Source organism: Coloeus monedula (genome assembly GCF_965178545.1).
Source record: "Coloeus monedula genome assembly, chromosome: 7".
Taxonomy (NCBI): domain Eukaryota; kingdom Metazoa; phylum Chordata; class Aves; order Passeriformes; family Corvidae; genus Coloeus; species Coloeus monedula.
In genome coordinates this window covers 2,744,486-2,866,381 of record NC_138787.1, presented here as the reverse complement: position 1 = coordinate 2,866,381, position 121,896 = coordinate 2,744,486, and the positions used below count along the sequence as shown (strand labels likewise).

Genomic DNA, 121,896 nt, shown 5'->3' with positions numbered 1-121,896 from the left:
TGCCCTGACCCAAACCCGAGTCTTTGGGCCCTTATGCTGATACATATAATAAAGAATCATATTAAACTATTCTATCTATTAATCATTCTGGGGGAGGAGAGCAGGATGTGTGTGGTGGTATGCTGAACTCAGCTGCTGGGGGCTGCTCTCAGAGGTGGGCAGAGCAGTCCTTTAAAGCCAGCAGGCAGAGTCTTTGAAGCAGGAGCTAATGATGCCTTGTTATGTGGGAAAACACAGCTCCAGAGTCACGGGGGCAGCCAGCATGTGGGGTTGAGGAGGAAGGTCACTGCAGAGGACACAAAGAGGCAGAGCTGCTGGAGTTGGAGGGTTTATGAGCAAGGGAGATGCTCCTTGCTTCTGCTGTGCTCAGGGAAATACAATCTTAGGAAGCAAAGAGCTGCTTCTTGTCAGAGCATTCAACCAAGAGACCTGCCCTGTACCACTCCTCGGCTATACCCGAGCAGCCCTGAACTCCAGCCAGGAGAAAGGGGCTCGTGGGGGAATCATCTTCCACTGGGTACCAGGAGCCAGGAACTTCCTGGGACCAGAGGACTCACTCAAGGAGTTACACAGAGCTGGAATAAGCTACAGGAACAAACCAAAACCACTGGAAGCACTAACATTTAAAATAGTTATATTTGTCCTGACATAACCAGATAAGCTCTATGTCGTTACCAAAGGTGGCCCCCAGCAGTGGCCTTTGCGACTGTCAGTATGGAACTCCCTCACACCTACTCCCTCACAACCCCCTGTGAGGAGGGGCAAGGCCACCAGCCCCATCTCCCCAGGGGGGAGCCTGTCAAAACTGAGCCACTTTCACTCAGTCACCCAGGAAGTCTTGCTGAGCAGGAAGTGGAGCGTGGCTTTTCCTCTGCAGCCAGGGGCTGCTTTGTGGTCAAACACCCTGCACTGCCCACAGCTCCTCTGCTCCAGCACAGCCATATCTGCTGTAAACAAACGGCCACGAGCAGCAGGTGATGTTATCTAAATCCTCACAGCTATTACAGTGATCATAAAACAAGAACTGGGGGGGGAAAAGAACCAGTGGAAAGACCAATCTGATTTGTAACCAAGTGCCAGTCTCAAACACCTACCATGTTCCTAGTGACAAATTAAGTGCATATCAAAAAAAAAACACTTTAAGAAAATGGGACTGCTTATCCCCATCACCCTAAAATCATTGAAAACAGGGTTGGAGGGGCTGTCAGGTCTTTTCCCCAGATTCTATGATCCTGTGTGGGTGGATCCCTTCAATAGATGGAGCTTATGGTGCTAGCTTGGCTGCTTGTGTCAGAGCTGTCCAGCGTCACATCAGGGCCTGCATCCGTGCCATCGGGATCTGCTTGATCTTTAGCAAAGTTGATGAAAACCTAGAAGTTTAAAGGAAAACACTCAGTATGTGACAGCATAAATAATTTATGATATGAATGAATATGAAAAAGGCATGGCTGTTCATTTGACTGTGAGCCTGGAGAGCGCGCTCAGGGATGGATTCACGCTGAATTTGAGAATTGCAAATTGTTGGGCTTCTATGGGCTAATGTAAATAAATGGATGTGCACTCCTGTCCTGCGGAATCGACACCCGGGACCCGAAGGCAGACATTCCTGCACAGAACCTAATTGTCCTGCAGCTCAGGTTCCCAAGGCACCAGCGAGGCAATGCCCATGCAGTGACTCATTTCGATCCCACTGTAATACAGTCCTGTTATTACTTCATAAACCCATCTGTCTCCGTGTAATTGACATCTGTGCACGCACAACTGCAGAGTGTAGAGAGAGGTGTATAAAATCACATGTAACAGCCTTCCTTTCAACAGCAGCTAATGAATACAGAAAGGATTCTTACCAGAACACTCCCTGCAATCATATTTGCATATTCAAAAATCTGAGCTGTCCTCCCACAAAACCTGAGCTGGGGCTTCTTGAGCTTTGCCCGCCTGTTTCTCTCACAACCACTGCCCCTTATTGAAACAGCACTGAGGAACTCCCCTCCCAGACTGCTGTGTCACAATCCATAGCACTACAGGGCTGCAGCTCTGCTCCTCTCTCTGGGACCAACCTAATATTCCAGGTGCTGATGCTGAACAGGGTGATTTCTTCTGGACAGTCCTTGTGGCAATCCCTTCAGCTGATGTGCTCCCTACAAGATTTTGTTGCCAGTGGGAACATTCTTCCAAGGGAACATGGAATGAACCCCAAAGCTAAGTTTGGAGTAATGCTAAATGAACTTCCAACCCAAAAAGTGAAATTGAGCATGTTTTCAGTACTGGTGGAAATCCTAGCCCTGGACTTGGGGGTGATTCATAGCCCTGCCCTTCACCCACACCCACGAGGCTGCTGAAATCAGCAGTGACAGAGGGAAGAACAGATCCTTTATGCTCCAGGCAGCTTTCTCGGTGTGTTTCCCTAGCACCAGCAGAGGTACCTGGAGGCAGCAGCACTGATAAAGTACCCCCAGGAGGAATATAGATGGAAATCCCTTTCAAACTGTAGTCTATTGTGTGCAGCAGTCCATTATGTGCAACCATCAGTCTGCTCCCGTTAGCAGTTTTAAATGAATGGCCTCACATTTTAATTCCTTACCTCCTCCAACGTTGTCTGACTCACAGAGAAGTGCCTGATGTTGAAGGCTGCTTTGCTGCCTTCCAGGAGATCAAATATATTCGCTACCCCTCCCGCAGAGACCGGGACGTGGTACTCCACCATGTTGAAATGCCGATCCTGTGGGGACAGGAGTGGTGGGGGAAAGCCAAGAACCAACACATCCAACAGCTGGACCACGGGAGGATGAAGGAGCAGGGGCTGTGGTGTCTTCTGAATGGTACTGTCTGGTAGTGTTTCCCCACTGGGAGTTCTTGTGGGGGTTTGTGACTGGGGGAGGACAACTAAACTGCAAGGCTGGAAGCTCCAGGGTGGCCATAGCATTTTCCAGCTCCAAGTGTGCAGTTTTGATTCATGCAGAGATTGGGTTACAGACAATGGAGGGGATTTGTGACTCAGTTACTCTGGTTTTACAATTACTCAGTTACTGGAAGCACTGGAAGCATCTCATTCCCACTGAACCTGAAGTGGGTCTCCATGCATTCCAGCCTTCAGTGGGAAGGGCATTCCCAGGGCAGGGGGTCACCTAACAGCTGCCTTGCAGGGCCACTGCAGCTTTTTGGCTGATGTTACTTCAGCCACCAAGGAACGGGAATGCTCCAGCCCTCGGACAGTGTAGCTGAAGGCAGTGACAAGTGTGACTCAGGTCTGTGGGCACAGCATGTTGTAAGATGTCCACCTTGCAGAGATTTTCTTGGTCACTTTGAAGGGATTTTGAAAGCCTCTCCTGAAAGCATTTGCCCTGCTTACCTTCAGGCATGTATTTGGGAAGTGTGACTTCATGAACTCTGTCAGCGTCTCAGTGCAAACCGTGCTGCTGTTTAAGTGCATCTTCACAGTGAATCCTCTTCCAAATCTAGGGGAAAAAGAAAATCACCATTAGCACTGTAGAAAAGAGAAAATCTGATGAAGAAACTCCTTTGCGAGTGCTGCACAGGCTCCTTGGGGAAATCTAATCCAGGCATGGTGCAGCTTGAATGGGGTCAGGGTTGTTAACCTGGAGTGAAACTTAATAAGAAGCCGAGCTATTGTTATAACTAACAGAACCAAAGCTCAACCCTAATATGCATTTCTCATTTGTAGCAGTGAACAGATTACTTTGGGGGACACATTCTGGGAAGACAGGCTGTGAGGGAGTAGAAAGTGCATTAGTTAACACAGAATTTCAGTGGTGAATAAGGGACATAAACCAGGAAAAGTCATTGTTTTGGTGACACAGGTCTCATGTTCTGAGCACTCAAAGCTGTAGGTCAGTAACTCCAGAGGCTGTTCAGTAAAAGTGAAATAGGTTCATTTTACTGACCTGCTCTTGATGTGCTGCAGAGAGCCAATGCACTGGAAACTCCCGTTCACCATGATGGCCAGCCTGGTACAGAGGGCTTCACACTCCTCCATGCTACAAAACCAACCCAGAAACTCTAATAAGCCATTGAGAAGGTATAAAAAATAGTTAAGTAACTGGAGAACATCACTGATCTTCCCTAAAGTGGTGTGGGTCTCTGTGGACACCACATTCAGCCACAACAAACCCCCAAACCTGTCACAGCTCAGTGCCCTGAAACTGTGCAAGGACCAGTGGGAAGTGTGAGGGATGGGCTCTCCACACCTCTGCTGACCCCAAAATAGGAGGCAGAGCCAGCCCAGCCCTACCTGTGAGACGTGAGTATCACTGAGCATTTGTTCTGCACTTCCTCGCTGATGATTTTCCAAAGGTGGCGTTTGGCATTCGGGTCCATTCCAGAGCTCGGTTCATCCTATTGGGAAAGACAGGACTGATTGGAAATTTGCACTTAAAAAGTAAAGAAGCCTGGGCTCAGGCAGCAGTTAGTAGAGAGAGAATTCCCCCACCTCCTCCTCTTTTTATTGAGATTTTTTATCTCACAAAAGCAGCTGGAGCACCAGCAGGTGGTCAGAAATAAAGGCAGCAGTGCTGGGCTTGATACAAGTTGGGACAAGGGATATTTATGTCTACTAGGTATCCAGCTTAATATTGGGAACTCTGCTCACAGAGCTCTGCACACCTTCAATACACAGCTGATGCCTTGAGAGGCCTCCTAAAAACAGAGGCTTGACAAGAATAAGGGAATAAAGGTAGGTATTTATCTGAAAGGCCTTCAGAGGTACCCCCTGGGGAGCCAGGGGCTACTGCTGAGAGGGACCCCAAGATGGACATAAGTTCTTCACACTTTAGTAAGTTTGGTTCATTTGCATATCAGCATAAATTCTCTAATTAAAGCTTCAGTTTAATGATGTAATTCCCCTCAGCTTGCCCCCCTTTAGTGGCTTTTTGGTTTATACTTTTTGGGCCTAGGATGGTCTGGGTCCTTGAAGAGCAGGCCCAGAGAGGCTTTATTATTTGAGAGAGCAGAAGTTAACAGGCTACAAGAAACTTCAGAGTTACACACCAGGCAGTACAGGATTTGAAAAATATAAAAGTTAAAACCTAAGGCATCATAGCAAGTGGGAAAACTTCACAAAAAGGTATGTTTTAGCAATGGTGTAAGTCCATGGAAGAACTGGAAATTCAAAGTGAAAGACAAGACAGAAAGCCAAACCTAGAAAAGCAGTTATGTTCTAATCCTGAGGGAAGTGGCCCCTTTGCTCTCCTACAGTTTTGGAGCCTTAGATGCTGCTTTTCTTGCAAGGCTGTGCAGGTTAGTTGATGGAGATAAAAAACAAGATAGAGCTGGGAACTAGGAGAGTTTAATTGGCAAATAAAGGGTCTATTTTTGACCTCTGGAAGGTGCTATCAGAGAAACTGAAAGACTTGCCACTCTCTTATGCCCTTAAAGAAAATATGAGTGTTTGCTGGAACCTAAACTTTCCTGTGATGGTTTCTGTTGTCAGGCCAAGCACGGGCATGTGGGGAGTGTCCTGTAAGCTGTGCCTGAGGAGGTTTTGTGAGACAAGTTCTCCTGCCAGCCCAAAGACTCCTTTCTTCCCCCACCAAGGCTCCCATTTCTCACCAGCAGCAGAATGGATGGATTCCCAATGAGAGCCAGAGCAGTTGACAGTTTCCTGTTGGTGCCATAACTGCACATAGAGGTGACTCTGTCCTTGTAGGCCATCAGGTTCAGCCGGTGGAGGAGCTGGAGTACAACCTAGGGAGCAAGAGTTGTGCTTCCACAACATGTCCAGCCATGGATTACCACACATCTATCTATTGAAAGACTCATTTAAAGGCTCCAAATTACAAAAAAGGATGCAAGCCAAGCCCTTGTTACTCACTCCCTTGATGTCCCCCTCTGGGATGCCGTGCAGCCGAGCATAGTAATACATGTGCTCTTCCACTGTCAGCAGGTCATCCAAGGCATCTTCTTGAGGACAGTAGCCAAAGAGTGACCAGTGGGCCTCACTGATGTCATTCAAGGACCTGTGTAAGGAAGTTGGCACATCAGTGTAGAGACACTGAATTGCACCCTGGAATCAACAGGAGGGAGAAAATCCCTTTCTCCTATTTCCTATCCCCTTCCCCAACCCTTGAAGGAAAATGCAGTGCATCTGCAGAGCTCCAGCTTTCAGACCCCCAGTTCTGCAGAGGCTGTGTGTCCAGTATGTAGCTCTCCAGTTGCTGCCAGCACCTCAGATGGCACAGCTGCCACCAAGCCTACAACTGTTAAAGAAAGCTTTGAGGTGAGCCCTACTGGTCTCCAGGTCTAGCTCAGAAGTGGGATCACACTGCTGAGGATCTGAGCCTGATTCCATTTGCAATGGACTGAAGTGGAAGAAACACCTCTGAGAACAGCAGAGATCCAGGAGCAAAATGCAACCCCCTAGGAAGCAACCATGCCACCTTCAAAGGACGAATTCCCCACCTTGTTTATTTTTGCTCTGGCTTGAATGTTTTATTTCAGACTTTTACATTTCTTCTCCTTTGTCACCCAGCCTTAAAAACTTTTCTCAGGTTGATTTGCTTCCCCAAAAATCACATCCATCATACCCAGAATGATCCTGCACCCGCAGCCTTCCGCTGGATGCTCCGATGTCCCCTGTCAGCATCTTAAAGATTGTTGTCTTTCCAGCTCCATTCACACCAAGCAAGCCAAAGCACTGGGAAAGAAAAGTCAGAATGAAAGAGTGCTGTACTTGTAATGCAGAAATATTGCTCTGAGATGGGTGCTCAGTGCACCTTGTCCCATCTTTGTCCAGCCCCTTGAGCAAGATGAATTGCCAGAGGAACTCAGCACATCCCAGTGTTATAATGGAGGTTGTTTATGGTGCAATACACTCCAGCTTATATTAGGACCATTTGTTTAATATGGTGAAGAATCAAGGATGTGCCTCCAGTAGAGTCATTCCTTTTACTGTGAGGTACATTCCTGCAGGAGCTCAGGCCAAATCCCCATCGGCTCATTTGTGCAAAGCCTCCCCTTGGCAGGGACAGAGCTGCTCATGGGAATGGGCTGAGTGAGGTTTGGGCTGGTACTGGTAAAGCCTTAATGCAACACAAGGTTTTTGTCCCATAATGTCACTAAAGCACTCCATTAGTAAGAAGAAGAACTGGCTCCCTGTAGTGCAGTTCCAGTATCTCATGGTAAAAATCCACATTTTATTGCTAAGGTTGGAGATAGGCAGTTGTGTGTTGCATCAGCCATCACCATTGTGCTGATAATTTTATATTATTATTTAATTAAAATTGTTATTTTGCTCTCATTAGTACAGATCAGCTGACGTGAGAGTCCTCCTGTGCTGGGCCCACTGCAGATGCACAGAAATCCAAGGTTCTTCCCCACCTTGGTCCATACAGGGACAGAATCTGTGCACAGTCTGCAGTTCAGGGCCACAGCTTCTGCTGACAGGTGGGGAATGGTGCCCTAAATCCCACCAGCATCAGGGTGAATTTTGCCAGAAGTCAGAGACCTCAATGCCAGTCCTGGCTTATAAAAAATCCTCTGCCATAAAGACCAGCACCAGTCTCCACATGAGGATGCTGTCCTGCCCAGCACCCTACATCATTTCATCTCAGTGGGATCCAGGCAATGACAATAAACCAGGTGCCAAGGATTAATTCCAAGCTTCCCCACAAGTCAGGTGCACAGCATGAGGTAGAATCTGGTATCCAGTTTCCTCTGGATCTCAGAGGTGCTCTGTTTACTCCTGTCTTTTCACTTCTCAGGGAGGCAACTGCACTGACATGACCAAAGAATGTTTTTTTCTTTGGAGTTAATTTTAGGTCCTGATTCATGAAAACGTGTTTTCAGCTGAAGTGACTTGTCTTCCCCTGATGGGAAACACAAGCAGATAAGCCTGACTCACCATCTCCCATGCAATTCAGGTGAATAATTTCAGCTGGACACATTCTGCTGTCTTCATTCACCACCTGGTGATCCCCAGTGACCCCCCCCCCAAGACTGCACTGTACAAACAGAGCACGCAGACATTTTGCTCTGAATACAGCTCCATCAATTCCCATCCACCTTCCCTCTTTCTAGGGCCTTCAAACTGTCAGTTGGTGTCCCAAATCTATCAGGAGCCTCTTGTCACTGCTGTAACCGCAAGAATCAATAAATGGGGCAAAGGAAGGAAGAGGCCAGAGCAGAACAAACCACTACAGAAGATGACAATGAGACTGGAAGGTGCCCACAGCCTTCTCCCCTGGCTCACCTCCCCAGCAGGGATCCCGAGGCTGATGTTTTTCACTGCTGTGATGCGTTTGTGAGGGAGGTGGTAGATCTTGGTGAGGTTCTGGAGCTGCACCACGTCGAAGTCAGCTTTGCCAGACTCCACCCGGCTCCTCTCTGCCTGGACATCCCCGTCCTCTGTGGCGGCGGGTGGCAGAAGGGAGGCTTTGCCATGGACTCTGTCAAACAGGAACCTGGGGGAGGGCAGAGAGGGACTTACCCTCCAGCAACAGCCAGCAGTTGGGATAGATCCCAGGGAGCCTTCTGTGAGACCCCAGGGCATGCACAAAATACTCAGATATACAGTTTCTATTCTCTCCTGGTATCTGCTCCACCCAGGGGTCTCTTCCTGCCTATTGTTTTTCCCTCTTTTTCAGCAAATATTCTGGGTTGGAGCAGGTCCTGCCTTGTGGACACGCTCCTAACGCAGGTGACAGGAATGTTCTCACTCCTCTCTGTGTGCAGCCAGGGCAGAGGAGACGGGGAGAGCCAAACAGAGGAGGTTGCCAGTGGAATGACTGCCCCGCACCAACAGCTGAGCACCTGCCCACCAAACCCTGAGCCCCAGGCTGCAGTCCCAGCCAGCACCAACTGCCAGGGGACTCCATAAACTACACCTCTGTTAGTTAATACTCTAATTACTGGGACTCCTGCCAGAGAAAACTCACTCCATATTCACAAATTGTCCTGGAAATTGATGGGCTTCATAATTGACAATGATGGTGCGGGAGCCCGGAATGCAACCACGGAGCTGTGGCTGGGGCTGCTTCCCCTGCGAGGCTCCAGATGTTACTTACTCCAGTATGTTGTTCCAGACTCTCTGAATCATCCTGTCGTGAACTGTGAGACGAATGGCAAAGAACACGGTGCCCTGGATGAACATGGCCAACAGCTTGGACGTGGTCTTGTCCAGCTCAAAGGTTTTGTCAGGGTAATCCACTCCATAGGCTTTTAAGAAGCCCAGCAGTGCCTGATCCTGTGACAGTTCGATCAAGCCATAGCCAAAGCAAAATTGTGGGAACAGAAGGAACACATGCCTTAAATTTTCAGCAAGATCATGCAAACCCTGGAAAAAAACAAAGAGCAGCACAGTCAGTCACTGCTTTTATTCACGGAATAAATTCAAAGGTTTTACTGTGGGACTGAAGTGTAACAATTACATTGGGATTTGCCTGTGTCTCAGAGCAGAGATAAATTGAGAGCAAAGAGCTCTGGAGACAGCTCGTTTCACAGGCACAAGGTCATAAAAGTCAACAGGCAGCTCTGAGGTTGTGATCACCCATAGTAAACAGCAGCCAGCTCCCAGGATGCTGCTCCCAGGATGCTGCTCCAGCACCCAGAACCTGCCCAAGCGCCAGAACTGAGTTCTGCCACTGTGCCCCCCAAATCTGTCCAGCACAGCCTGCTCCCCTGGAGCACTGTCCTGTCTCTTCTCCTTGGACAAACAACTCCATAAAACACAAGATTTGGCTTTTCTAGACATGGAAGGGCTTTTCCAGCTAGTTCACAGCAGAACAGCCCAGTGCACAGTCTCACAGTAAAGAACTCTGGTGCATTTCTAGCAGAAGAAAGGATTAGTGCACAAAGCAAACTGGAGAGGCACTAAATTAGCATGGAAAGAAACTGACTCCCTGCCACTGGGGCACAGGGATGAAAGGTGATCATAATTGCATATCCCTAAAACCCAAGGGGCTGCTGAACAAACTCTGTCCAGATACAGAGAAAAATGCAACCCAGCTATTGTAATTGCCCTCCATAAAAAAAGAAATCTAAGTGTAAGGCGTGCATTTAATCCCAGCCATTCCCAGGGAGATCTCAGTTTAAGAGAAGGCTTTACTTTAGGGAATCATCACTGTCTCTGGGTTGTCATCCTTGCAGGGAGAAGATGACTGCATTACAGACCTGGATGACAGACAGCTGGTGCTGGGCTTACTGCAGCACATGTCAGACTCAGGGCAGTGACATTCAGCTGTCACTCCCCACAGTTCGTGCTGCGAGAACTCAGCAATGGTTTGAAGTGTTCATCAACAACTTTCTATCAAACATCTCCACCCACCTCCTGCCCTTCATCTTCCACCACCAGGGTGGTTATAAAGAGGGTCCTCAGTTTTCTCCCTCTCTTTTCATGTTCTCCCCTCTGCCACCACTGTTTCCTTCTTTGCTGGGGGTGCAGATTTACAGACAAGCAAGCTCCATACGTGACTCATGTCCTGTCTGTAGGGAACCCCGTGAAATCCTGTGACTGTGTCCAGCTGCTATGGACCTGATCAAAGCCACCAAGCCCACAAGAAGCCTCCTGCTGTGTCACCACAGGGTCAGTATTAGTGGGGCTCCTACCTGGTCTGTGGCCTTTTCCTGGGAGAGCAGGAACACAACCGAGTGAGTGATAATGGTGTTGATGCCGAAGAACAAGTTAACACAGACGTAAACAATGAAGGCCATCCCTGTTTCCTTGAAAAATCCAGCCAGCAGGTACATCCAGGAAAATGATGCATATCTATACATACCAACAGTGCAGAGAAAACCATGGTAACTCAAAGGGTTACTTTGAAAACAAACCACTGAATACATCAGACAACATAGAATCGTTGGATGGTATGAGTTGGAAGAGAGCTTAAAGCCCATCCCATTCCACCCCCTGCCATGGACAGGGACACCTTCCATTAGGTCAGGTTGCTCCAAGCCCTGTCCAACTTGGCTTTGAACACTTCCAGGGTTGGAACATAACATAACATAACAGCTCTGTTTTGGCATGTAACTACATTTCCACATTACAGAGCTTAAAGAAAAGAAAAATGCCTTTGTGTCTGTTAGAATTTGGAGAAAAGGTTTATGATACATACTTTGAACACAGAACCCCACCTGAAAACAAAGAGACTGGGCCTGGAGGATTCAAAGCCGGGGGAGTTTGTTGAAGTTTTCCTGAATTGTGCTACTGCTGTTTATTTTGCTCTCTGATATTAAAATGCTCTTGAACTTTGCAATAGGTCAGGAAGCATTTGCTTACAGCTTGAGCTGTTGCTGGGACCTTGAATACTTCCACATCCTCAAGTAGTGTTTGCTTTGAATAAAGCAGGCACAACAACAGCTCTCTTCCCCAGCTTTGGGATTTACCTCCCTGCCCCTGGAAGGAGCAACTTAGTCCGTGTTTGTGGAGTGCGTGTTGAAGAGAAAAGCCCACATGCCCCCCCTGGATCTCAGCCTCCAGCAGCCTGCAAAATCCAGTGCCTTACCCTGAGCAGTGATATTTAAATAACTAAGCCCCACACTTACCCGAACAGTAACAGCAGAAGAAATACTGCCACTAAGTTACTGTTGTTGCAGAAAGCTGGGATCTGGAAGGCTGAAATAACTCCCACTGAGAGTCCAATAGGGACCATAAAAAGTACCTGCAAAATGATATTAAAAAGATGTTACTAGGACAACAGTTCTGAAACACCTTCCTGCAACGATACAGAAGCACCAACACCAGGACTGAATCTGGTCCCACAAATGCAGCTTGGTTTTTCTAAGGGAAACCAAACACAGGTGGGCTTTCAATCCTCCCCAGGCTTGCAGATGAATTCCCACAAAGCCTCTTTGAGTAGGCAAAGCCTCAGCATTGAGGACTGTGGGCAGAAAGTACCTTAAAAAAAGGTTGTGAATGAAAAATATGCCTTTGGGCTTTCTGTTAGCCTTGCAGTCAGACCACTTCATTGTGCCCTGTAAATCTAGTCTATATAGTGTTGAGTCAAGCCAGAGACCAACCAAACGTCTGCCTGGAGAGCTCCTCTCTTCCCCAGCGCTGGGATTTAGCAGAATTTACTGGCAGGGATTCACTGAGAAATATCAAGTTGCCGAGAGCTCTGGATTAGTTTCAGCCTGCTGAATACTGACTGTGCAAGGACTCCGGGGATTTTTCCACAGGCTGACTTACAAATAGGCAGTGCTGGAGTGAGGGCCTGGATCAGGGAGGCAGGCACAGGCCTGCTCCACCCTCCCTGCTGTGCTGCAGCTCAGGGCTGCACTGCTGAGCCAGGCTGGGGCCATGCTGCCTTGGGACCCCTTCCAGCCCTCCTGCAGGGCAGGGAATCCTTGTGCTGCTGCCTTGGGACCCCTTCCAGCCCCTCCTGCAGGGCAGGAAATCCTTGTGCTGCTGCCTTGGGACCCCTTCCAGCCCTCCTGCAGGGCAGGGGATCCTTGTGCTGCTGCCTTGGGACCCCTTCCAGCCCTCCTGCAGGGCAGGGGATCCTTGTGCTGCTGCCTGCCCACATCAGCCCCTCCAGGCAGGCACTTCTGGCTCACATTCCCCATGGGATTTCAGCCCTTAGTTCTCCCTGCACCAAAGGGGACTGGTCACCCAAATGAAGATTTCCTGTTTCCAGGAAGTGATAGAATCACTGGGATTTTAGGTTCTTGCAGATCTGCATCAACAGAAATGTGTGGGATAGGTGGAGCTGTTCAGCACTGCAGCCCAGCTGGCAATGCCAGGCTCAGGAGCTGCGCTTGGCTGCACTGCCCATTCCCTGTGGGAGGGTCTGACACCCTGCACACAGGGAATGCAGGAGACACAAAGCACTTCAGCCTGCAGACACTGCAAACATTTGTCCTCTTGGCCCAGCAGTGCTTTCCAACAACCATTTCCATTAACCCTCTGCACCAGGAGGAAACAACTTCAGGGGCAACAAGGACATGCCCATGCCAGGGAACGCAGCACAGTGCTGGAAGCTCAACAAGGTACATCTATACAGCACTGTGAAAAGGAACCTGCTCAGGTCCTGCAGGGCTGCATTTGTAGCTTTCCTTGGCTTAAAAACTTTAGAACATAGAATCTTACAGACAGCATTCAAGCCAGTGATGGGGTTTTGCCCAGCAGGGTTGTGTCAGCTGTGGGATGCCTGCTGCTGTCCCAGCCAGGGTTCCCAAACTGGCTGTAGCCTTGAGCCCCGAAGCCTCACCCCAGATTTGTGGAGCCTGGGTGACAGCAGATCCAGCCCTGCAAGCTGTCAGAGGAGCAGCTGGCTGCTGGAATGGAAATCAAGCTGCAGCCTGCTCCCATATAAATGTGCCGGGTGCTTTGCATACACTCCAGAGAGCAGGAATGCCTTTGCTTAGCAGAATCCAGTGTTGCAGTTCACGTTTAATCGTCCCCAATGCCTTGGAGAACAATTACTACAGAACACTCTTGATAGCAATAAGAAGTCTAGGCAACCAACTCTAAATAAAGAATGTCTTTTCCCCCCGTGCTGTGTGATGCTCCTCCTGGTGCATTTAGGAATGTGAATTATTTACCAGATCATAAACGAAGTTGGTCACCCAGTAGGTTGTCATCCCAATGCCTGAAATGTGCTGCAGCTGCTTGGCTTTGGTTTGATGCTCCTTGACCATGTAGAGCACAAAGCTGGCTGTGGTGATGGAGTAGCCCACCAAAACAGACATTGACACTATGATGTCCAGTAAGCTGTTGAGCCTGGGAGAAAAGGGGAGAAAGATGCATTTGGTGAGTGGGAGTGGCAGATTTCCCTCACTGGGAGGATTAGTCAGAGCTTAGAAGCAACAAGGTCCTGATTCTGGGCCAGCATCTTTATAATCCTGAAATGGTTTGAGGCTGGAAGGGACCTCAAAGCCCATCCCCTTCCACCCCCTGCCATGAGCACAGACATCTTCCACTATCCCAAGCTGCTCCAAGCCTCATCCAGCCTGGCCTTGGACACTTCCAGGGATGGCCTCACCACCCTCACAGAGGAGGATTTTTTCCTTTCTTTGCTGCCTTTGCTGATGGCAGTGATGCCCAGCAAAAGGGACTCACAGCACTGAGCTGTAGTGCTGGACCCCGGCATGGAGTGGAAGGGCCAAAAGGAAAATGATGTCATTATTATTATTATTATTATTATTATTATTATTATTATGCCCAAGCACACTAATGTGTGAGGCTGTAACTGTGACCTCCAGATCTCCAAGGGATCCTGCAAAAAAACCCTCACAGGAATCCCCAGCTCTGGTGGCAAGCAGGACCCTATTCATGCATAGAGGGAACAAAGACAAGTGAGAACAGTTTCATCACTTAGAGAAAGATATCCAGTAATTTAGACTGGTTTATGGTTTCCAAGAAGCTGCCTTGCTCCTTTTAAAGCTAAAAAATTCAGGCATCAGCCAGAGGAATCCTCTTACATTACTTGTTCTTGACTCTGTCCTCCAGGATATGGGTGAGCTGATAAGAAAATACCTACAGGGAAAAGAAAAAAAAAAATTGAAAATGTGTCCAAATTAAAGCTTTCTTCACCAGCTCCTGATATTGACAATAATATAGAAAACTGAGAGAGAAAAGCAGAAAAGCAGATGAGAAGTGTGTTTCTGCTCTGTCATCTCTGTGCGATCTTGGGCAGAATTTTGAGCATCCTCATTTTTCCTGTGACTTCACTTGGCTGCACAGCAGATCTGAAATTCAAACCGTAGGCCTTGTTCCTACATCTGTCTGGCTGACAGCACCATTCCCTTCCCACACCTCAAATCAGGCACGTGCCTGTGGGCCTGTGTATTCCAGCTCAGATTCCTCAGCACTGACACCTTCAAAACTGATGAATATGTTCTGTTTCAAAGCTGCTGTCTGATGATCCCACCTCATTCCATTTGTTCTTTTATCACCAGGAACAAGTCTTTCCCTGCTGCCCTTCTCCACAACTGCTACCTGCCTGTGATAGATGTCTTTCTCCATAAAGGATCTGTGGAGGTGAGAGCAGAAACCCAGGTAAGCTACAGACACTTCTGCCCCCAGAGTGGCAGTGAATTAATGCTGAACTATTCTGTCTTAAGAAACTAGGAAAAAAAAACAAAAAAAGAGAGTATTTTGTTCGAAGTTACTAGCAAAAATCTAATTGCCACACTGGTACGTCCCCTGCGATGTTTTCCAAAAAAATCCATTAAAAAATGGGTTTGTATCAGGCCCAAACTGCAGCAGAGAAACTCCCTGCTCATGAGCAAGTATCTTCACATGTGGTTTACGTACTTCTTTTGCAAGGAGAACACCTAGCCCAATATACACTGGTATTGTTCACCACAGTGCTTTTGCCATGTCTGGAGGCAATCTGTGCCTACAAAAGCAAAAGGAAGAACATGGGGGGCCAGGTCCAACCTCCAGGGCAGGTCTCTGCCTTGGCCCCCCCAGGATGACAGCCCAGTCTCTAAGACTCCAGTGCCTGAGAAAGGGTTCCCATGTTTATGTGCCTAAAAATGAGGTTCCCAATTCATATTCTGACACCTCAGTAAATGCCTCAGGGAGTGCTGGGGGACCTCCAGCTGCTGTTAAATGCAGAGATTTTCTAGAACATGCCACCTCTGAAATTTAAACTCCTCATAGCCAGGTGCCAGACTTTAGGAATGATGTGATGAAGAACTATTCTGAGTAATTTTCCCTAAGAATGGGCACTCTGACAGGGGAATCAGAAGGGAGGAGCCTGTGGGTTTAGCTGACCAAATGCCATCCTGAGCAAATGAATTTGAAAGGAAGGATTCCAATGGAAATTAATTTTGGAGAAAAAAAACCCAACCAAACCTCAGTCTTGTCATCAGTGAGAGAAATGGGATTAAAATCTTGGACTGCTGATAAAGCCATACAAACAGCCAGGAAATGTTTCCCTTCTCCAAAAGGGAGAGAAAGAAAGAAAGATACTGACTGTCTAATCTGTTAATACTTCACTATAAAGCCATTTTCCTTTACTGGAGCTTAGGCTAGAAGTCAAAATTTCCATTTCAATGCTTTCTCCTTTTTTGTTAGCTGGGATTAAGAGAAGAAAAAGCACAATATACATAAGTCAAAAGCTATTATGACTTGCTTAGTGGCGGGGTAAAAAGCTTTTTATGTATTTTTTTCAAAATATACCCTAAGTCAAACCTCTAAAGCAGAACTGGCACCTCTTTCTGACTGCTGAAGTGACAACACACTTTTATCTGGCCACTTCAATGGTTCTTAAACTGTCATTTATTTGTCACAGCAACAACTCGATTGAGCTGCTGGGAGCACATCCCACAGAATGTCCCTTCAGTTGTATTTCAGACTGGATTTACTTTGCCTCAGGGGAACCAGCCTCATCCATTCATTCTATTTCTCCCCTTCTCTGGCTTGGATGATTAGTGGGAAGGAGAGAATTATCTGTCTGGTCATTTACTACTAAGCATTTCTTTCCAAAAACACATAAGCAGGGGGACAGAGAGAACAAAAACTGCTGCTATTCTTTCCCTCTGAAAATTGCTGTTTTGCTGGTATAAAACTTTCCCTGTGAAAACTTTCTGGCTGTTCACACGAACTTCCTGCCTTTGCTCTTGCTACAGCATGTGTTGGGAATACAGAGACAGAGCAAGGAGCTTCACTGCTGAATAATTCAGCTGCTCTGGGATGTTCCTGCTGCTGGAAGTGCCTGGCTGGGGTCTCTTATCTCGGCAGCTGGGCTGCAGCTCTGTGATGTGTGAGCTGAGGGCACACTGCAAACCCCAGAGGGGACAGCCAGGGCCTGTTTGAGGGGGTGGCCAGGACAAGGCTCTGGTGTGACTCTCTGTGAGCTGAGCTGGCTGGGAGGGGAGTCTTGATGTAGTGGTGTGAGGCAGGAAGAGACACACCGGGGCCACTTGTGATCAGCATCTGCTGCTGCTTGAATTCAGGGTGTCACACTCAAAGCTTCAGGTCACATGCCTGGTTCCATTACAGCTCAATTCAGACATGTCCTATGAGCCAAGAGACACTGCCACCTGTCCCTGTGTCACCAGGGGCAGCAGCCCTCTGAGGTGAGCAGGGCTAGGCCTGACCAGGACATGGCTGGAAGGGCACCGCTTGTCCAAGGAAGTCAATCAGGAGGGTGTTTCTGCACACAATTGCTGCTCTTGGCAGAGCACAGCCCAAAAATCCCTGTATAAGATTTCTCAGTATCAATCTCTCTCTGCACCCTGGCCCTCTCTGGAGGCAGACACACATACAGACAGATTTGTGCCCACACTGCACTTCGAAAGAGGCTAAACTGCCAAGGGAAAGGCAGGGTGCCCTGGTTTACCAGCAGGAATTTGGGTCACTGCATTATCAAGGAGAAGCTATGAGGACCCCAAATGGGCCATCAGCACTCCTTGGATCTGTGTATGTCATGTGTCAGAGGGAAAATACAGCTGAAAATTGTGTTTCTTATTAATGTCGCTCTCCCCACTCTCACTCAAACCCAGACACACTCATGCCCACACACCCCGGGCTGCTCTCAGCAGAAGGGTGACATTAAAATTTCCTAATCTAACCCACTCCCGGAGATGACCTAGAGGAGCTCTTCCCTGCATAACTAATGGGCACCTATCAAGAGACAGCTCTTCCTGTGCCACATGAGAGGCAATAAATCAAACACCAACTGCTGGCATTTCCTGGATGAAGCGTTTTATGTAGGAGCTGGGGTCCCCTCTGTCCAGCTCCCCTGAGCCTCTGACTAAGACTAATGAACTTGGTGATTTATTCGTGCTTTTCAATTCTGTTTTGAAAGGAATTGCAGAACAGTGAATAAAGAAATGGCCTCATTGAAGTCAAGATAAGTGTTGTCATTGATTTCAGCAGAACCAGGATATCCCTCCAAAGGGGAGAAGTTATCTGCTTATGTAAAGGGACACTTACCATATCTGGAAGTCTCATTTTTTGGCAAGTTGGCTCGAAGAATGAAGTTGTTCAAGCTGTTGAGATAGGCTGGGAGGCTGTGATAACCCTCAGGATTGTACCACACCTGCACACAATTGAGAAATTGAAACCATTTGGGAGTTGTTACTGACGTGTTGGTTTGTCCTGCTTCACTTGTGCAAACTACCTCAGATTTCAGCTCTGGTGCTTTACAACATTTTCACAGAGCAAAACCAGAGAAACGGGCATATCAGAATGCACCAGCCAGCCCTCATTATGGTACATACATTCCCTCATGAGATAAAGGTGCTACTAATTGATCTTTTCACCTCTGTATAATAAAATTATGACAGCAGAAAAATTGCCTCCTGCTAGCAAGAGAAGTGAGACCAATAAAAAAGAATGGAGAGAGAAATGGAAATGAACTGCAAGTCATCTCTGTCATGCCAAGCTGCAGATTTCAGGGGGTTTTGCTTTCTTTTCTGGAATATCCATGAACTCAACATGGCTTCTCCTGAGTCCCACACTTCCCATGCCAGGATGAGCAGGTGGAGGTTGGTTACCTTAGTCAGTGTTCTGTTGGGGGGCACTGGCCTGATGTCAAACTGCAGATCTGCTGTCAAAGGCAGCCCGAAGCTCCAGCCACCGTACCTGAGTGAAAACCAGAGGGAAATGCATTGCTACCCTCATCCCAAAGCTCTGATTCCCTTGGATGGACCATGTCAGTGTGCCACTGCCACACCAGGCAATTCCAGCCTGACTGCAGAGAGCTTATCCCAGTGTGGGGCCAAGCCACCACTGCTGCAGGTGGCTGTTTGGGGGGAAAAAAGAGAAACAGAAGCTTGACAACACTGTCACAAAACTGTGCTGAAAACCTCCTTTTGAGCAAGATCCTGGAGCCGTGTGGACTCCTGAGCTGTGTGCCTGCCACTCAGGGGTGAGATGCTGCTTCTGACCCAGGAGATGAGCAGTTCAGTTCATCAGTGGCAGATGAACACATTTCCTGCCAGCCTTTGGGGCAGGCTACCTCTGCCCCAAGCCTTGCTGTGCAGCTGCCTGGCAGAGCCCAGACCCACCAACAGCTCTGAGAGCCCCGTGGCACAAGAAAATGCTCAGACTCTGCTCTCACTGGAATGGATGTGCTCCTTCAAGTGAAGCACATGCTGAGACTCTTCAGAGAATCAAACCTGGAGGAAAATCTCTCCCCAGGGTTTACTTCATGACAGGCTGTGTCAGATTTTCCTCTTTTTCAAGACTTCTGAGTCAGACAAAGGCTTGTCTGCAGATCCAGCCCCAACATGCCAGATGATTGACACATTATCCCCAGGCTATCTCTGCTATGATCAAGCAGAGCACTTGCACAAGCCTTTATCTTTTATCCATGATTGCAGGACACTTCAGCTCCTTTCACCAGGTCCTAAACCCCTATGGCACTGCCACCTCTTCAGGCAGAGGGGATGTCACAGGTGTAGGATGTCCTGCCTTGCTCCCAGTGCTGCTCAGAGGAGAGGGAGGAGAGTCTGTGCCATACCGTTTCTGCAGGAAGTCTTTGGTGGTTGCCAGGATGTAGGTCTCCACATTGTGCCCTGTCAGGTTGTAAAGTGTCCTTGTGGAGAAGGTCCTTCTGTGAGGGGGTGTATAGTTTGTCTGTGGACATGTCTGAGGAGAGACAAACGAAGAAAAACTTTAGTGTTTGTGTTTTAACTAGAAACTACCACATCAGGACAAGATTGAGAGCAGGCAATGACAGCATTCTGGTCCTGAGCCTCATTCCTGCAGAGCTGCTCCTTCCCAAGCCAGGGTGCAGGGACACCACAGCACATGTCCCTGCACACTGTCCCCAACACATCCTGGGAGGTGCTTAAAAACAACCTCTGCTTAAATCCACCCTTTGACTCTACTGGCATCAGTGGGACCTTGAAACGTGCTTCATGCTACAGAGGAAGATTTTGGCTGAATTAAGGCTGATCCTACTTAGCAGAGTGACTGCACTGACAACTGCAGAGGGCAAAACAACTCACAGAGCAGAAAACTCTGTGGTGGCCTCAAACTCTCATCTTCCATTTAACGGCAGCTACACTCTTACATTTCTGCTTTACTGTCAGTCACTGGAAATGTTTTCCTGGGCTTCAGAGAAACTTTGAATCAGTCCTGAATATATAATTTAACATGCTGAGGGCCAAAGTCACATCACTGTTCCATGAGGTTGAAGTGTCCTCCCAGACAGCATGTTGGCTGCTTCCTTCAGCTCATCTATAACAAAAGCCCTGGACTCCCCCACTGTGGATCTGTTCATCTGAATACACAAAATAGCTTCTTCCATGCTGAGGAACACCTGCCTGTGCCTGCTAGAGGTGAGAATCAGCTTTGAACATTATCCCAACTTACTAGAGAAATTATGCCAATGCTTTCAATGATGTGAAATTAAGTGTATGTCCAGAAAACTGCACAAAATAGCTGCATGTTAAAGAATGACTAGAAACATTCAACTAAGTACATCTGTTATGTTAAAATGGCATCACATTATGCCATGAGTTTATTTGCTATGGAAAAAAGCGGAGGACAGGTGAACAGCACTGGAGGGAGGAGAGCTCAACCCCAAACTGAACAGTAAAACTCTAACACCCTTGGAGCAGAATCTGCCTTTTCCCTGTGTGCATGCAAAGACACTAAGCAGTGCCCACATCTGGGTCTGTAGGTACCACTGTAATGCAAATAATTAATATTGTTAATCATTAATATTTAGAACAAGGAGCAATTCTAGACTTTGCATAAAGTCGAATTCTGAAGTGCAAGCAGCAAAAATAGCTGTGCTTTTATATAGTGACAGTGCTTGTATAAAATGAAATCTTCCTCTTCAACACATGCTCACCTCTGCCAAAAGGGACAATCATACAACCCTCAAAACCACCATTAAGCCTATTCCTACCATGGGGAGCAAGGCAGGGATGTCAGAGTGTGAATCTTCTGAGGATGCTGTTTCCTTTCGTATCCCCAAACTGGTGCAGAGAGTGGTTATCCAGTGTACAAATTCAACAAGGCCAAAAAGAGACAGGAGGACTTGGAACACTGAGTTAGCATCATGCCAGCCCATAAAACCACTCCCAACAAACAAGGCCCTCAGTTATCCCCCAAGCCTGCTCACTTTTGGGTTTATCCAAGTTACCTGGATGCCATCTGTGCAGTTGCAGGCAGAATACTTGGTTCTCTGGTTTCCACTGGTAATCCACTGGCCAAGCATGTCCTCTGTTAAACACTGCCTGAAAAGGAACACATTTTCCTCTGAGGCTCTCTGTGCTCAGGTGTGCAAGTGAAGCTAATTGCTGTCATGTTTAATGACAGCAAGGCTGGCAGTTGAGCAGCTTCAGCAGGAAAGCAGACCTTCTTGTCAGCTCTGGGTGCTTCAGGGAATCCCCAGCCTCCTGCTGCCTCCCATGCCCTCTGGCACAGAACCCTCCCTGCTGCTCCCTGTGCCTGGATTCACTCGGCTGATCAGATGGAATCCAGGCACCACTTCATTCCTCCAGTAGACAGTGCGAGGAATTGGCACTCACAGGCCAAAAGCATCTGAAACCAGCCCAGAAATAAGGGCTATTGTTGTGGCAATCCCTGGGCACTCCTGTGATGGGCTGTATTGCCTGGGCAGTCACTGCAAACACTCAGGGTAAATATTTGCCTGCACGAGCATTCAAGTCTGCCCAGGATTTTACCACCAATTCCCTGAGAATTTATCTGCAAAGCCCAAAACAAACCAGCCCTCATGGCACAGCTTTTAGATAGAGCCAATAAAGGCTGTGCTGAGAACTTGCTGTGAGGGCTCACGTTATAATTGGAATTATTGGGGTGGCAAGGACCACTTCCCAGAGAGGAGAATTGCTTGTTTTCATCCTGGCATCCTGCCACCACCAAAGCTGCCTCCTTATCACTGCTAATAATGCAGGAGTCCAATGCATGAGAATTCTGCAGATGATCAAAGATGGTTATTAAGGTCTAATGGCTAATAGTGTCATGCCAGTTCTCCTGCAGGTTTGGAGCTTAAGTGGAAAAAACCCCAAGAACTACTTACGAATTGCTTTCATTCATGCACGTGTTATCCGTCCCAGGGAAAGCCAGCATCGAAGCAACTAAAGCAGCTGTGCTTTCATTAAAATTCCTAAGAATGAACAAAGAAAAACAGAAAACAGGAAACGGTTCAAAGAACTTCCACTACCACTGTGAGGAGGAAAACTGTGTTTGAATCAAACAGGATTTAAGATGTTAAATAATTGAGTATTTGTGGAAGCAGCACCGAAGGACACGCAGTACATGAGGACAGTCCCACAGGTTTAAAAGGAGTCCTCATAACCTCAGCTACTCCAGGGATTTGCTGCCTTTAGATACTTTTGGACAATCAAGATTCTCTTTCTGAGGAAAACAAATCTACTGCGATTTTCAGGCACTGCTTGCTGTCTCAATCAACTCTCTCATCTGTGACATCCACTTGGTCTCGACCATTCAGAAAGATTGTCCTTGGTTCTGCCCCAGCTCTCCAGCAACGATCTACCAGGAGAAGCAGGGAACATTAGGAACAGAGGACTTGGATATGCAGCTCTGGCTCATTCCCTCATCTAGCAGGACTGAAACGGAAAGGCATCAGGAATCCTGGGAAGAACACCTAGAGCAGATGGCTTTAGAGCTGAGAATCACTGGAGAAAGAAAGAGGTTCACAACATGAAAACCGAGTGATACAAATCATAATCCTTTTGGTAACAGGATTTTTAAGGAGAATGAAATAATTCAGACACCCTAATCACACTGGAAAAGCCCCAATTGCCTGTGTGCCTTGGACCAGCAGGGTCTGGCCAGGAAAGCACATCCTGCACTGACAGAGAAGCTGGGCAATGCTCACAAGATGGACAGAATTTGATCTCAGAGTTGTAATGTTGGAGGTAACACATGTGGCTACCTCATTTCACACTGGGGGAGGAGTATATATGTATACATTAAGAAAATCCCTATGGCTGTTACAGGGCTGGAGGGCTCCACTGGGAAACACCAAGAGTATTCCTCACACACTTCATAGTTAAATCTAACTGAGACGTTGTTTTTCTGAGGCTTTCTGGTCTGAGCCAAGCCATCTCCTCAGAGATCACTTAGGAACAGGGTTCCTCTGTGTTGTCTGCACAACATAACTACGTGTCCTATGTGTAGGACACTGGCTGTGCTCAGAAATGATCCTGAACGGGCTCGTTCTGTACCAAGGGGAGTCAGGGTCCTGAGGAGCAGCTCTCACCCAAAGAAGTCTGCCTGGTCGGCTGTGCCGTACAGCGAGGGGGACAGCAGCAGCTCGGGGTACTCGGTCTCCTTGGTCCTCAGTGTCCCCAGGCCCATGGCAGCCATCACGAAGAGCACAGGGAGGATGACCTGGGCGATGAAGCCGCGGACGTCCCGGCGGGTGTGGTGGGACCTCTTGATGAACAGGGCTGAGGTTTTCTTCAGCAGCAGCGGCAAACCCCGCAGGCTCTTGGACCTGATCAGGAGCTGGTCTGGGCACAAAGGACGGCATTTGGTCATGGCTCAGCATTTGTGCCATGAAGGCAAGCCATGGTTAGAGCACTCTGGGAGGTTATTTTACTTCCTGCACACCTTTACAGATGGCAAATCAAGACTACTAAGGTGGAACAAACACAGGATCAGGCGTGGGACAGGACTCCAGCCATCGGCTCATGTAACACCAGTTTCTTCTGTTAAATTTCAAATGTGTATGTGTAGGACCTTGCAAGAGGAACACAGGCTTCCAGATGAAGTAAGTTATCTACATCCTACCTACCCAGGTGCAGCCTACAGAGGAAACATATTTTTCTTTTAGATTTGCAAGCTCAAATCTTTCATAATTTAAAAAGCAGGTCCTCAGACAAATAAATAAAAAAGTAAGGAAACAAGCAGAAGCCACTGGACCTCTTGCATGGACAGGTTTTGTGGTATACCAAAAGCAGAGCCAAATCCTGTGCCACCTATTCTTCCTTATGAAATATTAACCCATATAATACACCATGAAGCAAATCCTTTTCAGCCTTTTTTTAAGGATGAAATAAAACACTTCTCTACATGAGTGACTGTTTACAGTAACATTTACAGTGCAGGTCATCTTTGAGAAGTACAAAACCACCTCTCTGTTGTCCCTGAGATGCCTCCCTAACTATAAACAGTATGTTTGCAAGTACAAAGCAATGTTTCTAACCCAAGAAAGCATTGCAGCCAGGCACTTCTCATTTCTGGGTTGGGCCACCTTTGGCAGGTCTCTGACCCTCAGGGATAGTGGTGTAGCTTGGTTCTCTTCTGAATGAGAATTTACCCCACCATCTGGTCGCTTGGGCTCCTTTGCCAAACTGCAATGTCTGGGGCACAGCAAAAAGCAGCAAGGAGGACCCAGCTTAGAGCTGTGTTGCTTTTCCAACAGACTAAGGGATTGGAAAGTTTCTTTCCAATTCTAGTAGTTATGGAGAAATAATCCTCTGCATCTATTACAGCAATTACTTTCAGAGTACACATTTACTCTTTCACCCACACGCTGTATTTGATTAGATTAAAACCTGGATCAATTTAAAGGAAGGCAGATGCAAACAAAACCCCTTTAGCAATTTATCCTGTGATTCAGACTATTCCAAACCAGGGGCTCTAAAGGACCGATGATTTCCAGTGATTTATAGGGTTTGTGATTCCTGGCTGGGTGAAATGTGGTTTTCAACAAAGAAAGAAGACGGGGAACTCAAATCAGTCCATCTGTCAGCATTTGCATCTGCAGTAAATCTGGAATAAACCCTGTAGGTGACTGAGTACCGTCTCTTTCTGTGAAGGTGTCTGTGCTCAGAGACATTTCGTCACCACCAGTGTGACCACTGACTCCAGGCAGCTGATGGGGCAGTGCAGCATCTTCTTGCTGGTCCTTCACTAGCTCTTTTGTCAGATTGAGGAACACCTATGGAGCAAGAAAATATGGGGGAAAATTTGTCCAAATGACTCCATTTACCAAAACAATTACCAGAATCCACTCTCCTGCTTTGTAGCGGTAGTTGGTGCAGCACTTATGCACTATAATCCTCTTTCTATTCCCTTTGTGCTCTGTGAGAGAAATTCACTTTTTTTTCAGTATAAAATTGTTGCCCAGCTCCTTGTCACCTCCTGTCTCTGTTCTGCTGCAGCAGTGGAAACTCAAACCTGTTTCCTTGGGATATTCACCCTCTAGCTCCTGACAATCCCACTGCCTCCATTGCTGGGAGTGTGCAGCCATGGCACCCAAGCTGCACGTGGGACACGATGTACAACTTATTCTTGCTGCCTTAGGAAAGCACCTTAAAAGAAAGCAAGAAATTCTGAGCAGGAAGGTAACAATCTCCCTCCCTCCTTTCTGCAAGACAAGCGTCATCACTGCTCATCATTTACTTTTTACTTCTGATGCAATTAAATGTGTTTATTTGACCAGAGATTTCCCTTGGGCAGAAAGGTGCCTGTGTTATTCTCTCCTTAGTCTGTCTCCAGTGCCTCATTTTCTGGGTAAAACATCAAAAGGCTGTCAGCAAGGTGAGACTGTGCATTAGTGTACGTACAGATTTCTGGACACATCTACACATTTGTGTGTACCTAAGTGTAAGCCCTTCTTCCCTGCCTGAAACCCTCACGTAATTCCTAACATGCTCAGAGAACAGAGCCACACAGTGCTGTGAAAATAATCTCTGTGATATTTCAGTAAATCCAGCAGCTCATACCTCTTCCACAGTTGTGTTGGAAATCCCGTAGCAACCCAGGTGGAGATCATTCAAGCTGGTGTCCAGGGCTCTGAGAAGGGCCTGGTAGGCCCCAGACACTGTCGACTTGAAGGGGGGAAGGACATACACGAGCTCTCCACCAATATCCTCCTTGAGATAAGCCTCTGGGAGATAGGACTGGATCAAGGAAGTCACTGCTGTGGTGTCACATTCCTCTATCATGTTCTGAAAAAGGAACAAAATGCTCTGTGGTCACTGAAAAGGTTGTGAGGTCAACCTTCCTTCTGCAGGACGTAGCCCAGATCCTGTCCCAGAGCATAAATGGTAAGTGATCTCAGTCCAGCTATCCAACATGTCAGTGTAAACATCAAAAGCAGGTGAAACTGTGTTTCTGGCCCTTGAAAAAGGGACATGTGACACTGTCCCATCTTGGTCCATCCAAAACCTCACCAGGTTGGGCTGAATCAACCATTTTGCCCTAGCTTGAAGTTTGTAGTACAACAGAGAAAAAGCCTGGCCACCAGAGAGCTGAACTTGGCTGCCAGCACAAACTCACTGTTTTTCCCATAAAAACCAGGGCTTGCTCATAGGTCTTTTTTCATTTTCTGTGTCTCCAGTGCCAGCACTCTGGAAGAGAGGCTGATCTCTCATGGGATCTGTGTGCTGGGAGTACCAACAGCACTGCAATAAATGCTATCAAGGGCAGAGTTCCCCACTCCTTGCAAGCAGAACACTTTGCCTCAGGCCAGACACCATGGATGAGCTCCTTGCATCTGCTTTATTCCTCTGAACTCCAGAGTTCACACTCTGCATCCAGCCTTGTCTTAACCCTTCAAGGAAACCTTGCTCTTTTTCCACAAAGCAGAGCACTGACATTCCTGTTTTCAGAAGGCCATGGAGGTCACTCAGCTCCTGCCAATACATCCCTCAACCAGCCTTGATGACTCCCTCGGAGACAGAGCTGCCAGGAGCTCTAGGACCAGCTCAGACACAAACCTTCTTTTTTGTGAGTGTCAGGTGGTAGCCATCCCCAAAGGTTTCCTTGAGGTAGAACGGTGAGCCACAACACTTGAGCCCTCCATGCTCTAGGAAGGCGATCCGGTCGCTCAGAACTTCTGCTTCGTCCAGGTGATGTGTGGAGAGAATGATGGTTCTGCCTGGAAAACACAGTCACCACAGAATGAACACGTGGTTTTATGTCAAAACTGGATTTTAGAAGGATTTGGGTTCTTTTCTTTCCTTTCTCAAAAACTTCTTCCTCTATTTCCCCACACAATGATATCATCAATACAATTACAGGGGTTCCAGAGCTTCCCCTTGTTCTGGGTCAGTCCATGGCAAGTAAGTCCACATCGTTAAACCAACACAATGAATGTTTATGACAATTTTCTTTATCACATTCTGGTCAGATCTGTCCTTATCTCAACAGTGAGACAGGTGAAAGCCTTGCTGAATGAGAGGACACAGAGTATCAGGTGAAAATCGACTGCATTTTTTGGTAATTATTAGTGAAATTGGATGAAAGGCAACAAGAGAGATGAATTTTACAATATTGTAAACAGCTGTGTACTATGGTAAAGTTATTTTTCAAATGGCACTGTGAATTTACAGGAACCAACCAGGATGCACCCTCTGGACCTGCAAAATCCCAGGCTCCCACAATTTTTTCTCTGTGGCCTCCGAAACCCACAGTTCAAAGCCACTGGTACCATCTTTGCAAAAGTGACACGAATCACCTTTGCCTCTGGGCAACATCTCCTCTCATCACAGTACCTTTCTTATTCTTGGAGATAATTTCCCAAATACTCCTCCGGGAGCATGGATCCACCCCCGTGGTTGGTTCATCCAGAATCACCACCCTGGATCCCCCCAGGAGAGCAATAGCTATGGACAACTTCCTCTTCATCCCCCCGGAGAGGGTGCCAGCCAGCTTGTGACGATGGCTGTACAGCCCAGTCTCCTTCAAAGTCCTGGAAAACAGAGGGAAAACAACTCCCAAAAGTTGTCCTTCAGGCATCTTTTCCAAGCAGGGAATCTGAAAACACCCAGAAAAACTGTAACTGCAAATGAAAAACTGCTCAAGTATGGACTGCTCTGCTGCGTGGTCACACTGTAGAGTCACCCTGCAGCTCAGTCGTCGGGATTTTAATTTAAAACATTTTTGAGGATGTTTCCAAAGCTTTCATCTGACAAGTCAAGGTTAAAGGCTCAACCCCATCAACTGAGACACCAAGATCCAAACTCCCTGGGATGTTCTGGCTGCTTCATTTTTCTGCAAAACCAATAAAGCCAACATCATCTTTCTGACTGGTTGATTAAATCTCTTTCCGAGGAAAACTGTAAAGCAACAAGGAGTAGACCCTTAGGCCTATAAATTCATCTCCAAATAATTGCCACAGCAGCTTGTAAACCCCCTGGAGAAGAGATATTGTTTTCTCACAGCCATAGGTATCAATATATTCCTCTAGTCAGAGCAAGGCACCATTTGAACCCTAAGCTGGAGCTGCAATAAGTCCTCCAATCCATGATTTTGAGCTTTGCAGGGGCACTGGCACCACCAGACAACAATTTTGACAGCCCTCTCTCCCTTCTCCCACGCTGCTGTTTTTATACCTCTTCACTTCTTCGTAGAGCTCGTGTTTGCTGCAGTGAGGGACTTTGATGTAGCCATAGAGCAGCAGGTGCTCCTTGGTGGTGAGGTAGTTGAAGAGCACGTTGTGCTGCATGCACACCCCCATGTTCTTCCTGATCACCTCCTGGTCAGTCCTGATGTCTTTGCCATACACAAAGATCGTGCCTGACGATGTAGGGAACAACCCAGTCAAAATGGATCTGAAGGAAAAATAAACACAAAGGGAAGTTAGAAAAAGGAGAAAGCCATGGGTAGTTTTTTTCATGTGGCCCTGTAGCTGTCACCACTTCCAAGGTTTCCTTGTGTCACCCTCCCACTCCTTCCAGCCAGCCACCACTGGCCACTGTGTGTTCTGCTGCCCAGCCATGCTCTGGCAGAGCAGAGGCCAATTAACATCCATGGACATCCTTGTACCCCTCTGTGGGATTGCAAGATCAAGCTCCAAGCTCACCCTGGCTACTCCTCACCTGTACTTTTATCTTCTTCAGCCTCCCTCTCCCTAGGTCAGACCACTGCATATCCCACACGTCAATACTCAGGAATGCCCTTGACTTCCAGCTTAATTACTGGGAATTCGTATACTGCAGTTACTCTTTATTCTTTGAGGTTTGCCTGCAGCACCCAGACAGCCTCATATTGTGACCACAGCTGAGACTGAAAACCACCTCTTCATCTGACTAACCACAGCAGAGCATGGAAACCTGATTTCACTGCCATTATTCATGAGAAATGGGAGAGGACTTCTGGATGAGACACCTCACAGTGGGCAGCACTTTCATCTAGTTCAAGGAAATAATCACCCACCAAGCAAGAGCTGAGTCAAACTCCCTCTGCTCAGAATAATGACTTGCACATTACAGCTCATTTTTGGTGCTGTCCTGCAGGGACTCAAGGGAAAAGATGCATCTCAGACCGCCCTCCACCTTCACCGAGTTTTTCTCTCTCCTGGGACTTTTAACCATCATTAAAAAGCAGTAACTTGTGACCTTACTCAGGATTTGAAGCCTGTGTTAAGTTTCAAGAAGGTTTTATACTTTTCTGCATATCACCTTTGCTACACTTTGCAAACAGAATATGAGGTGAATAGATAATAAGCTGAGGTGAAGCACACATCTGTCTTACTGGTTTTGGCTCTTCTGAGGCTTCTATTTATCAGCTTAATGTTGCTCTCAGAGATATGCACATATATATCAGTGGAGAAATCAAGTTCTACAGGTCTGTGTTAGTGCTGTTATCTAACAAGTCAAATAATAATTTATAAACAGCAAGGCTGAAAGGCCAATGCATTAATCCCCTGCCACTCCAGCCCAGCCAACACATGAGTCTGTACAGCTGAAGTCTATCTTTATTAAGTTTTCTTGCTAGTATCACTTCAGCTTTGGTGTGTGCACGAGCTCCCCACAGCTTCCAGAACATCCTAACCCCAGGCCATGGAACAAAACACCTGAACAGTTGCTGTGCTGTGTATGTTGGTATCGCACCAGATTAAAAAGCATGTTCCTAAGGAGAAAAGGACTTTCTAGAACCTAAAGAATTCTAACAGATGAAAGAATTCCCGAAGTCACCCCTGAACAAGATGAAACTTACATGAGGGATTTGGCCTAGTGAAGCACCTTCCACGGTCTCCCACTGCTGCACAGCCCCACTTGCCCTCTTGCTCACCCAATCACACCCCACACAATAAAAAAGAGCTGCTTTAAAGGATACACACATGGTTGTAGTTTTCCCAGCTCCATTGTGTCCCAGCAGGGAAGTGATATTCCCTTCATAAAAGTTGAGGCTGAGGTTGTCCACTGCAGCTTTGGATCCATAAACCTTTGTTATGCCGTGGAGGGAGACTCCCAAGGTGAGGTCAGTAGGCTCCGGTTCCACGTGAGGGTGGGGGGCACCTTTGACACCAAAGAGAAGGGTCAGGGACAGTTCCTGCAGTGCAGTACGTGTTGTGCTACTTTTCTCATCCCAGAGAAAACCAAAATACAGCAAAGGCAGGTGCCTTTCAGCTAGGAATGTTAAGAACATGTCACTGGATCTGTATCATTTTGAGCTCTCTGGGATTTCTCCTTTTTACTTCTGCAGCTTCTAATAACTCCTGACAACAGGCATTAATCGCTTCTGAAAAGGTCTCATATTTAGGTGTTTCAGAGCACCTACCTTTATTTATACTAAACAAGCACAGAAAATTGGAGGACATGCAGCAAAACTACTGAGTTATTTTCAGTTAGGTGGAACCAGCAAGCTTTTGTGTGTGATCTCAATACTGGCTAAACATTTAAAGAGATAAGCAAAGAAGCACACGTGCCCTTTGCCAAGTGGAAACCTGTATCTGCTTGCCCAAACAAAAGTATTTCTACACAGAGAGACAGGCATGGAAGGTAGCTGCCCAACTACAACACACACGAATATGCATGTGAAAATCAGAACTGACTCTCCACAACAAATAGGAAGAATAAATATAATTTAAAGAGCCAAATCTCCATTCATGTGAATACCAGTTTTCCATTTTTTCTGTGCTTCAAAGTAAGGATCAATGGTGTTTTCTGTGTATGGTGCCCCTTTACAAATTTGGCTTTGTTTACCCAAAATATAAGTTATTATTGCTACCCCATCTAGTATCCACATACATATCTTATTGGGGAGGGTGACTTCTTTCCTTAACATCAGCTTGGAGAAGAGCAAGCCTCTCTGTTTCTCATCCCAGAAGGGCAGGTAGCTGTTGTATTCGATCCAGTAAGATGGAAGCAGTGGGAAGTACCAGGGAGCAGCCATGCCGTATCTACCTGCGGGAACAGGAGTTTCGTTCAGGTATCTGTTCCTCAGGAAGTGTCACTGCTGGGGTGCACTCAGAATAGCAAAAATTAACTTTGCAGAGATCTCTTGATATGCTCATGTACTACCAGGACTTGGTAGGGAGTTTTCTGATTGGCACAATAGGAAGCACTCACTAGTTTGTTATTCCGAGTAACTCCATAGCTGGAGGGCAGAAGAACTTTACATTTTCCACTGGGTAGATTTCTGTATGCCCGTGGACTGCTTCATTAGGTGAGGAAGAAAAGCAAAAGACAAATGTACTGGCTCTTGCCCAAGGCAGGAATTACTTTTTGAAACCAAATGATGTAAGTAACACAGCTCGAAATCACTCAGCTGACAAATGCAGGCTAACATGCTCCACTCTCACTCACCCACCAGACTGCAATCACACCCTCCTGTGTCCTTGGCTTCAGCTTCTTCAGGAGATCTACCTAGCCATGTGATAGGCTGAAAAACCCTAATTCTCCCTTGCACTGCTCTCTCTCAGTGCCATTAATAGGCTCAGACACCCACAAAGTCATGCTCCCTTTGGTCTGGGACAGAGTGTGTGCACTGTCTCACTGCCTGAGCCACTGAATCAGCCAGCTCTGTGTCCATTGTTTCCCAAAAAAGATGCTACAACACCACCCTCAATGCTTTGCATCCTTACCTGGGAAAACATTCCTTATGTACCACCCCAGGATGAAGTAAATGAAGGAGTCTATCAGAATGAGCCAGCACATCCAGCCAAAGGAAGTGTTGTCTCCAATCATTGGGGACTTGTACATGTTGTCCCACTGCAGACCTGAAGAGAGGAATTGAAAAATACAATCAGAATCCATCTCAGCCAGTGAAATGTCACCCCAGGAGAGCTCAAAGCCTGGCTTTGTCTGCAATAAACTCACCTATGCCCTGTGCCTCGTAGCGAGCAATGTACTGACTTGCATAACTGAAGGCAGTTGGAGACAACAGACTCTGGGGAATAAACAAAATTGAAAACAAGGAACATACGAATTAGTCTCAAAGAGAAGTCAGGTCAGTCAACCAATCACTGGCTTATTCCAATAGCCAGAAAAATAAGTGTCTGGTTTGGTTTTTTTCCCAGCAGTCAAGGAGCACTGGACCAGGCCTGTGATGGGAAATGCTACCTGGTGAGAGGCTGAAATGTCTCCTTAGAGCTTGACTTTCTTTTGCTTCCACACCCAGGATGCATCTTCCTCCCTCATACAGGGCTTTATTTCAGGCTTTTGAAATACAACAGTGCTTGAGAATTACCTCACGGAGCCATGTGGTTAATTATTTTAGCATTTCCATTCATAGATGTCATTTCCTGAATTTGGTGACTCAAAGAAAACAAGTCTGGCTTCTGGAACCTAACACCTACCTACTCTGCCCCTTGGTAAGAAACAAGGCTTTACATCTATTCCCATGTGTAGGAATTTGAGATGCAGGAAGCCAAAGGATGATCTGAGGCAGCAATAAGCAGACCCAGCCCTGCTACCAAAACCCTTACTGAGACAGGCTGTTTTTTCACAGTAGGTGAATTTTCCCATTTTCCTTTGCAATTCCAAAGGGGAAAGTACATAGCTCGAACTACTGTGATTCAGCTGGTAGGTGGGAACTCACTAAAATTCCACAAGTAGTGCCTTCAGTCACAGGACACAGCTAATTCCAGGTGTCCCTCAAACAGGCCCTGGCCAACTCTCCCGCCATGCCTGTCAACATCCACTGGTGGAATTCAGAAAGGTGCCAAATTCCCGTATATTTAGGACAGGAGATGCAGTAAGAGCTGGAGTGTACTGAAGTCCCTGCCTCCACACAATGCCTGGAAATATGGAGAAACAGAACTCACCAGGAGGCTCTTGACAGAGAAGCTCAAGTGGTTCTCGATGACGAGCAGCACGATGAAGGGGAAGAAGGTGAGGATGTACACGAGGCTGCCCACCAAGGCCGCAATGTTGGTGTTGTTGAAGAAAACGCTGATGAAGTAGCTCATGGCTATGATGGACAGGCTGTAGTCCATCAGGTACAGGAACAGGAGCGCTGTGTCTGTTTTGGGAAGGATCTCCCCCACCTTTAGAACAACAATGAGGAAGGTGACAGTAATCAGCAGGAAGATGGCACACTCGATGAACCAGGCGATGAAATGGCTGCTGGCGTTGACACCCATCATCTTCATGTACTGCAGAGAGGAAGGGGAGGAAAACAATCACAGGTGGCATTTGAGAGAAATGAAGAGCTCTTTCTGCTGTTATTGAATGATTTCTTTTTCCAGCTTCTGGACAGGGCCTGCAACCAGACCATACTCATTCTATCCAGGGACAAACCACACACTCCCATTTCAGGAATGCCCAAGGTTTGCAAAGCAGTCTGTTGGAAAAGAACAGCACAGACAGGACCTGCAAGGTCTGCAAGGAAGCAAAGCAGCTTCTGGCCTTAAACTGGTAACTTTTCTAAAGCATTTTGCTTATTTCTTTAAATAATGATAATTGATCCAGTGGCTTAAGCTCAAAAGCTCTCAAATTTCTTTGAACCAGACCTTTCTCACACAAGCCCAAGATAACAAATAATAGCTAAATTACTGTGGTTACAAGGAAGAAATATTAATTTATATTAGCTGATGATTAATTCCCCATACATGCATAAAACTGTAAATTTGTATTGGTAAACCCAGAAAAATTACAGGTGCTGGTGTCTTCTTGTGGATTATTACACAGCTAAAAAGATTACTGATGCTGTGGTTCTTGGAGACAGTGAAAATGGTTGCCTAAATTAGAGTAAGGGGCTGCCAGTGAACATTCACTGGGGTTCACTCATTTTCCACCTCATCACAGGTCAGAGTGTCCTTTCTTGGAAACATTTCTGATGAATCAGTATTTGTTTCCATGGTGTTGGATAAAAAACAAATCTGCTCAAAGCTCTTGTTGCTTGCTGAAGCTTAGTTTGACAAAAGTTCTTTGCTGTTCATCTCTGTTGACAGTGATCACACTGAAAACCTGAGTTAATTTAATAAATTCCCAATGTCTCAATGTCATTTCTTTTCCAACAGGCAACCTGAATGAAGAACTTCATTTCAGAGGAGCTGATGTAATATGTAGCACCTTCTGAAATATTAAGTATAATAACTTCAAGGATAGGAAATAAGTCACTTTTCATGTCTTTGTCCCCAGTAGGTATGACTCAAAGTCAATTTTTAGAGAGCTTTAAATCTTCAGAAACCCTGTAATTTTGTGAGGTGCCCATGTTTCCTGTGTTCAGCACTGCAAAGCAATATTCCCTCCACTTGAAGGGCAAACACCCTGCATTTCCATGGCTTTGAGCTTGGCTACAATGTCAGAATTCACACACTGCAGGTCAAACAAAAGGTATCTGGAATATTTTCCTTAATGCTTGTTTTGCTCCATTTAATATTGAACATCAGACACACTAGCCACTAATAAGGAAAATCTGTTTATAATTCTGCACGCCCCAGGAAGTTTCCCCATACCTCATAAAGCCTCAGATCTTTCTCCTGAACAAGTGTTTTAACAAAATCAGCTATAAACAGCACCCAGGCAGCCATCAGAGCAAATGGAAGAGAGTATGTCACGCTGGTTAAGAACCTGTAAAAGGCAAAAGCAGGCTTTAGCTGAATACAAAATGTTCTGGGGATTAAGGCTTTATACAAGAATATATTTTTCAGAACAATACTCTGGCATAAGAAAAGACATGCTTATATTTCAAAATGTGGAGTAAAATTAATAATTACAAAAAAAGGCTCCTTTGCCATTGCATTGGATTTTCTACTCATCAAACTCCTGACTGCTCAGAATCTTTTTTCAAGTTGCAGAGGGATTTCCTCGCTCAGCAGCACCACTGGCAGTGGCATCTCCTGGCTCTGTGATGGGCTGCATTCCATTTGGAAACATCACAGCAACCAGCCATAATTCCCAGTTCTGTTCACAGATAGAATGGCCCAATTTTGTTATCAGGCCATAATTCCTGGTGTTGGAGTCTGGATATGGGTGTTTTCCTACAGATTGTCTGTCCTACCATCCCACAGGACAGGTACTGCACATCCAGGTCACATTTCTTGGCTCCTCACTTTAATTAAAACCTTCTTCCAGTGCCAAATGTGTGAAGAAAAAAAAAATAACAATGGCCAACAATAAATTTCTCCTTTTGCCATGGAAAACAAGTTTTTATAGCAGGAGATTCCCTTCATTGCATCTGCAGGGCTTGTGCTTTCCTTCTTAATTTCTAAGCCTGGCTTAAAACCCATAATCAGTGTTATTCCTGCCAAATCTTTAATGTAACAGTAATATTTAACAATAACACTGAGAAATTAACATTGTATTTGTTTTTAATTTTTTTTTTACCTGTAAAGCTGAAAACTTCCTATAAACCAGTGCTTCTGGAAATGCTTCCATGCAAATGAAGCCTTATTTTTAAAGAATCAGGAAAAGGTCTTTCAGGCTCCTAAAAATTCAGCATATCCCAACACTTTTTGTGTGCTGGCGTGGTTATATATATATATATATATTTATATTCCCTCTTTTTCTCTACAGGGTGATAACTGTGCAATAACAACCAATAAGCAGGCATTTTGTGATGACTTCTGCTGGATACAAATCCAAAGCCTTGAGGTATTTTAATAATTGAGCAAACGTGTCCCTCTGAACCCAGGGTGGGGAGGGAAACCCAAAAGCAAGTGGTTTTCCCAGCAGCCCAAGAACAAAAAAGAGCAGACAGCACTGGAGTAAGTGCCTGCAGCAGCCAGTTAATCACTGTACAAAACTCTCTCTCAGCAATAATCCAGGAATTTGCTGCAGAAGTGGGTTTGGATGCTTCCTGCCTGTGTCCTGGCAAGCACCTCACATGCTGCTGCCCCGAGGAGAGGTTATAGGTCCCCAGCTCTCTTAAATGACAGCTGACACAGGAGATTAACAGGTCCACTATGGCTCCTAAGTTGATATCTTATAGCTCTCAAATAATCTTTTGGCTCATGCAGTTGGCATGGAGGTTTTTGGGTAGAAAAAGCTCCTAGGTCCAGCCTGTCCTTTTGCTCCAACGGAGACCCTCAGTCAGGGCAGAGTGACCCCCACACCTACCAATACTTCTTGCAGAACATCCTCCAGTGCTCCCTGATGGACACTGAAATCCCTTCCCTGTGTGTTTTCCACTCAGTTTGGCCACCATAAAGCTCATAAACCTAGGGACCCTTTTTTTCCCCAATAAATCAATTTTCTAAGTTCTGCTGCATTGTCTGCATATGAACACCTGCAGAACAAGCCAGGACTCGTACTTAACCCAAGTCCTGCCAACCCTCAATCCCTCCATGTGTAGTAAAACAGGGACAGGGAGTTCTACCTGCTATAAAACCTACAGTTACCATCACAATCCAGGTATCAACAGAGCACTGAAAACAAAAGATCAGGCAAACTAAACAGGCCATCTTAGAGTCAAAAATTCCCTCTTTTCCCTTGGGAAAAAACTCTGATCAAACAGAATTAAATTATTTTTATGCTGTGTGAGCATGGTATTAAGGAAACCAGCACAGCTGGTGAACTCCACCAGTCAGACAAGATGAGCTGACACAAAGCATGAAGACAAAAGCCACCCAAACTTACATGTCCTTGTTGTAGCAGGGGTAAGGCATGGCCTGGACCTGAACAGCTATTTCCTCTGGTTTCTTGCCAGTCTGCAGTTCAATAATGGCCCTCTCAATGCTGTCCTGGATGTAGATAAAGGCCCGGCTGTAGATCTGGCTCTGGGAGGTGGAATTGTGCGGGCCCACGGTCCAGATGCGCTCCCGGATCCTGTTGGTGGTTTGGGTTATCCTGCTGCTCATTCGGATGGTGTAGTTGAGCACAGGAGGGAGGGACAGGCCCCCATGAACTGAGTGTCCAGGGCTTGAAGGCAGCTTGAAAATGATACCTGGGAAAAGAAAGGTAAAAGGCTTTCTTTTGGAGTCGACAGCGTGGGAGCAGCACACACAGATACAGGGGAACTCCTCATTTTTACAAGGCTTCTTCACAGACATTTTTCTATCCAGAACATTTTTCCTGATTATTCTATATATAAAAGACATGATAGAATGGAGGACAAACAGGGAAGGAAACTGTCTCTATGGGAAAGGACAAATATTACCAGGGTTTGAAGCTCTAAGAGAAGCAGAAGTTTCTATTGACCCTTCAATGATGAAGTATAAAACCAAACAGGTCACAGGACTTGTGAGTAAATCCTAATTGAGGTCCTTCTTTAAATATTAGGATATATTAATGATACAAATGTAGGTTCCTATTCCCTGCTCCCTCCACCCCTCTCTGCAGTCTGATCCCACAATCCAATCCCACAAATGTGAAAAGTGTGACTGAGAAGACCCAGTATAACAGTACAGTGCTTGGCTGAAATATCTCAAGTGCTTTATGACCTTCTAATAAATTGAATTGTCTCATATTTGGACTTGAGGATCTTAAGGTCTTTTCCAACCTGAATGATTCTGTGATACCTTTCTTGATTAAAGCACCTTTTCCCGTGGGAGCCTGAAAGAAAGTGGCTGCACAAAGATTACCTTGGGGCAGTGGGATTTTGTTCAAACTGAGACTTAAGCAAGAGAAATCACCAGCTGACCACAGACAGTGGAGGTGTAAGGGAAGAGGAGTTATAAAAAGGAGATCTCAGTGTGCAGGTCCCACACACCCTGGCTCCAAATCGACTGCTGTGTGGTGGGTGCTGTGACCACAACACTCACTGGTGAAAAGCCAAATATTTTCTGCTGCATTCCCACACCCTATCAGGCTAAATTTAATTGACAGGGGGATTTGAGACTCTCACATACTTGCAAACAGCTCGTTCTTCAGGAAGAGCTCCTTAGCCACCGCTTCCATTTCGTCCAAGTCCTGCACTGCCTGAATGCGGTTAAAGGAGACGCACGAGGACACATTCACAGCCAGGGTGGCCAAAGTGCTCAGCTGATCGACAACGTCGGCATTGTTCTGCAACTCCAGCCGGATATCATCTAGGGCAGAACCCCACAAACAGACCCACCAGCATCACTACACCCAGCAGAAAATCCACCCCATCCTTCCACTCCTTTACACTAACGATGGCACCGCAAAGGAGGAAAGAAAACAAACCAAAAGCCATCATACTAAACATGAAGTGTGAAATACATTTCTGCACTCAGCAGTGCAATGAAGGCATGGTGTTGACCCAGTTTTTATGTTAATCACCTGTAATATGCTCGTGAGTTTGCCTTTGGGAGGATGCCAGCAGTGGGATGTGACAGCCGTCCCAAATCAGAAGTCCCCACTCACCTGCTGAGGTTTTAGGCTCACACACGGTGCTCACCATTCCTTCCACACCCTCTGGTTTAGGATGTAATCAACGTGCCTGCTGAGCTGCCGTGTCTCAGGGGAGGACGTGCTTTATCCAAGCACATCAAGGTGGAGCTGTGTGTGCTGTGCTGATGTGTGGACTGAACCTGATACTGCAGTTAATAAAGATGCTGCTGTTTGCTGGCAGCTTTCAAAGGTGGCTGCATAATGCAAGGTAACTAATATGGAACAGCTGCTGCAGGCACCGTGGCTTTATGGGGAGTTAAGGCAGGAGCTGCTGCTCATGAATAACACAGGGGTCATCACCAACTGGATGTAAATGACTGCAACAGACCATAATCGCTCTTGGCTGCTGCTGGGCTTCGCTGGCACAGTCCAGATTTATGGTGACATGCCTGGCCACTCATGGCAAAAGCAGGTAGGGACAGCAAGGCCAGGCAGGAAGGAACTGTGATCCCCACACTGTGCACTCACAGGGATGTACCCACCACCACTGTTAGCTGGTGATTCTCACAGTGCCCAGCAGCAAATGTCACCTTGAAGGGCCTTGCAAGCCAACCAGAGAACAGAGAACTGCAGCAGAGCATCTCCTGCATTGATGCCTCTGGCTCCATCAGCCTGGGTATCTTTATCTGATCCCTGGCTTTTCTGCTCTGGAGAACTTTTCATCTGAACCTTGCTGCGATGCAAGGGGGCTCTCCACATTTCCCAGCAGAATCCCAGGTAGCTCATTTGAAGTCGTAATTATGGCTAAACAGTGTCCTCCAGTGGCCACAGACCGCGGCAGAGCCTCCCATCCCTCTATCCCTCAACACCCAGGAGAAACAGCTCTTCACACCAGCCCTTTGCTCCCTAAGAGTCTTTTCCATGGAAGATCTCTGGATCACAGCTGGGATTGCCTTGCCCTGGAGCCTCCAACGTGGGCCAGGGAAGAGCAGAAGTAGGGGATGGCTGCAGCTGGGTGACTCTGGAGCTCCCAGACATAAAGAAGAGGGCAGCACATACAGACACACTTACCCAGTTCATTTATCTGACTCAGGAGCTCAGCTGCATCCAGATCCACCATCAGCTTGATAAAGACCTGCACAAAGGGGTTCTGCAGGGCATTCTATCAACAAGCAGAGAAAGAAAAAGCATCAGTTTGACCAGAAGTCTCCTGAGCTCACTCACTGTGAGTTCTAAAACACAACAGAGCAGCTGCCTTCACTGAGCAGCTGTACAGACCCCTTCCTATTCCCTTCAGTCTGTATCAGGATGGGGAAATGCCAGCAATGAGAGACACAGAGAGCTCTCTGAGTCCAAGTTAGTGCTCCTTGAGTCAAGAAAGGATGCCTACTGAGCCTCCACCAGGCACTAGAGTCCCGTCAAGAAAATTATGGATAGTTTTAGTTATTCTAGAAGTAAATTTCCCTTGTGTCTGTTTTCAGTCCCCTGAACACAGCCAGTGCGCAATGGGTAGGCAACCAAAACTTAACTTGGAGATCAGCACAGGTTTTTGTTTGGCTGAATATTTTATTATTCCACCAATGAGTGCAATCAGCAGAGAATATTTAATTTCACTTTTGCATATTCCGCTCTAGATTTTCTCTTGGTGCCATGGAAATTAGAATGAATCCCAGCCCCTAAAATTACCTGCAAATGCTTTTGGGTTTCAGGGATCTTGTTTTTGTAAGAAAAGGAGACAATTTTTACTGGAAAGAATGGGAAACAAGTGTGTGGAACATTATAGTCTACTGCTTTCTGTATCCAAGCAAGGCTAGGCTCCTTAGGAGGGGGAAAAAGAAATTTTATTTACATTCACTGAGGTACAAAACATCTCCTAGCTCTTATGTGTGCACCCAGAACTACATGCTTATTATAGATACTGTTTCATTTTCTGAAAAAGTCATTTCTTGCCTGGTCTTGGCTGGCTGGATCACTCCATCAAGCAGAAAGTTAATTTACAAACTGAAGAGCATTCCTTGCTCATCTTAGCCCTCCAGCAGGCCCCAGCATGGCCAGGGTCAGGGAGCATGTTACAAACAGTTCATTTGAGAAAGAGAATTTGCAGGGAGAGGTGAGTCAGGAGCATTTCTGTTATGGGAACAGGCAGGCACAGAAACTGTGAAGTCCAGGACATCCTGAGAAGGGTTACTCCAGCTGACCTAAGATGTCCCCGGAACCCCAGTTTACTTCAGTGAACAAATCCATCCTCCCACTTCCCTTCTGGCAAGAGAGAGAGGGAAGGTAGGAAGTCATACCTTGATCACTGGAACTGTCTGGTTTAACTTAGTCAGTGAACTCAGGATGACAGGAGACTGGTCCAGCCACTCCTGGGACTTCAGGGCTAAATCAGCCATCTGCTCCAGGGTTGCATTTGACTACAAAAGAAGCCCACAGCATATAAGGATTCATTTATTCATTACCTTACAGATTTTAACCAATAAATAAATTAATAAAACAGCTGAGACCAAATTTGTTTTCCTTAGGATTTTTCCTAGCATCCTCTCACTGTTTGGCAAAATGCCCCTTAACACACTGAATTTATGCAAGTACTTAAAAATATGATATTTAGAGCATGTGTTGAGTATCAGCTTTCCTTCTACCACTGGCCTGCTTGTGAACAAGCACTGGTTACAGCATTTGTCCTGGGAGACACATCTCTCCTACTGGCTGAAAATATGGGGGTGAAACTTCATAAACTGAAGGCCCTAAACAACTGTCCTAGAAATATTAGACCAACAGCAGCTTCTGGAGGGAAGATTCAATCAAAGACAAAAGATGACTCATATAGCCAGCAAGGCAAGTAGAAAAAGATAATTTGATTAATACTCCAAACAGTGAGAAAGCAGCCCTCTGCTTCCCAGAGAAACAAGCCTGTGCTAGATAAATTACAACCCTTTGGAGTGGGCGTATCTTGATGTCCTGGAACAGAGCCATACCTTTCCCATGATTGCTCGAGTTTCTGGGGTGTCTGGTGTAAAAAGGATCTTCCCAAGCACCATTGGTTTTAAAAAAGACCAAATCAAAGCTCCGGTCGGGGTCTTGACCAGGTCCAGGTAAAAGGATAAGCAAAACGGGGCTGCAAGGGGAGAAAAGCAAACAAATTGCATGGAGAGCAAACAGACCAGACACAAGAAAGCTACCAGTGTGTTTTTTCTCCCATCTGCCCAGTTTGTTGCTGTGTCCAGTGAATGACTTCAGGGCCCTCTTCACTGACTGATCTAATGCATCTTGACAAAAGCAATCCACCCCCAAGATCTCCTGTTGCTGAACTCAAGACAACAAGAGGCTCGCTGTTCGAGCCAACATTATCTGCTTGAAGGTTAAACGGAGTTTTGTGAACTCAGAGGAGCTAATAATGTCAGTAGAGTCAGAAAAACTACACATCAAGAAAAAGCAGTGACCTGTCAAGCCCTAGGACCAGATCATCAACCAATGGGAGCCAGGGCAGTGCCAAGCACTGCTCTGCTGCACAGGCAGTTTCACTTTGAACATTTATGGAAATAAACCACCATAATTAGGGCAGTGCAGATCTTCAGCTACCATAAATAATGAGCACTTACAGCCCTCAGAGACATACGGGGAATAGCTCAGCACTAGATCTGTCTGGAAATAGCAGAGTTCGGCTCTGAAATGTTTGTGCCCTAGGGAGAAGCCAGACTTACTGGAATCCTGAGGAATCCCATATTTCCTCATCAGCTTTTGGACATAGGCATCCTCTGCATTAGAACTGTTGCTTATGGGCTCTCCAAAGTCTGGAAGCAAAGACTCAAAAAACAGGGGTGTGATCTCCTGGTTGCAGAGGACTTTTGACATGGATTTAAATGTGCCATGTGTTATCCGGAAGTTGTTTGGTTTAAACAATGCCTGCAGAAAAGACAAAACACAAACAAATCCTGCACGCTGAAAGCACCCCACTCTGAGAGAAATAACAGAATGAGAAGGCAAGGACTGAACATTTTTATACTGCTTTCTTATGAGAAGTTAGCCTCTATAAAAATAGGAAGTTTCCATGGAAATCATGCATTTTTTGGTTAATCTCTGCTATGACAGAGGTGGCACATTTATTTCCAGGTACGAGAGCCAAAGTGGAAGTGCCTACAATCCGTGCAGAGAAATTCCCTATAAGGTGTGCCTGGTGACATTCACACACCTGGGTTACAACACAGGATTTGTCACATGGATGTGCACATCACTGTCCCCATCCAGTCCGTGGCTGCACGTGCCTCTGCAATGTGCAGGCAGAATGATGACCAGGAACAACTCCTGTCATCTGTGCTCTCCTCGACTGTGGATCAGAGATGGATTAGACACCATGCTGGATGAAGGCAGTGCATCCTGGAGTTACTGCAGCTGTCACAGCAGTAATGGGTTTGTACTGAATGTTTCGGGCACTCTCGAGGCTTTGGGTGTGATCTAATGCACACTAAAGCTAAAGCAAGTTTTTGCTGCTGACTTTGGTGGGTCTGCCTTTAACGGGCAGTTCTCCAGTTGTTTTCACCAGCTGATCCTTCCAGTATTTTGCTGGAAGTCCTCTCTCCTTCAAGAGGAGGATTCTTGCTCCAAGTGTCCCTCCCACAGCACATGTTCCCCACTCATGAGCATATGATGGTCCCACTGCTCCAAATCAAAACCCACCCAGGAAGGCAACACAGAATCACAGAATGCTTTGTGTTGGAAAGGACCTCAAAGCTCATCTCATTCCAACCCCCTGCCATGGGCAGGGACACCTTCCAGAAGCCCCATCCAGCCTGGCCTTGAACATTTCCAGGGATAAGTTTGACAGAGATTCTTCTCACAATACTGTTGCTTTGAAACAGAATCTATGGTTTAATGCACCTGTGGCTTCTAGGGTAGGAAATTACTGTGGAAACCATTCCAGTGGTATTTTGCCTCAAAAGCACATGCAGACTACACATACCTTAGTCAGTGGCATTTTCCTGGACTGCCGGAGCTTTTTCAGGGAATGAATAGCTTGTAGTAATGGATCAGCACCAGATTCAACCTGGTGTCTGAAAGATTTCATTTTTGTCAGAAGGGCTAACATCTTGTCCATGGGTTTCTGAAGTTCCTTGGGGAAAAACATCTGCAAGAGTCGGGAAGGAAATCAATTATGATGAGCAGGAATCTGCGTGCACAGGCATGTACACTCCCATATTGTGTTAACACAAACATGAGCACTGTGGGATTTTCAGAACAGTTAGGAGGCTTTACAGAGTGGGTGTCCCATGGGAAATGAATGGGATTTGTATTCCTAAATCCCCAAGCACTTTTGCAAGCTACACCCCTGAACATTACATAATTTAACAGTGTGTTTCCAAACACCTACAGCTGGGAAATGTGTGTCAGATACTGGCTGGGATATGATCAAGTCTCTCATTTCACACAGCACAGGTGTCAAACACCATGAGTGACTTTTGACCTGAGCCCAAATTCACTGGCATTGTCATTTAACAACTTTTTTTGCCCAGGGTCACTCCTGTATTTTTAAATACATGCTCAGTATTCACATCTCTGTGAATGTTTTCTTAGATGCTGTTTCTGTAGTTGGTGGGGGGAAATTTGAATCATTTAATAACGTTGTATTTCCAGATAGATAGGGAAATGGTATTTTACAGGACTTTTTCCAGGGCTTCCCTTTTCAAGCAATCAAAAAATTTAGCTCAGTACCTTATTTTTGGGTCAGCTGGGAGTGTTCAAGAGGTTGTGACAGCACATAAAGGATACTAGCAGATAGGGAGGCATTTAGAGTAGGCCCAGTGCCTTTAAATGAGGTTTGCTGCTTAACACCAGCTGGGATTCTCATTTATATCCACACTGTCACAGCATGGATATGCAGTAAAAATTGCTGCATGAGCAAAGCCTGATCTTTGGCTTGTGTAAATCAGTGTAGCTTCTGGCCACTGCAATGATATTTTATGACCTTTCAGCCACTGCGTGCAGCAAAGAATGTAGAAACCACTCTAAATATCCAGCACTAACCTTGTACAAGAAATTGTAGATGTCCAAGTGTCTCAACAGGGTGACCCCAAGGATGTAGGTGCTGCGAGTCCTCTCTGGCAGAGGGAGGCTGCACAGCTCCCGCGCCACCGCTCGCAGCTGCAGGTCAGCGGGACGGGCGCTGCAGGACTCCAGCTGCAGCACCTGAGAGATGAGCTGGGCGTGCACCAAGGGAAGAGAGATTTGTTAGGGGTGCACTGCACACTCCACCACGCATGGATCAATCTTGCCTTGCTGTTGTTCCTTCCACAGAGCCGTATTTCAACCACCCAAGAACCAGAAAATGCCTGCCCATTACTCCCACTCCCAGGGACAAATCCTAAGGACTATGTTTTACTACCCAGCTTGCACAGTAGTAAAAGCTTTTGTGGCTTCAATTTCTCATTGACCGATGCATGTGAAGTTTGGAAAAGAGTATGCTCTTTGGGGCCCAGTCCAGACAAGATGGCTGGGAGGGGGAAAGCATCTGGAGCTCTGCTTGCAGGAGCAGGAGGCTGAGAAAGAGAAGCTCATCTCTCATTCTGGGAGATGATTCTGGACCCTGAGTGCTCTCACAAGTTGTGGTTACAAATGTACTTTTCCTCCTGGACTGGGACAACTTCTCAGTGACCAGGATCTGACTGAAGACCCTGCTCAGCCCCCATCAGTGTGTCCCAGAGAGCCATGCCCTGCTCCAGATCCCTCTCCAGGCAGTGCCTGGCTGCCGACCAGCTGCCAGTAGCAGCCAAAGGGACCATATGGCTCCTGGTCTCCAGTGGCTGGGCTGACATCAGTGATGCTCCTGCTGCATTCCTGGTGGTTATTCCAATCCATAACATGCTCTGCTGTCTCTCCCTGTGGGGTCATCTGTGCTGTCACACACCCAGTGATCTGCTCAGCTGCATTCACTAACAAACACTGGCTTTAATGGTCTGAGCAGTAGAAAGCAACAAGATATCCCAACAGGATAAAAGCAAACTTACCTGACTGCTGTTTTCTGGGAAAGATGCTTCCAGAAGAGCATCAATGCTGGCTGTGGACATTCCTGTTGTGTTTTTGAGGTCCTCTTTGAGCTGGTCCACATTTTTAAACACATCTCTTAACTTTTCTGTAACAAACAGTCAAAGAGCAATTGATGTAATGGTTTTCTCCAGACACGCAGCAGATCTCAAGCACACAGAGAAGACTTTATGTGAAGTATGGAAGTGTGGTACCTCACCGCTGATAAGAAAAATTCCAACAAAAACTTGGAACATACAGTCACTATTTCCTAGGTTTTACAGTCTGGCTTGTGGGCTATCACGTCTCAGGATAGCAAAATTTGCTCAGATTGAAAGACTTGGTGCTTTCTTTATAAAGAAAACAAAGGGTGGTCTTGAACAGGCTCTAGAAGCACCCCAGATAAAGGATCCCAAGGTCATGGTGTATGGTTATTCCATTAATATCACTTCTTCCTGGCAGCTAGGCAATTCTTGGGATTGCCAGCAGAAAGTGTGGTACCAGTGGTGATGTTTACCAACATCATAAAGAAAACAGAGAAGAGTACCTTGCTTGCTTGAGTCTGTTAAACTCTCAGTGATGTTCAACATGGAATTCAAAGTAGCCATATACTGAGGAATCTCTTGAAAGAAAGCAATTTCTGGTACATTTTCTTGAAGCCTGAATTGGAAAAACAGAACAACAAACAAAACTGAGAATATAAAGAGAAAGCAAGAGTCATTTCATAACCATTTCTAACTCTAACAGAGGGATTGCCTCACCACTTCAGCTGTGCCTGGATGCCTGTGGCATCCCCAATGAGTACATTTTGGAGCTCCTGGGAGATCCTCCTGTGATTCAGTACGTTGGTCACAAGCTGGCTGCTCAGCTCAGCAGCACGGAGGAGCTGCTCCTGAGACTGGCCTCGCTCGCACAGCTCCCCAAAGGGAACCTCAGGGAGGTGGCAGAGGTGCTGGATTGACTTGAAGCTCTTGTAGTCACACAGAAGTGCTGTCAGACCCCGGAGGTGAGAGATCTTCAAAGGACATTTTGAAAAAAGGAAGACAAATGCACAAACACCAGGGTTTGAGGTTAGATGACGGAATTACAAAAGGCAAGCTTTGAAGGGTCTAGCTGTCCCTTTCTGTTTCTCCTTAGGACTAAGATTTTAAAATATATATATATTTATTTAGTTCATTCAAAAGGTCTCCAAAAGAACAGCTTGTAACAATCACTATCTGACCTTCTGGCAGACCTGGCTGGATCTAAAACCCTTGGAATCCTTAACATATCATTTCCCCTGCCCAACACACACAGACAGCAATACTCCATTGGACTTGCCTGTTTACTCATTAATCTTCCCAGAGACGAAATAAATCTACCTTGCACAACAAGTTTAGCCTTTCAAATACCACCTGGTCATCTACTGCAGCACAGGAAAGAGACTTGGCCAGAACTCAGAGCTTCCTCATCTGCCAACCCATGTAAAATTATAGTCCTTTGCTATCATGGGCTTCCCTCTTGTCTGACATCATTATTTACATTATCAGGCTCTTATGGGAAGAATTATTTTCAGGTTTATGCCTCTAAGTACCTGTCACACTGAGGCTCGTCATATTATTGTTACAGATATATTACACAGCAACAACATTGCATACTGCTGTTATTTTTCTAAAAGGACTTTTAAATGCTATTTCTCATATGGAGCAATAGTCTAAAGTATATGCATGCTATTAGTGCAGTCATGAATGCATGGGCTAAGAAGCATTTTATTCAAACGAGGCATTGCCAAACCCAAAGCCAGGGAGGGAACTCAGTGAATCAATACTGGTGCTTAATCTCAGAAGCCATTCTGGTGTTGTGAGACATCTGGGGCTAGGGGAGCATGTGGGGACTTGACTCCAGCCCTGCTGGTGTTGGTAGAGCTCCTTAGGCACAGCAGTAACCCAGTTAGTCGTGCTTCCAACTGCCAATCAGGAATTCACAATTCTGTGGATTTTCAGCAGGGCAGAGGCATCTAATCCCTATCTGTGCCTTTGAGAACTCCTCCCTACCTCCTCCTCAAGTGAAGCTGAGGCATCCCAGAATGATCTCAGCTCTGCAAGGTGCTTCAGCAAGTCTCAATGTACTGAACTTCAAAACTACTGGTGCACTGAGGAATATGCTGCTACTGGCCATCTCTGCAGTGCTCATCCTTCTGGGATGGCTGGTGGAAAACAGAGCCATCCTATCCAGCACTCAGGAGGACAGGAACACCTCCACCTCCTCCAAAACACGGGTGCACACTCAGTAGGGACAGATAAAAGAACAAGTCCCTCAACCCAGTTTACAGGTGACCTTCAAATACAGGCAGCAGGCAGAACACAGAGTTTCAGTCCTAGTTTTTATCAGCTGTTCTTTTAAGAAAACTTTTTTCCATTGCACATTCATGTATCACTGCGGGATGTCCTTCAAGTCAGCATTTTAAGCAGACTCACTTTTAGCTTCAGGAGCTCTGGTATGGATGAATGTTCCTCAGAGGTATTATTTTGCATAAAAGAGTTCTTTTTCAGATGAGTTTGCTTCAAAAGCAGTGTGATGTTTTCTGTGCAGGGGAAAAAAACAATAGTTATTCCAGACAAAAATGCCAGAAACTTCACAGATGGGAATATCAGCACTTTTATTCTGAGGCCAACTGATCATTGCTACTTTCCACCAAACTCCCATGGCTGAGGACCTCTGAAATCACAGATCACGGCCTAGGTTCTAATCTGGACTGTAATGAATCCAGTTCAAGTAGGTGCTCTGCTCCTAGTGAAATCCACCCCATCCTGGTAACAGGTAAAACCTCTCAGGTGTTACAATAAGCACAAATGATGAATATCTATGTGAAATACCATGTTAACTCTCAGGAATAACTGCTGTCATCTCACAGCTACATAAAGCTGTGAAGGGAAAGAGGTTTCTATTTGTAAGATTGCTTTGTCTGAGTGTCAGCAACCTGTCATCACACAGAGAGGAGGAGATGTGCCTTCTGGAGAGACTGGGATGGAAACTTAAAATCGCAGTGTGACATAACTCAAACAAAACCCGAGTCTGGCTTCCCCAGGTCTCACAGCTCCAGTTAATTGCCAGCAGACAAAACCACGTAGCACCATTCCTTCACACCATTAGACAAAAAACAGGCAGGACACGTTCCAGCTGAGGCCTCTCAGCATTAATGAAATCATGATCACCTGTCAATTCCCCGTCTCCAGCTTCTGTGGCATTTATTAAACACATCAGGTAAGGGTTATAGCTGTTATTCGCTGTCACCTGCAAGATGGTGTTTTCAAATTCTAAAAACAGAAATCTGAAAAAGAAGACAGGAATTTAAATCAGCTTCTCTTTCAAAAACAAGGTATATTAGTGAGCAACATGTCAGCTGTTCCTTGGCAGAGTAAATAAGAATTCCAGATGAAAGCCACCTCTCCTAAGTGGGTACCCTCCCAGTTTTATACCATCAGGTCTTTTTGCTGTTATTTCCCAAAGCTGTCATTCACTCTCAAAATAAGAAAACAAACTTGAAAGGTTCACATCTCTGTGATGGATGCATTATATAGATGGAAAGGCACACCTAGGAGAGACCGAGGACCAAAAATTAGAGAGTCATCCCACAAAGGAAGGGTTTCCAAAGAGCCTACCACTGGTGGTAAGACTCCTTCAGGACTCTGATTTGCTGTGAATTGGTACGTGCCAACACACAAAATATTCTGAAAGTCTGACTTTTAGCTGTATGTTCAGCTCAAGAAGTTTCCTCTTCTTCAATTTAACCCACATTATACCTCGTGTCCTAAATTATGGTGATTGCAGGCTTAGGTTGTTCCACTGGAAGAAAATTCCATACTTCTCATGCCAGAATGAGAGCTGTGGTCACAATCCATCCTGGAATTGCACTACCCAAAACCCAAACTCACCGTGTGATCAAGCTGGTTGGGGACAGAGTGTGGTCACTCTGAGTCCAAGGCAGGGTCTTGTTGTAAAGGGTTTCTGCCACGACAATGAAGTGATGAGCAACGATATCAATCACACTGTCAAAACTGGTTGTGTTGGAGAGGAAAGCTGAGCTGGAACTTATATTGAATTCGTTTAGCAGGCCAGAGATGTTCAGGCCCTTGAGAATGTAGAGGGTGGCTTGTGTGATTTCTAGAGCTGACAGATTGCTGGCAGAGTCGCTTGCCGCTGCTTCCAACAGCCTTGCAAGGGAAGCTCCTTTGGCTGCATTCCTTTTGGTGCTGAGGAAGCTGTCAAACACATCCCAGACACTTGTGTAGTAACTCCCTTTAGTGAGGTTGAAGGTGCTGTGGAGTCTCTGCAGCAGGTTGTGGAGCTCATCCTGTGCCACACTGGAGAGCATGGACAGGTTATTCCAGTCTGCTGAGCTGTCAGAGACGTTCAGGGAGCTCAGCACTGTGTCATTCAGCAGGGCAGGAAGGAGCACCTTCAAAAGCTGGGATGGGAGCACATCACCCACATCCTGGGCTGGGATGGGGCACGAGGCATCACCCTGCACCAGCCCCTCCGTGGCTGCACTCAGAGCTCTCGCCTGCTCCTGGAGCCAGGAGTTTCCCAGCTCAGAGACAAGGTTTAACTTGGAAAGGAAACTCAGAGAAAAACGCAGAGCTCGGGTGAGGCACAACAGCTCCTTGAAAAAGCGCTCCCTGCTGTTCTTGTAGGCAGCAGCAAACTCTGGGGACAGTTCCAGGTTGGTTATGGCCAGCTGGAACACCCTGGCAAAGGTGTCATTGCTCCCTGTCCCTCCCTCCACACCCAAGGAATCCAAGAGGGGCTTGCAGGGGCTCCTGGCTGAGGACTCCCTTAGAGTGGCATTTTCAAACAGCACCTCAAGGGCTACGTGGAGCACATCCTCAAAGGAGCAATTCTGGAGTGTCCTATAGCCATTGCTGCTGTTCTCAAGGAAAGGACCCAAGGCTAAATGCAGGAACTCCCAAATTTTTGCCTGTAGTGAGGTATTGTGCTGTGAGGGAGACTGGCTGAACTCCTGCAGCAGGAAATGAGAGAAATTATAGACAACATCCATTTTTTCCTCGAGTGTTTTGTTTAAGTTGGTGTCATGAAGAACTTTCATTCCTGCTCTCCACATTTCCATGAGTCTCTGGGTATGGTTACTGTAAGAATCAAGTACCAGGCTGATAGTTTCAAGCTCACTGATGTTATACCTTTTCTGCAAACCTTTCAAAGTTAAGATACCCCTTTGCATGGCCTGCAAGTACATGGAAATGTTGGTTCCCCTGGAGTCTTCATCATCATACAGCTCAAAGATGGAGGATGCAATGTTTAGCAGCTGCTTCAGTTCCTTACTGAAAGGAAGACTGGAGTCATTATCCATGGTATTTAGCAGATTTTGTAGCATGTCTAGAAGTGACTGGGCAGTGAGACTGTCTGTACTATTCCAGTTCAAGGACTGGAGACCTTCAGCAATACGCCAGAAAGCACCAAGTTCATTTTCCTGCCTTCCAGGAGGGCCACTCTGGAGTTTCTGCATTAGCTTAGACAAAGAAGAGATCAGCAGATAATGATCACTGGTATTCACCTTTGCCATCGCACCAAGAAGCTGCTTAAGGGACAAGAGGTGTTCTGCAACATTTTCAGAAGTTCCAGGGGTCAACAGGAAGTCAGAAAATAATGATGACACTTCTTCATTTGTGCTGAGATAATTTTCAATGTCTTCAAGTGAGATTGCATCGAGTGCAATCATTTTGATAACCTCCCATGCATTCTCTGTACTAAAATGAGTCCTGTTTAAAATTATCTCGTTCCAAATCACTGCAGCCATAGTTAGAATATCTTGATTTTCTTTTCCATAGGGATTAGAGTAGAACAATCCTTCACCATCCCCTTCATACAGAGGAAGTATTTCTTGAAATATTCTTTCCAAGTCCAGTGTGCTGTCTGTGGCAGAAGTTGAACTGAAAAAGAGTTTTAATGAACTATACAAATCACTCAGATCTGAGGATTTAATTGCTTCAGTAGAATTATGAAAGATCTGATGCACCAGTGCTTTTCCAAGAGCTACCCCAAAGTCCACGAGGATTAGAGCTTTCTTCATCATGTGCAGGAGTTCCACATATTCAGCCACTTCTGTTAGGCTCCATTTGGAAGTCAGCAGGCTGCCAGTGGCGTGCCACAGCCGGGAGAAGTGTCCCCACTCAGGCTGGCTGGAGGCAGCTCTGCCCACTTGCAGCAGCTCGTATAGACTGCTGTTCCTCATGGAAGCAGATGGTGACAGATGGGAAAACACAGGCAGCCCATCCCAGTCTGCTGAGCTGTCAGAGACGTTCAGGGAGCTCAGCACTGTGTCATTCAGCAGGGCAGGAAGGAGCACCTTCAAAAGCTGGGATGGGAGCACATCACCCACATCCTGGGCTGGGATGGGGCACGAGGCATCACCCTGCACCAGCCCCTCCATGGCTGCACTCAGAGCTCTCGCCTGCTCCTGGAGCCAGGAGTTTCCCAGCTCAGAGACAAGGTTTAACTTGGAAAGGAAACTCAGAGAAAAACGCAGAGCTCGGGTGAGGCACAACAGCTCCTTGAAAAAGCGCTCCCTGCTGTTCTTGTAGGCAGCAGCAAACTCTGGGGACAGTTCCAGGTTGGTTATGGCCAGCTGGAACACCCTGGCAAAGGTGTCATTGCTCCCTGTCCCTCCCTCCACACCCAAGGAATCCAAGAGGGGCTTGCAGGGGCTCCTGGCTGAGGACTCCCTTAGAGTGGCATTTTCAAACAGCACCTCAAGGGCTACGTGGAGCACATCCTCAAAGGAGCAATTCTGGAGTGTCCTATAGCCATTGCTGCTGTTCTCAAGGAAAGGACCCAAGGCTAAATGCAGGAACTCCCAAATTTTTGCCTGTAGTGAGGTATTGTGCTGTGAGGGAGGCTGGCTGAACTCCTGCAGTAGAAGATTAGTTAAATTATAGATAGGGTTAATTATGTCTTCACTGGTACCTTCACTGGCACTTGTAGAATGAAGGATTTTCATTCCTGTTCTCAGAAGTTCAGACAAGCTCTCGAAGGTTTTGTTGTCAAAATTAAAGAAAATATCTATAGATTTTAATTTACTGACATTATAACGCAGCTGTAGGTCTTTTAACACGTCCAACGTCTTTTGGACAGCTTGAGTGACTTGTGAGATATTGGCTACTCCAGAGCTTTCCCCAAACTCTTTAAACACGGCTGTTATAAATTCTGACAGCTGATCCAATTCTTCACTGAGGACACCACTTGAATTGTTGCTCAGCTTTTGCAAATGGCTGTTTAACACCTCCAAAAACTGGCCATAGGCAACGATGGCTGTGTTATTCCACTTCATGGATCTCAGTTTCTCCCCAATGCGCCAGTAGACGTTCAACTCATCCCACCAGGCCTCACCCATGGACTTCTCTACAGCCCTCATCAGCTCAAACACAGGCAGCAGGAGGTACTGATAACCTACATTTGTGCCTGTCATTCTAAAAAACATCTTCTGGAGAGCTAGGAGCTGCTCTGGGAAGTTTCTGTAGGACTCAGGCTCAAGCAGATCATCAGAAAACACAGATGGGATTTCTCGCATTCCACCCAAACGGTCTCTGAGACCTTCCAGAAGTGATGGCATGCTTGTGGAGAGCAACATTTTGAGAGCATCCTTAGTTTGCAGTGTACTATAATTAGAATTATTTAGCAGAGCTGGATTCCAAAGCATTGTAGCTAATTTTAAAGCCCTCTGAATTTCTTTCCACTGGGTCATTGTATTGAAAATGGAAGTCCCATTAAAGTCACTCTGTAATTGCAGTGATGTGAAGTTATAGATTTCATCAATTATTTCCTTATTATATGGTTCCTTTAATTTATAATAATGATGTGGATTCATTCCCAGTTCAAGAAATGCATACAATTTCTGTAATGTTTCATTCTTCAAATTTCTGAATAGATTTAAGCTTTTTAATTCACTTCTATTCATTTTTTCCTCAAAGCCTTTTAAACGATGTAGATGCTTTTGTATGGCTTCTAAATCATCTGAATTAATGGACCTCTTGGAGTGCTTTCCACCAATCTCTGGTGACCTTATTTTTCTGGAGGGGAACAAAAAAGTGTTTTAGTGAATATGAAATCAATGCAAGTGGAAATGTAAGGTGATTTAGAGCAAAGATCGTAGATTTGAATTACACTGTTAGTAATATCCCTTTAGCTAATGTCTCACCTTAGAACTTCCTCCAATTCAGATACTAAAGTGTGATTGTCTTTCCAGTGAACAAAGGAATTACAAATAGATCTGGTCAGCCAACTGCTTTCTTTATCTACAACAAAAATGTGAAAAGTGTATTAGTAAAGATCATGTAATTTTGGAACCTGAGAAGTGCTACAATGGCAAATCTATCTGAGATAATGTGCACATACAAAGTTAGGGTCCTACCACAAGCCACAATATGCTGGTTACAAATCTGAGTGTTCTTTTGGGGTGTAACTCTTCCTGGCCTTTCGAGGGAAGTGAGGATGCTGCCTGGCATCCTAGAAATTACTTTCCATGCTGAAGTCACTCAGGAACAATTCACTTCTCCTGTGATCTGGATGCTAACAGAGGTCTCCTCCTGCTTTAGGAGCACTTTGCTATCAGTAATGCAGGGTAAGGTGGCCAGGTATTTATTATGGTTTCCTTCCCTTCATTTAGGGTTGCTTTTTATTGCTCACACATAAGCTCTGTCTGCAGCATCATTTATGTCTCCCACAGCCATTTACACTCATCTTGATATCCCCATGTGTCCAGTCCTCTCACCAGCCACTTCTCCATGTTTTCCCTACTTGCACATCTCATCTTTCTTCTTATCCACCTCAACTTCCACAATCTCCATGAAACAAGTAGAGGACAGACAGCATTACCCATCTGTCCCTTGTAGCATTTAGCTGCTGTTCCTTTCCCCTGCCTGCTCACAGATCCCCAGTTAGAGGGGGATATCCAGCACTGTCTCTGCTGGAAGGGACAGGGATTTAAAGGAAGGGCTAATTTAAGCTTGTTTTGCAGCCCAGCCCCAGCCCCTGCCTTGACACACCGAGCCGAGTTTGACAGAGCCCACAACCAGAGGCAGATTTTGACATCACCCCCCAAAAAAGCGAATCAAGGTAAAACATTACTGCTCCCCATTTCCACTGAGGCTGCAAACTCATGTTAATTCATTGTCTACTGACAAAACCAAGCTTTTTTACTTTTCCATTTGAAATGAGGCATTTTACTCGCATTTGTAAAAAGCTGAAAGAAGAATCCATTACGCTGAGCCCTGAACTCAGCATAATGTGTGCAATCTGTATGGTTACTTATTAGCCTGCAGTTTGCCTCTCCTCAGCACCACAGGTTTTCAGCAGAGATATGACTCAATGGAGGAGTCTTACCTTGCTCCAAGCAGTTCAGGGTATGTGGAGAATCTGTAGCCCCATTCTGAACAGTTTTGAATCCATCATCACCCACAAGAGATGCAGAGACATTCTGAGCTGCCAGCACAACACTAAAGGTGGGGGGGGGGGGGAAAGAAAAATGAATTGTGGTTACAGGTTTATGAGAAGAAATAGAACAAATGTTCTAACAGGAAACAGCTGGAGTACAGCCTATCATTCTTAAAATGTCTGACAGACAAGACGTAGCCCCTATTTTTAATTATTTGTTTGATCATGCACAGGATACAAACACCAGGGGCTTTGATGGGAAGGCCATGGTGGCATATTAGCACAAACACGTGTGGCACTCACTAGGTGCACTTGTTCAGAGAGTTATGTACAATCTGCAGGCCACTTAAATTCTGCCAGCAGGTCTCAGAAAACACCCAGGTGACACACCAGCCATGTCATTCACTGCTGCGGGGGAATTTCCTCCTAAAAAAGCCAAGAACCAAGGAGACAAGGCTCCACAGAGAGCAGGGATCCCGAGGGGAAACACATCTGTGGAAGGAAGAAGCAATTACAAAAAACTGTTGCCATTTCCAATTCTCCTTCTTTCCTCTTTTATGCTGTAATAGCTGGCTGACAGGGAAGCAAGGAATGTTTTTCAGTCTTAGGAAGGAATAAGCTGATAATCAGGCATATTGTAGCACAGAGGAACTCATTTACAGGACTGCCTGCTCAGGTGTGCAGGTTACTGAAAACTTCACTGTGATTATTAGTCCCTTTTGCTTCTCCTGTATAAAGAGTAGCTCTTCACTGTAGGCATGGGGTCACTGAAATGCACCATCTCTCTCTCACCTGCCTGAAGTTCTGTACATAATACATAAAGAACCTGGCTGGGCTGATGTCAGTGACATGAATAAATACATATTGATCTGTGGGAACAGGCTGCTACTGAGGACAGAGCACTGGGGATCTCTTCTCTCCTAATTTAACACAACGTCTCCATGCAGGTTTCGTAGGCTTGGTGCTTGGCATTTTCATTCTGCAGATGTGCTTGTAAGAGTCTTAGAGGGGAAGAAACTCAGTTATAAGTGACATATTTAGCTGAGCAATGGCAGAGCCAAGGAAGAGGCAGGCACAGGCTGCCAAAAGAGGATGCATATCACGCAGATCAGAAGGCAGCAAACATGGAAACAAGTGTTGTTGCTGCCCTTTTATTTCAGTCTTGCAGGACTTCTGCAGACTTTGGCTGTGGAGAAAAAGCTCAGCTATGTGCTTAGCTGAAAAACTATCTTACAGCAACAAACAGGAACATTCGTGAAATAAGTCTGCAAAACAGGTTTTTGTGAGTAATAAAATCGGCTGCTAAACTTTCTATAGGATTCATGACTTGGAAGTTACTGTTTCACAGTGGTGGTGTTTATCACTTGGTTAATACAGATGCCACAATGAGCAGAAGTTCTTTTCTTCTATACCTTCATATTTCTACCACCAAAAAAAATCCCATGTGCAGCACTTCTTTAGGAGTTCGGTCCTGCCTGAGTAAGAGACGTGGCCAGGCTCGCTAAGATGTGCTTTTGTAAGCATCATTAAAAGTACTATTTGTGCAATCTCTTTGCAATAACTCTTTACTCATGCATTTACAGTGCCAGATGCCAGGCATAAAAGCACTGCACAGTTCTGGTGATGAAATTCTATGTGCCTCTTTGTCGTGCCTATGACAACTTCGCCCAGTTCTGCAGCTGTAGAGCAAAGCAGAGCAGCACAGTAAATATTAATTCTCCCTGGGCACTCAAACAGGGCTGGTTCTCAGGCTGGGTTCTGGGAGGCAGTAAATGCAAACAAATGCAATAATCCTGTGACTGAAACAGCAGCACGAACAAAACGTTTCTGAATGAAATTACAATTCTTGCCACACTGCTACTGACTCCTTTAAGGATAAGGACATTACAACTTACACATGGGTCTCACAATGCAGCATGGAAAATTACCTTGATATTAAATGTACAGGGTTTTAAGTGCCTTGGCAACACACCAGCGATCAAAAGTGAGTCCCTCTAAGACTGGGTGCAATCAAAGTGGCAAAGTTTCTACAACTTCTTTTGACATCTTTATCCAACTGCTCATGTATGCAAGATAAAAACAAAAAGCAGTCTGAAAATGCTGTTTCTTGGTGTCCTCCATGTGCTGTAACAACTGGACTATCCAGAATATTTTATAGCAGGGTCAGTCACACATCCAGAAGATGACTTGGAACAGAGTCCCTTAATCTTGAGTAATTCAAGTCTTCTGGAGATCAGGGAGAGTTTAGCCCAAGTACAGACCAGGAAAAGGATTTCAAGCCTAAGCCTGTTTTAGAAATTTCTATTGTCCTAGGTGCAAACTGCATCAAATATTTCAGCACAGTTAAATAATGCAGTTAAGCCAGCTGTGCCTTAAATATAATATATATAATAAATATAATAAATATCATATAATATCATATCATATATAAGGGTTAACTATAACCATTGAGCAAGTGCATAACTGGCACTTTATTCTCCAGGTCAGACATGTTAAAGCCCATATGTTAGAAAACTAGGCTCCCTCTCCTTTCTGCCCTCTTGGGACCAGTCCTGAAAGATTAAACCAGCAGCAGATTAGGTAGTCAGTTTTAAAAAACAACATTATGGCTCCCCTACAAGTGCCTGAGGTGTTCCAAAGCAACCTGACCTTGGCTCTGAGCTTTTCTGGAAAGAAGCAGCCGGCTGCTTTCTTCACCCAGCCAGGAGGGCTTTTCTTCCACCAAAGGCAGTGGCTGTGACTCACCAGCTTTTTATCTGCACAAGGGCATGACAGTGCCTCTAAGCAGGCTGGGAGAAAACTCAAGAGTTTATATCAAGTTCCCATTAAAAGAATGACACAAGAGTCACTGAAAAACAACACACTGCTCACAGTCCATGGACATCTTTAGAGATGCATTAGTGTGGAGCTGCATCATTCCCCAAACAAATCACACTTTTAAGGTAACACCTTTCCCTCAAGAGGAGAGGTGATGTCCTTAGAGGCCAATACACAAACCCACCAACTTTCAGTGCTTCTCCTGCCATTTTCTCTATTTTACCTGCTTGGATTTTGAAGGAAATCAATTAAGTCTCGCAGTTGCATGTTGTCCTGGAACACATCTGGGGCCAGCAAAAGCAGGTGCCACAGGGAGGTGTCGTTCTGCACTTGGGAGACGAGCCTCAGAAACGAGACCATTTCGTTGACAAAGGTCTCCTGGTACTGTGGGTTGTGCTGCACCTTAACAAATAAAAACGTATGAAATTACTTAAGAACCAGAAGAAATTGTTTAATAACCACAAGCCTTGCCGCTGGGGGGTCCTTTTTATGTTTTTCAGCTGGCACTGCACTTGCATGCAAGTCTGCAAACAATACATTCAAAGGACAGGCAATAACTGAGAGTGTGACTGTGCTTCACCTTCACACCCCAGGTTGTACAATAAATTCTCTGTTCAGACAAGCCCTACAATTCACAATGTCCTGAAGAATCCAAAGACTAGGAATACAAGAAAATTAATATCAATCCTAACCCTGGCAAAGAAGAAAAAAAAAAAGAAGGCTTCACCTTTAAAGGATTAATTTGCTTTAATTATATTGCTTTCCAAAGACGACTACTGCTTCAATCATGAATTGTTGGATCAGATGCAGGAGTCACTGGATGAAGTTATACAGCTGAGGTAATACACAATTAAATTTATTGCCTTCCCAAGGTTTAAACATTCTTATTTACACCACATCCTCACACTGTTCTATTGACCTGTCACTGCAGCAGGGCAAAGAGGAGAAGCAAGGCCCAGGTGTGGTGAGAATCCTCAGTGGCCACGAGCTGATGGCTGGATGATCCTTGGCTTTCAAGCCACGTACTCAGCTTGGAGGTCTTTGGGCTAACTCCATGCACAAGAATTAACTCAGCCTCACTGTGCCCTACTTGCACTTGGGTACAGAGATGAGCAACTCCTGCCCACAAGGGCCCATGTGGTAGCTCCCAAACACTGCCTGACATGTGTGAACTGCTGCAGCAGTTCCCAGGGAAGGAACAACTCCCAGCTGCAGTCCCCAGGGAAGGTCCCAGGCACCCACCTGGGAGAGCTGGCTCCTGAACTCCTGGGCAAACGACTCCAGAAGTGACGAGTGGGTGAAGCAGAAGGTGTGGTGGATATTGGCTGCCATGCTCCCTCCCGTGGCACCGGGATGTGCCAGGTACCGCGACAAGACCTCACACAGCAGGGCCCTGAGATTCCCTGCAGTGGAGTGTTGGGGCTGGTTCTGAAAGAACAACAAAACATTCAGGGCAGCTGTAAAGCAACAGTGTACTTGGGATGGTTTTAAAGGCAGTGATGAGGCTTTTTTTAAGGGATAGCAGTGACATCTGAAAAGCATTGTGGTTACAAGCACTTACACATAGGCAGAATTCTAACAGCTGAACAGTGTCACTAAATCCTCTCAAACTCCTCATATATTATACAGAGAAATGTGTGTATAAGTGTTCGTAGGCCTTGACACCAAAACACAGAAAGTGTCCATTACATTGTACCAAATTTCTGTCACAAAGGAATTGATCCTGTAAATATTCAATACCTACATAAGAAACACAGTGCCTCTGATGCCACTGCATGACTGTCAAGGGCAAATAAATGTCAAAGCCTGTGACACCATATCTTTAATTTCATAAGAAAGAAAATATACTGCAAACACCTTAACTCACACAAGTTCTGAACAAAGTATCTCAGGGTATTGTGTGTGACTATATTTTACATTCCATAGTATTATGTCCCAAGGTTTGCCTGGTTTCTGCCTAGAGGATAAAAAACTTTCCACAAAGCTTAAAAATCCACCCACAATCACTATGTTTCCAAAATAAAGCTCATTCACATAATAGGAGAGATCCTAAAGCAATAAAAGCTGTGTGTTGGTACTTGGAGCTTCTAATTCTTTAAATATGAGGATACATAAATGTTCACACTCAGCTACTATGCAAATACAGACTTACCTTCCCAAAACTGAGGATCCTATTGAACATGTTGGTGCTGGAAGTCAAGATGGATGGTGATGAAATGTTCTGAAGGTTTTTCTCTCCATGTGACACCAAATCCCCAAATGCTGCAATAACAGTTTGAAACACTGTATTTTACTTATGTCTTTTAAAACCTCTTTGCTACATAAAACTCTTGCAGAGGACAGCTACGCATGGCTTTGGGTGCACCATTGTTATTAATCTGTTTCCAAAGGTACAGCCAGTGGCATCTTGTAAGTACTTCAGGTTTTTTTCTGATACAATTACATTCTGGATGACACTGTAACTTGTTACATGGGGCCATGACCTACCATTTTAAATTTTTTTTTTAATAAAACGTAGAACTGAGATCCTTGCTGAGCATCAACATGAGTCAGTAGCTCCCATAACTGTTCACTGATTTACTTTCCCCCCCACACACCTCTGCACTTGGTCCCTTTTGCATTCAGCCTTTTTCTGTCTGTGCACCACAGAGGGTGCTGGCAGGAATGCTAATTGGAACAGTGAATGGCTGGAGCAGAACAGGCAAATGCAAATCTGTAATCATTCACTTCATCGTGAGCTCCCTGCAGAAAGGACTATCCATCATGATGGCTTGCAGATTGTACCAGCCATTACCATCAATAAATAATAATTGTAATGATTTCATGGTAACTTTCAGTCTGAAAGTTCCTTCAGGAAAGAGAATCACATCAGAGGAGAACATCACCAACAATAAATATCCACTCTGGCACAGAAGACAACTTATTTGCTGGATAACCGTGGATAAAAACACATTTGAAAAGAAATCATAAGCTGTTTATGGAGAATTTGTGGGCAGTAAAAGGGCAGTATTCCACAAACAGCCAGGTCTCTAATTAATGTCCAATCAATCTGTGATCTTGCATTGCTCCTGTGAAGCACAACCTTTTAATCCCGGTTTCTTGGCCAAATTCTAAAGTCTTTTCTACAGACAGTTACTTGTACTTGCTCCCAAGAATTTACACTAATGTCGTGGCCATGGCCACGTGCCTCTATGAAACACATGAATCATTTCAGCAGTGCTCTAAGAATTGCAGCTCTGTCCAGAGAGTTTCAAAAGGTCAGCCTTCCCAGAGCAGCGAGTAACCTACCCAGTGAAGCATTCCTGCTTTCCGGACCCTCCACACTCCATGATGATGGCTGCCTGTCCTTGGCTACACTGGATGAGCTCCTGTGCTTGCTGGGGGAAAGAAGAATGAAAGAGACACCTGTAACAACTCCCAGAATTTCTTATAATTAACTTATGCTTTACTGCCTTAACTCAGAATGTGTCTATGGCCGGATTTCATGGCAGGTGTGTTGAAATCTGGGTTATGCAAAAGCCTGGTTCCTTCTGGAGGCCTGGCACATATCTTGGGGAAGCAAAAGTACAGAACCATGGCTACAAAGTACATGGCCTTACCAAGAAATCCTTCCAGGCAACAGGACCTGTTCATCCTTCCCAAACATTTTGCTACAGGAGAAAAGGGTGGAAGAAGTCATTGCTGAGCTTGGCTTTTGGACTTCCTTTTTATTAAGAGAAATTTCAAGTAACACCTTGCACACTTTGGTAAATGCCTCTAGGGAACAGAATCAAAGGTGAGAACCTCACCCATTTTCTCTGCTGACCACCGGTTATACACAGTTTTAGGGAAGTTATAAAACAGCTTAACAAGAGCTTCAGTAAGTCGCACAATGGGAGAGGAGAAAAACAGCCTCGATTAGCTGAGTATTACAAAATAATCTATCCAGGTAGTGAAGGGCCACAGCTCAAACACTTTGTGACAAACTCACCCATGGGGATCCTGCTCCTATTCATGTGGAGCCTTCCCCTTCCCAAGGAATCATTTCCTGAGGTTTTAGACTCTGCTCTTCCCTGCTAGTTTTGCTGTGGCTACTTAACAGTAGGTGTTTTCCCTTGTAAGGCTGACACTGACCATACAAGGGTAGGTATGGCCACATATCTATAATGATACTTCACACAGACAACTTCGAGCATCAAGAGTGGTCAAGATGCCTGTTAATGACTCACACTCTTGATCTAAAATTTGGCCAATTTCTTTGATTTTCATTTGGCAGGAAAAACCACTTATTTCCTAAACAGCTTTTCAGAAACAAAAAACAGAAAGCAAGAAGGATGTGTAGCTACTGAAACCCATGGAAGACCTCCAGCTTTGGCACTAGAAGCTCCCATTTCTTCATTTCAATACCCCAAATGAACCATTGTTTAACATGCCCAGGGAAAATCAATGACACTGAGGAAAGGAGCTGTGAATCCAGGCATCCAGTCTCCATGTGGCTTTGCCTTCCCTCCTCTCTTCTGCTGCATGACCTTGAATTTGATTAGGATTCACCTTGTGCAACTTCAGTCGCCCACATCCCCAGTCATCCTTCCCACCCATGGAGAGATTCTGACTTGGCCTAGGAAATTACACTCTCTCTGCACTAAGGAGGATCCTTAAGGAGCCACCAACCCCAGGATGCCCCATCCTGCCTGATGTGCTCTCTGGTGAGGCCCATTTTAGCTCTTCAGACTCTCAAGCTCTGGCCAAGAGGGATTTTCAGGCTCTGACACAACCACTATGGAGCAGCCTCTCACCTGAGAGCAAAGACAAGCAACAAGGGCCATTGTGAGATGCCCAGATTTTCAGCTCTCCATGAACCAGCCAGGCCTCAGCATGGCATGTTCCCTGGGGGTGTGTCAGAACTGGGCAGCTGAGACACAGAAACCACCCTGGCTGGCATGCCTCAAAGCAAATGCTACTTGGCTTCAATTGGAACATCAAGAAATTGAAATGCTCCTGCTGAACATTTCCATTTCAGCAAACTGACATTCCAACAAAACGTGCCCAGCCAGCTCCACACTGCAAATCTCTGTGCTTTTGTGGGCACAAATTGTTTCTCCCTTTTCGTGTGTTTCCCAACACATCTGATGGCCTCCAGAGAGGACACCTGCTCTGGCTGGCACCTGGAGGGCCTGCTCAAAGAGCAGTTGCTCCAGAACTAACATCCAGACTTCCAGCCAAAGCATCCTGAACTGATCCCTCCCAGTGGCAGATCAGCATTCTGGGCTGCTCTGGGGGCAAGTCTTATCACTGACCTGACCCACAGTCATGCAAAAAAAAAAAGTTCCTTTGCTTTGATCTGGGTGAGCTGAAGAGCTTTCTCAGGGAGCAAAATTCTCTTCAGCAGAAGATTCAAGCCTGAATCAGTGGACACATTCCTGAGAGCTTTCCCTAAGGTGATTATTTCTGAAGTGTCCATGTTGCAGCTGATATTCTCTTTTCTAAGTGTCAGATATCTGTTAGAACAGGTAGTTGAGGTGTATCTGTCATGGACAAACTTGTACGTACATGCAGACATGCATGGATGCTCCCTCCCCCTCAAAACAGGCTTTGTTTTACAGTTTCTAACACCTGGAAATATTCAGATTCCCTTACAGTCTAAGGGATGAGATGTCATTGAGTCTCGGCAGCAGATCTTCTGGTGTGTATGGTGTGCCCTTACACCTGGCATCAGAATCACACAGCACTGTTTGCAGGAACGGGAAGAAGCCTGCGCTGGGAAGGTTTCGGGGTGCAAGATAACCTGGAGGAAGAAAGAGAGAGAAAATGCCATTATGATAATGAGGACATGCACTTTTTGGCCATATGTTTCTGTCAGGGTGTGCTATTTTCCCTTCCTAAACGACAGGACAGATTCTCAGTTTCACTGAGGCTCCTTTCACTGACTCCACCCAGGCAGTGTCATCTGCCAAATCCCACTATAAGCACCTCCACAACACTGACAAAGCCATCACAGGCTATTTAATCATAGAATTATAGAATGGTTTGGCTTGGAAGAAACCTTGAAGGTTGTCCAGTTCCAACATGCCTGCCATGGGCAGGGACACCTTCCACTAGACCCAGTTGTTCAGGGTCCCAGTCAATAGGAAGAAGAGCCAAGCTATTTGTTCATAGGATACCTGTCAGTCCTGAAGCAACTGCAGATTTCCCCCCTCCACGATCCCAGAACAGGCAAGAAATGACAAAAAAAAAACCACCTTAGATTAAGATATCCTAATTCTGTCTTTAAAAAGTGAAGTAAAATAAAAGCAGGCACATGGCCTGAGTAACCTGAAGCACCCATGAGAATGTGTTCTCCAACACTTGTTGGACTGGCTTCTATGCAACACCACAATCTCTATTTCCAAGGCAGGCTGTTAAAACAGGGCTTTGTCTCAGCTTTTACCACAGGAAGGGGCAGAGGATCCAGGACCAACAAACATCCTTTGCCTTTTGTGCAGAGCTGCCCTGGGAAGGCAGAGGAGCAATCCATCACCACCGCCCAGCTCAGAGCAGCTCCAGCACCATCTGCCTGGTGACCTGGGATGCTGGCAGCCAGTGCTGAGGGATGAGCTCTGTGTCCCTGTCTCCCGTTTCTCCAGACACAGAGTGGACCTGAGCAATGAGACACTCGAGTGTTTTATGTGCCACTTGCCCCGTGCTGCTCGCTGCCAGCCCGCAGAGTTCACGGCTGCTCTTCCTCTTGGAGACAAACGCTCCCATAAATCTTCAAACTCTTTTGCTGGATCACAGCAACATATTATTTAAAATAATCATTTGGAAAATTACCTGGCAAAGGACATTGCTATTATTTCTGCTATGGAAAGGAGCCAGATTTGCTAAAGGCCTGCAGACAGGCTTGTGGTAATTGATCACCTTGCTCTTTTAGTCTTCAAAGATGCCCTGTGACTCTCACCCAGGCACAGCTTTATCTCTCACCCCTTCACCAAGGACACGGTGCTACATTTGTACAACATTTATTCATTAGAGCAGTGCTCAAATCCCAGATGCTCCCAGAGGCCTTGGCAGGAGTAGGTGGAGTCCATGGCTGTTGGTCTCCTGGATGGAGACTGGATTTTCCTGAGCTTTCCTCAGCACATGAACACAAGAGCTCATGGTTTAGCACAGGAGCTCCCACTGAGCAAGACAGCAAGTGGCACAGAGGCCTCTGAGACCTGCAGAGGTACAGGTATCCACTTTGATGGTGGTGTGATTCTCTTCTACACCTCAGTGGAGAGTTAGGTGTACAAGAGAAAATTAGAGGACACGGATGCTGCCAGAGGAGAAGGCTACCTGCCATGGGAAGCTCCCCCAACACTCCCCACATCCCTCAAGTCACCTCAGGAGTTACACCCTTCCCTCCCTCATTCCCTCAGGAGTTACACAGCTGGCTGAACCAGCTCCTGGTAACCACAGAGCACCAAGGGCAGTAAAAGAGCTCTCTTATCCCTACAGGCAGAACTTCTGGTGTTGGGGCCACAGGACCAAGCATCCACCACTCTAAACGTGTTGCAGGGTAATTTACCTGCTAGCCATGAGGGAAACTTTAGAGCAGGACACTTTAATCTGGAAGCACCCTTGTGTGAATATCCCTGCCATGTCTGTGGTGTTTGCCCTTTGGGATCACCAATTACAACCCTGCACACACGGACATTTTCCTTGCATCTTCCTTCTGATCTCCCACATCCTCATTCCCATGCAGGGCATTGACCTGCACACCAATTCAAAAATGCACACTACAGACCTCACTGGATTGGTGTCCCAACCAGAATGAAGCGTCAAAGACGTGGGAAGCCATGAGACCTGGGATGGAGGGCATAGCCACAATGATGTGTAGGAGCTGGGAGGGAAACGGCTCCACCCTTCACTGCCCTCCACATCTACCAACGACCACCAGGGCCAGGAGATAAGCTCATGTCTCTTAGTAGACCAGGAGCAGCTAAAGCTGTGTAACTCCTCAGGGAAAGGCTGAACAGGGAACACAAAGATGGGTCTGGGGAGCACTGGTCTTCTCCAGAGACAGAGAGGTGATTAACTGACAGACAGTTTACAGAGGTGATTAACCAAAGAGATCCTGATGAATCCAGAGCAGAGGAAGACTCTTCCTTGAGGTACAAACAGCAATAACAAATGTTAGAATTGGACTCAAAGGTGGCACACTTTGAACTAAGTGGGCAATTAAACAATCATCTGCTCTATCACAAGCGAGGTGTTCAGCATAAGAGCAGAGTGATGGTACCGGCTCTTTCTTTTCTTTTGAAACAGCAGCCTCAAATATAAAGAGCCAGGAACTTGTGACCTGAAGTTTGGAAGTGCTGCCACTCGTGGTGGTGGCACAATGCCTGTGAAGACCTCGTTGGCCCATGAGGTTGAGGCACTCAGCGAGGCTCTGCCAGCTCGCAGCAGATGCTGAGCAGTTTGCTGGTGGCTGGATGCAGCCACGGGGCCTGATCCATCCCTGAGTCACTGCAGGCATGAGCCAGTGTTACCCCACGATGCTCCTGGCACAGAGGCAGTGGCAGTGCCAGGGAGGACTCTTCTGGAAGAGGCCTGGGCTCTGACAGCAGTTAGAGAATTAAAGAAGCTTTTTGAGAAAGACCATGACACAGAAAATTCCAAAATGTCTGGGCCAGATTTCCATGTGGTGTGAGTTAGACCCATGCTGGTTCTCAGCCCTACATCCTGCAAAGGAAGGCATTTACTGATGCTAAGGCAAGTCACGAGATCAATGCTCTCCCTGCTCCATCCTCCCTCCCTCCGTCCCCTTGCTCATGGTGAGGAGACGTGACCCCACAGAGCCACACGGGCAGTCCTGCCCACACCAACAAATTCCCTGCTGGCCCTGGAACCACTGCCTGGATGGCCAGGGAGAAAGCAGCTTCAGGAGACCTCCGTAACTACCTGTCCCTGCCCTGGCTGAGGTTTATCCAGCACACCAGTGACATCAGTACACAGTGTAAGCACCAGCTAGGAAATGTGACAGAAGGAGAGTTGTACCTGCTCTGCAAATTTTAAAGGACAGTCCTTCCATGGCAACAGTTTCCCAATCTGAAGTGTAACACCCCCACTGGAGACTTCTGCAGTATTTCTACTGTTGGGAATCCCTTCGTCTTCCACAGGCAGCTCCTTCTCCCACTCAAATCTATGGCAATGCCATATCCCAGCCCCAAATTTATGATTCCACATCCCACAACAGAACAGATCCACAACACGTGACAACTTTTTTTCAGTCTCCCCACTGCCTTTAGCTTTAAACCTCTTAATTTGCTAAAACTACAATTTCCCTTGGGGGATTTCACTATGGAGCCTGTGAGTCAAGTGGGAGAGATCACTGCACCCACTGCTGCCACATGTCTGAGCTGAGAGGTCACCCTCTCACACTTCTGGTCAAATTGACACCTCTGCAATCAAAATCCAAGCCCAGATCTGTATCCTGTTAGTAAAGACTGACTTTGGGTCTGCCAGCAGCAGAATCCCAAGCCCCAAGGCTTTTACTGTGCCTTCTCACAGAGAGCTTGGATTTCCTATCCCTACTAAAAGCAGGACTCCAAAACTGAAGGAAAGACAGGCATCCCAAAGGGCAGAGGAGGCCAAAGGCTTGGTGCTACATGGGCTGGTTCTCCCTGTTCAGTAGCATCTAACCAGGCCAGCCACATCTCCAAGAGCTGGAAAGAAACAAGGCATGCAGAGCAGTAATAATAAACATAAGATACCAATTAATGCTCGCATGCCACTGGGAATTCTGGCATTTCCCCATCTGCTCTCATCCAGAATAAAAACAAAGAAAATTAATTTCTCCTATTTTTCTGAATGGTGTAAATTCCAGCACACTTCCCTTCAACATGAGCAAAACCATTTTGTTTTCTTCAGGTAAAGGTGCTTGGTATAATAACAATGAGAAATGTCAGGGTGGTTCTAAATGTCATACAAGAGGGATGAAAATAACTATTTCACTATGGTCTGTAAGATTAATTGAAATTGACCCAAATGTTTAAACCTAAATGGACCATGTTTCATGTTGCCACATTGATTTTGCTGCTTCCATTGCACTGAGGTTTCTGGCATTTGCATTATAGCTGAGCCCAGCCATTTAGCTGATCCAGCCAGGAATCCAGCAGATCAGAGGCACAGCACCATGAACACAGCAGCCCTCAGCCGAGTTTTTCTGGTTTCTATCCACCCCTAGCTTAGGGTCATATCACCACCACTCTCCTTGGGCATGAAAAAATTCTCTTGCCTTCAGAATTCGCACACTCTGGCATTTCATATGCTCTAAGTCCTTCCAAATTCCTCCCACAGTTCATAAAAAATCCATACAAACCTCAGCTCTCCTACTGGAGAATTAGAGGCATTAATGAGCAAATGACTTCATCAGGAAGTATTGTGTTTAATTGAAAATGCATTCAATCTTTGCCAAATCATATGAGGGGACATCATAGCTGGGACTTTTCAGCTAGGGAAAAGATGAGCAAAATGTGGTTTGATAAAGAAATAAATAAAGTCAGGAACCAGTGATTAAAAGGGTGAGAAAATGATGACCCCTCACAACACGGGCACAGCAGAACACAGTGAGATCAGGAGGTAAATGGCAAACAGGACCGAAAATACCTTTTTGCAACAAATATCAAAATGTTGTGAAACTTACTGCCATGGGATAGAGACACTGATTTCAAAAGAATTAGACAAATTCACAAAAACGGATTTGTCAGCGGCTACTAAATATGATTACTTGGATTAAACCCCTTCAGCTTCTGGCTGAAGAGACCTTAAACCTTCCAGGACTTTTGTAGTGGAGGGAACACTCTGTGCTCTGTGTTCCTACACACTCTCTTCAAATCATCCTTGAGCAGTGGGGGTCTAACCCACAGCAGCAAAAGACCCCAAACTGTTTATCAGCTGTGATCCATATTTATCTCAAGAGTCACCAAAACTTCTGGTGAGAATATTTCCTGCTCTGGTGACCTCCTCCCAACTTTCCATGGCAAATGTCTGGCTGTGTTTGTGTACACACAACCTTCTCGCCTCCCTTCTAGTCTTCCTCATTGTCACACAGCACCACTTTAAACTTTATTCCTCTGCTTTTTCAACAGTCAAAAAGACAAAAGTGCCTGTTTCATGACATGACAAAGATCCTGTTTCACTCCAACCACATGCAACTGCTCGTTTCCAGCTTTGTTCACACCTATTTATCAGCAACAACTTCAGCTGCCTAGTTTTTTTTTGTGGAAAGCTTTATGCTAACGCTGGGACTTTGAACCTCTCTCCAAAAATTAAACCAAATCATCAAATCTATGGGATGAGATTCATTTTTAAGCAGGGTACTTTTTACACGTGAATACCCAGCTGGCTTATGCCTCACCTATTAAAAGAGAATATTTAATTGCCATGGCACTTCTATTGCTGTGACATTTCAGTGCAATTTTTTTTTCTAATATCTAATCTGGCCCCTCCCCTGGCACTATCTAAGGATGTTTCATCTTTTCACTTGAGACATGGCAGAACAGACTGATCCCCACCTCACTACAGCCTCCTTTTCCATCTCCTGTTTTTTGAAATGAAAGCTCAGCAGGACCCCAGATAACTCCACTCAACCCTCCCCCAGGACACACATGGTGCCTGGGTAAGATTCAAAACCCCGCATTTTTTAATCTTTACAGCAACAGGATCCTTTTTTTCTCATGATGTCCTCAGCTGCCTGCCTACGACAGTGCAATCAAAGCAGCAGACAACTCACAGCCAGGCTCCTCCCTCCCTCGGTGGCCTCCACGGAGGAAACATTTCATTTCATTGCCTAATTCTTCCCCCAAGCACTTCAGGCTCTGCAATAAAACCAGCCCAGAGCAGACAGCACCTACTTCCACGCTTATTAAGACTGGGCAAGCTGGTTTTGCTCGCCCACAGACCTTCCACTTCCACCTCCTTATTTAATAAATTAAAAATCATCACTTGGATCTGATCGCAACAGGTTCACGGACTGATCAGGGAGAACATAAAGAGCAGAGAGCATAAAAATCACAAAGGAGCCAAAGAGCAGCAGGTGTAAAGGGAGGAGAAAGAATCCCCAAACCAAACACAAGAACAAAGGAGGGGAGGTGGAACCTGGAACCCTTCAAAGAGGTATTGCAAACTCAGTCAAGGTGGGGAAATGACAGATGCTGTCTGCACCACGGGGCAGAGCCGAGGAGGTTGGCAGTGCTAGGAAGGGATGCTCCACTGCCTGAAGCACAAACACACCAGGAGAAAGCAGGAACTGCAAACAAGCCCTTTTCCTACAGGGCTTTTTAAAAGCAGTATTTAATGCAGACAAGGCTAACCTGGTCTTGTAACGCAGCCAGCTTGCTCTTGTCTGTATGAGCAGCAGGGGACTACACAAACAGGATCTAAGAAGAGAGTCAGGACACTGCCCAGCAAGAAGCTGGAACCTAAAAGCTTAAATCCATATCTAGACTCTTGAAAAAATACCTGCACAGAAACTGTGTTTACCCAACCACCATCTTTCAATGCTGAGTGCCTCCAGAGCCCAGGTTTAGATTCTTTAAACAAAAGTGACCTCTTTTCCAGAAACACAGGCACCAACAACTAATAATTTCAGTCTAAGCCAAACTGCTCAGCACCTTTGGAAAAATACTTCTGCCCTTTTAGATCCCAGCACCTGGATTGAGATGTTTCAGGAAGTCAATTAGAATTAAGTGACCGCCCCAAGGCCCTGCTTGAATGGGGAAGGAAAAAACACAGCGGTAAGTCAGGAGTTCCCATCTCCAACTCTGAACATCCTTCAGTCACACCCCAAAAGGCGGAAGAGTCTGTGGAAAGAAAAGGAAGTGTGGAGATTTATGACAAGGGAGGCATTACAAACATCACAGTGCTCTCTTTAGGCAACTGGTCTCCAAGCTAAGGGGAAGACAAGAAACTGTATGGCTGGGCAGTGCTTCTACATGCAAGGAGATCAATGTGTATGACTGTTCCAGCAAATGTGGGGTTAATTAATACAATCCATACCCCCTTCAGCTTTATTTTAGTGGAACAGAGGGTTATATGGCAGTCTGCTCCCTGGCACAACAGCATGAAACAAAACAAAGGTCATGCCAAAGCCAGAGACCTGATGAGGCATTTTGCTAATCACTGCAGATGAGCACAGACAAAAATCTGATGTGTAGAGAAAGGAGGACAATGAAGCAATGTAAAGGAACACAAGCAGTGGGGCTGCTCCACCACAGGCAAGTGGTGAAGGAGAGCCTGAAGTCTGATGTGTGCTTGTCTGTGTGCAGAATAGGCTGAACCCTGGGGGTGGATTATGACTTGCATAAATACCCATGACATCCAAATGAATGGAGTGGCCTGTGCAGCTGAGCCATCATCCCAACTCCCTGTAATTAGCATGGGAACCTATTAATTTTTCCACATTACTGGGAAAAGAGATGAGTACAGCTCCCTCCAACTACGAGGCAAATTCCTAATAAAGTACAGCATATTTTCAGAGTTTTCTCACCTCCAGGTGAGATACCTTCTAAGGCATCAGAGGTCTCTGTTCAGGGGCTCATACTGATTTTTCCAGCCAATTGTGGAGCTGTTCAAATCCTAGCTACCCATCACAGTAAGACTGAATGAGATGTAGCTCAGAGAGAGCTCCTATCCTGGGCCTTCCTTCTCCCAGGAGCACTGGAGCCAAGAATGAGAGCAGGGTATCTGTTCCTACGTAGTGTTGTGCCACACAGCTCTGGCTCTAAGCTAGACCCAAACAGCTGTGCTGCTACTGGCCAGCAGCCTACTGCCCAATTCTGATGATATTCCCCCAGAATATTGGCTGCAAAGAGCAGCCTTGTGGAGGACTCTGCTGCTGAGTCTCTGACAGACATCTCTGAGTGGATGCAATGCCCCCTTGCAGGCATCTCCACAACGCTGGGGAAATCTGGGTGGAAATTCTGGGCAGAGCTGAAGGGTAGAAAGTGCTTCACTGCGAATCCACCAGATTCCCTGGCAGAATGTGGTGGATTTAAGACCAGACCCGAGAGCACAGCTTCTGTCCGTGAAGAAGAACTGTCTGTGAATGAGGCATGGGTTGCACAGCCCAGCTGTCCCTGGGAGTGCCGCAGGAGAGTACACCCGGGGTCTAACAGAGTGAGGCTTGTCCCACACCTTCCCCACAGCCCAGCTGAGCAGGGTTTCTGAGCGAGTGGAGGACTGGCCACACCCAGCAGAGCTCCGACCGGGAATACTGATGAGGTCGAACTGACAGCAGGGGAGAGGAGGCCAGCAGGAGAGGAAGAAAGCGGGCGGGGAGGGTGTGACAGGGTGTGACAGGGCTCGTTAAAGCAAGGAGCGTAATTGGGCTCCTCTGCAGACTGAGTGGGCTGAGCCCTGAGGGACAGATTGTATCTCGTACACAATTCCCATACCTTGCTAAAACCTGTAGGATAGAAAGGGACTTCTGTCCCTACTGTAGAAAAAGGTGATACAGGCACAAAAGTCTGGATGATACCATCAAACCCAGGGGCTTTCACCTGCAGGCTTCTAGTCCAGAGCTTCCTGTTCCACACATACACATCCCAATGCCTCCTAGTAAAGACCAAGGCTGAAATAAAAAGGTCAGAAGTCACAACTGCAATGTGAATAGTAAATTGTGCAGGGATTTTGTTTGTAAGACTCTGGGATCATCACAGAAACTGGGTATGCAGTGAAATCTCTTTTTCATTTCTCCTGACAACAATCTCTGCTGACCTGGAAACACATCATCAAACAGAATCCCTGAATAAAGAAGAGATACGGGGTTTTTTTACCTCTTAGATACAAGATGCTTTAGTTGTGAAGAAAATTATTTATCAGATTTCAGCTCCCTGTTTTCCTCAGCTCTTAGTTCTCCTATGAGCATCTCTTGAGTGGTGACATTTATTTGGCATGTCATTTCCCTCTGAAGCTCAGCCTGGCACAAGCTCCCTTTGCATTAAGTGCTACACAATGTAATTCAGCACAAGCAACTTGCTCCTGCAGGAAACCCTTGCCATTTGTTCACTCTTGACTGATATTTGCCAGGTAATTTCTCCACATAATCCTCCATCTACTGAATGTGTATTAGCTGCCCTTCAGAAGAAATTACTGTCTCGAATTGGAGCTGTTTTAATTGGAAAAAAAAAAAAAAAAGATTTCATGATATTTCTGTGGCCCTGAATACAAGAGATAAGCTTATGGAGTGGGATTTTCTGTGGGGTTATCTCTAAGGCTCCAAACCTCAGCATCTGCGTAGCTTATTCCATCTCTGTGCCATTGATTCTGTGCTTCCTGACTTTTGTCTACCTGCAATAATCTCTTGACAGCAGAACTGGAAACAGCTTCTTGTCACTACTTAACGATTCTGTCTTAAGGCAGGCACTGGAACTCAGCATAAGGTGAATTTTATGAATAAAATGAATAAAATTCCCTCCTGTAATAGTCTTCCTAGATGTGTCCACCCCTGCTTGCTTTTCTGTCAAAAAGGAAAGTTCCCAAGTGATTTATCTTTTGCTTGTCAAGCAAAAAGTTTGATACATTTTTTCCAGTTGTCACAAAAAAAAAAAAAAAAAAGAAAGAAAAAAAGAAAAAGTAATTGTCAAACAACTGTTCTTATTTAACTAGAACAGCAGCAGAAACTGCATGTTTGATGCTCTGGTTAACAGCCTTCTCTATCCCCTCGGGATTCTTAGATGGTCTCTGAACATCTGGATCACAAGAATACACCAAACCCATTATTTTCCAGCAAAAAAGCCTCTCTTGCAATAGAGAGTTCCTACCATCCACTTCTAAGAGAGACAGATGCCTACTCACATACTTACTGAGAATTGTACTAAAATAAAATTAATCTGCAGAAGGAAAGGGAACTCATCCAAAGATACTGCCCCATCTTCCCCTTTCCTGCAAAGCACAAGTGATGGAGCTACTTGAAGTTCCTAAGATTATTCCTGTTAATTCATTAAGGCAGAGATGTGATCATCCAGAGGAAAAATGCTCCAAATAAATACAGATTCAAACTAATAACTGTGACAAATAAAAGAATAAATATTTCCCCATCCAGATGGCTTTCCTGACATCCAACTTATGGGATTTATTGGGCACAGGAAGTACATAACTGCTGGGGCAACGTGGGAGGTTTGCCATTTCCACACTTGGCAAAATCCAGGGTTTTCACAAAGTACAACGTGTCCTGTCTTGCCTGCTCCAACTGGTTCAAGGGAATTTGGGAGAACCTGGAATATACAACATGCCTAAAGAGGTCTTTTGCTGATGGCAGATGGGCTTGGGACTAAAAAATGATCCCAACACATCAAGAATGTCCTTTTCCATTACAGAACTCCTACAATACTTTCAGGAAGTACTTGCTTTGGCTCTCCATCCCTGCCTACAGAAGGAGACACACAAAGCTTCACTGGGATTAGGCTGTAAACTCTCTGTAACATGGGCTATCCTAACTGCATGTCTGATATTGGCCACTGTGTGCTCCTTTCTCACACCTCACAGAGGATCGAAGAGTTTCTAATCAGAGAATCACACCTGTCACTCACCAGGGTGAACATTCCTGGTGGTCAGATGCAGATCCCTCCCAACCACGTCTGACACATGGGATATAAACACTGGGAGCGAGCTGCTTGTCTCCTCCACTGCCAGACACTGTCTCCTCTCCTCCTGCCTCAGTCTCCCTGCCCCAAACACAAAACCCCAGCATTGCCCATGCTAGGTCCATGACAGCCTGATGTGGGTCATCCATGGCAGTGCCTCTGCTATCAGCCAGGTGTTGAAAATCTTCAAGGTCCCTTCTAAGCCAAACCATTCTACAGCTCTATGATTTGATTCAACTCAAAACTAACACTGTGAAAGGTAAAAAAGCTCCCACTGGATAAACTCCTTGCTCTGCTTTACTCTGTAACTTCATGAACAAATGTGCCCAGGGCTGGAACATGCTTCTGATGGTGGCAAGGACTCACTAATCAGCAGAAGTGCTGTAGCGCACATCCAAGTGCATCCCTGCTCTGAGATGGGCACTTCCTGACCCAAGGAGCAAGGCCTGCAAGCAAGAACCAGCTTGTGCAAACTCTTCACCCATTTGACCCCCAACAGCTACTGACCAACCCAAAGAGCTGCTACTTTTATTACAAGGGCTCACCTACACCATCAGGTCACAGGAGCCAAGCAAGTTACTGCTCTTCTGCTGAGCCTTAGCAGCAAGATCCTTTAATGTGCACATTTTGCCTGTGGCATTCATGTTGACCAGTCTCATGTTTCTACCTCACCTCCATAATCACACTTGCAGCCTCTGCCCTCACTCATTTTACTGAGCAAGATCTCCCCCAGCTACCCTCTTCTCCCTCCATTTATCCTGGAAATTTATATTGCTGTCTACGCAGCAGTATCCGAATAAATCTCGATGACACAGTTCTTTAAAGTTGTTTTCTAATTATAAAGCTAATTTGAAAAAAAAAAATCACGAGCAAAAACAACCTCAGAAGAACACACACATTTTATTTACAGCATGATGCATCCCAGGAAATCTCCACTGGAAACTACATGGAGCCAAATTTGTAAAAGTAACAAAACACATCAAATGAACACATCAGTCACTGAAATGAGAACTAAACCCCACAGACATAAAACCAAAACCAGTTACTTACAGTTTTGCTGTGGTTCTGGAGGGAATTTGAGACGGATAATGGCCAAGATTATGAAAACAACCACAGGCCAGGAAATTAAAACAAACGACCATACCTATAAAACAGCAATGAAAATATATCGGTTACGTTTGTCACACTGATGTGTCCCAGAGCCTGTCTGGAATGTACAAGTGGTGCCCTAAATGAGTTATAAGGTGCATTGTAAATCACACCTGTCTTGGTATGCATACAATTAAAATCCAAGCTTTATCTATTCAGGAAGAAAAACTACCGAAGATGTTAAGAGCAAATAACAAGGCTGGAAACAGCACAAGGTTTCAGTCTGGCTGATAATTATGGGGGACAGTGTTTACCCAGCTTTAAGACACTGCTATGTCACAGTAAAGGCACGCTGAGAAGCACCAACCGGAAGACTGAGCAGCTGCAGTGTGAAAGGTTGGTTTCACTTTCAGTGAGATTATGGGTTAATAGAACTTTGTTTGAATTATACCCCAAAATTAAAGTGTTTGACAAGCCTACAGCATTTTTTCCCCCAAAATTTCGCTGTTCTTCACAAACAGTTGGGCCTCGTGGTAGAGCTGGAAGGAAGGATTTTCCCAGTGGTCATTTACAAGATGGTAAAGGAAGGGGTTTATGGAATTGTGCAGCCAGCCTACAGAAGGCACACAGGAACACCCATCATCAAGATAAGATCCTTTATAAGAACTTCTGACCCCAGCAGCCCAAATCCCTGTCACCTTTCCATCTCCAGACTGTAGCAGTCCATACAGGTGAGCTGAGATGAATCCCAGAATGGTTTTGGTTAAAGGGACCTTAAAGCTGATTCAGTTCCACCCCCCTGCCATGGGCAGGGACACCTTCCACTATCCCAGGGTGCTCCAAGCCGTGTCCAACCTGGCCTTGGACACTGCCAGGGATGGGGCAGCCACAGCTTCTCTGAGCACCCTGTGCCAGGGCCTCTCCACTCTCACAGAGAAAGATTTTTTCCTAATATCTAATCTAAGATGGAAGAGAAATGATGTAGAATTGGTCTAGCGTGTTGAAAAACACATGAACATGTAGAGAACTCTTTTCTCTGACACGAGGATTGCCCCTTTCAGTGGACAAGAAATAAAAAAACACAGTCTGCTAATCATCTAGTATGGTAAACCAATCTAGGGAGGAGGCCCAAAATCTTAAAATACAAACCTTGGAGTTCTGTGAGCTAGGAAATCACAATTATTCAAATAATCCCCTGCTTTTGCATTAGCTGGCTAGCTTGCTCCCATGCCTACTAGATTAAGAGTTTTCCATCCATCAGTAGTTAAGCTCAAACTACTCTGTGCTACAAAATTGTTGTTCTATCTTAGTGCCAATTTTTGTAACTGCAAAGATGTCTTTCTTCAAAATAATCCCATTTTTCATTGTTGTGTTGCTATTTTTTTCAGATCAGCACATATTACCCAAAACTGTTTTTCCAAAGTAATTCCAAGCCCATAACCGTGGTTTCAGTTCCTGTAACACTCACTGGAACATAAAGCCAAACAGGCAGACAAACAAATCCTGGAGAGCAATTCAGCTTAAAGACGGTTGTTCTACAGCAGCTCTGTCCCTATCATCCCTGATGAGGTGACACAGACTTGAAAGTAGGAGCAAATTCATGCCCCAAAATAGGCAAGTGACAGACATCAAACCACGAGGCACCTCCCCACACACCGCTTCACAGGGTGCTCCTATAATTTCAGCATTCAGCAACATTTTAGCTCTGACAGACAGTACCCTTCCTGCTTTTTATGTATACACTGCCAATTTGTAACAAGATCCATCACTGACACTGACATATTTTAGTAATTTTTTATATCAGATGCTTTCCCTATAATCAGTCCCCAAACACGCAGTTTAACTGTGATTAATTCACATGCAAATGGTATTATTAATGTGTCCTCCTTGTTTAGCACCACACAGGCTAAAGTAAAATTATGGGGTAACAGCACAGAAACTGATATTAGTCAGAAGCTGCCTAAAGGAAGGGCCAGACATCTGTCACATTCCTGGGACAATAAATGAATACTGATTGTTCCTACTCAGGAAAATCGTTGTCCCTCCCCATTTTGAGCTAAAATGGTGCTTATACTCCTCACTTTCCAGATATCTCTTCCCTTGGTATCTCTGTCCTTTGACTTAATTGGGTTTAATAGTAGCTGGGCACATCAGTTGCAACATCACAGTATTCTCACTGTCCCAGGCATTTCTAGTGAACAAAAACAAGACAACCACCCTGGCCAAACTGCTTGCAGGTGGAACATGTTGACTCGAATGGAACCACAACCAACCTGGCTCTTGGGACATTAAGAACTGTGATGTAGGTTGCATAATCCCTTAGCTGCTGGATTATTTCACTGCTAAAAGTTGATTTAATCTCTCAGAGCTTCCTTAGGATCTCTGGGTGAGTGCACATTTTCTCTCCCTCTCCTGCCTCTGTTTAAATAATGAAGTGCAGCATGCAAGAGGCACCAATATCTCCAGTTCCCTTTGGCACTCAGGCCCAACTTTGCTCCCAAAAAGATCTGAGTTTACCTCCTCACACCCTCTCCAGTCTGAGCAATCTCCCTAATTTGGAGCAAGAGAAGGAAATTAAGGAGGGTTGCAAGGCATGCATGCCATAAAATAGTCAGCAGTGGCCAGATTTTTATTTTAATTGACATTTCAGTTCTACAGAGTTGATATTTCAACTCCACAGGAAGCCAGAATTACAGCAAGTCAGACTGTGGTCAGAAGCACAGGTAGGGCTTAGTTGGCATTTACTCTGGGTACACAAGAGCTAAGAGGGACCCAAGCCTTCTGCTTTTAACAAGGCTGTTACAATTTCTCTTGAGAAATTAGAGGTAATTTATTGGGATTCTTCTGCATCTCAGGAAGAGTGTATTTTGCAGCAGTGAAGAAGGCTCCTAAGGTGAACAGCATATCCACAGCTCCAGTGGAGCACCAGGAGGAGTCAGAGGCACTCAGCACCTCTCTGAATCAGGCCCCAAACCAAGAGATAGGGCAGGGTGAGCTGGAACAGACCTTGCAGAAGCACACAGTCATACAAGGCCTTTCACTTCATCCTCACATCATGCCCTCCATGGACATTTCTCTTTGGTCAGCATTTCCTGTGCCTGCCAAGGCATCCATTCCACCAAGGCAAGTTTAAACCCCACCATGTTTGGGTTACCAGAGCACAGGTTATGGTACAGCTCCCTGAACTGCCCAGGCTTCTGCTGAAAATACCACACGCAGCTGTACCAAAACTGGTCTGGGACAAAACAACTCTGCCTGGCCCTGCAATGCCTCCCAAAGAAACATTTGCCTCCCTGCTGCTGCTGCTGCAGCTCAGATCACTCTCTGGACATTGCTGGCAATGCTTTGTCTTTTGGACAGAAAGACCATTGGGGTGTTTTATTTGCAGCACACTGGACTGCACTGGAAATCTGTCCTACCTGCATCTCTCAGAGCTACTTTTTTCTTTATCCATCCTTTACAAATGGCTCTGTGTAAGGACAGCCCCCATCACCCCCAAATCCCGGGTGCTCCTCAGAGGCTGTACACCAACCACAGGGTCTGCTCACACAGCAGCAGGTACAGAACTGCAGCCTTAACTCAGGGCTGCCCACGAGTCTGTGCATGGTTTTGTTTGCACAGACATTGTCCCGAGGGAACAAGAGCAGCATCCATGGTACTCCATCTGGACTCCTGAGCCCTCATGCATGAGCTCCAACACAAGATCCACCTTCACTTCCATGCCATTCCCCTCCTTCCTTCTGCCTCTACCACCACCCTCCCATTCTAACAGCACGACCTCCCTCCCTACAGTGCCCCCCCTCACTCCTCAGCTCCCGGTGTTTCCAGGTTCCCCCTCCTGCACTCCTATGTTCCCACACTCACCGGCTGCCTCTTGACACTCAGCCAGTTCTTCCAGAGCAGGATCCTGAGGTGCTGAGAGAGCGCAGCCATCCTCGGCTGACGCGACTGAAAGTGAGGGGGCTGCGTGTTCCTCCTCCCCGTGCTTAGGAGGCAAAAGTGGAGGCTCTAACCCAAAAGGGCATCCAGTGTCCGATATCCAGGCCTCTGCCTCTTCCCCACAGCATAGCTCTGAAGCAGCTACTCCATCCACTTGTGGCTGCTGTACTCCCAGGAACTGTGGCTCTTGTCCTCACAGCAATAGCTCCTAGCAAATTCAACAGGTTCTTCCTCTCCGGGCGGGCGGGCAGATGCAGCAGCCTGCCTCCACTTGTGTTAATTACAATATCCAGCCTCTCCTGGATGCTCCCTGTCCAAACCCTAACCGATAAAATGGATAGCATTCCAAAAAGATGCTTCTGCTTAAACAAAAGGTGATGCATGCCTCCTCCTCCTCCCCATGATGAAACTCCCTGTCTGCCCACACACCACTTCTGCTGGAGAGGTGTCATCAGCAGCAGACTTAGGCCACTTGCCAGGCCAGTCTGACTTCCCCGAGTTCACAGGGAATAGCTGGGAAGAAAGCATTCACAGCCACAGCATGCATCTTCCTGCCATTGCTGATTTGGAATTAGGGGGGTTTTAATACTTATGAATGTCTCAATTAGACCTACCTGTCCAAGTAAATTAAATGAAAGAGGTGAAAAATATATATATAAGTCAAAATCTCAGGGACTGATCTAACTGCTCAGCTTCCTGCATCTTCCCCTCCCTCCAGGAAATCAGTCCTGGGGTTCTCACTGACTGATTTCTGTGAAACACACCAAATCCACCAAATGATCCACCAAATGAATGGATCAGATTTCACCAGATTTCAGGGCATTAATGTCTTGAACACTCATTATTCAACTAATCATTGAATTCCCCAAGTTAGTGATACCTAAAAAGAACAGCCAGAGATGAGAGGAAAGAGAAAAGGCAGGTACGGAGGGAAACAGTGACAGCACAGGGAACTGCTCACTGCACGAAAGGACCAGCACAAATCTGAAATATGGACTTGTCTAATGGGCTCTGGTCAGCTGGAAGAGCTCTGGTCCCCCTCAGGTGTCTGGTAACACCGAGATCGTCCTCGAAGCACTTGGCAAACAATGGAAGACACCACTGTACTCAACAAATTCCACAAAGGACATCCAAAAATATTCCTGTACATGACATTTCTTTCGGCCACAAAACAGCTTCATACCTCAAAAATGAAAACCATCTTGAAGGAGTCCTTGCCAAACTCCACCCAGGGACAGAAGAGGAGCAGAGGAGTTTTGATCCAAGGGTTGCTGAAAGCACCAAGAGGAAAGGAGGAAGAGAGAGATGTGGTACTTGGTGAAGAGAAACAGCTTCTCTGGATTGGTGAGGAAGCACTGGAAAGGTGGGAATGGCAACAGATCCAGAGCAGTCCTTGCCCCACATACCTTCAATCTAAATAGATTGGACATTCCAATGGTGGGAGTGAAGCTGGAGCTAAAATTAACCTAAAAGGCTTCCCTAGTACAGTTTTGATAGCAATGGGAAGAAACCTAAATGTCTAACCTACCAGCTCTACATTCCCTTATTTTTTTTTCTCTACTAAATACCCTTAGGAGGGAGAGGGATTTCATTTGGGTCTGTGAGTTGAGAACAAGCAGTGCTCCTTGGGACACGGTTCTGGTTCAACTCCACATAGGAGGCACAGCCGGATTCACTGCATTTGGTCCAAACACGATTTGCAAACTTCATTCACTTCCTCTCTGGGGCTGAAAAAAGAAATCCAAATATAGATAATTCTGCTCTGAGGGGGTAAGAGAGAAGAAATTTATAATTTCACCATTCACTGCCTTGCCAAGGCCTTCTAAAGCAAGTGTCTGATTGCTTCTTTTTGGTATTCAGTCAAACAACTGTTTCAAAGAGCACTATGATTTGGATAATAATTTTCCCAAGCAAATGCACATCCTTACTTCCTTTGTGAACTGAGTCAACAAACATTCCCCTTGGGAAGTACCCAAAGGATAATTTGTTCGAGATCACCACTGTAAAATCAGAATAACCCAATGTCAGTTGGCTCTCAGAGCACCTGCATTCAACTCCCCAAACACCACAGCATTCCCGTTCCAGAAGACAAGATGAGGACTTTATTAAACCATTATACTCTTCTGCTTTTTAATTCCTTTACTTGGTAATTCCTGCAGATGGCACAGGAGGCTGTGGACAAAGTGACCAGAGCAGGAACATGTCCCAGTGTGCCAATGTGCAAATAGCCCGAGGAGCAAAGGAGGGAAAGGCCAAATTCTTCCCTCTCCTAATACATCCTCAGTTGGTTTATTCCTCTGGTTGAACAGCTAGGGCTCTTCTGGGCTGAAGGGCAAACCCACTGAGGGTGGTTCAGATCACTGAGAAGAAAAGCAGCATCTGTTTCTGTGCCCATGGAGCTGAGGAAACTCTCAGGGGAGCTCTGCTCTGTGATTTTACCCAATGCAAATGATTAGAGCCATGATTCATCCCCTGTACTGCAGCGGTGGCTGCGGCTCACATCACCCTGCAGGGGCTGCATCTTACAGGGCAGAAAGACTCTCCCCACACAGCCAGAATTCACAAACAGACCTTTCCTTGGGATGCTCTTTCAAGTAGCAGGAGGAGTTTTTATTTCAGTAGCAATGAGTGCACTTGTGCTTCCCAAGTGTGCCCAGTTACCTATGAGAAATGAAAACGGAGGCAAGTGATACAAGACAGAAGAAATCCATGAGTGAATGACCTGCAAGAGTACTGGAAACATTCTTGCAGGAGGACATGTCAGGTCCTGACGTGTCAGGGCTGGCAGCTGTGAGTGCCACAGGCAGAAACAAGGGAGGGATCCATGAGTGGAGAAGATTGCTGTGGAGGAGGTGCTGCACAGGATCAGTCAGGGAGCTGAGGGCTCTCTCCAGCCCTAACACAGCGGGGGGATGAGAAGAAATGGCCACACTTACTGTTCATGTCTCACTGGTTTCTTGGCCAAAGTGGCAGGTCCCCACAGCAGCACCATAAAATGCAGCTGACTGCTCATGAACACTCCTGGCTTGGCTGTGAAATACAAGGGGAGCTGGAGCAAGCCTGACAGGGCAGAGTATTTACCCCCCTGAAGTCAGTGCCCGTCACTGTTCCTGGAAGCGTTCAAGAAACGTGTGGATGTGGCATTTGGGGATGTGTTTTTGTGGTGAACATGGTGGTGCTGCATTGATGGTTGGACTTGATGATCTTTGAGATCTTTCCCAACCTTAACAATTCCATGGGTCTAACATCACATGCCCTTGCAGCACCAAGGAAGGTACAATTTAAAAGTCTGCAGCCAGCTTAAAGCCCTGCCTCCCTCAGGTAGAGCAGCAGTTGCCTGAGGACTTGACAGCATTAGACAACACAGTGCACAGCCCTGGATGATGCTGCAATCGCAGACAAATTCAAACACCACTTGAGTGTTGTAATGGTAGAAATGGGGAAATGGTAAAAAAAGGCTTTTGTTGAGCAGCCCACAGCATTCTCCAGGAGAGGCTGCACATACTCCCTGGGAATTGCTCCTAATTCCTTCCAAGGGCATGACAGGAGCCTGGAAATGCAAATTCCTACACATTTCCGGGGTGCCTAATTTCAGGCACTTGACCAAGACACAAGGTTTTGAGAAAGATGCTCACTCAACATTTTTTTAAAAATTCAGAGCACTCAGAAGAACTAAAATGGGCAGCACTATTTTTAGTCAGTATGAAACTGCAGGTGATGTGGCACCACCACGGTCCCATTCTGCCACCAAATGCATTTCCATTACTCATTGGTGATTTTTTTCCCCATATTAAAATGCATTTGCAAAGCAGCCCCTCCTGGAAGCAGTTTTTCCTCAAGTGGCTTGTCACTGTCATCAATACAAGGATTGCATCACACAGGGCCTGCTCCAAAGAGTTCAAGAAGAACTGTGCAGCTGATTTTTGGCTCAAAGTTCTTGGATATTACCTCCTTATTCCTGCAAAGCAACCTTGTTTCCAGGAACAAGCCCCCAGACCAAGTAGAGTTTTGGGATACTCTAATATCAGCGCAGTTAAGCATGAAAATAAATTTTATTTTAGTCCAAGTCCAAGCATCCTGCAAATGAATTAGAGGCATGACAAGCTGAAACATCTGGGACAGGATTTGCAGAAGAGCTCATCATTGGGGTTTTTCCTCTTACGTCAACAATGCTCTGCTGGAGCAGATTTAGGAAAGGGCAGGGAAATGCAACTTTTGGTTTTAAAGCCATGGTGCCTCTGTTCAGAAGTGCCCTGTTCCCAGCCAGTCTTTCACCCTACTCCTTTGCTCCCAAGGTCACCTTCAGCCACATCTGGTCCTAGCAAACCTACAGGTGCATGAATCACTTCCCACCATGCCCAGCACTGAGGGCTGGATTTCTGAGGCTCCCACATGCTCACCTACCTTGCCACAGGGTTGCTTGCAGGCTTCACACTCCCCCTTTTCCAGTGGTTACAAACTCCTGTGATCCCATCGACACGCAACGCTGGATCAGGATTAAAAGTTAGTCAGAGAAGACTTGTGGCCACAAAACGAGCAGTGAAAGGCAGCTGCTGCTGGTAGATCCTGGCAGGCACCAATAACCCCAGTTCAGTCTCTGCCTGCTACGGCAGAAGGTCACCAGTAGAGCCACCCCCCACTCTGTTCCACCTTCCTGCTCGTCAAATAAGCCCAGCAAGGTACAGTTCTTGAGAGAATGCACTGAAGCCGCTAACCTGGGGTCTGTTGTGCTCACACAGTTACGGGTGGTGCCTGCTTAACTAAAACCCTTTCTCAAAAGCCTTATTCTTGGGGCCAGGGCCCAACTCCCAATCTACACAAACCCACTGAATCCCAAGGCTGGAGCAAGCGGGTGATATGGGAGGTTCATTAGGATGTCCTTTAACCCTTCCTTCAGATCATTAGCAGTGTTAAACCCAGATCTGATGCCAACAAGAGATGGCTATTAGCCTCCAAATCCTGACATTTCTCATTTATCATTCTTTGTGCTTTCAGCTGGTTTCCAATCTGCCAGCAATGCTCCTGTCCCATCACGTGAGCCTGGACAGCTGACAGATGGACTAATTAGGGATCACACTATTCATGGCAAGACTGATACCAAGGTCAAAACAAGGTCACTGTGAAAAATAGATTTGACTTTGAGAAGAACAATTGGTATTTTTAAGGCTGGGCACAACTTGTGCTTTCCAAACCAAAGTGTCAGCAAAGCTGCCCAAAAAAGCTCCAACAAAACAGCTTCCAAGCTGAGAGGCCTAAGAACAGTCTGTAAGGATAAGGAAACAGCAGAGGCAGGATGTGCTTGGGACAACAGCTGTATCATGGGTGGGCTGCTCTGTAGGCAATGGAAACACATTTTCTGAAAGATTAAAATTGTGTCGAATTAAAAATTAACTGTATTTGCACATCAAACGAAGTTAAATCCTCAGTCTTGGGGATTTAATAAAGGTTTTTTTCTATGTTCCATAATGCAGTGGTTTGACCCAATACACATAATCATGCAAAAACCAGGAAAAACCATAATTTTTTATTATATTATGGGATAATAAAACACCTACTTATAGGTCTGCTCAGATTTAGTAACTGAGTCGTGAGCAGTGTTTGTTCCCCCCATAGCTGGGGTGCATTCACATGTTCCTTCTCACATGGACTTTCTACAACAAGCACAAGACTCCCAGTCCAGGCACTTCTCATATTTTTTCTCTTCTACCTGGTTGCATATTTCAATGAAGTATCTACAGGGCTGATCATTTCTGTGGGATTTATCCATCAACAGGCTTGGGAGCTATGGGGAAGGGTAGACAAGCAACCCCACAATCTCAATTTCTAGAAGCAAACAGCAATCTGAGAGCACAGTCTAAGGACAAAGAGCCACTACACTCCTGCTGAATAGGTTTCTAGGGTGACTATCCATCACCAAGTCACCTGGGTGTTGTTACAAAATCAGCTAATTAAAACCACACCCTGAGATCTAAACGAGCATAGGGAGTGCTGATGAGTAATGACAAGTTACACAAGGCCTGTCAGCCTCCTGGAGCTGGGAACTTGCTTGCTGTAGAGAAAAATATGTGTTGTAATAATCCCTCACGAGCAGCACAGTGATGGAGGAGCACTGACAGGAGCACAGAGGGGCTTGCTTACCTACAGAGTATTTCTGTAGATATTTCTGAGAGCTCCTTCATTCCTACCAAAGGAAAGGTTAAAGATCTCTTTTCCCTCTTCAGGTCATTGATAAAAGGCAGCTGTCCCAAAAGAGGGTTTGATTCTCTGACTCACACGGAGGAGATGGGCAATCTTCACTGAAGGGCAAGGGAGGGTGGCTCTGCAATCAGCCTGGGAGAGAGTGCTCACCCCTCCTTTCCCTAATGACTCCCTTCCCGGGAGGAATCAGCCTGGTCCTTCAGGAACTGCAGTGCACAGAAGGGCTCATTATAAGGCATGCCCTGAGTTTATGGCCATTTCAAAACCCGTGTGTGCCTGAGCACAAGGCACACAGGCTGATCCTTGGAGAGCCAGGGAGCAGGCGTGGGACACGTGCTGGGAGAGGCAGCTCCTTGGGAGGTGCTGTAGGATGTGCTGGAAGATGTGCTGCCACCCACCTGGGCCCCACCTGCACACGCCGAGTTTGCAGCTCCCCTCTCCCTGCCACCTGCATCCCTCACTGGTGCTTCCAAGATGTGTCCTCACCTCAGGAGGTGCCCTGTGAGATGCACATCCCTGGATGTCCAAGCAGACAGACCCCACTCTAGATTTACACCTCAGAGAGCTGACTTCTGCTGCAGTTTCATTTTTCAAACAGAAATGACAGCAGGATGAAGTCTTGTGTTGATATTGGGACTTTGCCATCACGTGGAAGTTATCTTGGGCATGGAACAGAGAAAAAGGAGAAACTGAACTCCAGTACTACTGGATAGATTTGCACAGCAAGTCCAGCAGCTTCTCGATAGGCACAGATGGTCAATCACACCCAAACCAAGCCATGCTTGGTGGGCATAGAATGATGCACCATGCAGGACCTCCTCAGCAGGTCAGACAGGTTGTGTTTGTGCCGGTCCCACTACGTGTGTGCTGTAAAGCTGAAAGGCAAGTTGTCTACAGACACAGCTCCAGGACCTCTGGATGTCTGGCAGGCCTGGCAGACCCCTCTGACTATCAGCAAGGTAGATTGCTCCCTGTGTTCTGAACTCCTTGGTCTGAAGTCCAAGACATCCCAAATATCTTGCTGGGTTTTGCAGCTTCTGGCCAGTATTCCCCTCATTGCCAATCTGGATGTCTGAAAATCTCCAAAAAGTGACCTTATTTGTTACCTCTTGGTTTCTTTTCCTTGCCCCCCAAAAACTTCTGTCTGGAAAAACTTTCACATTATAAAAACCCATTATAAAATACCCCCCAAACCCATCCCAAAGGATGAATGTCCTTTTGGATGCCATTACAACTACCACAATCAGAAGTGTAAGCAGCAGGACCAGTGATAAGAGAGGAGCACAGGACAGACACTGTGCCTGTGTGTGAAGATTAACACCTTTGGGCAGGAAGTTACAGTCTGTCTACAAAGGGCCCTGCAGAGATTTATTATTTATGGGTAGTATCATTATTTAGAGTCCAAAGGTCTGCCCATTTCCTCCAGCTTGTTTCAACAAAGATCAAAGAAAGATTCACCGGTGTCTTCCTCTGCATTGCCAGAAGGTAGTAGTAACAATAGTAATTGTGGCTCTTTACAGTCAAAATGCTTACAAAAAACCTTTTCTAATTATTTAATAATGAGGCACTTGGTGATGCACTGGAAGCAACATTCACTGCCTCCAAGAAAACAGAAGTAGCATCAGATGTCTGCTTGAGGAAAAAATGCCATGGAAGAGGGTGCCCTCTGCAGATATTAATCCATGTGACCCTGGGAAGGAGCTAACTGATGCCTGGCTTTCCAAAACTAATTCCAAGACAGACTGTGATAGATATATACCTATATCTCACTAGAAATGGGTGAACAAGGCTTAGTTTGTGCCATCCTGACAATTGAAAGACAACATTAAGACTACTGAGGGCAAATGGGATTGTGTATTTATCTGGGATATAACTTCTTCCTGGAAGTTAAACCAGAGGATAAATGTGGAGGTAATATCCAGTGTCAGGCAGAGGGCACAGCAAGGCATGAACCTTCTCACCAGTGCAGGCTGTTTGACTTGTATGAAGGGACCTGAAGTGCACAAATAACCTAACAGGTAATAGCAGAAATCAGCAAACAACAGATAATTGTCTCCCATTGGGAACATTTTTCCTCTCAGCCCAAGAACAGCAAACTGGGGACTCCATGATACCTAGACATGGTCTTCATTTGACTAATCCAGCTATTGTAGAATCAACATTTTATGTCCTGCATTTACATGAAGCAAAGTGGGCACAGATTCATTTGGAAAAAGGGTGGGCTAACAATGGGACAAAATACTGCAAGCAATTCTGTGCTGCAGGACTATTTTCAGATTGCTTTGGGCACAAAGGCTGCCCAGGAGCTCATCACTTGGAGGCAGGCAGGAGCCTCAGGGCCCCATTAATGTAAAACACTTCGTTCCTGCACCACTGGTATTTATGGAATCTCCCCCAGTCCCATATGTTAATGCCATTTGGGTGCAATTGGATATTTTGTGACAGTGAAGTTATCTTAAATTCCATGGGAAAGCTGATGAAAACCGTGATTTAAAACATCCTTATCAAGCACTGGTTAAACAGTGGGTTTGGGAAGGGAGAGAGATTCTGGAAGAAAAACTGTCATGCATGGAAGAAGGTGGAATAACTCACATATACACACACATAGCTACACACTGTGGTGGGAGAGCACAGGGATTTTCAGCATCACCTTGCCCCGAGTCTTGACGAGTGCCTATTTTTGTTTTGATTTTTAAAGGCATACAGAGCTGTGGCTGTGATGCTTGGAGTTCACTGTGAGCTGAGCTGGAACGGTGTGTCAGCTAACTGATGCCTTTTCCTGGTCTTAAAATCAAGAGTCAAACACGGTTAGAAGGGAGAAAAGGCTTTTACCTCTGTATTTATTTATAAGGATCCTTAGCTGCACCACGCCCAGGTGGAATGGGCCAGAATGCGCCCCACAATGCACACACACGATCCATCGGGTATAACATTATAGATCTTACTAATTAGCAGATCTATCAAAGATTCCCCAATGAGAGGCTCAAGTGAGCCCCCTCCCCAAGGAACCTTCCCCCTGGATGGTCCTATCTTAGTTTACAAAATGTGTTCTGGAGAGGATATTGGTGTCTGGGGTTTCTAAGATGTTTAGTCTCCTAGCTTAACAAAATAAGTCTAAGAATGTAGGCTAAAACCCACTAAGAATACAAAAAGCTATAAAAAGCTATATAAAAGGGGTATGAAAGAAAAGGCAAAAAATCATCATGGCATCATAACCATGGACAGACTTCCATATTTCCTCAGTTCTCCTTGGAGTACAAGCAGGGCAAACTCAAATCTGCCTGCAAAATCCCTGGAAGAAACCATCTTCAAATTTATAGCCCTTACATAAGCCGAAGTTTAAATAACCCACTTCTACAATCATTTCTACACGTGTTTAAGTCCACAGACAACTGAAAAGTGGAACAGCTCCCCACAAACGGGAAGTACAGCCTGTGGAAAAAATCCCTGCAGGTTTGGGGCACCAGGCTGTGGGAGCCAGAGGCCTCTCCTGGATGGCAGGAAGGCTCCTGGCACACTGCAGGTGCAATGCAAAGCACCACCAAAGTCAAAGCTTAATATAAATATTGGTTAGAACTATTTCACTATTCAGATCTCAGGAAAGCTGGGGAGTCAAACATCTCCTTTTTTACAGGAGAAAATGGGAAAACCCCACACTGCCTTTTTCCTGGACTGGATGCTGGGAACTTCCAGACAAGGGCCTGTATCATGCATTGGCTTTGAGCCCTTTTTTTTTCTCAATTTCTAGAATCACAGAATCACAAAATGGCCTGGGTTGGAAGGGATCTTACAGTCATCTCATTCTAAGCCCCTGCCAAGGGCAGGGACCCCTTCCCCTAGACCAGGCTGCTCAGAGGATGCACAAGCAGCATCTCTTGCAGTAATTTTTTTCCACAGGCAACAATCAACAGCTCTCATCTCAATTGCAAATGCAGCTTGGTTCAAGTTTCAAAAAGCTCTGATGTTCTGTGTGTCTGTGGGTGTGCACAATTTACTGTGGCTGCAGCACTGCATTTGTAGGACTACATGTAGTTTTTTCTTTTTTAATCTCCAAGGCAGTTATCTCTGACAGTGAGTGTGTCACAGGACACTTCTTGCAGGGATTGCACAAATAAGCCTCCAGCCTCTTGCCTTAACAAGCTACGCGACCCAGCGATGTTGAGCATGACACTCCTTGTGTTTTATTGCTGGCTGCAAAGATTTGTTTTGAGCCTCTTTCAGTGCCAAAGGTCTTTATTGCTAAACAGCCCTTGCTGTTGAGAAATACGTGAATTTAATGTACTCATACTGGAATGCCTGCTTGGAAGGTCGTGGAAATGCAACTTAAAACTGCAATCAGCTCTTCCTTCCCCTCTTTTTTCATTCTGTCTCTGAGTTTTCTCTTTGCTGCTTGTAAACCACTTCCTGAGCTGTTTCCCATGCTGTAGCAGCTCTTAATGAAGCAGGCTGTCACCTCAGTGCTGCTCAGGCACATGAAAGGGATGATCTGGAGGAGGAAGATGCAGTGGCAAGTCTCACAAAAGCAGCATCCTGCTTGTGCTGCTTTGACAAGATGTGAAATAGTTCCACTCATCCCAACCATTTTATTAATAATCAAAATCCATCCACAGAAGAAAGCAGTGCTGGTAACACTTTTCCTTGGCTGTTTGGCAAGATGCCTGTGGGGAGGACATGGAAGAATCTTATGAAGAAGAGCACCAAAGCCCGTCCTGGACTATTTCATATCTGGAAGAGGTCAAGGAAAGTTTCTGGGGACTAGGCTTTGGAGAGGCAATAGAAATCAGACTTTTGAACATTCTGCATCAAAGCTCATCTGTTGCCTCTGTACCTTTCACTAGGAAACAAAAGGCTTCCATGACAGCTACCAGCAGTTACAGGAGTGGAGCTCTCTCACTATACCGGGAGAGAAGTTTTAAGTATGTAAACGTGGCTGTGAATTTTTAAACAAGTCTTGCACCTTTCACGTTGCTTTTCAGCAAGCACTCTCCACTTCCAGCAGGAGCACTGACAGTTTCTTGGGAGCAAATCCTGTGCTGTATTCTGAAAGTACATCTGGAGTTTTATGCTCTCAGGTATTCAGTTTTTCTCCCTGATGTGTCTGGTGCTAGGATCTGGGATATAAGTGAGAGCTCTTCTTTACTTGAAGCAAAAGATTAATTTTCAGCTCTCACAACTGAAAAGTAAAGCTGAAAACCATAGACTCTAAAAAAACATGGACATCAGAAAGGCCATCACAATTTTTGAGTGGTTTGGAGTAGTGAAAGTAGTGAAACTTTAATTGTGGTTGTCCCTCTGACTGTTGCACAGGAGAAATCTGAGTCTAAGAGTTATGCTCTCATGGTCAGTGAAGAGAAGCACACGAAGTAGTTAAACTATCCAGTTAATGCTCCAAATTTGATCACCAAATATTGCATAAGCTGCTCTCAAACAAGTTACAGATTCAGTATTATCTGCAGAAATAATAACAACCAGCATTTGGCAGCCTCTGAGAAACCTACTAGTTTCTAATGGGCTGTTCACAGTGACCCCAAATAGACAAAATTAAGCAAGTAAGGTGTTCATTATGTATCATTTACCAGCTTGTGCAAGTGTCAGCCTAGAACTCAGGACCACACCTGACCTTTTAATAGACACGTTTTTCTAACCACTGATTTCTAGCAGGCTGTGCTGTAAAGCAGCTTAGCTTTTATCCCAGTGCCTGATCGAAATATCCCTCCTCCCCTCCAGCACTGAGCATCCCGCTCCATTAGTGCTCCACAACTCTTATCACACCTGCTCACTCCTGTTCCTGTGAGTGATGAGGTGCATTGTGTCTGCTGGGCCCTCTCAGAACACCTCTATTGCAGGTACAGGCCATTAGAAATGGAACAAAAAAAGGCACCAAGCACAGAAGCAGTGGGGTGATGAGAGGAGGTGGTATCTGGCAGGGCAGGGGTGTTGGGATGGCCCATCCACGTCAAGGCCCAGGGATCAACGTGGAACATCCCCCAGGTCAGGGCCCTGACTCACACGCGCTGACGCAAACAACCGCAGCTGCTAAAGTGTCACTGCCTGTCCTGCCCCTGCAGCCCAGGTGACACCCAGCAGGGAACAGCAGCAGCCTCTGTGCCAGCACTGCAGCACACCCGTGGCACTGCACATGCACGGCAGCCAGCCTGAAATCAGGAGCTGGGAACACCGGGATGAGCTCCCTGCTGCAAGGAGAGTCACCTTTGGTGGGTGCTTTGTCAGCAGATGGGACTCCTCAGTCCAGTCTGGGGGCTTCCATGGTGCAGTGAGTTCAAGATGCTTCAATACCATTAAAACTAATCTCAACAGCAAAAAGGGTTTGCAAATGGACAAGTGACACACCAGTTTCCTATGAAAGAAATCATCACACTGCCTGGAACACTGACTCCTGAGCCAGGGCAGCAAAGCATGAAGCCATAACCTAGGTTTGCCAATACCCAGCAGCCCTGAAAATCTTGGGGCCTGTTTACAGCTACTGCATGTGGTTTAGAAAGTTCTTCTTTTAAGGCTTTGAGGGGGTCTCAAACTATCTTCCTCACTGTGCAGGAAGAGAGAACTGTGTGCTCCAATCTGGTGGGACCCTGCCTGCAGAGCTGCCTCCAGCCCTGGGGGCCCCAGCACAGGAAGGACATGGAGCTGCTGGAGCCAGTCCAGAAGAAGCACCAAGATGATCAGGATGGAGCACATCCGTGGGGAAAGGCTGGGAGAACTGGGATGGCTCAGTCTGGAGAAGAGAAGGCTTTTGGGTGACCTACTTGCCGCCTTCAGTGCCTGAAGGAGCCGACAATGAAAATGCAGAGAAACTATTTACAAGGGCCTGGAGTGACAGGACAAGGGGGAATGGCTTCAAACTGACACAGAGCAGGTCTAGATCAGATGTTAGCAAGAAATTCTCCCCTGTGAGGGTGGTGAGGCCCTGGCACAGGTTGCCCAGAGAAGCTGTGGCTGCCCCATCCCCGGAAGTGTCCAAGGCCAGGCTGGATGGGACTTGGAGCAACGCGGGATAGTGGCAGGTGTCCCTGCCCATGGCAGGGGGTGGAACTGGATGAGCCTTAAGGTCCCTCCCAACTCAAACCACTCCATGATTCCATCTCAAATCCAGGACAAAACTAGAACCATTCATCTGAAGTGATGCTATGAGGTGCTCCCACTACCTGTTTTGAACTCTGTGGTCTCCTGCATCACCTTTCCAGAGTTCTCCCTGGCCCTGCGTGTCTGCCTTTACCTTGGCTGCTCTGTGAGGTGACAGTCAACTAAGTGTGCTAACCAGCAGAGACACAGAATCATAACCAGCTCGATCTGTGGCACACTAAAGACCAGCCCACATGGGCTGGGGTATTTTTACTATGGAAAGTCCTTTCCTTTGGGGTACAGTTTCCTCTCACTTGAATCAATGATCATTTGTTACATTAATTCAGAGACAGAAATCAGCTACACTGCATTCATGCTCTCTAATTGTCCAGCCGGAAAAATCAATGCTTTTATTGAATTAGCCAGTTGCTACAGCAAGTTTTCTTTGATTTCTATGGTTCCCATGAATCAATAGGAATCTGTCATTGCCTCTAAGTGGAGCAAAGTCAGGCCCCAAGTCACGTGGCTGGATGACAACATAAATCTTCCTGCAGAGTTCTGTGCATTAGGTGGATATGGGACTGCTCGGCAATTTGCCATAAAAGTACCTCCAATGACTTCCTCCCCTGCCTCACCGACTGTTCCCAGCTCGTAACTCCACCCCTGCTTATCAATTCTCATCTCTCACACTTCGTATCTTCTGTTTTCCTGCTTCCTTGTCAGGTTTTTCTGTGCCATAGGCAGGACCTCCTGCTGCTGTCTCTGTATTGTCTTAGTACAGGTGTCTGTGCCAGAAACATCTTTCCCTGCATCTGATAAACCCAAATGCCTCCCCAGGACTCCCTTCCCTGTGCTGTTGGCAGTCAAGTCATCTTTAATCAAACTGCTGGTCCAAATACTTTGGTTTGGGTTGGCTTTTTTTTTTTTTCAGAAAGGTAATTTTGTTGTTCTTTTCCAGCCTTCCCATAAAAGTGGCCATTTTTTATCGGCACAGCTGGCTGGGAAGCATGACTCATACATAAATTACCCCTTTTACTGCCTTCCTTCCTTTTGTCAGCCCTTCTGCTGTCAGCTACGTGGGACAGGACCATTATTCTTCAGTGTTTAGCAAACACTCTACACATAATGGGCGATGCTGTAAACAAATGAAAATCAGACCTGAAATCAAAAGCGAGCTGACTGACAGGACTTTTGTGAAGCCCTCTGAGCTTTGCAGGGGTTTAATCAGCTGTGCTGCACAGTTACACGGTGCTCACAATGGCTCTGCCTTACTTCTATGCTTAGACAGGGTCCCGGAGGACGGCCACGGAAATCAGGTCTTTAGCTCTGTTACCCATGGCACACTCGGGTTGATTAAGAACGATCTGTGCCTTCCAGGCTGAGAAGCACCGTGTGCCTTGTGACTGGCATGAAATGATGGATGGCCCAGCACTTATTGCCTAATCAGAATTTCTTCCAGGGAAATTGGGGGAAGCGATAGAAATTAATGCAGGCTGCAGGAGATGTCAAAACTGATGGGGGAAACTTCCCAAGACAAGTTGGCCCTTTTTTAATGAGGGCAGAAGCTCATAAAAATCCTGTGCAAACAAATTTTGGTCATGCTGTAGAGAAGAGAACACAGGGAAACACAAGGATTGTAAAGATGACTAAGTGCTAATCTGAGCATGAGTGAAAATCAGGGGGAAACACGAAAGCAAGTTCAGAGGGCTGCAGTATTTCAGCTACCAAGTGTGAATACAAGAAACGAGTAGCTGTCCTGGGGTGACTATGTGATACTGTATTCCCCATCATCTGCCCTATGCCAGATATCAATCCTGTGCCTTTCTGTACCTTTAAGAGAGAGGGGGGGAGAGCCAGTGGAATTCTTTCAGCGGCTTGTGTTAAAAACAGAGATAATGCGCTGCTGCGGCAGAGCGGTGGAAAGCACCTTCCTGCTTTTTTTTCCTCAGCTCTCAGCTCTCTGCAGCAGGGAAGAGGGTGGCATTCCTTTTGCTCTTTAGCTAGGTTCTGGTTCGTTAGCTAAAGCAAGGAGTTTCCTGGGACTTTGGCTGCTTCTTCTCTTCTGGGCTGTTCAGCAACACCAGAACATCACTGGGAGGCCCTACACTGTGGTCCGGAGAAGAGAGAGTCACACCCAAAAAGGACTTTGAAAATCTTCCCAGGTCTTCTTCACAGCAAGAGGTTTCATTATTTAACATTAGTCATTCTTTTTCCCGTGCCTGTGTGCACTTTGCTTATTAAATAAATAGTTTTATTCACTTTCCTCCAAGGAAATTTCTTTCCGAACCTGTGGGGGAGGGGCTGCAAGAAATCTGCCTTCTATTAGAGGATACGTTCATTTGGGATGTTCTTCCAAATTTGTCTCAAACCAAGACAGTAGCAAAACTGGTGCGTGGCATGACACAGCTCAAACTGGGGCATCAAACCAGTATGAATAGTATCACATGGTATTATGTGTAGGAGAAACAGCAATGCTTCCACAGTAGCAACAGTGAGAGGTCTGTGAATATTCGTGTGTTGGAAGTGGTTATTGTTTGTGTGGTATTGCCTACCCCAAACACTCATAACTTTCAAGTTAGGCTCGGGAAACTGGGAAAGTGGCTTGAAAATTGATGGGTTTATAAAAACACTCCATACATTCTAAATGTTTCTCTTCTAGTTTTCAACCTTCATGGTTTGTTTCTGTTGTGCAAGGGTAGAGTCTGCTCCAAGTGTCACACTGGAGGTCTGTAACAGAACCAGAGATCAGACTTCAGACACTGGACTTCCCACAGCCTTGTTGTTTATCCCTTCTTGGGAATACAAGTAACCCCCTAAAATTCAGCATTTAGGGTCTTCCCAAGATGCCGAGAAGAGGATCTCTTTAGCCTAAAATGTCTGTGAAGAAAAGAGCCACCCTCTTTCCAGATGGGATGACACTGATAACCCAGTAAAATTATGAACGGCGGGTCAGCAAAAGGGGCTTTTGGCAGGGAAATGTCAAACCTGACCAAAAATACAGGATGTGAAGAATTTAACCATCCTTTCCCCAAACCATAACATTAGACCCAAGTCTCTAACACTAATCCAGGAGTAAAAACCCTTTCACATGATTCATTCATGTTCTTAATTCCTGCTCTCAGTGTGCTCCTTGCCATGGCTTATGGCATCAGTGGAGTTTGATGCTGCCTAACACTGGGATTTCAGTCCCTTGCTGTGGTTAATCTATAAAAGGAGAAGTTCCCATGTTCTGTTTGAAAGATTTTTATCTGACCCAGTGGATTAAGCTGCCTCTTGCCTGGAGAAATCGTTCTTCTCCCCATGTGTTTGTTATGATGCCGATGTGTGCTCGTCAGATGAGTTAAAAAGAGTCTGTTCCCAGGTCTGACAAGGTGTGTATTTACATGAAAAACAGTGTAACTGAAACCAACCAACAAGTCCTACTTTCCAGCTCTCCAGAAAAAGCTAAATGTTGCCTATTGTCAGCAGAATTTTGTTTTGGAAATTCTGTCCCCGGCATGTTTGCTTCTTTTCATCTAGACAATAAAACACAGCAACACAAACTGAAGTGTGACCCTGTCCTTATTTGTCACCCAAGTCTTAACAGAGAATGAGATGAGGTCATAATTATGTGATTGATTATATTATCATGAATTAAAAAGCAGGGCTGGAGGAGACATTAGTTAGGTAAATTGAAGAAAGTCAATTGAAAGTCTGTAGCTGTGTTTTGCAGGAAGTCCCATTAAATTCCCTCTGGCCCTGCTGCCTTGGCCTGAGTCTCAGGCTCAGTTATTACCACCAAACTCATATGGGGCCAAAATTGTCACCCCCATGCGTCTGCTAATTTAGCCCAGGAAAACAGCTCCACACAATTAAAGCTCCAGTGGCTCCAGAGCCACTGAGCACAGATGGGCACAGGGACACGGTTTGCATGCCTGAAATGCATGGAGACAGGTGGAGGAAAAGGTGGGGGAAAGCTGCACCAAGCAGAGCCAACACTGATCCTGCCCTCACCACAAAAGGGTCAGGAATCATCACGACATGAGCCACGAGCAGCACCACTGCAGCTCCAGGTTAATTAGTGCCTGCCTCAGCTCTGCCTAATGAGGGGTGGTGTTCGTCATCCCCATCCTGACAGCTCCCTGCCACTTCCAGGTGGATTTGCCACATGAACACAGGAACTCTGTGCCCAGGATCGATGGCACTCAGTCCTGCCCAGGGCTTTTCACCAACTGTGAACAGGCTTTTCCCCCCCGTTACATGCAGGGAAACGCCAACGCCCCTCACCAAATTTGCACAAGCTTATCATAACCTTGCATTTCCCAAAATCCAGAGCTGTACTAAGCTAGCTCAAAATATTTACCTGGGGGGCCTGGTTAATGGAATAGAAGCTACATTATTAAATCCTACTCTCCTGAAAAGAATCCTACTCTGGAAAATGACAGTGTTTATTCTAGAACCTGGAAATGTTCATTTTAAGGCCTCCTGAACAATTTCAAATACTTGGTTTTTAATGAAAAGCTGAAAAACTTGGCTTTGATTGAAGTGAAAAATGAAAAGGCTTGATTTAATAATGTTTTCTGGGGGAAAAAAATCCCTTCTTTTTCTGGCCATAAAGTATCAGGAAGATGATTCTCAAAAGCCAGACTTTGTCCTGTTGTGACTTGAGACTCTGAGCAAGGAAGGTCAGAACAGAAAGAAGGAACCACAGCTGATTATGAATGCATGGCATACAAGGTAACAGCATTTCCAGAAAGCACAAGAAGCTCCTGGAGAATCCAAAGCCATTGGGTTTTGAACACAGAGAAGGGATAACATTTATTTTCAATTTTTTGTCTCCACAATTCTTCAATAAAATGTTATCCATGTTTCTAAGGCCAAAATACAGTGACCTGGTGCAGTTACTTGGGAGAAAAAGAAAAAGGAAAGGAATAAGTGATTTATGAAAAAGAAGTCTCACTCTTTTCTTCTGTTATTAAAATTAGACTGTGTAAAATCAGCAAAATCTGAAAATGGATGATTTGCTGCACCTAAACCCATCTGCCAGCTAGAGACTGCTCCAAGCCTCGCCAGCTGTGGCTCTGCCTGCTGTGTGATGCTGGCCATGCCTTTCCACACAACCCTGTCTCTTTTCCCATCCTCCAATTTAGCCATGATTTCTATTCAGCTCACAGGGTCTTGCGGCAAGCCCTGTTTTTATCCTGTATCCCGGCTCTCCGGGGTCTGGATCTCACTTAGCTCTAATGTAACAGATAAATAACCACCTATGGCTGTCTTTCCAGGAGAGCCTCCTTGTGCCACCTTTGGCAAGCCTCTGTTTTCTCAGGCATGCTGGCAAATGGCAGCTCTGCCTGCATTTGCTGACAGTCTCCTGTGAGCCCAACAGTGTTCCCAGGGTCCCCCAGAGCGCTGGAACCGAACACAGGCTCCCAGCACTTCCTTCCTGGTAAGCCAGCTCCTGGATGTCAGACAGACAGATGAGTCTCATGGAGTGATGGGGTTTGTGCCTAAACCCTTCACGGCCAACATGGGCCTGTCTTCCACTCAGGGAAATCACTGTTTCCTCCCTGCCTGGAGAGTCTCTCTTCTCTAGATAAGTGTGTCGAGGGCTTTCTGAACCAGAGATGACTGGGGCTGGATTGCTGTGTAAAATCACTGTGCTCCTTCTTAATCTGTTGCAGGCTGTCTCACCAGGCTTCACTGATTTCCAGATGCTTCTCAACTACCAGAGCCATGACTCTTATTTGCATTCTGTACTGAGAAAAACTCCTCATTTAGGATTTTTGCTTTGCTTTTCACCTTTGCTTTGCTTTTCAATGTAGATCTACAGGAGATGATGCCTGGTGGACAGTAAAACTATGTCACCTATCGCTCCAGGCTCTCGCTGAGACACAGGAGAACACCCCGCCCATCTCATCATCTCCCAGATCCTGTTGGAGCAAATTCCAGCTATCAGGGGAACCACAATGAATTAACATGCAAATTGAAACCTAAGCCAAGATTCATGTCACTGTCATCTTTATGTATTAGACTGTAGATCATGAAAGGAATTATGCTCCAGCTGGCTAATTAAGTAAACATGAAGCAAACTAGGGTAGCAGACAGGGGTCTAAGAGCTTGGGCTGAGGCAGGAAATTCTCCTGTGAAGGTGGGCAAGTTCGTTAGGGGTAGTTTCAAAATGCACAAATGACAACAGCAGACCAACAATGGGACTTTGAGGTGGACTGCTGTCCATGTCCAAGTACTGCACAGATTCCCACTTCCTCTGCCTTACAGAGCAGCAAAGGGACTGTGAGATAGGCCAGGGCTTGAGGACAAAGCTCCTCCCTGCCCTCCGTCCAGGCTGGGGCTTCCAACAGGTTTTTGCCAGTACCTGACCCAGCCCAAACCTCAGTGCTCTCAGGCAAGCTACAGCTGGCTTTACTGCACACTCTTCCAGGGAAAGCGTACCCAAAAGATGAGGAACCCAGCCAGAATCCGTGCTGAGAAACAGAAGTGCCATTCCTTCCTTACACAGGCGTCTTTGATGGTTCCACCCTGATGCCAGCAGAAAACCAGCCCCATTTTAACTGTCCTAGCGCGCTCTAGTGGGAGCCGGCTCCCTGCACATGCGGCAGCATCCCGGCAGCATCCCGGCAGGACTGCTCTCCCGGCAGGCAGCTCTCTCACCCAGGGACACAAACGCTGGTGTCCAAAGAGCTGGGGGCAAAGGGAGACGCTGATAAAAACAGCTCCTCTGGGAAAGAATCAGTGATTTCAATTTCCCAGAGAAGCTGTGGCTGCCCCTGGATCCCTGGAAGTGTCCAAGGCCAGGTTGGATGGGGCTTGGAGCACCCTGGGCTAGTGGAAGGTGTCCCTACCCATGGCAGGGGGTGGAACGAGATGAGCTTTGAGGTCCCTTCCAAGCCAAGCCATTTTCTGGGATTCCATGGTGCTATGAAAAGGTAGAGCAGCCTGTTTATTTGTGGATAAAGTAATTTCTTCTCACCTACAGCAAAAACACCTGAACAAAATATTTCCTTTTCTTTTCTCTGGGAATTCTTCCTTTCACACAAATAGCTCCAAGAAGCCAAGGAACCTCAAAGTGGATGAGATTTTTTTTTTTTTTTTACTGCAAAGCCCATATTTTCAATTGCAAACAGACCTGTTCAGCCACAGCCTACATGTGGGTAGGCACTGAGTAGGCCTACATAGAGTAGGCACTGAGTCGCCAACAGGAGAAAATATTTCTTACTTTTTTCATAGTATTTTTCCTTCTATGCTTGGATAGGAACCAGCCTGTGGGAGGAAAGGAATGGGAATGTTTAGAAAATAAATCATTGTTCGGTTTATGCACCTTTGGGCCTCATTCATAACCCAGAGCATTAGGAGAATAACTCAGGCTGAAATCTGCAATATTTATTCCATTAGATGGAAATTGATTCTTTTGCAGGAAAACCATTAGACATTGATATCACAGGTTTGGGAAAACCAGCCACTGGTGTTAGTGAGTGAAGAGGGGATGTAACCTTCACACCCCAGGTCAAATTGAACATGCAGAGCTCTTTGGTGTCTCTGAACTTTAGCTAAAGGCTCACTGTCACCTCAGCAGCTCCGTGGGACCCTGAGCAGGGATTTACAAGGACAGCTGACAGCCGGCACACCACGGATGTGATTTAACTGGGACCTCCAAGGAACACAGTAAAACAAAAGCTGCTCCAAGCTGATAAGGGCTGAAAAAGAAACTCAAAATAGATCAGGGCTCTTGAGCCTCTCTGTTATTGTGGAACACTCCTGGCCAGCCTGTTCATCAGCTCAGGGCTGAAGCTACCCCAGAGTTAACTGGTAGCGAGTGGCACAGGCAGTGTGATGCAGTTCTTGAACAAGGTTCAACAGAGCAATACTTAGCAGCTCTTTTTCTCCTGGAATACACCAAAGATTTTACCCTGCAGTTCTCATGAACCCTGAGAGCAAAAGGCAGACAAACCAAAAGCCTGGATATAGCAGTAACCCTTGAGAAACAGCCTGGATTCAATTCCACTCCCACCTCTACTGTTGTGCAGCATCTGAGACAGGGCACTTGAAGCCTCCACGAGACTTTTGCAGTAAGCAATCCCATAATACTGAGGGAGGAGCATAGAAAAGTACTTGCAAGACTGTGGTCTCTGGGAGACTGGAGAAACTGAGGCCCAGTGCCTGGTAAACAGCATTCAAGGGAGATACCAGATTACCAGAACAATGCAGAGGAAGCAGTGCCCCTTGTGAATGTAACATATTGCTCATCTGCACTTCTTTGCTTCCCATTTAATAACTGCCAGGGGAGAAGACAGGAGTTTGAGTAGGACAGAGATGTATTTGTCTTACATCATGCTGAATACCACAACCTTTGCTTGAGGGCAACACAGAGCATAGCAGAGGCAAGGGGTTGTTGAGGAAAAGCGTGGGGGGGTATATAAATGAAAGCAGGGCCTGGTTAAAGAAGATAAGCTTGGCATGATGGGGAATTTCAAAGCTGAGGACTGTGTTCATACAGGCAGAGAGGCCCACAATAACATGTTTTTCCAAAGCAGCCTCATGGTGATGAGACACCTTTCCTGAGCTAGGACAGATCTAGATCAGACCACTGGTGTAACACCCACTACTCATGGCACTCCATCTCTGAAGCCCCAAACCAGGCCAGCCATGGACTTCCACTTTAGATAGAGTCCTACATTTTGGCTGGGTCTTCCTTGTCCACTGGCAGGCCCACAGACAGCTGCAGGTAGCTGGAGAATCCTACCTTGTTTGCTTCCTACCCTAACAGATTAACCAACAGCCAAACTGACCTGTTTTTCTACACTCTTCTTGGTTTGCTACATGAAAAAAAAACAACAACTGAAAACAAACTCACAACAGAGATTCAGAGCCAAGCTAAAAAGCATTGCTTGCTCCCTACAGTCTCAAGAGAAGGGAATCTAGGGTATTGTCCTAACAACAGCAACACCATCCCTTTTGTATGCCTCTATTCAGCTTCATCCTCTTTTTACTTATTAACACAGCAGAGCACAGTGCATATTAAGCCTGATTTTTCTTTCTTGGATGCACGCCCTAGCATGATTTAGAAATAACCTTAATGTGGTATTTGTAATTCTAGCATTTACCTCTTCCCATTATTTCCAATATGATGTTACTGCGTTCTTGGCTCAGGACGAGCTTCTGTAATGCTTTAAAACACCGGGAAAAAGCTCCAGAGAGACCTCATTCCTATTGAATAAATGATGGGACATGAGCAGAGCACAGGGTATTTGAATATCCTCTAAACATCACCAAAACCAATTAAGCTCTATAAAGCAAAACTAAACCTCTGGGGAGGCAGACTGTCTGATTTCCCCTGCAAAGCCACCCCCAAACCAGGACATATCAACCACATCCAACTCCAGACACCCCTCTAGCACACAGCCAGAACATCCCTTCTCGGATGCAGAATCTCAGAATGGCTTGGGTTGGAAAGAACCTTAAAGATCATCCAGTTCCAACCCCCTGCCATGGGCAGGGACACCTTCCACTATCCCAGCTTGCTCCAAGCTCCATCCAACCCGACCTTGAACACTTCCAGGGATGGGACAGTACAGCTTCTCTGGGTAACTGGTGCCAGGGTCTCACTGCCCTCACAGGGAAGAATTTTTTTCCCAATATCCAATCTAACCCTGCTCTCTTTCAGTCTGACCCCATCTCCCCTTGTCCTGTCACTCCAGGCCCCTGTAAGTTGTCTCTCTCCATCTTTCTTGTTGGCTCCTTCAGGTACTGGAAGGCCACAATTAGGTCACCCCAAAGCCTTCTCTTCTCCAGGCTGAACAATCCCAATTCTCTCAGCCTTTCCTCACAGCAGAGGTGCTCCATCCCTCTGATCCTGCTGGTCACCTCCTCTGGGCTGGCTCCTCTGTCCTTCCTGTGCGGGGACAGGGGTTAAGCCCAACCACCCCCTGCCACTCTTGCACAAACAGAAACCTCACTTCAGGCACCAAGGGACAACGAACTGCTGGACAGGCAACAGAGCCAACGCCATTATTGACACTGATAACGTCCCTCCCACTGTTTGTCCAAAGGCAGCTGCATCCCTGTCCTTGTGCACAGGCTGACAGGGCCACCAGGCACCCTGCTGGAATACACAGTCACTCTCTGGAATGCACAGTCGCTCTCCGACGTTGGATAAAAATGCAGCGCTCTGTCAAATTGTTCATTTGCTCATACATTAATCATCACCAAAGCCCACCTCAGCTGTACTCTTTGCACAACTTTTATTCTCTCCATGGTGTGTATTTTCATAATGATAGTGCTCATGTACCACTTAGCAGTATATTTTCATTTGGCCCCAGCCACCCTCCTGAGCAGCAATTTATTACTGCTTGTCACTAGCTGCTACTGAGAGTAATACACACACTGGGTTTACTCAGTCTGTTTGGTATTTCTGGCTTGACTCTTCCTCACACAGACAATACTGCTCAAGCCCAGAGACTCACAAATCAAAACAGCTAGCAGTCTGGGCCTTCCAGCTGCACTTGCACTGTACTTCCCACCTTTTTGCCCGCAAGAGCTAAAAAATTTCATTTATCCCTTCTTTTTTTAATGCAAGTGGAGAGCTTAATGCAGTCTGAGTGCTCTGGGAGCTGCAGGTGTACAGTGAACACCTGTGTGGTCGATGAAAACGTGACACAAGTACGCAGAGATGCCTCAGGGGCCTGCCCGTGCTGACATTATTGCTGATTCAATATTACCAGGTGGGGCCAGGGCTTGTGCTGCAAATTAATTGCAGAGCTCTCTACTTGCAAAGCACTGCTGTCCCAGTGCTGCAGCTAGACCCTGCTGGGGTGTACAGGGGCACTGCACAGATTTTAACCTGTTAAAGCCAACATGTTCAGTCAGTGTTACCCATGAACCACAGGCTAGAAGGAAAACAAGCAAAGCTCTTCTGCAAGGATTATCAGGAAATCTGGAGGCCCACAGTGGAAAAAAGCTCCCCGTGATAGCTCTCCTTATGGAGAGAAAAATAAATAAAGAAAGAAAACTATAATTTTACTATTTGCAAATGATTTTTTACCTCAGACTTGGTAAATGAGCGTTTTGCCTCTGTCCGTGTGGAAGCTCTGCAAGAGGATTTTCCACAGATGAAACTCCTGTCCGTACTCCTGGAAAAAATTAATGGTCCTTACTGCACCACCTTCCACTACCATGAGGTATTGCCTCACTACACCTCGTTTTTCACCTGTGTACTAAGCTGGGTTTCCCACCGCGGAAAACTCTGTATGTGTGCACACGCATGTCTGTGCACATACACGTACCTCTGCGTGTGGGTGGTGCACCCATGTCAGTGCATATATATATATATATGTGTGTGTGTGTGTCTGTATGTTTGGTGCACCCATGTCGTGCACACTCACGCACTGAGCACATGTGCAGCAGGAACACCCGCTCGCACACACGTGGCGCACACAACACCACGGGCCATCCTCACCCTCCGGGGCACCGCACCCCGCTATCGCACCCCGAGGACACGCGTGTGTCCCAAAATACACGTGCCCGCCACCCGAACCGGGCACCGCCGCCCCCCTCCATTCCCCGCCCCGCCCGGGCCGCCCCCTCCGGCTCCCGCCCCCGTGCGCCCAAATCCCGCCGGGCCGCCGCCGATCGTCCCTTCCGTGCCTCCGCGCCCTCCTGCACCCACCGACGGCGCCATGGCCGCGCGGCAGCAGCTCGGTAACGCGGGGCGGGCGCTGGCCGCCGATGGCCGCGGAGAGGGTGTCCGTGAGGGGTGGGGGGCTGCCCCGCCGCCGGCCCCGCAATGGCCGCCGGCTCTCCTCGGCAGGGCGGCCCCGGAAGGCGCCTGAGCGGAGGTTCCCGCGCGGTGTGCCGGCGGCGGGCAGGCGCTGCCCGTGTCCCCCGGGCCGGGTGTCCCGCGTTCCCGGGGCGGGCCGCTGCGGGGCTCGGGGAGCGGGAGCGCGCTGAGGCGATGCGGCTCCGCGCTGGGCGCCCTGAGGCCGCGGCCTCGCCTGAGGAGAAGCGCGAGGCTCTGGTGCTCCCCTTCCCCTCCTCAGGCGCCTGGCGCCGCATACACTGCTAAACTACGGAACTTATAAAAGCTTCACTCGCTTAATCCTGTCGTTTTCTCTGTTCCACTGTTTAAACCCAAACACTCGTGGTCTTCCCGTGTGCCAGCTTTACTCAGCGTCTCTGACAAGACCAACCTGGTGGAATTTGCGAAGAGCCTGAATGCACTTGGCCTGGGTTTAATTGCCTCCGGAGGAACAGCCAAGTCGCTGAGGGATGCTGGCTTGCCTGTCAGGTACACACACTCCCCTGTACATCACTACCAAAAATGCTCGTTTGGGCCCGGAGGTTACTTAAATTGTTTTTTTCTGTGAACAAAAGTCGTTGAAAACTGATCTGAAAGTAAGTCTTCCCTTCCCCCCCAAAAAAAAAAAAACCAAAACAAACCTGCCCCAAAGCAAACTTCAGAACCTTCTTATTCAGGGGTCTGTTGGCTGAAGCTGAGGAGTGTTACTGTGCCGAGAGGTGTTGGAGCTTTTTGTTGGGATGCCTCGTCTGCCTTGAGCCAGCTTTGTTTCCATGGGGCAGTCTGTTACCTTGCTGTTCATAATCTGCCCTGAGTGCACCTCCTCACAGCCAGGTGAAAGCTGACCTTTGCCTAGTCCTGGGACAGCACTGATGTGTGAGGAACATGTTAAAGCTCACTGGAGTTCATTGGTCACAAATAATTTTCCCAGCACAATCACTTAATGCAGACAGAGCCTTTAAGTGTTGTGCATCCACTGTTAGAAAAAGGTCAGGTACAGTCACTGGCTGTTTTAGCCCATGGTTCTGGGGAAATTTGTTCTGGTTTCTTCCATGCTGTGATTTAAAAAACAGCTCTGGCCAAAGAAAAATGGGTTTCAGTGCAGTGATGAAAAAAATGACAATTATTTGGCAGGACAGGTGACTGACTCAATTTTTGCTCCCCGTGAACACAGTGGGTGGCTCTTGGGACACACCAGCACAAATCTACATCACCCCCAGAGCTCACTGTTACCCAGCACTTGGTTGTGTTTCTCCAACTTCTTTCCTTGGCTGTGCTGTCAATGAAGCCTGAAGCAAAGGATGCTCACATTTTGCCTTCCCTCATTATTATTGTTATTTACCACCCTAAACAGTCACAAGGAGTAGTGAAACTAAGCTGGGAGGAAGAGCACCTCCACACGGCCTTCCATTCTCTCTCTACAAACCATTCTGACTTGGGGTTTGTTTATCTTGGTTATTCCAGTGTGTTCAAGAAATAATTGCACTTCTTAGCTGGGTGTGACCCATGAACTCTATTTCCATTCATGGGAAAAGCATGTTGTTGTCCCTTTGGCGTAGGTGGATTTTGTAGTGAAATTTATACACTTTTTTTGGTTTGGGTCATTCAACCTCTAGATAAAGTCAGTGTGGCACATCTGTTACCCTGCTGTTTTCTTCTTGGGCAGAGATGTTTCAGACCTGACAGGCTTCCCTGAGATGCTGGGTGGACGTGTGAAAACCCTTCATCCTGCAGTCCACGCTGGTATGTGTCTGCTAATACATTTTTCAGTCTAGAAGAGGGCAGGGAGGGTGGGAAGGAGGAGTTGACAGATGTCTTTTTTAAGGGTTGTGTGGAAGAACCGAGTAATGAGAACAGATTTACTCCAGGAACAGAAGGAGAGGTGAAAAGCCAAGGGGTGGAGAAGTGCAGGGTGGCTGAATTACCTCCTTGTTGCTATGCTGGCGTCTCTACAGTTAGCAGAGCTCTCTCCCCGGGGCTATGAGTAACAGAGCTTCTCTGTGAATGCAGAGTCAGCTGCAGACGTGCTGGGGCAGGGAGCTCCACAGGGTTTAACCTGTGGCTGGGTCTGGTGAGCAGCATAAGGAACACAACAGCGCAGGCTTTGGGGGTGATTTCGGCATGCTCTGATGTTCTCTGACTCCTCTTCAGCAGGGAGGGTCTCTGATCAGTGGTCTGTCAGCACATTAATCCACCCGCTCTCTCATCTCCTGTTGTTGTGCTTGAGTTACCTCACGTGGAACCTGTTGCCCATCGTATGTGAGGGCTGGAGACAATCTCCCATGACCCTAAAAGCAGGACTGTGCTGTTCCTTACACTGTGCCACCCTGTCACCCTCGTGTTTCTCTGAGTTCCCAGACCCCACCAGCCACCTGCACTGCTCATTCTCTCTTGCTTCTCTTGTCTCAAAGGGCAGGTGCCCTTTTTCTCTCCCATGAAGTCCTTAATGATGGTTTCAGTGTTTTAAGGGTAGCAACTGAGTGCTTAGAAAGTACATTGTTGAGGTTGCTGGTCAGTACTTGGAATGCTCTAGGATTTGGCCTTCAGGGAAGAACACCTGTTAGTGTGGAATTTGAACAGCCAAAGACTCCCTAGAGTGGAATAAAGGAGCAGGGGCTGAGGGTGCTGTCTGAACTAGAATGAAAATGTTACTATAGAAAGTCTCTGAGGAAAAAAGCACAGTGTGAAGGGAGATGTTGAATTAAAAACCTGTTAGTTATTTAGTTCTTTTTTAATGAAGATGTTTTTTGTAACTAGGCATCTTGGCTCGCAATATTCCAGAGGATAATGCTGATATGAAGAAACAGGATTTCAGCCTTGTAAGGTAAATGTTGGGGGATGTGATGCAATCCATCAGTGATCAAAAACCAGAATTAGAGCCCAGTCAACACCAAGGAAGGGGAGCAGTAGGGATTGTAACATGTACACACCAGCAGATCTGCAGTCTCCTTTCTTTGCCCTAGCAGGACATACAATGTATTTAAAAGTATAATTTTCTACAGGCGTCTCTTCACCATTTGGAGCAAGAGAAGACTAAACTGGGAAGGTTACGTTGGGGACTCGGAGGTCTGAATTTCTCCTGGTTCCCTGGGAATTCTGACACGTTACACACAGTCAGTGTAGGGCCACGTTACATGTGTTGCAGAGTTGAGTTCAGTACTTTGGGAGCTGGCTCATCTTCCCTCAGGTTGGTTCCACGTGTCTGATCAGATGGCAATTCCCGATTTTGAAATGCTTGTTTAGTAAATATACCCTTTGATATTTGCATAATGTTTACTGAGTTTCAACACATAAATAAAGAATAGACACGGAAAGTAGGTCAGGAACACGGCGTTTGTTCAGACAGAAAACACACAGATAAGAGACAGAAAACTTAAAACTTTGCGAGATGTCTTGGGAGCAAGTGAGCTGCACCCAGAAACTGAAGTAACCCATTTTGTGCACTAATGTACCAAAGATTTATTTCTTTTTTTTTCAGTTTTTGTTGGAATGTGTTTACTTGGTGCAGTCACACAGGGTAGTTTGGGGCTGTATGTGACTAACTGGTGTTAACATCCAACTACTGCTTGTGAATAACCAGTTATATGTCAGGGAGCAGCTCCTGGTTCAGAAACAAATGGCTGAGCTGGATGTAGCAAATTGTAGGTGTATCCAGGGTGGGAGGTACAGTATGATTGTGGGCCAGAATGCATCTGGAGTTGTAAAATTACTTTTAAAAACTGATGGATGGATTTCTGGGCTGAATTTGAAAACCTGAAATTTAAAACCACAGGAATCCTCTTAGATGGCTCAGCAGTGGTGGCTCTTCAGATCATGCTGCATATTAAAGCAGGCTCTGCTGAATTGCAGGGGGAATAACGTGCCCTTACATCAGTGACTTATTGTGCACTTGCACGCAGACTGATAATTTGGATTCAGGTTCTCTTGCAAAAAGCAGGAGTAGTTGATCCTCAGCAGGACTGTCTTTGCATAGTTGCATAAAATTTGCATATCCAAGTCAATGAAGGAAAGCCTGATATTGGTTGTCTTGGTTTGCACAGATAAAGCATTAGCGGTGTTAAAGTCCACAGATTCCTGATGGTTTGCAACAGGTCAGGAGCATGAGTGGATTGGGGGGAAGGGGGCATGAGAAACAGAAAAGAAAATAAAAGACATTGTAGGAAATTTAGAGACATGAGGGGTTTTGAAAGCCATACTGGAAGCTTATCATCCCTTCTGCTGGAGTTCACATGGAGTGGGAACAAAGGAATGTTATAAGTTTGGACGCAAGGGTACTCATCACAGCAGTTCCGTGCCATACTGAGCATGCCTTGGAGTTTGATACCTTCATGTACTCAGATCAAGAGAGTAAATGAATTCTCTTGGATTAAAAACCCTGTTTGTGAAGGTCAGAACAAATCCTGCCTTTCACTGCAGTTCCTGTGGCTCTGGTAGGATGGGACAGGCAAGTTATTACATCATGCTTGCTGGAATACAGACCTGCTTCTAGATCAGATGGAAAAACTAATTCCAATAAGGTCCAGTCTTGGCTTGAGAGGGAAAAGTCGATTTTCTCCCCTGCTTTCATGTGCTGCAGAAGCTTTATGGCATTTGGGCTGCACACTCAGGTGTCATATGTTGTTGGTATTTTAAAAGTCCAGAAGGTGACATGTAGGTCATTTTCTGCTCTTGGAAAAGTTGTGGAAAATTAGATTGATTGCACTTTGTTTGCTGTGGACCTTCCCGGGGTGCTTACTCTCTTACGAGAATTGGTGGATGCCCATTTGCAGTACTGCTGAGAGCCCACTTTGAAGGCCTTTCAAATGGCTCAAGTGTGGACTAAAATTACTAAACATTTATATTCAGGCACATGTATTTAAAGAAGCTCTTCCTTTAATCTGATTGCTGTAAACTGTGGTACTGACATGGTTTGATACACAGAGTTCAGTTACATGTCCTAATGCACTGTACCATCACTTGCCCTTGGGCTGAGCACCGTTCTTGGCCACAGGATTTTATGCTGGTCCCTGATCTGAGAGACGACCATAAAATCACTGGTGATATCTTGGGCTTGCCAAGCCCAGTTTGGCCCTTTTATTTCTTCCTGGATAATCCAGTTTTCCCCTTCAATTCTCAGAGTTGTAGTGTGCAACCTGTACCCCTTTGTGAAGACTGTATCTTCTCCTGGTGTGACTGTACAGGACGCAGTGGAAAAGATTGATATTGGTAAGTTAAAGGGAGAGCGATTGCTTTCCAGACAGACTGTATGCTTCTGAACTCTGAGTGGTCTCAGTTCTTCTCTTTTTGTTTGGTGGCCTTGCACACCTATAAAGGAAGTCTGCTCAAGAGCTCAGGAGCAGCAAGGAGCAGACTGAAGGCATAGTTGGGTAAGCCTTGTTGCTTTTAAGCAATTAAAATGGCAATAACAGGCTGGCAAGGCGTGCTGCATGGGGGGAAGTCATGCACTGCCCAAAAGGAGCCTGAGGGCTGTGCTTGGACAGGCCTAGTGGACCATGCTTCCTACTGAAACATGGAGAGCAGACTAAACCCCTTTTGCAGCCTGACAGAATAATAGAAATTTTAAAACCATGAACTTTGCATAGCAAAGCTGAAACTACTGAAAGTGCTCTGAGGGTGGCTGAGAGCTTCACTGCAGGAAGCCATTGCAAGGAAAGGGGTTGGTCTGAATATGTGGGAGTGTCCTCAGGACCTGAATTGGGAAGCATGGACACCTGCATTAGCATGTTTTCTCTTGCTGCTATTTATTAACCCCAAAGGCTTGCTGTTCCTTCACTGCAGCATCTCTGCTTGGCAGCCTGTGAACAGTACAGGTGCAGTTTTGTGCCATGCAGTTGGATTGGGATTGGATTTTCTTGCAGTAGTTTAGTCCAAATGATGCCTAGCAGAGCTCTCTATTAAATGTTTTATGGAGTAATGCTTGCTCTGCATGAAGCAGTGCCAGCCTCTACTTTTCCTTTGCAACAGCCTAGTATCTTGTATGATTTAAGGAGTTGCAATAGCAGTGCAGTCAGACTGAAGGAAGAAGTGTGGCATTTTATCTCACACAGAGGACCTGGGCAAGACTCATTATTATTTGCAGAGACATTTGGGAACCTCTGTTGTTTGGCAGCGTGAAAGCAAATCTTTCCGCAGACCCCTGCCTGGCCCGGCGTGCAGAGGATGGTGGTTAAGCCATGTGTGGGGACAGCCATCCTCTTTGGGATGTGGCTGTGCTGTTCGAAGAGATTCTTGCCCCATCTGCTCATCACAGCCCACATCCTGTTTCCTCGCCCCTGCAGCTGTGCCTGGCTCTGCCAAGGCCAGTCAGTGTGCACCTTCAGCAGCAGATTGAGTCAAACTCACCAGCCTTGGGCATTTTGAAGAGCATTCTCACTCTCTGTGCTGGAGAGAGGGGACACATTCATCTGGCACAAAGGATTGATGGTTCACATCTCTTCTTGGCCTCAGCCATGCCTCCTGATTGTGCTGTGTCCAGGAGGGAAGTGCTTCACGCCTGTGCCCCTCTCTTGCAGGGGGAGTGGCCTTGCTGCGGGCAGCTGCCAAGAACCACGCCCGTGTGACAGTCGTGTGTGACCCTGCAGACTACGCTGCCATAGCTAAAGAGATGGCAGCATCGAGGGACAAAGACACTGCCATGGAAACCCGGCGCCTGCTGGCACTGAAGGTTGGTCACATTTTCCTGCCATGAAGGGCTGGGCCAGGCTCATGTGCCTTTGGCTCTTTACCTCTTTAAACACCAAATCCTCTGTAAGTTGACGTTTCTAAGTTGACAGGTGTTGCCCATTGTTTCCCCAGGCCTTCACCCACACTGCTCAGTACGATGCAGCCATCTCTGACTACTTCAGGAAGGAGTACAGCAAGGGAGTGTCCCAGCTGCCCCTGAGGTATGGCATGAATCCTCACCAGAGTCCTGCACAGCTCTACACCACGAGACCCAAACTGCCCCTGACAGGTGAGGCCTCAGCTGTGCTGGCCAAGAGGGAGCTCTGGGATAGCTGGGAATGGAGGTGGTTGGACATGTCTTTGAAATTGAAAGACTGTCGTGTACCTTAGTCAAGGAAGGACCAGCAGTGCCTTCACAGCTGCTTTATTACTGAATGGCACTAACTTAGCAATTAAAAAGTTCAGCTGTGTGAGACAGGAAAGCTGCTCTGCTGAGCCCCACAAGACCAATTGCAGCTCTGTGTTCTCTGTCAGTGTAGGATTGTGTGTCCAAGATACTTTGAACAGATTTGTGTAGTGTACTTTCTGCCTGACATTAGATCCAGATTTTGCAAAGGAAAACCTTGTCATCCTTTTAAGATGTTTTTCTACTTGCCATTTTTCCTTGTTTAGTATCTTCCCCATTTTTTTTGTGTGTGTCCCTGTTTACTCTGCCTAGAAATCAAGCTGTTTTTCTCTAGGTTTGAATTGGTTTTGTTCTTTTTTTTGTCTTTCTTTCTTTGATGGTTTTGAGCAGGGGGTTGTTACCTTGGTTTTGTAGAATGCTGCTTCTGCTGATGGTGGCAGCAGGAAAGGATACTAGTCCCACCTGCAAATTAGAGACAGGTCTGGTGTGTCTCTCTGCCATTTTACAGGGTGTGCCACTTGCCACAGTAGTGAGGGAAACCCCTGTTTTGGAGGGAAAGTCTGGCTGCTCTTGTTCTTGAGACTGCTTTCAATGTGTGCAGGCATTGTCCTGCTGAATAAGCAGTGTGGCTTTGTGTTGCAGCGTTTTCCCCATTTCAACTCTGGGACCTCTTAGGAAGCTTTTCCATTCCTGCACTGGAGGCTGATTTGCTTGCAGCTCTGCCTCCCAGTATGGCAGCAGAACAATGCTATGTTCACTGCTTCTGGATTATTGTTAAAATGGTCTTTTCTCCTCCAGTCTCCTGAAATGCTCACAGTGCTGCCATGTCAGTGCGAGCAGTTCTTCTTCCAGGGCCAGAGCAAAGTGTTTTGAGAGCAGACTTTTAAATGGCCTTTACTCTTGGTGTGCATTTCTGGGCACTCCACCAGTTGCTGAGGAGCCAGGGTCATTGAACAAGAACAGTTTATAGTGATTTGAGTGCTTGCTGGGAGAAATCCTTTGTGCTGGCTCTCCAGGTTCTGGGGAGAGGGGTTTGCCTGCTATAACGTGTTCACATGCTGTGTTTGCAGTGGTGAATGGCTCTCCAGGCTCTGGGGAGAAGGGTTTGGCTACTTTAACGTGTCCCTATGCTGTGTTTGCAGTGGTGAATGGCTCTCCCGGGTTCATCAACCTCTGCGATGCCCTCAATGCCTGGCAGCTGGTGAAGGAGCTCAAGCAGGCACTGGGCATTCCAGCCGCAGCCTCCTTCAAGCACGTCAGTCCCGCAGGTAGGGTGGGATGTGCTCCTCCCCCGGCTGTGTGGGCAGGTCCTGGGGCAGGCAGCAGCAGTCTGAGTGCCCTGGCTCGTGTTTCCCACTAGGTGCTGCTGTTGGAGTTCCGCTCAGCGAGGAGGAGGCCCAAGTGTGCATGGTGCACGACTTCCACAAGACCCTGACGCCCTTGGCCTCTGCCTACGCCCGGAGCAGAGGTGAGGGCTCCAAATGACTGCGGCAAACCAGCCTGTCCAAAGAGCTGAGCTCGGGGCTCAGCACCTGAGCAGCATTCTCACCTCTTCCCTTTGCACCACACTCCTCCTCCAGAGGGGTTTTCTCCATGAGGATCTGCCTGGTTGCCTATCAAAAGCTGCTCTCCAAGAGAGCAGCCCTTGTATACTGACTGTTTCAAAGAGCTAAAACCACTTTGGATTCTGTTCCTTGGTGAATATAGAAGACCTGTAAGATGATACATTTGTAAGTTTAAATGTGTGATTACACACACACACACACACACACACACACACACACACATATGTGGGGCTTTGACTAAAGGATCTGGGTGAGCAGTGGTGCTGGTAGCACACTCATAATTGGCGTGCTCAGGAATATTTAACTTGAGTAGAGATGTTTCTGTCTGGTATTTGATGGCGGTTTTTTTAATGCTTCTGTATGGCAGAGCTCACAAAAGAAGCTAAAAAAAGTGGACAAAACCAAGTTCCTCTGCTTAGCTGAGATACTTTGCTACGTCTCTCATTTTCCATGGCATTCCTAGAAAAGCTGCACAGATTATAGAAAACAAGGCAAACTTGCTAAGGAGCACATTGGCTTGGATTCATTCTTCACAGACCACCTTAGAGTGTTGCTGTCACAAAACAACTGCATGATTGCTAGAAAAAGAAACCCTTAGAATGGCAGGGACAGAAGAATTGACCTTGCTGAGTAGTGGAGCATTTGTGATGGGAATTGAGTTCACCTTAGCTATGCCATTAAATACAGAAAATACTTATTTAAAAAAAAAAAAAGAAAAAAGTTGCTACATTTCTGGGTCTGCTTTCTTGCAGGAAAAGCCAGGTGGGAGCATAGCCATCTAAAAGCTTTCTTCTTTTTCCAACTGTCTCCCATCTAAAATCTTTCTGTGTGATCCTTGCCTCTCCTTGTCCTCTTGCCACCAAGGGTACAGCTGAGCTGCTTGCAGTGCTGGAGGTAGTCATTAGAGAGTTAGAGCTTTGACAGAGGCAGTGAAGAAGGAAGAATATCTGAACTATGGGAGTATTTAAAGGTCCATATGTTTGAGGTAGGATTTTTCATCCTTCTTGCTTTTATGGCCTCTTCTTTTTTTTGTTATTTTTGCGGTGGGATTAAATTCTTAGCTCTCATAGCAAATGACTGGACTGTAGGAATGAAGAGTTTTCTTTGTGTGATGCTGTAGTTTGATAAAGGAGTGAAGTCTGGATTTTTCAGGTGCTGATCGGATGTCCTCTTTCGGTGACTTCATTGCCCTGTCTGATATCTGCGACGTGGCTACTGCCAAGATCATCTCCAGAGAGGTTAGTGACAGCAGAAAATCATTCTAGGGTATCAAGGACAATCACTCTAGATGCAGCCATTGGTTTGTAGCAGCCTTTTCACTGGAAATCAACCTATTTTACCTGGAAGACTTTTACTGGTTTTTGTAATTTGTGTAATCTCTGATCTGGAGTGCAGAATTTACGCCAGTCTTTTGATGCATTTGTTTTTCCTACCTATTAACACCTGGCTGTGTGCTAGAGCCTGTGAAATAGCAGAGCTGGCAGTGCTGCTTTCCATGAGATGATTGCAGACCTCTGGAAAGAAACCCTGGTTAGGCTGTCAGAAGTTTCTGGTTGAGCAGATGTCATGGGAGAAGTAAAGGGCTGGAATGTTGATGGGCAGCCCTTTGCTCCAGGTAGAAATTTGGACACAGGTTGCTACCTACCAGTTACAGGTAGGGTCAGCCACTTCCCAGGCTGTGCTTTTTACTTAGAATCACAGAACCTTTTGGGTTTGGAGCAACCTGGTCTAGTGGGAGATGTCCCTGTCCACAGCAGGATGGAATGAGGTGGTGTTTTCCAAACCAAACCATTCTGTGATTTTATGATGTCAAACAAATGAAAGAGCACATTCAGCTGGTTTGTGAGGGTAACATTTGCTACAGTGCTGCTGAAAACTGTAAAAATCTCACCCACACTGTAAGATACAAATGTGAAAGTTGTGTATCGCTTCGTGGCACTGATGAATATAAACTCTCAGTTTCCATGCTCTTAACAGCTCTTTTGCCAATGGTTTTACTTCCTCAGGAGTGTCACTGTTGAAATAAGAATTTATTGGTTTTTAAGGCACGTTTACTGTTGAGGCTGAGAAGTGGGGATGTCATGGTCAAGCTGTTTTCCCCCGGAGGAGGATATTAGTTATTAGTTCTGTTCTGCTTGAAGTGATGTGGGGTGCTTTTTACTAACCCCTGCCAGGAGCTCACAGTGCTCTGCTGGTTTTTGTTTCCATAGTGTAACAGTGCTTTTGCTATTGTAGGATGCATACAGACCCCAGGAGAGGTGTGTGTGCCTCTCTGGGAATGGCAGGTGGAGCTTTTAGGCTTAGCCCCCCTTCTCCTGTGGAAGCTGAAATCTGTGTGTTGCAGGTGTCCGATGGTGTGGTGGCTCCTGGCTATGAGGAAGAAGCTCTCAAAATCCTTTCCAAAAAGAAGAATGGTGCTTACTGTGTCCTCCAGGTTTGTACCCCTGCTCCAGTCAGGGATGGAGCTGGAAGCACAGACACTTTTGACCTGAGATGATGCACCTTTACATGCTGCAGCCAGCATGCTTGTGAAGGAATATTAGTATTATGTGGCCAAGTCAATGTCAGGTTTCCTTCCTAGTTCCTGCAGTGATTGGGACTTCAAAATCACCCAGTTTTGGTGAACAGGACTAATAGATCACAGATTGCTGTCAGGTCCTATTTCTGCTGCCTCTGAGAAAAGAACTTCACGGTAGCATCACAGAAAGAAAATGCAAGGCTTAGCTGAAGTTCCAGTTGTAGTGTAGCTGCCAGGGGAGCTGGAGAAGATGGCTCAGGAGCTTCAGGCAAGAAGGAATGAAATTGCAGACAGTCTTGGCAGCTGATTACCTCTGGAATTAATTAACTGCAAGGATGAGGTCGTAGTGGTGAAGCCTGTCTCTTCAGGGCTGAATGCAGAGCAGTGCTAAGGAAAGTTGGCCTAAAACATTTCAGTGGATTAGGAAAACCACATAAAAGCATGTGCATGCTCCTGTTTAGAGCTGGTCACCTCAGTCTGGGTTGTTTCCTGTCTGAAACCTCAGCTGGGGCCACCGAAATTCTGAAAAAGGCCTTGCACGGGTGGACCTGAGTGCAGTGTCACAGTTGCAGTTAACCTGATCCCTATATTGGTGTAAGTTAATTATGCTTCCAGCTTGGATGGAGATGTGCCCCAAGAGTGCAGCTCTGGAAATAATCACATTAGCTGTTCCCTTGAATGCCACAGAGGGGTGGGAGTTGTAGCCTGAGGCATGTAGGAAGCAGCTCCAAATATTTCTGCCTTCCTTTGGAAGGCTGGAAGACTCTTGTGTTTTTCCCCTTTGTGTGCAAACTGGAAGACTGTAGGTTTTGGGCTGAAAGTGCTTTATTGGCCTGTCTTTGGCTTTCAGATGGATCCCCACTATGAGCCCGATGACCTGGAGGTTCGAACCCTCTATGGGCTGAACCTGATGCAGAAGAGGAACAACGCGGTCATCGACCGGTCGCTGTTCAAGAACATCGTCACCAAGAATAAAAATGTGAGTTTGGGAGATAAATGTGCTTAAACACAACGTGGAATGAATGAACTGCTGTGCCTTCATCAAGGAGGTCACCACTGGGCAATTTTAAGAGCTCCTAAAATTTTTTAATGAGATTTAACTGGCTCTTACCAAACAATGCAGCGGACTTTCTGGACCTAATATACTTGGGTAAATCAGGATAGCTTTCCTTGGTTTAGATTCCTTGGAGGAATCAAAGAGGAGCTGGACCTTTCCCATTATTTCAGACTACCACAATATTTGTAAATACTCTTTGTAAACAAGAAGCTACCGTGTGCAATTTTTAATGGTGAGACAGCCATGTGCCAGGGATCCATCACATATCCTGACTCTTTGTTTACATCACCCTTTTGTGTGCACTGTGTTGTTTAAACTCTGGTCTGGCTGCTATTGCTCAGCAATTAGAGCCCACATCACCAGAAAGTTTTCAGTGATTTGTTTGTCTCTGATCTCGTTCTCATTAAAAAAACAGATGTTAATGAGCACATGATTAGTCATGGGCTCAGAAGCAAGTTCAGACATTGAGGTAATAAAAACTGTTTTCATAAATTAGGAATGGAACTTAAAAATAATACAGATTTTGGGAGCTGTTCTAATTGCTGTGGTCCTGGTGTTTGCCTATGAGCACATCTGATGACAGTAAATGCAGAGGAGTTTTCAGGCTTAAGGCCAGTGGTAGAACCTGGTGAGATTGAGTCTTACCCCTGAGAGTTGGGAGATCAGCTGCCAAACCAATCATTTATGGGTTTTAATCTAAACAAAATTTGCTGGTAATTGAACAAACCAGGGTATTTTTAGCTACCTTGTTCTGCCTGTGTCTGATTCAGTAACTGTGAGGGCTGGGGTGTAGCATGGCTGCTCCTGGGTGTCAGGGTGGTGTTGACAGTGGTGTTCTGTTCCAGCTGCCCGAGGCTGCTGTCCGAGACCTGATTGTGGCCAGCATCGCTGTCAAATACACCCAGTCCAACTCGGTCTGCTACGCCAAGGACGGGCAGGTAACTGCAGCAGGGCTTTCCCCACCCCACTGCTCCCAGGCTGCCCTGGCAGGCCTGCAGAAGCCTCCAGCACACAGGGAGCTGCTGCACAGGGCCGGAGGAGCTGCCCTGGACAGCGCTGTGCACAACAGTTGTTCCTCAAGAGGCTGCTTCAAAACCTTGCTGTCATTTTTTCATGGTAATGGCAGGGCTGGCTCTTGCATTGGTGGGGATGGAAAAGCTCTTATGTGCTTCTGCACTATGGCCTTGAGTAATTTCTTTCTAACTACTCTGTTCTTTCACGTCATTTTTCTCAGGGAGTCTTGTAGTCAGTGTAGAGCCTTAGGAAATTACAGTAGATTTCACAGCTGGATTCTGACTGTCCAAATGCTTCTTTATTTTCACTTTTTACATAGAAAGATGGGATATGCTTTCTTTTTTTCACACCTCCAGGGCAATAAAAATCTTCTGTTTTTCCTGATTATGTTTTTTTTAAAAAACTGATGATGGGTGCTGGAATTTATAGGGGTATTACCAAATGTGTAATTGAGATTATGAATCATACGGCCACAGAGTGGTTTGTGTTGGAAAGGACCTTAAAGCCCGTCTCATCCCACCCCCTACCATGGGCAGGAACACCTTCCCCTGGCCCAGGTTGCTCCAACCTGGCCTTGGACACTTCCAGGGATGGGGCAGCCAAAGCTTCTCTGGGCAACCTGTGCCAGGGCCTCGCCCACCCACACATGGAAGAACTTCTTTCTAGTATCTAACCTAAATTTCCCCTCTTTCAGTTTGATTCTTGAATTTAAAAAAAATCCTTTCTTTCCAAGTGATCACCAGGCATTTGGCCCAAATCAGCTATCAAGAAGTTAGTGTAAATGTAATAGAAATTGTATTTTTGCTCAGCGGATCATTCTTGTAATGGTGCTGTTTAGCATGGACGTTTTTCGGTAGGCACGGATTATTTAAAAAAAAAGACAGGAAGAAAAAGACAAAGAGTGGTTTTGAGCTGTAGTAAATCATAAATCAGCAAAATGGAGCAAAGAGTGAACCCTGCAGGTGGAGACTGAGATTGAGCTGCAGTGCTTCCCTTGCATTGGCACTGATCTGTTTTTGTCAGGTTGTTGGTACAGCCTGAAAATGCTGCAGGGCTGTCTCACAGGACTTCCTGGGGCTGTGTGGTTCCTCAGAATATGTCTTTGGAGAGCCAGCATTTGTCTTTTATTCTGCTTTATGCTGGTTTTTTTTTTTTTCTTTTAAATGATTCTCTGCACTCAGCAACGTTAGATTTCATACCCCCAGAACAAAGGTGTCGCTGTCTTTGCTCCTTTTCCCTCATCACAGCAGCCATCTCCAATTTCCCCCGTGCATTTGCAAGTCTGGGCTGAGCGTGGTGCTGCAGATGTTTCCAGAGTGTGTGTGGTAATGGATGTACCACATGGAAGGGAGAGGGCAGGAGGGAGCAGGGAGAAGCAGCCTGGGCAGGCAGGGGTTCAGCTGGCTGGGCTGCAGGGGTGGCTTGCAGATTTTAATCAAATACATTATGGAAAGCAGCTTCCACATTGTTACACTTCAAATGCTCTTCCAGGATCTGACCTGGTTTGGGTTACGTGAGCCAAGTCTGGCGAAGTCCACCTTGCTTTCAGTCCCATTGCTTTCGGTTTTCCAGGGCTTATTTCAGCCTCACAGCATCCCTAGGAGATGGGGATGCCTAGGAAAACTCTGGTGTATGAGACCTCCGAAATGTTTAACAGCTTGGCTCCACTGGCTTCAGGAGTGGATCAGCCCCTCCAGTGAGGTAGCTGTGTTACTACTTCCTAGGAAAGTGTGGAGTGGGAAGCATTTCTGGACCTGAGTGTCACTTCATTTGCAGGGAGCCAGCTGCCACTAATTGCAATAAACACTTCCACTTGTTCTGGCTGACTTTCAGCTTGTACCACGCTGATTTACACTTGCTTTAATGACACCATCATGTTTTAAATTAGCAATTTAAAATTATTCTTTCTTTATTCTCTGTACGGTAGCATAAAACAAACCTGTTAATTTACCTTATGCTTTCCCAGTGACTTCACTGTTTTGTTTGTCTTCCCAATGGTCAAGTCCTTTATTAGATTTTTATATTTCCAAGTGTCTTTAGGGTTTTTATTTTCATTCATTATCCAGGGTAAATCTGAGTAAACCCAGAGCAGTCTGGATTGTTTTGCAAGAATCCTTTGGGCATTATCCATCTCATCCACTCTGTGCTGTTGCACAGCATTCCAGCTATGGAGTGTGTTTGACTCTCCTATGAAGCAAAGTGTTTTATTCAAGTAGTTCTTAATTTTCACCCAATCTTTTTTCTATTTAGTGATAGATTTTTTTTTTCTACTCACCCTGTGCTGCTGTCTCCTTTCACTGCTCACACTTAATAGGCTCTGCTTAAGCACTTTTGGATTCCCAGGAGATTAAACTCTGAAAGAAACATAATTAATTTTTGCGTAGGAAAAGGGGGAATGGCTCCTTTGTGGAGGATTTTGAGGTTTCAGCTGTGTTTTTGTATGGGGGAAGGGTGCCATGTGGGGCAGGGAGAGATGAGGTGTAGGAAGAAGGATTGTATAAAGTGAAAAAGGCAGGGAATAGGTACAGGCCAGTGTGAGGGGAGAGTCAGGTACAGGTCTAGAGGCTGCATTAAGCAGAAGCTCAATCTACTCATTTTTTTTTATCTCTAGACCAGAAATTCCAGGCTGGACTGAGGAAATCTTCCCCAGCAGCATTCCATCAAAACCTGTGGTTTTAAGAAAGTCAAAACAATGGCTTGAACCTGTGTTGCAGATAAAATCTCTGTAGATTTGGGGATGCTTGTGAAGATGGTACAGGCTGCATCACTTTGATCAGCTGAAGTACAAAGTCCCTGCCATTTTGGAGTTGTTGAATACAAGCCACAATTTAGTTATTAATCTCTTGACAAAATGTAGGTCACAAAAAAGTGAAATACTTTGGTTCACAGAGGAAAGGAAAAGGCTCTTTCAGAAAGGTTCTTGGGTGCTGACAGGTAGCAGAACACCCTATTCCATCAAGGAGTGCCAGGCCACAGCTCACAGGGGTGTAATGAAGATGAGGCACTGTTCTGGCTGGGAAAGGGCACAGAACATCCCAAATGTCAGAAACTTGGGAATGTTTTATGGTATTTTGGCCCCTGCTAGCAGCAGCCAGTCCGGTACTCCACAACATCTGCATCCCCAGCTAAAAATTCCTGCCTTAGCCTGGCCTTGCTAGTCCCACTCTGAAGGGCTGGGTGGCAGTTCCTGGTGTGCTGTGGGACACAGCCAGCCCTCTCCTTTGTGCAGGGAGGGAGGATAAACCCCTGTGGAAGTGATAACACACCAGTGTGCAGCTGAGCTCCTTCAGGGTCCAGGGTCCCCTGCGAGTTCTAAGTGGGTGTGTTGGGAGCAGAGGCTGGACATCAGCAGTGTTTGTCAGGGGGAAGGTGCCACTAAACCATAAGAAACTTTGCATCTGTTCAGTGTTTGTGCTACCACCAATATCCCTGTGGGTTTCTTAGGCACTGATGACTTCAGTTATGGCTGCGCAGATCATATCTGATGGCTGCCCAAGCCTTTCATTTGCTCCTTGGGGGAACAGGATCCAGCAGAATGTTTTATGGTTCTGGTAAGAGGTGAAGTCACTGTGTCTTGATGAATGGGAAGACAAATGACTCATTCCTTTGAGGGCAGCCTCTGACTTATGGCTTTACCATCTGTCCCAGTCTGCGTTGGGAACTTGGAGGCACTGGCCAGCACCTCAAGCCTCAGCACTGTGTCCCTGGAGAACAGTCTGGGGAACAGCTCAGATGTGGCTGAGCAGGAAATGATGGGAGAGACTTTGTTTCCTGTCAGATCTCCAGATTGAAATGGAAGCGGGACCCACAGGATGGACAAAAGTTACCAGCCCAGGTCTGCCGTCCCTGGTGGCTGAGCTGAGCAAGTGCTGTATTTTCCTGGCAGCTTCCTTGAGATAAAACCACTGTGTGGATTTTGCTTATCTGTTAGAGATCAAGCACAAGTGTTATTAAAGAGGGTTAGCAGCAGCTATCTCAAAAAGCCTGGATTCTGGCAGATGGCAGCACAGGAGATGTGTGGTGGCTCCAGGGCCTTGACAATTCATGGGATGTAATGGTGCCACTGACCAGCATTCCTGAGTGAGCAGTGGGGTTACTTTCTTACCAGCCTTGCCAGACGAACTGCACCTCTCAGCTGATGTGGTTAAGCTGTGTGTGCCTGACTCAGCGGAGAGATGATGGTGTTTGGGTGACCTGGGCTCAGACATTAATGCTCTGACTGAAGTGCCCTTTTCCAGAAGGGGCAGGAAGCCAGCCAGCTCTTGGCAGTCACATTTGTTTCTGTGACCTGCAGGATTTTGTTTTGCCTTAAAAGCCGTAACTGTATCACTCTCCTGAGGTTAAGGGTTTGACTCTGATGGCTGGGGCTGTGTTATTTAGAAGGGTGAAAGAACAGACGTGTTTCGAGCGTGACTGTCAGCTCAGCAGAGCTGTGGAAGTTAGCAGTGCAGACAGCTGGCCCTGTAAC

The 121,896-nt window shown here is 46.2% G+C and overlaps 2 protein-coding genes across 2 annotated transcripts in view; one reads left to right on the top strand and one right to left on the bottom strand.

The window, feature by feature from the left end:
• Window positions 1-615: 615 nt before the first annotated feature.
• On the bottom strand, window positions 616-79,133 carry ABCA12 (ATP binding cassette subfamily A member 12; the record flags this gene model as incomplete). Its single annotated transcript, XM_082284953.1, has 54 exons — window positions 616-1,370; window positions 2,585-2,722; window positions 3,353-3,458; window positions 3,906-3,998; window positions 4,253-4,356; window positions 5,569-5,703; window positions 5,831-5,975; window positions 6,543-6,652; window positions 8,207-8,417; window positions 9,021-9,289; window positions 10,561-10,720; window positions 11,497-11,612; window positions 13,495-13,672; window positions 14,374-14,428; window positions 17,840-17,945; window positions 18,403-18,490; window positions 19,371-19,498; window positions 21,006-21,099; window positions 21,906-21,992; window positions 23,112-23,364; window positions 24,659-24,797; window positions 25,585-25,809; window positions 26,581-26,741; window positions 27,358-27,554; window positions 28,198-28,416; window positions 29,928-30,105; window positions 30,838-30,993; window positions 31,674-31,808; window positions 31,909-31,978; window positions 32,856-33,185; window positions 34,491-34,605; window positions 36,613-36,919; window positions 37,824-38,003; window positions 39,340-39,430; window positions 40,563-40,682; window positions 41,244-41,383; window positions 41,970-42,171; window positions 43,226-43,390; window positions 44,287-44,460; window positions 45,267-45,391; window positions 45,830-45,942; window positions 46,044-46,297; window positions 47,739-47,845; window positions 48,477-48,592; window positions 49,197-53,345; window positions 53,474-53,570; window positions 54,658-54,770; window positions 57,749-57,927; window positions 58,768-58,953; window positions 59,678-59,787; window positions 60,814-60,902; window positions 63,142-63,289; window positions 75,162-75,255; window positions 79,065-79,133. 54 exons carry the CDS (start codon window positions 79,131-79,133, stop codon window positions 1,251-1,253), a joined length of 11,949 nt encoding a protein of 3,982 aa, XP_082141079.1. The 3' UTR covers window positions 616-1,250.
• Window positions 79,134-103,992: 24,859 nt separating this feature from the next.
• The window catches only part of ATIC (5-aminoimidazole-4-carboxamide ribonucleotide formyltransferase/IMP cyclohydrolase), a 19,995-nt gene continuing 2,091 nt past the window's right edge, over window positions 103,993-121,896 (top strand). Inside the window, exons 1-13 of the mRNA XM_082284636.1 lie at window positions 103,993-104,108; window positions 104,568-104,694; window positions 105,872-105,948; window positions 106,963-107,029; window positions 109,322-109,410; window positions 110,718-110,869; window positions 111,001-111,157; window positions 112,417-112,542; window positions 112,635-112,742; window positions 113,992-114,077; window positions 115,184-115,273; window positions 116,208-116,336; window positions 117,260-117,352. Of these exons, the coding sequence (XP_082140762.1) occupies window positions 104,087-104,108; window positions 104,568-104,694; window positions 105,872-105,948; window positions 106,963-107,029; window positions 109,322-109,410; window positions 110,718-110,869; window positions 111,001-111,157; window positions 112,417-112,542; window positions 112,635-112,742; window positions 113,992-114,077; window positions 115,184-115,273; window positions 116,208-116,336; window positions 117,260-117,352 (1,323 nt within the window). The 5' untranslated portion in view covers window positions 103,993-104,086. The remainder of the gene's footprint in view (window positions 104,109-104,567; window positions 104,695-105,871; window positions 105,949-106,962; window positions 107,030-109,321; window positions 109,411-110,717; window positions 110,870-111,000; window positions 111,158-112,416; window positions 112,543-112,634; window positions 112,743-113,991; window positions 114,078-115,183; window positions 115,274-116,207; window positions 116,337-117,259; window positions 117,353-121,896) is intronic.